Genomic DNA, 144,179 nt, shown 5'->3' with positions numbered 1-144,179 from the left:
TACCTTTTTTAAAAATGAATTTAGAATGTCCAAAAATGAAAAGAAGTAGTTTTCACTTTAGGTCGTGTGTGAGCTTTGATTATATGGATTTTAGTGAATTTTACCCTCATATGTAACAATCCTGTACCAGAAATATTTATTGGAAAACAGTGTTTCAATTCATTCATGAATTCAACAAACTCTGAGAACTATGATATTCCAAATACTGTGGTTGACACAGTGGATAAAAAGATGACTCAACAGAAACTTTTCTCAAGAAATTCCCAGACTTCATTCATGTAAGCAAATGATGAAGACCATGTAAGAAGGGTAATAGGAAATGAAACAAGTAGGCATATGGTTAAGATAACATGGTGAGGCAAAAAGGAATTTGGACTGCATATTTTATGTTGGAGCTCAGGAAGAGGAGAGTCACCAAAGGCTAACACCGGAACTGAGTCAAGTAGATGTTGTAGATAGGTAAACAGTGGGGATGTAGTGAGGAGAACACTTTCTCTTTATATTAATTTTCAACTTTATTGAGTCATAATTGACAAATAAAATTAAGATATTTAGAGTGTACAGTGTAATTACTTGATATATGTTTTCATTGTTAAAGGATTACCCCATCAAGTTAATATATCTATCACTCTGCATATTTATCCTTGTTTTATTGTGAGAACATTTAAGTTCCACTCTCTTAACACATTTCAATTATACAATATGGTGTTATTAACTATAATCGTCATCTTATACATTAATCCTCAGACCTTGCTTATCTTAAAATTGAATATTTTTATTCCTTTACCAACCTCTCCCTATTTCCCCCACACCCCAGCCCCAGGCAATCCCTTTTCTACTCTGTTTCTATGAGTTTGACTTTTTTTTTAGATTCCACATATCAGTGATACTATACAGTATTTGTCTCCTCTGTCTGGCTTATTCCAATTAGCATAATGCCCTCCAGATTCATTCATATCAAGACTGAATAATATTATATGTATTATTCATATGATATATATCTCATATAGAGCACATTTTTTAATCCATTCATGCAATGGCAGACACTTAGATTGCTTCTATACCTTGGCTAGTATGAATAATGCTGCAAGGAACAGGGAAGTACTTCAAGATAATGGTTTCATTTCTTTTGCATATACACCCGAAGGTGGGATTGCCAGATCATATGGTAGCTCTATTTTTAATTTCTTGAGGAATCTTCATACTGTATTCTGTAACAGTTGTATCAGTTTACATTCCTACCAACAATATACAATGGTTCCCTTTTCTCCTCATCCTTGTCAGGATTTGTTATTTCTTATCTTTTTAATATTAGCCGTAACCAAAGGTGAGAAGTGATAGCCCATTATGGTTTTTATTTCCATTTTCCTGATGATTAGTGAGATTGAGCACCTTTTCATGTACCAGTGGCCACTTGGATGTCTTCTTTGGAAAAATGTTATTCTGTTCCTGTGTCCATTTTTTAATCAGATTTTTGGTTTTTGCTATTGCGATGAATAAATTCTTTGTATGTTTTGGATATTAACCCATTATCAAATATATGATTAACAAATACCTTCTCCCATTCCACAGGTTGCCTTTTCATTTTGTGATGGTTTCCCTCTGCTGTGCAGAACCTTTTTAGTTCGATATAGACCTAATTATTTACTCTTGTATTTGGTGTCAAAAAAAAAAAAATTCCAAGACCAATGTCAAGGAACTTACCTCCTGTTTTCCTCTAGGAGCTTTTATTTTTCAGGTCTTATGTTCATGTGTTTAATCCATTTTAAGTTGATTTTTGTGTATGGTGTAATATTGGGGTCCACTTTCATTCTTTTGCAAGAGGTAATCTGGTTTTTTGAGCACCATTTATTGAAGAAACTATCCTTTCCCTATTGTATGTTCTTGACTCCTTCGTCAAAAATTAATTAACTACATATACATGGGTTTATTTCTGGGTTCTCTATTCTGTTCAACGTGTCTGTTTTTAATGTCAACTTCACATGTTTTATGTTTACTATAGCTTTGTAATATAGTTTGAAATCAGGAAGTATGCTGCCTCTAAGTTTTTTCTGAAGATTGTTTTGGCTACTCATGGTCTTTTTTAATTTCATGCAAATTTTAGAATTTTTTTTCTATTTCTGTGAACAATACCATTGGAATTTTGATAGGGATTGCACTGAATCTATAGATCACTTTGGATAGTATGAACATTTTAATAATATTAATTTTTTCAATCCACACAATATTACTTTCCATTTATTTGTATCTTCTTCAATTTCTTTCATCAACTTTATAGTATTTAGTGTATGTTATTTTATTCTTTTTTGATGCTGTTGCAAATTGGATTATTTTTTTAAATTCTCTTTCTGATAGTTCTTTGTTGATTATAGAATCACAATTAATTTTTATGTTGATTTTGAATCCTGCAACTTTACTGAATTTATTACTTCTAACAGGTTTTTGGTGGGACTTAGTGTTTTCTATATACAATACTATGTCATCTGTGAAGAGAATCAATTTTACTTCTTCCTTTCCCATTTGGATGTCTTTTTTTTTTCTTTTCTTGTCTTGTCTTTTCTTCTTCTATTTTTCTTCTTTTATTTTTTTCTTTTTCTTTCTTTCTTTTCTTTTTCATAATTGTCTAGCTAAGACTTCCAGTGCTATGTTGAAAAAAAGTGGTAAGGATAGTCAACCTTGTCTCATTCCTGATCTTAATGGAAAGGCTTTCGGCGTTTTACTGTTGAGTATGAAGTTAGCTGAAGCCTTTTCATATATGACCTTTGTTATATTGGGGCATGTTCCCCCTAAAACCCAGGTTGTTGAGAATTTGTATCATGAAAAGATGATGTTTTTTAAATGCTTTTTCTGCATCTATTGAGATGATCATATGATTTTATTCTTCATTTTGCTAATGTGGTGTTTCACATTGATTTCTTTGCAGGTGTTGAAGCTTGCATCCTTGCATCCCTAGAATAAATCACACTTGATTATGGTGTATGACTCTTTTAATGTACTATTAAATTTGCTTTGCTAATATTTTGTTGAGAATGTTTGCATCTATGTTCACTAGGGATATTGGCCTGAAATTGTTTCCTTCTTGGAGTGTCCTTGTCTGGCTTTGGTATCAAGATATCCTGGCTTTGTAAAATTAGTTTGAAAGTGTTCCCTCCTCTTCTGTTTTCTGGAAGAATTTGAGGAGGCTTGGTATTGTTCTTTAAATGTCTGGTAGATTTCACCAGAAGAGTCCATCTGTCTTAAACTTTTCTTTGTTGGAGGTTTTTGATTACTGATTCAATCTCTTTAGTAGTAATTGGTCTGTTCATATTTTCCATTTCTTCATAATTCGATCTAAATGACCACTATTTTGAACTCTATATCAGGCAAATCCTTTATCCTCCTTCTACTAACTTCCATTTCTGGAAATTTATCTTGTTCCTTTGTTTGGTATGCATTTCTCTGTTTCTTCATTTTCCTTGACTGTCTCTGTTGGTTTCTGCATTAAATCTAACAGGTACCTCTCTCAGTCTTGAGGGACTGGTGTGTAGCAGATGAACCTTGTTAATCATCTTGGCCCGAGTTTATGGTTGTTCCTCAAATCTTTCTTATTGTCCAAACCACCTTCTTCATTCCTAGTGGTTACAGTAGTTGAGAGCATGCTGAAACCTATCATTGTCCCAAAGGGGAGGATCGTGTTTCGCACCCAGATGCAAACTGATTGGAAGCTTGGTCCCCAGGCAGCAGCTGGAAGAGTATGCAGTCAAGCCCTTTCCAGGGGTAAACTGGGAGATGGACATTTTTACCCACTCTTTCTGTAATAGACCCTGGTGTGTAGCCACAGGGGGTAAGGAAGGTGCTTCTGCACCCACTAAGAAATGCTTCTTTCTTTGCTACAGTTCTGTGGGACTCATAAATACAAGCCCTTTTGGTTCTCCAAGCCAGGTGATCCAGGGTCCTGTCCCACAGCAATCACAAAAGCTTGGGACACCAGACATGTGTACAAGCTCCTTCTAGGAAGAAATTTGTGGTTTGGAGTGGGCTAGAGCAAGAAGGCAAGGGAAGAGTCCACTAGCTTCCCCAGTCTCCAGAAAGGATCTTAGCCAACCCTAGATGTGTGCTAGATTAGATGCCTGACCCTCAGACAGCAACTTTTAAAGTACCCAGACGGACCTCTTTCAGTTTTGCCTACTTCCTGATGCTGAACGCTGAGGGAATAGCTGCAGTGAGTGCTCACAGGCACATTATCAGCTTCTTCTTCTTCTTTTTTTTTTTTTTTCTTCCTATAGTTTTGAGTCTCCTGGATGCAAGCCTCATTTGCTTTCACAACTAGGTGTTTTGGAGGTCCATCCCTCAAGTGGGAATCCTGAAAATTAGGGCACTAAATATGGGTTCTGAACCCTTCACTCATCAGAGAGAAGTGGGGAGTTTGGAGTTCCTTCTCAACAGTATGGCACTGTGATGAGGATGGGGTTTATGGCAAAGCGTGTCTCAGACTTTACTAACATTCTTGAGGCAGGTATTTTCCTCATTCACTCAATGTGTAGCAGTTGCTCAGTTTCTGGATTTCTTTTCAAGGTAATGGCTCCATGTGTAACTATACATTCAGTATGTTCATGGGAAGAGGGGAATTTAGGGGCTTCTTATTTTGCCACCTTGGTTGACTTCAAGAATGCTTCTTTTAAAAGCAAACACATCAGTAAAGGCATGTGTGTGGTCCAGGAATTACAAGCAATGCAGTGTTTCTAGAATGGGAAGTATAAGACAAGGAGTAACAGAAATAAGCTAGATCATGGTAAGAAAAATTTATCCTGCAGGCAAAGGAAACCACTTGGAAAGTTTTAAGTACAAAGATGAGTTCTTAAGATTTTCGTTTTAGATAGAACATTTCGGAGGCTGTGGAGAATGTATTTATGGGGAAACATATTGAATGTACAGAGACCAGGTAGGAGGCTGTATTCATGGTGGAGATGATGAGAATCCGGATTAAGAGAATAATAGTATGGATAGGAAGAAAAGGCTGGTTTCATGAAATATTTAAGACGGAAACTTAGTCGAACTTGTTAGGGAGCCTGCATATCATGTAGAGACAAGATATGGAGAAGCAAAGCCAACTCCTGCACTAGGCTGAGCATCCGGGACAATGTTGTCTCCCCTCAGGATGAAACGTAGAGAACACTAGAAAGCAGATATGTAGGCAAGTGATGTGTTCACTTTGTTGCATGTTGGATTAAAGGGTCTGTGGTATAGAACCCCTCAAGCTGTTGTGTTAGCACTTGACACTGATTCTGATACTCATGGATGAGGTTTCAACCGAAGTTTGACTTTGAGAAGTTAACATCATCAGCCTGTGGTGCTTTATATGATAGTTACCGTTTCTTGGGAAAGTCATTTAAAACTAAACATTTAAGAAAGAGAAGACACATGCATACCTTTAAAATCCTGCTTTCACTTAGTACTGATAAATGTACAATCATTTTCCATCATTTGAAGTGAGACCAGGCCATTACCTTGACCATTGTTCTCCTAAATAGTTTCACCCATTTCAGTCTCTCTAAAATGGAATAAGAATTTAAGAATATTTGTGAAGAAATATGAACACTAAATCTTTTTCATTTTTTATGATTTTTCTCATATTTTTTGATAGCCTTGCTCACTCTTAGCCAGAATAAAATTTTTTACTGACTTGCGTTGGTATCCCTTTCCAGAACATCCAACATGGTTTTCAACAATTCTCTTTTCACGTGTTATGAATTTACAAAGTATTTTAACCAAATTGCATAATCACAGTATCAAATTCAACTGTCATAAAATGTGGTTTTTTTCTAAAATATGCTTGACTCTCACTCAGTGGGTGACAGCAGAAATTAGAAAGGCAAGCTGCTAGCCAAAAATATTCAGCAGGACTCCACTGGCGCTTTTCACATAATATAAGGGGGGACAAAAGAGAGAGGAAAAGAAACAGATAAATAGCATAAAACATAGCTACAACCATTTCCAAATCTGTACATGGTTATGAGACATAAATAGGTACTCACAGCCACTATTTTCAAGCACGCCTTCCACATTCACGTTACTTTTGTTAGCACTTCAGTGAGACAGAGCTCTTTACTCGTTATACGTGACCCAAATCTTCATTCCTGCAGGGTCTGAGTCCTTGATGTTCTAGTCTTTTTTTGGGCTTCTATAGTTTTCTTTTGTCTGATTACCGGACAAGAGAACACTAAGAGGAACTATAGTGAGTAGTGAACCTCCTCATCTACTCCATGGCATAGCACACTTCCCCTCCAGTCCAGGAGGTACCATTTCCATTTTATGATAGTACGCTGCTGTGCTGGTACAATTTTATGGTACAATGGGCCAGATGATGTCATTTCTTCCAGCTGGGGAAATCAGGTTGTAAAATCATGTGGTATCCTCTGGACAGAAGCTCAGTATATACCAGGGCCTACCGGCAAGCTAGAAGCTACTTTTAAAATGGCAAACAATTGCCAGCAGAGGGGAGCAAGGTCTTACTTCAAAACTTAGGCACCTGTGCTGAGATTCCCTTACTGGAACTTGCCATGCTCTCTATATCAACATTTTTGTCTGCTCCAGACGCTTCAAATACCATTGTGTCTACTGGGTCTCAAGACTTAAATGTCAGCTTGCACTGCAGCCTGAAACTGCCAATGTAGTTTATTTCTTTCAGTCCAACTGGCAACCTTATAGCTTAATACCAATAAATGTGTCAGAGCAGCATGCCCAAATGTGGTACATATTGCCTGCAAAATCCAGACAAGTCTACAAAGCATTGCTTCTTTCTTTGTGGTAGGTGGTGAAAGCACAATTAGCTTCAGGTCACTGGAGGCTTAAAAAACTTCACCTGTGAGGCCGACCTTCTAATTTCTGAGGGGTTTAGCTCCCACACGCTGTCATACATATTTTTACTAAGGCATCTAAGTGGCTTACTACTTCTTGTTTATCAGGTCCAATTAACATGGTGTCATCGATACAACGTATCCGTGTCAAGTTCTGCTGTAGAGGTTACAGCCAGAGCAGTCCCTGTACCTCTCTTGAGGATACAGTGGGATAAATGCTATTTGGGATATATATATTATTATATTATATATGATTATATATTATTTACTATATTATATCTTTATATTATATATGATTATATATGGTTATATATTATTATGTTATATATTATTATGTATAATGCATATTATATATATAATAATAATTAATAAATTATTTCCATGGAATATATTCCATGCACAGACATTTTCTTTTTCGCATAGGGGATGGCTCCCTTGCAGAGTTGAAAGGTTTGCTTCTGCTTCTGCTTATACAGCAATTCTGAGGAATTCAGAATTTATAGGCTCCCAACCTCATCTGAGTTTGTACAAATGTGTTTATTCAATGCACCAGAATTTCACTCCTTGCCTACCAGCACCATTATATTGCAGACAATATAGTCTTTATATTGAGACTATAATCATACCACTATATAATATCATACTACTTAATATCTAATTGGTAAAGCACCTAATTGTTTACTTAGGTTTCCTGAAGCCATAAATTCCCTGCTACTATAGGAGAGTAAGGACTCATTCAAAGCTTCAAAAAGGCTTTTTGATTTTGATACATATTCCTAATTGTATGCTCATAGGTTTTCTTGTATCTCCTCTGTTCTTTGAGGCAAGAGAAAGAAGCTGGATGACTCCAATATTTCAAATCATTACTGCTGTCATAACAACGAAATGCTACAGCTACCTGATTTCCGTCCAGTTCCACTTCATCCTGTACTGCCATCAGTGAAAATGTTTATAATCATGGTTCTACCATCTTCCATAAATCATCCAAGTCCCATTCATTCCCCTTCCTTTGTAAGAAGCATATCCTCTGTTCCTCAAAATATCTGAGCAATCTAATGCTTGAATCTCATCGTGAGGTTCTATTTCCTAGGGCCACTTGCAACACAAATTACTCTACATCTGGGTCCCAGCAGAAAACACATGACATATGCACAAAGAATGATCCAAAGATATTCTAATTACAAAATGTATGCAAGTAAAGGAAACCACAAAATTAGGTACAATAACCCAGGGTAGTAGCAGCAGGGATACTGACATCCTTAGGCTGAAAGGAATGAATGGAGGAATCCAGTACCTGAATCTAGAAGGAGAGAGTCATGAGAAGAAGACCATCTTTAAAGAAGCCGTGATCTTTGGTTGGGGACATAGATCACCTGATGTGACCCATCAGAAGAAAGACAGAGGAAAAAATATTCCAACCTCACTCTGCTTTCTTCCTCCAATTATCCAACCAGGCTCCCTTTTGGTTAAAGTCAACTGAAAGTCAAAGTGAGAGAAGCCACCGATACAGCTCCTACAGGTCAGTCTCCTAGAGGAGAAAGCAGGACCGAGAAGGAGAAAGTGTAATTTGAAGAGGAAATGGAAATATGTGCAGTACACATTGGCCATTCTTTCTTAAACTTAATGAAGATTCAGATAAATATTAGGATATGAGACAAACCACTAGGCAGAGACACCAAAAATTGTGTTTCATAGCAGCTATTGATGGGGAAGGCATTGTTTTTCCTGCCCAATAGTTGGCAAGTTGATGGCTTGGGTGACTTTGCAAGAGTACCTAGAGAAAAGTACCTAAAGGGAAAGGAAAGACAGTATAACGTCCATCTGACCTGAGTTCCGATACACTGACTTTACCTTCAGACAGAGAAGATAATGGAGGAGATGGTTTCACAAGAGTTTCTATGAAACAAGATGGCACAATTAGTGTCATTTTGGGATTACTACCCCCCACCCCCCAAATCTGCTTGGATCATGTATGACTATGTCAGAATGAAGATCCAAGGAGTTCTATGTGGCTTTGGCAGCTTGAGATTTTGTCATTATGGGACCATCTTACAGAGTACATAGATTTTCTCATAATAGCACCAGCATCAGACTCAGATTGGGGAGGAGTTACATCACCAAGTGGCTTCATAAGGAACAGATATTGATGCAGTACCAGACCTGAAGAATTGAGAGGACTGTTTGTGAACACGCATGAGAGCACTCCAGAAATTCCCAGAAGACGGAGTCACTTGGTGACTAAGTCACTGTATTCTACAGGAGGAGTCAAGAGTCAGTGAAAATTTTGAACATTACTATTACAAATTACCCATTTTCAATCCACAGCCTGAAGAGAACTGGAAGAACGCAATTGTTTTGTACTGGTCTCAGCCTATCAATAACCAGTGTTGTGGTTAGACTGGCCCTTGTGATTCTTACTATGATTGCAAGACCCTTCAGCCATAACCACGAGGAAATTACAAAGAAATTAAAGGTTTATTACTTACTAGATTTGGAAATTATATAACACACCTGGGGTCACACAGGGAGGTTACAGGTAGAGGGAGAGAGACAGAGTGCACAGACTTGGGGTTCTGCTTTTATTGGGATTAATGGTAGGGTCCTAGGGTTTCACAGGCTCATTCTTTATTGGTGAATTTAAAACATAAAAGCAAGAATTCAAGGCACTGGAAGAAAAAAACAAGTTGCCCAAATGGTCTGTTACCAAAATCAACTAGGATCTCCAAAACAAAGGCACCTTGGTGCAGGGAGGTGGCTTGGCCCCTCATCTTAGTTGTGTGGCTGCCACTATGTTTATTCAAAATAGGCTTCTTCAAAATAAAATGCCTCTGCAATCAAAGCTTAAGTCAGGCACTTGCATTAGCAAACAAACAAACAAACCCTGTTGGGGCTTCCACTACAGCAGCTGACACTTTGAGATCAGTTTTTAGGGGATTGGTTTCCTTTCTTGCATGACCAAACGTGAAATTAGTCCGATCTTCTGAATATGATGTAACTTTATTGCTAGGAATACAATCCTCGTTTAAATACCTAGGAAAGCCATGACTTTGCTATTGTTTTCAACATAGACTTTATTGCTAGGAATGTAACTTTATTGCTAGGAATACAATCCTCGTTTAAATACCTAGGAAAGCCATGACTTTGCTATTGTTTTCAACATAGACTAATAAGAAGTGTAAAGAAATTACCCTCTGGTAGTTTGCCTTTCTGTAATATAGCAATCATAATCCATATAAAACTCTTTTTTTTAATAAGGGCAATTATCCTTAAGGAGTTTTCAAAAGCCAATTCAAATGAGATAATATTAAAGAATGAATAGTCTACATTTAGGAAGAAATATTACATGGAGAATAAGTGGATGGAATATAATATTTGGTCAACTTAAATTCCTTAGATACTTATATTTTTATTTTTATTGTTCAGTTATGTTTTCATCCATTCAACAAATATTTATTGATCACCAATGTGCTGAGTTCTAGAGAAGTTTGCGTTCAGAGAGTTCATGTTCTGGTGAGAGAGACAAACAATTGCATTGAAAGGGTTAAGTGTGATATAAAGTTATTTCTTCTCTAAAGAGAAATGGCATGATTCAAATGACATAGAAAATAAATTTATCTTTCCACAGAGTCTTGTGGAAATGCAAAATAAGACTTCAGTTGCAAAGCCTCCGACAGTTTTCAACTGCAAAAGGGTAAATCTCCGCTTGGTTAATATTTTATTTAACAGAGCACTTCAGTTCTTGGTTGTCCAAAGGGGAAATCTACAGCTAAGAAGAGGCAGAGAAGGATAAATTCTTTTTTTTTTTAAAGGAAGAGAGTTGAATTTCCAAGAGATACCCAACATAAGTGGCCCAGAAAACAGAGAAGCAAGGAAACAAAACATGGCAGGAGCCAAGGATCTACAGAGAAGATGGTCAGAAATTCCTGGGAAAGAAGACACAAAGTAATTGTTAAAAAATAGGGGTCTAATATTCCATGTTAAGTGGTATTGCTGGGATGTGACCCTCTCCTTCACCCTAACCTCCAATGAAACCTTGCTATGGAGACAGCTCCGCCTCTGCATCATCAGAGAGGAAAGTTACCGCAAGGGTTTTGGATATTCAAAGGAAGATCTACAATGCTGTCACACATTCTAGAAAACCTGCTTTTCTTTTCTTTTCTTTATTTCTTTTTTAACATTTTATTTATTTATTTGACAGAGAAAGAGACAGCCAGCAAGAGAGGGAACACAAGCAGGGGGAGTGGGGAAGGAAGAAGCAGGGTCCCAGCGGAGCAGGGAGCCCAATGCGGGGCTCGATCCCAGGGTCCTGGGATCACGCCCTGAGCCAAAAGCAGAAGCTTAATGACTGAGCCACCCAGGCGCCCCAAACCTGCTTTTCAAGGGGAAAAACCATAGAACTATTAGAGCCTAAAGTCTAAAGCAAAAATCAACTTTAATATGGCAATGCTTTAATTCTTATATCTGAATGAGTCAAGAAGAAATATAAGTTCCCATAAGTTCCCTTTTCTAAAAAGTAATTTCGTTGCTAAATCTATGATGTTTTATACAAATAACAACAAAAATTCCAGCACCAACTGCCTTAAAAATAAGATAAATATACTAATTCAAAGAACTGAAATTCCGGAGTTATAATAGGATTTGGTTGGTCCAATCACTCTGATTATCTTTTGACCAGACAAGATTAAGATTACTTCTTCTTATGGTTGTAGCAACTGGTATTTTCTCCAGCTAGAAAGAAAGCACTTTGGTTGCAGTATTCCAACAAGGTGTCCTTTGGTTATCTGAACTGACTTGCCTAACGTACACGGCCAGCTTTAACCCAGCGCCTCTGTCCAGGAGAGAAGATATTCAGTGGTTGGTTTGGGGACGACTCTGCAAGAAAGCCAGAAGTTAACAGAATGCGTGGGTGCACTTCACAATAGGGATTAGGGAGACAGAAATGTGTAAGCAGAGAGAGACAAGCCTGTCCACTGGAGTAGGTAGACATGGAAAAAATTAAAGCTAATTCTAATAAAGGAGAAATTCTGTGACTTTATACACAAAAATGTTTTCTCTAATCTTAGAAACCTTTAAATTGATTTGATCACTTACATACAATTTGCTATGAGTATAGCATTCTACTTATGTCAAAGGCTGTTGCTTGAACGTTGCATAAACTCTGGTAACGCTGAGAACGCTCTAGAATAACATCATTTGCTACTACTTACTCTACTTGCGAGAGTTTCAAGGTTATGAAAGTAGTTTGAGGCCCAAATCAACTCTAAACGGCCTTGAATGCCCCCTCTGTTTTCAGCAGTTTTATAACATCATAAATATTTTTGTGTCTGATACGGCTAGTGAGTTCCATAAAAGAATCTTTAGCCCACAAACATCCTTGTTCAGCACTCTCTTTTTGGCAACAATAATTAGGATTTTTACCTGACTGTGCTAAAATACATCATGGTTGGTTAGCTATTTTAAAAAAAATTAAAATAAACAAAATTGTATTATGTCATAACAAAAAAGACAAGATTTTTGTTTTAATTGTTCAGTGGTTTTCTGTTTGTTCGCTTGCTTGCCCCCACTCCAGCTTTCAAATAGCAGTGTCTGACAGCCATTCTATATAATGTATGGATAAATGAAAGATCTGTCACCGAGAGTATGCCAGTTAGACATTGTTATTTTAATGCGGGGGAGGGGGTAAGCAACTAAAGCAAACATCTTGTTTTGTTTTGTTATGACATAATACAGTTTTGTGTGTGTAACTACTTGCTTTTCATTTATGATAAAGTCAAGGAACTGGAAGAAGGCTAAGATTAACTGGAATAAAATTTATACAGCTCCACTTTCTTCATAGATTAGCAAGAAAATTTGGGTCTAAAGGAGCCACAATATCCATGGCATTCTTTAAATGGTGTTTTTATATTTCCTATTTGATATATTTGGTGTATAAATTTCACAGCAGCTGTTAAAAATTGAGCAATGTCTCAAAACTATTTTATAAGTTGTCCAAAAAATATGAACAACAAATCTTAATTATTGTCTAATGGGATGATCTCCAGGCTCTTACATGTCACTTTAGAACCAGGAGTTTATTATTCAGATAAATAATTTTGTGTTCACATTAGTGTGTATAATTGTATTACATATAAGAGTTACACTAATTTACTCCATTTATCGTCCTTTTTAAAAATTTTTTTTAATAATATTTATTTTGTTATATTAGTCACCCTACAGTACATCCCCAGTTTTTGATGCAATGTTCCATGATTCATTACTTGCATATAACACCCAGTGCACCATGCAATATGTGCCCTCCCTAATACCCATCACCGGCCTATCCCATTCCCCCACCCCCTCCCCCTCTGAAACCCTCAGTTTCTTCCTAATACATAAAAAACATTGTATGCCGTAAACTCCAAAATAGTTACCTTTATTAAGTGCTTGTTACGTGCCAGATACTAAATGTTAAACATTTTGCCTCATTTTATCTCCCTTGCAAACCCTACTAGGCACAATGTTATTTTGAGGGGGAACAAACTGGGCCCTGGAATTTAAGTAACCCTGAACTAGTAAGTGATAGACCCAGGTGTAAACATAGGTTGTATCCAACTCTGAGAACCATGTGTGATCCACTATTTTATAAGGCAAAATCATAATAAAATCATAGGAGTGAGGAATAAGATGTGATTCTCAATTTCTGCATTGTGCGTTCAAGTTCCGCACAGATCAGCCCTCACATATGCTTCTTCCTATTATTTCATTCATCATTAACTTGTTCACCTCATATTAGTTAAATTCCTCCTCAGTGCCAGTCAAATGGACTGTGGGAAATACAATGATAAACAAGTCAGATAAGGTCCCTGTTCTTATGAAAACTTTATTTAATTTTTGCTTATAATTAGAGACACCAACAATAACAAGTTGATATAGAAATTTACAAAATAGTCAAGGTTGTGATAAGCAACAACAACAAAAACTCAATAGACACAGTATGATAAAGGGAGAACTGTCTTTTAAAGATTGGTCATCAGAGAAGCCAAGTTGAAGCTCTTTTATGAAGAAGCAGAAGAAAGAACTGCATCTTTCAATATAGTCCCTTCCAAATTCAATGAGGTGTTCATAGAATTCAAAAGAGTGAGACGCATACTTCAAGGAAACTGATGCTTGTTTCGAGATATCCCAGTGATCGTCCATAACAACAAGACAATGTGCTCTTTCTCTCTGACCGCAGAGCTCTAGGATCCCTTTAAAACTCCCCAATGAAAATAGAGAAGAAAGCATCAGTGTACACACTCACTTCTAAGTAGACGATTAGGCAGAGAATTCGGCATGGATTTAACCTGATTTACATGTAAGATTCTCTAGCCAGTGAGGGTGGGAGATGGAGTGGTTTAAAGGACAGGTTTGGTATGATTTACTGTTGTTTTATATTGAGGTTAAACACTTAAAACATTTCAGGGTTATTTGTGCTTTTCTGAAGCGTGTTGTAGAGAATTCTGAGCTTGCATCTGAGTTCAGCAGGAAAGATGCCATGACACGCACAATGGAAGTAGTAAGTGACAGGAATGAAGTCAGAAGAGAGCCTGGTGACAAAACGCACCCATCTGCCATCCTTTCTCTCAGGTATAAACGTTACCCAGAGGGATGACAAGAATTGGCTATATTAGGTATCTTAAGTCAGATTTCCTAGAAGCAGAACCTGGGCTAAGGATTCAAATACAAGTGATTTATGATGTACTCCCAGGAGAAAGTAGGAAGGGAATAGGAAACCAGGAGGGAAAGGGAACAAGCCGAGGAGGATATGCAACTTCAGGTGAATTCCCAGATTCAATCGGATCGCTAGGGGAGCTCGAGAACATAACTTCAGAGTAAAGGATCTGGATTTCTGTTCGCCCATACAGTCAGTCCCTGGCATTAGGCTGCCCTGACTCAGGAAGCGATGTGAATTCCAGGCCCTTGCAGTTCGCCAGGGCACCTCGATATTCTAGAGCCCTCCTCTAAAGAGCTGTCATCTTCAGGCATGATCTGTGCACAGAAAACACATCAAAGCCAAAGGATGGGTCCAAGGAACTGGTAAAAAGACCTGAGGGTATCCGACAAATGCACAAGTAGGATTTGCGATACTGCTTAACAAATTCCTCAGTAAATATGAGTGACCAGGAGATCAATATAGGAGATAGTGTGGAAGATAGTTTAACAATGAAGTAAAGCTTCTGGCCTAAGACGTCAGAGCACATGCCAAAGTGTCTTTGCCCAGGGCTCAAAGCAGAGGCATCCCCATGGGGGATAGGAATGGCTCCAAGGAGAGAAAGGATGTGTTCTCAAGAGCTCAAGGTTGAAACTGGGAGGGTACACGTGCTGAGTGAAGAAAATTAAGGTAGAGAGAGAGCTACAAACTGGAAAGTGTGACTGGACAGATTATTCTGTGGCCTCATTGCCTGTAACTACACACATAACTGGGATAAGTGTTATATGTGAACGAGACATGGGATGATTTTCACAAGGGGTATAAATTCAGTCTGCCTTTGGTCCAATTTAAATCAGCCTGGATAAACAGGAACTTTGAATTACCTGAGCTCCCCTCAGTAGTTAGCATTGAGCAAGAAAAAAATCCAGACGGGCAGTAAATTATCATTGCTTTGATTAAGGAACTGGTTGAAGTGAGACTCTTGATTCCCACTAACTGCCATTGTAATAACCCTGTCTAGCCAGTATATTAAGCAGAAACTAAATGTGAACAGCAGATTATTAAGGACTAAATGTGATGAACCCTCTGATTCATTCAGTTTATTTGATATGTAAAGGCAAAATCATCTTTCTCATCTAGGAATCCTGTTGCTTCCTAATCACAAAGTTACCAAAAGGAAATCTGAATTTGCCTTGGGCTCTGAGCAGAAACAAGCATTAAAATAGTTACGGAGAGTGGTGTCACGAGCAATCCCTTCCAACTCTTGGGACCTGGGTGCTCACATTACATTAAAGGTATCTGCAACCAGAATAAACCCAGTCTAGACCTTTGGCATAATTTGAATAAGGTTACTCTGCTGAGGCCTCACGGTGTTGGATCTGAGGACTGCCTAAGACTGCTGCTAATTCTTGCTTACTTGAAAGGAAAGTGTTGGCTTTTTTTTTTTTTAAAGATTTTATTTATTTATCTGACAGAGATAGAGACAGCCAGAGAGAGAGGGAACACAAACAGGGGGAGTGGGAGAGGAAGAAGCAGGCTCATAGCGGAGGAGCCTGAGGTGGGGCTTGATCCCATAACGCCGGGATCACGCCCTGAGCCGAAGGCAGACGCTTAACCGCTGTGCCACCCAGGCGCCCCGAAAGTGTTGGCTTCTTATTGGATGTTAATTAAAATTTTACCCATCACAGAAGTGTCAAGTAAATCTAAGGACAGAGACACCAGTGATGAATTAGATGATGTCATAGAAGCCTTCTAATAGAATTAAGCTTCCTAATAGGGAAAGAGCAAAGTTTACTTATGAAATGGAAGTTTAAGGGGTGCCTGGGTGGCTCAGTTGGTTGAGCATCTGACTCTTGGTTTCTGCTCAGGTCATGATCTCAGGGTAGTGGGATTGAGCCCTGAATCAGGTTCTGCAGTCAGCATGGAGTCTGCTTGTCCCTCTCCCTCTGCTCCTCCCACTTTTCTCTCTCTCTCTCTCAAATAAATTAAAAAATCTTTTTTAAAAATGAAGGTTTAAGGACACCACAAGCGTGTGAGGGATTTCAGTGAGGTATGCCACACACATGAGTGGATTGCCTCACTTTCCATAGATGTTATGATCTCTGAGGAACTCCTTGCCCCCATTGCTATGTAGTTAGAAGCTTGTTCTCTCCCAACTGCTGAAAAACAGGCTTCCTGGTCACAAGCAGGGGTTCCCAAACTTAGGGAATTTTCAATCTTAGGGAGTTCCCAATCTTAGAGCCATAATGCTGTTTGGAAATCAGCCACAATATGCCCAGCCGATGGTAAAACTTTGATGGAAGAAAGCAAGGGCAAGTTCACATACCTAATGAATAGAACTGAGAAATGTTTAATTAAAAGCAGAAAAGGAATTAGACTCAGGTCCTCTAAAGAGTGCTTGAGTATTTATAGACTTGGATTATAGCCAAAGACCTTTGCTATATGGTCAGGCAAATGGACTCTAGATGACTGAACAATAAAAAAAGTACTGCATATGGAGAATTCCGTTGTAAAATTATCTGCGGGGATTTAGAGGAAGAATTAAATTGGGTCATGTAGATGCTCACCATAAAATACCGTGGCCAGCTAAGAGGGGAATTGGAAAATCAGCATAGATTCCTAGCTAGCTCCTGACTTTATGAATAAGTGGGCATGTGGGTGTTCAGGCCATGTGCTCATAGACTGAGAGATGTCATGTCCTCTGGCACCTGATGAAATGTCTAATGTAATCAGAAAATGTGTCTAATGGCAATTGGAAAAGAATCAATACCTGCAAATCTGATTACACTGGATTTCAACGAGTAGCCACAGGGGTCTGCAAATGGTTTTGGCTGGGATTGACACAGATTCAACTCTAGGATTTTCTTTTCTTTCTTCTTTCTTTTTTTTCTTTCTTTCTTTCTTTCTTTCTTTCTTTCTTTCTTTCTTTCTTTTTCTTTTCTTTTTTCTTTATCTTTTTTGGCAAATATGTCTTTTTTTACATTTTTTATTGTGGTAAAATACACACAATAAAATTTACCATCCTAACCATTCTTAAGTGTTCAGTTCAGTGGTATTAAACACATTCATAATGCTATGCCACCGTCAGCACCATATATCCCCGTTCTTTATCTTATCAAACTGATCCCTTATATCAGTTAAACAATAACTCCCTAGTCCCTCTCCCCGGCCCCTGGCAACCACCATTCTATTTTCTGTCTCTGATTTTGACTACCCTAAGTACCTCATATAACTGGAATCATACAGTATTTGTCTATTGGTGACTGGCTTATTTCACTTAGCATAATGTTATCAAGATTCATCCCTTTAGAAAACATCAGAATTTCCTTCTTTTTAAAGGTTGAATAATATTTCATAGTGTATGTATATATATATAACACATTTTACTTATCTATTCATCTGTCAATGGATCCTTGGGCTGCTTCCACATTGTAGCTGTTGTGAATAATGCTGCTAGGAACATGGGTTTACAAATATGTCTTTGTGACCCTGCTTTCAATTCTTTTGGGTACATGCCCAGATATGAAATTACTGCATTATATAGTAATTCTATTTTTAAGTTTTTTGGAGAACTGCCATGCTGTTTTCCGTAGTGGCTATCCCATTTTATGTTCCCACCAACAGTGTACAAGGGTTTCAATCTTTCCACATCCTCACACACTTGTTATTTTACTTTAATAGTAGCCATACTACAGGATGTAAGATATGTCATGGTGGGTTTCAATTTGCATTTCCTTAGTGATTAGTGATATTGAGCGTCTTTTCATGTGCTTTTTGCCCTTTGTGTATCTTCTTTGGAGAAGTCTACTCAAGTCCTTTGCCTGTTTTGAAAAAGGTTTTGTTTTTATTATTGTTGAGTTTTAGAATTTCTTTGTATATTCTAGATATTAATCCCTTTTCAAATAGATAATTTGCAAGCATTTTCTCCCATTCTGTGGGTGGCCTATTTGAGCCTTTTCTAATCCTGCAGCAAAAACAGCCTTGGAGAAAACAATTAAAAGTTTGGAACAACCCATTTTCTACCATTTTGGCCCTTCTGGATAAGTAAGCACTTGACTGCTACCAATAAGCAAAATAGGAAAAAGAAACCTAATATTATAAGAACTATCATATTTTAAATTTTTAATTAGAACTGATAATGAAGATACTATTCAATACAGATAAAGGGGAACACTTTGAAAGGTTGGCTTAGATATTTAAACAACTTGGTCCTCAGCCCAGTGGGTGAATAGGATACTTGAGCTAAAAAAGGCTGATCATGAGGGGTGGTAAAAGTAAACAAGGGAAAATAATAACACATGGAATAGGAATTCATAAGTGATTCACAATCCCAGGAGGGAATGCAATCATGCTATTTCCACAAGGGTGTCTCTTCTTCCCAAGTCTCTTATACGTGGCACTGATTAGTGGCTAATATTGGGCGGGAAATTATGAAGTTATTTTTTTAGAGAAGTGTAATTGGACTCTTGTTAATATATGAACTCTGCCAATGAACTCCATCTGAAAAACTAAGGGAAAAGAGGTGATACAAAACACCCTGATAACTCAAATTACTTGTTGTTAACTCCAGCTATCATTCAGCTTATTGTTTTTAGAATATCACTCTGAGTAATTGAATAATAACTCTAATGGAACTCCATACTTGTCACCAGTGATGACAGAGGACTGGCATTCTTACCTAGGAAGGACTTCTGGATATTCTAATCATATGGATTCTGATGTATTTAAAGTGTAGCTCCAGGAGTGCTAGACGGTTAGAGTAGTGGGCCGCATTTGTGGGTACACTGTGGTAAGCCTCAGTTATGGCCAGATGTTACTAAAGAACTGGTGGCTTTTATTGTTTTCTTTAATTGTTCAGTACCATGAGTAAAAAAGATTTTGTCATTTCTGTGATGCAGCTAATTAGAATTGAAAAGATAAAAAAAATATAATATTATCCATAGAGGGGAAAGATGGGCAGTTTACACCTTTATGTCAGGCTCTGTGAAAAGCTATATACCATAAATGAGCTACGGTTATGCCTACAGACCAGTTGGAATCCACAATTTACTGAACAAAGGCCTCCAGTCTCCACCCTAGTTGCTGAAACGTGGCTTCTGTTAGGAAGGAATGAGATTGATATTGCAAATTTACTGATGTAAATATATCAGATATTTACAAATGATGTGCCAAATATACCCTTTCTTTATCTGCTACAGTTTTATAGGTAACAAAGGATTTATTAGCTAATAGATAGAATTAAATAAAAATCAATGTTATTATAGATGATGACCTTGAGAATGAGAAAAGAGTTTGAGAGGCAGATTTGAAAAACCAAGTGATAGGGGCGCCTGGGTGGGTTGGTCGTTAAGCGTCTGCCTTCATCTCAGGGCGTGATCCCGGAGTCCTGGGATCGAGCCCCACATTGGGCTTCCCCACTGGGACCCTGCTTCTTCCTCTCCCACTCCCCCTGCTTGTGCTCCCTCTCTTGCTGGCTGTCTCTCTCACTGTCAAATAAATAAGTAAAATCTTAAAAAAAAAATTTGAAAAACCAAGTGATAGAATCACTTTCATAAAAGATTTACCAGAATAAAATATATGAATTTTTCCTTAAAAATTAAAAATGTATCTGCATTTTTTAAAAAAAATTTGAGATTACTACAGATAATGTAGTTAAAATTGCTGGTAAAAAAAATCAAAGAACTGTGAAATGATATGGTCACTGATAGCCTGCTTCATAGAGAAAATTCCTCCTACACACTAAATAGTTTAACATGCTGATCAAAGGGGCTTAGGAATTTTATTATTTAATATAGAACAGTCCATCAAATAAAACATGAAATTTTATGAAAGTTTCTGAGGAGTATGTGTCAAGGAGATCTTGACCAAGGTTAGAGAGTGGACTGAGAAGGAAAGCAGCAGACCTGTAATAGATTGTGTCCATTTTTTGGTAAATGTGCAAAACAGAAGAAGACTAATCAAATCTCCTCATAAACATACGAGTGGCAAACCACCTGGAAAATACATTAGTAGCAAGAGTTCTTACCTATGGAATGTTTTTAGGAAGATGTACCTGGTCTGTCTAGAAATCATGTTGGTTAACAAATCCAAAATGTATGAATCGTATCACTCACTAGAAAGTGTTATGTAAGCTATTCAACTATTATGAAGGGGAAATATTTCATCACCAAATAAGCTTCCTTCTGTGTATATTATAGGACCATGTACTTTACTGAGTGATCTCTTCCATAAAAGCTAGTCCAGTGCACATCTTCATGCATCAAGAAAGGAATACCATTTTGATGGCAGTCTTGAACTTCTGCTTCTCTGTGTTTTGTGATTACTTCTATCATTGAAAAAATTAGTAAACTTGATGCTGGGTAATTTTAAAAGCAAAGAAATTAAGAGGACAGTAAGAGTTTCAGAAAGAGAAAGAAAAGATGCTGAAGCTGTAATTTAAAAAAGAACAAAATTTTTCCCAACTAAGAAAGACAAATCCCTTGATTGAGAAATACACTAACTGTTGAGAAGAACTAAAGAAAAAGAAAAGATATCTAGTCAAAATTTAGACAGTAAAGGGCAAAGAATATCCTAAAATATATTGGTAAGAAAAGACAGATTACCCATCAAAACAAAGAAAACAAAACAAAGCAACGACAACAAACCAAGACCCAGACTAATATCAGATATTTCATCAGAAATATTAGGAAATTTTATTAGGAAAATAATTTTAAATTTTATATACTAAGTTAAATATCCATGTAAGCATAAAGGAGAAACAGACATTTTCAAACATATATGAATTCATAAAATCTACCACAGAACTGCATAACTTGCTCAAAAAAACCTTCTAAATAATGTATTGCAATGAGAAGATAGAAAATCTTCTAAATCTAAATAAGTATTTAATTCAATAATAAACATTTATGTTTTTACTAGTATTCTAGAATTAAAATTTCAGGAAATTTTAATATAAGAGTTGGTAAAGAAATATCAAAAGAAGGAAATATTCATTAATATTTTTATCTTGGTCAGAGAACAAATAGAGTTAGTTAATACACTTAGACATAGGAGGAAAAGACTTAGATATGTGGTTTAAAAATTCTACACATAAAGAACGTAATAAGGGTGACTGGGTGGCTCAGTTAAGTGTCCAACTCTTGATTTTGGCTCAAGTAATAATCTCAGGGTCATAAGATTGAGCCCCGAGTAGGGCTCCATGCTAGGTGTGGAGCCTGCTTGGAATTCTCACTCTCTCTCTACCTTTTCCACCCTTTCTCTCTCCCTAAAAAAATAAATAAATAAAAACATTTTAAAAAAGATTGTAAAGTATATACTTCTATATTATAGAAAAAAAATAGAATTAAGAAAATTTGATCAAAGCAACAGTGAGAAGGAGAGAAACTATGGTAAGAACATGCTACACAAAGTGGTAAAAATAAATCTATATATATCACTGAAAACAATAAATATAAATGAATTAAATATGGTTACTAATAGAAAAACTCAAACGATGTTTGTAAACTGTTTATTTTCAAATAATTTTATTTACACAAAAGAATTAAAAGAAAAACAGAGTTCCAAATACTATGTATCCAGCTTTCACTAAATTTAGCATCTTATATAACCTTGGCATATGTATCAAAACTAAAATATTAACATTACTATTAACAGAATTATAGACTTAATTCTGTTTCCCCAATTCTTTTAATTGATGCACCATTTCCAGGATCTCATCCAGGATATTACATTGCATTTAGTTATCATGACTTAGTTTCCTTCAAATGCTGAGAGCTCCCTTGTTTTTCATGACTTTGACACTTTTGAAGATTCCTGGTCAAGTCTTTAATAGAATGTCCCTCATTTTTACTGTGCCTAATGTTTCATTACAATTAAGACAGTGTTCAAGTTAGATTCTAAAATATATAGTATAGGTGTGTGTAGTTCATAAGGGACAACACTGAAAAGATGAGCAGGTCAGTGAAGAGAAAGTTACGTGACAAAATTAAAATTAGGCAAAATAAGATATGAAATTAAAGGGGAAAGACATGAAATTGAATTAAATAGCAAAAATTATACAAATAAATGAAATAATCCATCCAAAAATGTCAGTCTTAGGCAGTTATATATAATACATAGATCCTGGAGGAGGAGAAAGATGGCGGAGGAGTAGGAGACCTTAGTTTTGTCTGGTCCCAGGAATTCAGCTAGATAGCTATCAAATCATTCTGAACACCTGGGAACTCAACCAGAGCTCTAAGAAAAGAATTGTTGAAATTCTACAAATAGAAAAGTAACCGCTTTCTGCAAGGTAGGAAATGCAGAGAAGTGAATCCAAGGTGATATATGGACAGATAAACCATGGGGGGAGGGAGCCTTCATAAGCTGACACCGGAAAGTGATATAGCAGGGGAACACAAAATCAGAACTTTTAGAAGTCTGCTCTGGTGAGAGACATCCCTGCCTGACCGGTGCTCAGGTGGTGAAACTGGGCAGAATCCCAGGTAGGACAGTGTGGTCTCAGGACCCCTGGGGGTCACAGGAAGATCAGGGGTGCCTAAGTGTGGCAGAGTTCTCAGGCATCGGAGCGGAAAGTCAGCTGCAATAAGTGAGCCCAGAAGTGAGCTCACCTCAGGGTTGCCATAAACTGTGAACCACAACACAGCTGGGTGACTGCTCTCTGAGCAGGGACCCAGCAAGTGGCAGAACTGCTGAGAGACTCCATCCCTTCCCCTGGGGGAGCAGCACAGGTGCATGCTGCAGGAGTCTGCAGGGTTTGGAAACTCAAATTGGGGTCGTGTGCCTGAGATAGAAACACTCAGTCACTGGCTGGGTGAATATGGTGTGCAGACAGAAACTGGGGAGACAGGAGTGACTGGCTGTTTTTGCTTGAGGGCTCAATGAATAGTGGGTCCCTGTGCTTTCCGGTCTGGGGCCAAAGATTGGGAAGCCCTCCTCTAAAGCAGCACGGAAAGCCTTCAGGGAACAAAAGCCACATAGAGCAATCCAAAGCCTTGCACTGACAAGGGTGGTACAATTCTGCCCACGTGAAGACACCTGAGAATCAACACAACAGGCCTCTCCTTCTGGAAGACCAGCAGGAACATCCAGTTAATACCAAGTTTATGAACACAGAATTGTAAAACTCCAGTACTATGGAAAATAGTATTTAGAATTTGGGTTTTTTTCTCATGATTCGTTAGTGTTTCCATTTAAATTTTTTTTCTTTTTTCTTTTTTTTTCCTTTCCAACTAGTTTCTTATTTTATCAACTCTTCTTTTAAGTCTTTTTTTTTTTCATTTTTACATTTATATTTTATATATATTCTTCATTTTTGGTTTCTTTTCATTGTATTCAATTTTGTTTTTGTATATATGTAAGTTTTTCTTTCTTTACAATTTTGGGATCCAGCTTCTCTTAAGAAACAGATCAAAATACACAGAGGAACTATTGTTTTATTCTGCGCTAGCCACTTGCTTGATTATATTGTCTCATTTTTGGCCATTTTTTCTTTTTTGGTTTTTGATCTCTTCTGATTTGTTTAGTGTATATTTTACATGGATTGTGGTTGATTTTTTGTATTTTGTTCTCTATTCATCTATTCTTCTCTAGACAAAATGACAGGACAGAAAAACTCACCCCAGAAAAAAGAACAAGAGGCAGTACTTGTTCAGAGACTTGATTAATATGTACATAAGTAAGATGCCAGAGCTAGAATTCAAAATAACAATTATAAAGATACTAGCTGGGCTTGAAAAAAATCATAGATACACTACAGAATCCCTTTCTGGAGAAATAAAAGAACTAAAATCTAATTAGGTCGAAATAAAAAAGGGTATTATTGAGATGCAATAAAAAATGGAGGCTCTACTAGAATAAATGAAGCAGAAATAAAAAATGGAGGATAAAGAGCATCCTATTAAAGAATGAATGGGCCAGGCAGGAAATTAAAGAAGAATTAAAAAAAAAACTCATGGAAACAAATGAAAATGAAAACACAACTGTTCAAAACCTTTGGGATGCAGCAAAGGCAGTCCTAAGAGAGAAGACCATAGCAATACAAGCCTTTCTCAAGAGACAAGAAAGGTCTCAAATACACACCCTAACCCTATACCTAAAGGAGCTGAAGAAAGAACAGAAAATAAAGCCTAAGCCCAGCAGTAGAAGAGAATTAATAAAGATTAGAGCAGAAATCAATGAAACAGAAACCAAAAGAACAGTAGAACAGATCAATGAAACTAAAAGCTGGTTCTTTGAAAGAATAAGATCAATAAACCCCTAGACAGACATATCAAAAAGAAAAGAGAAAGGACGCAAATTAATAAAATCATGAATGAAGGAGGAGGGATCACAACCAACAGTGAAGAACTACAAATTATAAGAACATAATATGAGCAATATATGTCAACAAACTAAGCAATCTGGAAGAAATAGATGCATTCCTAGAAACATAGAAACTATGAAAACTGAACCAGGAAGAAATAGAAAACCTGAACAGACCCATAACCAGCAAGGAAATTGAAGCAGTAATCAAAAATTTCCCAAAAAACAAGAGCCCAGGGCCAGATGGCTTCCCAGGGGAATTCTAACAAACATTTAAAGAAGAAAAAAAAAACCTATTGTATTGAATCTATTTCAGAAAATAGAAAAAGAAGGAAAATTTCCAAACTCATTCCGAGGCCAGCAATACCTTGATCTAAAATCCAGACAAAGATCCTAAGAAAAAGGAGAATTAACAACCAATATCCCTGATGTACATGGATCCCAAAATTCTCACCAAGATACCAACCAACAGGATCCTTTAAAAGGATTACGCACCACAACCAAGTGGGATTTATCCCTGGGCTGCCAGGGTGGTTCAACATTTGCAAAGTAATCAATGTGATACATCACATTAATAAAAGAACAGACAAGAACCACATGATCCTCTCCATAGATGCAGAAAAAGCATTTGACAAAGTACAGCATCCTTTCATGATTAAAACTCTCCACAGTGTAGGGATAGAGGGAACTGCCATGTAGCAGTACTTATAGAAGAATTTGTAACTTTAGATGCGTCTATTGGAAAATAAGAAGAGTTGAAAAAATAAGCACTGAGCATTGATTCAAGAACTTTAGGAAAGAACAACAAAATAGACCTAAAGAAATCAAAGAAAGGAAATACTAAAGATAAAAGGAGAAATTAATGAAGCGGTACACACACATACAAAATAAATCCAAAGGTATTGATCAATAAAGAAGTAAACTGATTTTCTGATAAGGCTAACAGAATTGAAACCTGTATAAGTGTAATTAAGAAAGGATATAACATGAGTAAATATTAAGATAAAAAGGGATACAGATTATAATAGAGATTTTTGACACCACAACACATTATTTGATGCATAATCATCTGTTACATTTCGGTTTTTAAGTTATTGATGATTATGCATAATTTTAAGTTATTGATGATTATGCATAATCATCAATAACTTAAAAACCGAAATGTAACAGATAATTTCCTAGTGAAAATATAAATTAACAAAATTTATCTAACAAGGAAAAAGCCTGAATAGACCAATATTTTTTTTCAAATGCACTCAGATTCATAAATGTCTCCCAATGTACCTTCAATAGCATAAGACTGGATCTGGTTTATGGGAGTTCTAGGAAAACTCAAAGAACCATTCATTCTGGGTTTCTTTAATTTCCTCTAGAGTCTAGAAAGAAACAGGAAGATACTCAACTCATTTTATTACACCATATAAACAGAATGTGGTTGACATAAGAAAATGTTATTATTTTGGCCAATCTCACATATAAAGACAGATACAGCAATTTTACATAACTTTTAAAGGACTGTTTTAAAGATAAAAGGAATATGCTAAAAATAACACATCACAAACAAAAACAGCTTATCTCAGGAATACAGATATTATTTCGAGTTAGAAAGTCTTTCAACACAGTAACTACATAATAGTTTATAGGAGAGAAAACAATATAATCATGTCAATAGTTGCAAATTGAAACAATGAGTATATTCAGCACTTCAGTTTGGGAAATTTCTTAATGATAAATTCAGACTGTGTCACTTGCTGAATGGAGGATGGAAATAAGTTATTGTATACAATTATGGCAGGTGTGTAAGTTGATACAGTTACCCTATAGAAAAATTTTTGCTTTATAAATTAATTTTTTAGCTGTACAGTTGTTCTACCTGTAGTTATCTACTACACAAAATCGTTCTCACAGTGTAGGTACACAAGGATGCCTATTTCAGCATTATCTGAAATAATGAAAATTTTGAATCAACATAAATATTCTTAATTAAATAAAATGTGACACACGCATATGAATGAATAACCTGGTTATGTATGTGCATAGCTTTGAAAAACCCTAATGTTATGAGTAATACATATAGTTACATATCAATTATGTAAATTTTAAAACACGAATATTTGTGTATTGTTCCTTTGAAATATTATACAATAATTTTCGAAAAAGTACAAACTAACTGATAATCATAACTGCCTCCAGGTATAACTGCAGAGGATCAAGTTAAATAGTTGGAGGTGGTGACTATTTCAAGTTTATCCTTCAGGGTCTGTTAACCTTAAAAATAAAACTGCCAAGTTATTTTACCAGCAAAAATGGGTTCATCTGGGAATAGCAGAAAGTTACAATTCAGGACAAACAAGTCATGGCAAAGCCACAGACAAGTCTGGAGAACAAAGGAAAAGTATGTTCTTTATAGAGGAAGCAGATTGCTATAGAAGGTCTGTTATAAACAAAACATTAACATGTTGTTTATATCATAAACATAACAGGAGGGCTGTTATCAACAAATCCATTGGCAAAAACTGGGTGTGAAATATAGTGGCTTTTCATTGGCTGAATTGTAACTGTCTCTCATTGGCTGAATTGTTGCTGAGGGAGGAGGAAAACCTTTCTTCCTCCTGCTGCGTAGTAAAGAAGTAGCTAAAGTATTCACACTTGCAAGGTGTGTCTTTGCCTGCTGGGTCTGCAAATGAAGACAAGTGGGCCCAAGAGCTTCCCTTTCTGGCCTCCCAACTCCTTTTAGTGAGGTTTCCTTTTATTAATTTTCATAGTTCTAATTAAAGGAACAAATAAAAAATCATTCATAGGTTACCTATCAATAAAATGAATAAAAATTCAAATCAAGTATGCTAGAAACTTAAAGCGATTTAATTCTCAGTGTTGGAATATAGGTAATTATTTTATTTCCTTTACCATTTTTCTGATTTTTTTCTATTCCCACTGATGCCTCTCTCTCTCTGTCAATCTCTCTCTTTCATTGATACACACACACAGACACACATTTAAAATCATAATTTAAAATTTCAAGCTTCAAAAGAAAGGGGTTAAAAAAATAAAAGAAAGGGTTTTGCAGTTTTGCACAGTGTAGTGGTGTGCAATAGTGTGAATGTTTGTGCCCCCGCCCCGGCCCATTCATGTGTTGTAATGTTCAAATCCTAATCCCGGTGTGATGGTGTTTGGAGACTAGGCTCTGGGGAAGTAACTAGGTCATGAGGGTGGAGCCCTCATGAATAGGATTGTTGCCCTTACAGCAAGAGGCCAGAGAACTAACTAGCTCTCTTTCTGCCCCGTGAAGACACCGCAGGGAGATGGCCTTCTGTGAACCAGGAAGACGGCACTCCTGAAGAACAGACAGGCGGGCACCCTAATCTCAAACTATCAGACTTGAGAATTGTGAGAACTAAATGTTTGTTGTTAAAGTCACTCAGTCTGTGATGGTTTCTTATACGAGCTCCAACAGTCTAAGACACATAGGTGGAGAAGTAACCTGGGAAAGTATTAGAGAGCAAGAAAGAGGCTTATTCAAGTCCCATACCCTATATATGGTGAGAGAAATAAACAGGGCCCACCTGAAACAGATACAGTTCGACCACCATTTCACACTTTGGTATTGAACTTAAAACACTTCCCTGAAGAGTTCTGATTAAGAACAGGCAAGGCAGGGGAGGAATAAACCACATAAAGCTTAAGGATGTTAAGGTTTTGTTTATAATGGCCTGGGCGTCCCCAGGAGGCACAGAGGAAACATGTGGAAACATACGGAAAGGCGGGAACTAAAGGAGGTTGAGCCGCGGAAGCGGAAGAACGAAAGAAGCGCTGGGCTTTGGGCTGGGATGAACAGTGACGGCTCGTGAATAGAGGTACCAAGACAGGGTATCCTACTAAGGCAGGATATTCTGCAAGGGCCAAAACCCCCCGAGGACAGGACTGACCTAGTCAATGTGCAAGGAGTTAGATTCAGCTTGAATTATGAGTAAACCCAAAAGAACTGGACTAAGTGAATAGGGAGGCAGCTGGGTGTGTTTCCTTCCTGAACCATTCGGCACATAGAAAACAGGAGTTGTTCTTGATGTATTCAATGATGGGGTGGGGGAGGCATATATAGTTCATTTTATGAGGTGGAGCAGAATGAACCTGGGGTATATACAAGAATGGGAGTGTTTTTCAATGAATAGCATGCAAATAAATAAATGGAACAATCTGTTGAGACTGAGTTTTTGTCTGTGGGCCATCTGGTTCATATCAATTAGCACACACTTATTTTACTTGATCCTTAAATAGGCATTCTCTCAAAGAGCTCCTAATGTAAACTTAATGTGAAACGCTCCATATATACATAAAATAGGTACCCTTTAGTACTTCCAAGAGCGCAAAATATAGTATGTCTTAATCGCAAATAAAACACCAATTGCTATTATACTATATTTACATGTATATGTACATATATATATTCACCTACACCTATTCTCACACACACACACACACACACACACACTCACTCACTCACACATTTTTTACTTTAGTCTCTTCCCAGCATTATACTTGTCAGGTGCCAAGTGTTTAACAAACGTTTCTTCATAAATGCATAAATATTATGGCTATAATATACAATATGTTGCCTTAAGAAGAGTTAAATAAAATTTTGTTACTTAGAAGTTGGCCTCATACATTTTTAATATGAATTCAGAATGCAACACATTATCATTTATATAGAATTGGCTTAATTGGATATTTCGATTAATTGAGACTAACCATTACGGTCAGTACGTAGTTGGATTACCAATCTTCAAAGAATTAAAAGTACAATAAAATATATTAACACGACAATTCTACTGAACATAATTTAGTATTCCCTCTATGCTTCAGAAAGAACTTCAGAATCATGCAGTTCTCCAGGATAATCATTACGAGCATTAATTATCTTTTATTAGTACCATACATGCATGAATTATAGGAGATTGAGTTCAATTTGAACAATATGGGTAACATACCTAGGAAATTCTTCCCTGTATACTTTTAAAAAAATTCTGAAATATTCTCATTTATCTATTTTTATAGGATAAATGTAGAATATGGCTCTTAAATACGTGGTTTCTGAATTTTTGGCACTATTGTATTCTGCTACTCACAACCTAATGTTGAAATTACGGACTTCCAAGTAAATATTCCAAAGATTTTTTTTATACCTTCCAATAATATTTTAATATGCAAGTTATAGTTCCTGCTGTTGTTTCTATCCTTAAATTATTTTATATTCAAAATCAACCTCAAAGATTATGAATGTTAAAATACCTAAAGGGCAGAAGTGATATGCACCTATTGTCAAAATGTCAGTGTATATTTTAGCCAAACACTCACTATTTTAATAAGGAAATTCTGAAAAAGGGCAACTTCCTTAGCGATAGGTTTAGTGCTAAAAATAGTGTAGCTGTAGGGGCGCCTGGGTGGCTCAGTGGTTAAGCGTCTGCCTTCGGCTCAGGCGTGATCCCAGGGTCCTCGGATCGAGCCCAGCATCGGGCTCCTCTGCTAGGAGACTGCTTCTTCCTCTCCCATTCCCCCTGCCTGTGTTCCCTCTCTCCCTGGCTGTGTCTCTTTCTCTGTCAAATAAATAAATAAAATCTTAAAAAAAAAATAGTGTAGTCGTAGTAGTAAGAGGTAAAATGAGATAAAAATAACCATAATTTATTGCACTTATATGTGCTGGGAACTCTGCTGAGCATTTTACATATAATAATACATTAAATCGTCACAGTAAACATTATGAGATTGTCATTGTTATCCATGTTTTAGAAATAGAGGCCCACAAAATGTTAAATAACTTGCCAAAATGTACACTATTAAATAGAATTCTAGCCTAGATTGTGTGTTTCTAAATCCTTGCCTATAACGGTCTATTAAAGGCAGACTTACATGTTGTAACTGGTCATTCTTACATCATTTTTATTCTTTCTTTAAAAATAGGGTTACCCGAGAAAAAAAGTCTTCGACCAGGTTTGCAGGGCTGTTCATGGCAAACCCAGAACTATAACCCAGGTCCTATTACTTCCAGTCCAAGGGTTCTTTCTACTACCCACTCCTGCCTCCCTATAGGTTTACATACAATAACTTTTGTCTTAGTTTAGACCCAAGATTATTTTTTAATCATGGGTGTCCACATATATTCTTTAGGAAATTTCACATTTTTATTTAGACATTTAAATTAATTCATCTAGAAATTTGAAAGCTTCTAAGATTCCAGCGGACTGATTGGAAACTCCAGTGATTTTTGAATGAAAGGGCTTTTGAGTATACAAATGAATGAACCAGACAAGTGCAGCTGTGTTTAGAATGAGGCTTTATAATAGACCAAGGCAGAATTTATTAGGTATTCCCTCTTAATGAGTTCTGTATAATTCTCTCAGTTAATAAGCTAAAGATCATCTTTGTAGCTGAGGAGCCTGAGGATTCTGACTTAGATTTATAAAAATGTTTAAGTTTTGTTAGTAAAGCAAGCAGATATGATGCTGTCATTGTGTGCTAACTTCGTATCCGAAGGAGGAGATCCCTAAAAGCTATATGGCGTGAGGTCGTAGTCCTAAAAGAGAAGTGGACGGGGTGTTTACTATTGTTAAACGCCATTTTCCTCCTGCTACACTTCCAAATCTAATAAACACTTGAAAGAACATCCCATGGGAACATACAATAAACTGAGCTGAGCTTTTTCAAAAACTAAAATCATTTGCCTCTTCATCTTGTTTACCATTTCACAAAATGGGGTTTCTGTTATGTGTCATCAATGGCCTAGGGTGAGGCAATGCTAATTGACTAATAAAATCCCTATTTGATGAGGTAATTGGGAAAGGACCTGTAGTTTGACTGCATTCTTGGTAAACGGGGCCGGAGGGCTCTGATTCCTTTTGACCGCCTCACTGTGAATGATATTAATTGAACTACAATTGCCTCAGGCTGCAAATTGGGATTTACTGAAAAATGTTTCAAGTTATAGGATTAAGATCAGATGGGAGTTTCAGTTAAGAGGCAAACATTAGGTAAAGTGCATTACATCATCAGCTAAGGAAACTTTCCTTTACTGTTCATTATTTCCTCAGCAACATTAACTAGGTAATAAAATGCAAATAGCACTTTAACATTTGTAATTGCAATGTTTCTGCACTTTACATATCATTTTTTTTTTTTTTTTAGGTAACGTCTCGCTTCAAAATTCTACGATCTATGGTAAAATGGCCTTTATTTAGCTATATTAAAGTATTTCTTACTTTTCTTGAAGACAGGTCTTTTTCTTTTAGACAAATGAGTTTGTTCCTTCTTCTCTAGCTTTGGTAATATGCATTATGCATTCTGATTTGTATTATAGTGATCTGTGTATTTAGCATATCTATATCCTTCTCACACTATTGACTCTGATTTAAGAATGGAGTCCTGGTCTTTACAGTTTTTGACTAACATGATACATTTGGCATATAAGTATCCAATAAGCATTTACTGATCTACAATTTTTTTTCAGTATTCTATTCTAAGAGGGTTTAGAGAGAATTGTTTTGGGTGTGATATGTGAGATTTGAGAAATTTTAAAGTATTCGTGGAAATGTAAATGCCTTTATTGTTTAGAATATAGAAATTCCAATGTTCTCATTGCTTTTGCTGGATAAGAACAAACTAAAATAATATGTAAACATATATAATAATATAGATTTATAAATATAGAGAAAATATAAAATGTATTAAGTATAAAATAATAAGTTTGTGCATAAATGTATATACACTCATTAAGGGTATAACCAACCTTGAATATGGCATCCATATTAATCATTAATATTAATCACAAGAAAATCTGTTTAGTGAAAAGAAGAGGGGGGAGGTAGTGAATGCTGAATTATTGATACACTATATAAACATATGCATTTAATTGAAAATATAATCAGAATAAATCTGCTATTCTAAAGCATGGTAATAATATTCTAACAAGAAAGCCATGAGGGCAGCTGGGTGGTTCATTAAGCATCTGCCTTCGGCTCAGATCATGGTCTCAGGGTATTGGGATGGAGCCCCGCATTGGGCTCCCTGCTTGGTGGGGAGCCTGCTTCTCCCTCTCCCTCTGCCTGCTGCTCCCCCGGCTTGTGCTCTCTCCGTCTCTCTCTCTGTCAAATAAATAAATAAAATACTTTTTAAAAGAGTTATAAAAACATTTCAAACCATTTCTCATCTTAGGCTTGGTACTTTAAAATTTTATATCCAACTATCTATATAAACTTAAATTTTCGGTAATACATATGATAAAATGTTTTTAGAGCACCTTAATTTGAACACTGCATATGTAATTGGGAAATATTTTAACTTTGTTTTTCAATAGAGATGCAACCATATGACTAAAGAACAATGTTGAGTGAAAACCTATTAGTTAAATGAGTAAAGCATGACATCCAAGAGTGGCACACTTTAAAAAAATAGTGAAACATAAAATAAACCACTTTTCTAAAAGGTAAGGCACCTGGCTGAACTTAGCACTCCAATCATTGCTAACCATGACACATAACAGTCAAAATCAGTTTGGTTGGAGTTTAAGATGTGAGTAGAGAGGTAGTATGAGAAATAGCTGCAGAGATAAGTGAAGCATTTAATAACAGAAAATTTTATGTCAGAGAGAGGACTTTCTACTTAGTTCATTGGGCAACACATGACACTAAAAATGTTTGAGCAGAATGCTATGATCAAGCTTTATTTTAAAGAACTTAATGTCATAATTGAGTGAAATATGTGATATTGGATTGGATCTTGAAACAAAAAAAAAAAGTGGGGCAATTGGTAAATTTGAATAAAGTCTCTAGATGATAGCCCTGTATTAATGTTAATTTCTTGATATGGATACCTGGTACTACTGGGGTACCATGTACTTGTTTAGGAAACATACACTAAAGTGTATAGAGGTAAAGGAACAACTTTATTTTAAATGTTTCAGAAAAAAAATGTCGCAAGTACACACACACATATAGTAGGAGGGGAATAAAGTAAGTATGATAAAATATTAACAATGGGGGAATCTGGTTAAATGGTAAACAGGATTCCTTGGAATATTTTTGCGAGTTTTTAAAAGTCTGAAACAATTTCAAGAAAGCTTTTAAAAAGAAAAGTAGTATGTCAATGACATAAAATAGGTTAAGAGATGACTAGATTGTGGGGCTTGGAGATTGAATGATAAAAATCAACATTAGTAGCTTTTTGGAGGGAAATCTGGTAGAACACCCCCAAATTTAAAATGTATATGTCTTTAAACTCAGCAACTCCACTTCTGGCAACTGTCTCATGGAGGTATACTCATATGTGCACAAAGATACTTACTGCAATACTATCTTGTATTAGAAAAGTAAACCGATCAAAATTTCTGCTTAAGAAGGAGCTACATTCAGGCACATTCATGGTATAGAATAATAGGAGATAGAGGAGAGATTTATGAATGTCCAATATGTCCTCACACAGAGAGATCTCCAAGCCACAGTAAATGAAAAATAAAGTAATTGCAAAACTATACATATGGTAAAATCCCCTTTATGTTAAGTCCCATTGAATTAAATTATCTTTAATATTTAAACCTGGATAGAGTTGTAAATGCCTAGAGTAAGGTGATGACTTCTGGGGAAAAGAGAAAAGAGCTTGAAGAAAAGAAGACCATGACAACAACTTTAAGTGCTCACTCTAAATACGTCTTGTTTTCTAATACATCAAGGTTTCATATCTTATGTAGATAATTAAAAAAAAAAAGGAATATTCCACAGTTAGTTAAAAAATGAGTTGGGGCACCTGGTTGGCTCAGATTGAGCAGCATGCAACACTTGATTTCAAGGTCATGAGTTCAAGTCCCACATTGGGTATGGAACTTACTTAATCAAAATAATAATAATGATAATAAAAATAATAATCAGCTGAGATAGAGTGGAGCGAGATTAAAAACTGGTGTAGCAGTCTGAAAAAGAATGGGAAAGGGCAACTGAATTAGGGTTGTGTCGGCAGAAACAGAGAGGAGGAGGCGGTAGGGGTGAGAGGGAGAATCTCTACACCTCCCTTCTAGAAAGGGTATGAAGTGAGAGAAGGAAGGAAGATTTAATATGGCTGACTACCATGGTGACATCTTTAACAAGAACCGGAATAAGAAAACCTACTGATTTGTGAGGAAAGGATAATTTTTATTTTGGAGACACTGAATCTGAGATACTGATATCCAGGTAGATACACTGCAAGTATCCCAGAAAGACATAATATTTAGAGACACAGACCAGGACTACCCTGGGGTTAAGCGACTAAATCCTTGAAGTAAAATTATAAAACAACTGTACAGGGACATGGATTGTACTTCTTCGTTATAATCATGATCCAATGTTCCATTTGAAGTTCTATAACATACTTAGTCCTGAAACAGCTATATATTTATAATTGGGTATTAAAATTGATCTTAAGAGGTGACAATATTATATTACAGAAAGGAATTCATTCACATTTTTTTCAATAAATTCTTGCATAATGAAAACGGTCTTCCATTTGGTACATTTCCCACTTAAAACTCTGTATCTAAATCAAACTCCTGAATATGAATGAAAAATGCAAGAACATAGAAAATATATTGCAAGCAAATATAATTTTTATAAATAAAAATTGTAAATGGTTTAAGTCCTACTCAAGGCATTTTTTTTCCTGTCACAGTTCCATTAAAATGTTACTGCCCTGGGTCCTGGCAGGATCTTCAAGACCATTGGTAGGGTTACCTGTGGCATTTTAAAACTACTCAGATGGCTAAGCTTTTGCAACTAGGGGGTGCTGAAGGACTACCAAGGATTAGATTACATCTTATTTTTTAAAAATTTGGTAATCAGTGAAAATCTTTTAAAAATTAATGTCTTTAATAAAACAGCATTGAATTACATATAGCAATTTGCATAAATAATATTTAAACACATTTTATTATTGAATAGACCATATAAACTCTCAGCTGCAACAAAACTCTCCAAATAATGTAAATATACTTACTTGGTCTTATTTTTGTGTTATAAGAATTATGGATAATTCCAATTTCAGCTATAGAGAAATAAAAAGGTACATTGGCTTGATATCACTAGGAAATGGGAGACTTAATAGACCTGAAAGTACCTATTTTCAGGTTCAAACAAGATCAAAATAAATAAATCTAAGGAGTCTAGACTTTTAGCAAGAAAGAAAATACACTTAGCAGTGAGAACTAACATAAACAAAGATATTACATACTTAATCTTTTAAAGTTTTATAGCAAATCCAAAAAGTATGCAAATAAAAAAGGAAATGAATTTGGAAAAAAATTAATTTTACTTAAAAAATATGTAAGCATTTTAATAAAGAAGTTAAAATCCTCCAATGACTTTTTTCCCCCCAAACTCAAGTTACTTCCAGTAATAGGGTATTTTCCTCTTGGTTTCTAAAAAATTATGTGAAATCACATATCCATTATTATTATATTCCAATTTAAAATATTTGTGACTCTTTAAGGCACAACGATTTCATATATTCTGTATCAACAAAATGAAATCCATGAAAATACATTTAGGCTTTAAGGAGGATTAAATAGAATTTGTTTTGTCAGAAATCAATGTATCTATACTTTATTTTTATTTTCATCAGAAGTCAGAATTCAGTATGAATTTATGTAAATCTAGATTTCCCTTTGTTTCAAAAATGCTTACTGTGTTCCATAAGATGGCATTTTGACAACACAGGCACACTTTAAAATGAGCCGATTTTACAAATTAGTAATTTTTTGAACTTTATTTCTCCACAGAGCCCACATACTTATAGTCGATATATTTCTACTTACAAAGTTTAAACAATATGTAATATAATTTTCTTAATTTGTGATAATACCATCTAAAATTATACAAGAATAAGATGGCTTTCTCTGAAAGTTACAAGGAAGGAAATTGGAAATCCCACATACATTAGAATGGTGATCATAACAGGATCCAGCGTGCACATGATTTTATCAGAATTATCTGAAGTATCTGCAATTTACACTAACTGAAGAGAATCGTTTGGATTTTATTCTATGTACTATGATTATCCTTCATTTATTCCTAAAGCAATGTGTTTGCTATACATATATACATCATTAGTAGAGCACAGAAGTAACAAGTTCATGCTGCCATTCAAAAGTAAGGTGCCACATTTTTATTACAATCAAATGGCATCCAAAATGCAATATATTGCTATGAAAATGCAAAATTTTTCAGATTGGCATTTATGAATGAGGCTGGTCACAATGAAATGGCATTTTATTTTACTCAAATGAAAAAGATTTATCATAAATATATAGACCAATATATAACATTGAAGAACAAGAAGCAGAAAGGAAACAATGCTCTTGCATAAAGATCAATTCGCTTTGCTGCTGTTGGAATAACAGGTTTGGCAGGGGGCGGCTTCTTGTTGTTCTTTGCCTGAGATTTCCCAAGCCCATTGTTGACTTCAATAGGTTTTCCATAGCAGTCATAATTGGATAATTCAAAATCTCTTGGTAAGCTTCCAACAATGCTGAAGTCATTAGACCTCAGGTCAGACTTCGAAGTGCAAACCTTTTTGCACCTTGTCTCTCCAACCTGAGAATAAAAGTTAAGGACAGAGTACATTTAGAATTTTTCTATTCATAAAACATTTCTTCAAAAGGATATTTTTAAAATCTGATGGCTTAATCAGGTGACTATTATCTCTGTTTGACAAAAAGATTCAATAGTAACTGATTAGGCCATCAGATTACCTGAACGTTTAGGGCTCTAAAATGTCGCCCACATAATAAGGCTTATGTCATGGAATAAGCTTTTGATAGGTTACTTTATGTCAAGGGACTCCAAGCGCAAATCAACATTTATCTCGGTGCTTCCAGGCTTGTGAGAGTTCTCAGTTGAAATACCAATAAATTACAATCCAATATTTAACCATGGCATAGACCATATTACCACAACACATAAGATTACAGAAATCTTCTGGTACTTCAACCTTTGACTTCCCCATGGATTCTATTTCCAAAGATGGTGGTTTATAAATGACTGAGGCATTTATCTCTTCAACGAGATAGACTCTGTCTCTAAACTGCATGCACAAATAGGAACTAAAAGATGGTCACAGTGATCATGAACCAAAGATCTACTGGTGAAAGGCATTCATTCTTAATTTGCTGACTAAAGTGGATCAGCCAACCACACTCAGAGAAGCCAAAGAAATTGTGTATATTTCAGTCAGATCATATGTCACAGAGATTATTCAGTTGATAATCTCTGAACTATTAAATTTAAATCCATTCCCTATAATATACAAAAGAATTATTTCATATTGAACCCTCTCTAACAATCAAAATGCTCTCAGAAAAGAACAGATGCTAACCCCAATGTCTTAAGATAGCACTGATATTACAAAAGGCCACAGAAAGGTAAGTTCGTGACTCTACTGCTTAATTTCCTACTGTTCTTAATCCTGAGTTTCGCAATTCACCTTTGTAATCTCCATTATTGATATTTACTGCTTTTACTGAAAAAGGAAACCTATCATTATATACTGTTAGTATACTATGGCTACTCTAGTTTTTGCCTTATTAGTATAATACAATGGCTAGTTACATAGATTCAATTTACCTTTACCAGATTATGGCTGGGTAAAACTCATGCTTAATGTAAGAAGTAACACAAATTATTTCCCAGCAGTACTTCAGGTAGCAAGACCCTATCCTTTATCTGGACAAGCACTGAGTCATATCTCCTGGGCAGGAGCCAGATGGCAGTGTTTAGAGGTTCATAGCACATAAAATTAAGATGTACCGAGTGAAGAAAAAAAAAAAAAGCTAAAATGTGCTTGTGCATCTCCTGTCATTATACATGTATTTTATTTCCCTCTTTTCAATTATGAACATGTACTGGTAATGTTATTTTTTAAGCTGGTATGTAAGTGTTGGCTCTATTCGTATATACTTTATACCACATAGGTATTTATACAATCCTACTGAGTAAGAATTGCTAAAAAATATGTTTGTATAAATATAACTATACAAAAATAGACAAGAAACTATTGATAAATAAGAATGGGAATTGTGGAGCTGGAATTTCACCTTTTTATTTATTTATTATATGTTTTTGGGGGGAATTTTACCTTTCTTAGTGTTTCATACTAAGAAAAAAAAAGATGTGAAACACCAATATATTAAGATATTTAGAGAAGGTTTGTTATAAAATAGCTCAAATGGAAAGAGTTCCATCCTGCTTTGATGGAACTTTGTTTTAGCTAACAGAGGCCAGCCTTAAGCAGGAGGATTCCCCCTCCCCTTTCCTTATGTGCGGTTACAATTTACGAATTCTGAGAACTCAGTTGAGTTTAAAAGAGTATGGCTTGATGAGGTAGCTAGTTTTGATTGAGCAACCATAGGTCCAGGGTCTAGTTCGTGTCAACTTACGTAATGTGTCTAGGAAAATACCTGGCAAAAAATAGGGACTGGTCAATGGAATGAGAACAAAGGTAGCAATTAAAATCTAAATTATTTAATATGACATTGGGAAATCATATATATATAATTATGAATATCTATATAAATATTATACATGTATGAATATATACATGCATATTATGTGACTATTGTGAATTATGATTATGTGTAATAGAAAATACATTTTATATATATAAAATTTACTTTACACCTTCCATCTAAATTCCCTAACTTGAAATTTTAAAAGGCCATTTTTAGCAAGCAGTCTGTCATTTAAACTCCACCACCATGCACATGCACACACAGACTCACATTCACACTCACACACCTTCCCTATAAGTGTACCAGAAAGAAGACCGCATTTAAAGCTCTAATTTTCCAGTGCTATTTGAGGAGTAAGTCTCAGGATAGATCAGTGAGCTTCTATAAAGAGTAAAATTGCTACCTTGATTGGAACAGAGGCTGAGAACAGATTCTACATATCAAAGCTTTGCATTATCCTCAGACTCTCAGAGCAGTCTTCAAAATCTGGGGCTCTGTGGGTATCCCAGTCTCACTTTCTCCCTTTCAAATTCTCTACTCCAAAAGTTTTAGATTTACTAACTGTGCTTAAGAATCCACTTATCAAAACAAAGGGGTATTCTAGTTTCTGCCAATAGGACTTAAGAAGCATGATTCTTATCATTTATTTTACTTTTTCGCAAAGAAAGCCATACATATTTACCATAGAAATGCATTTACTTTAAATCATATTTTATACACAGCTCTAGGTATAGTTTTAGTATCTATAATAACTGAAAAGTAATCAAATTTGTATGATATTATAACCTGTCACATGTAAATACTTCAAATTTTCTGCTAGCCATTTTAATAATTTTAGATTTCATCTACGCAGTTTACTCAAAACATAGACATAGGATGTTATATTTATTCAGAGAGATTATTTGAATATAGTACACATGTCAGTAAAAGAAGAATAGCTTCTTCAATATTAAAGTAATAACATAGAAAAGCACTCCAAAGAGTTTCAATTTGGTTCTACTAAATCTTCAATCATTTAATTTATTAAAACATCTTCTAGAAATGTATTTGAAGATTCTTTTATTTGAAAAGAGTTGTGGCGGGTGTGTGTGTATACTGAAGGAGAGAACCTCTACTATAGAAATATCTTTTAATTATGTGACACAACTACATAAGAAATAAGAAGACCTCCGGTTCCTTAAATAGGTCATAATTCATTAACTAGTTGGCAGGTCTCACCTTTTTCCATTCATCGGAGATTTTACACAAACGTAACTTTTTTTAGTTAATACTCTCCACACGTAATTATGATATCAAATATGTGCATAAAAGTACAAAATATTCACAATGTAATACTATTTTAAGCAATTATAATATCACATCAAGAGGGATTCAATAAACTCCTTATTAATAAGAAAGTAACCCTACATAACACAGTCTTAAAGGTGATCTCAGTTGTATTAATCTCCAATTTATAATTTCTCAATTTTTCCTCATAAAATCTGTGTCTCATTTACTTTCATCATATAAACTTGTCACTCCTGAAAATTACTGGTAGCAAAAATGAGGTAGTATGATAATGAAACTGTCAAGAATAAAAATGATGCAGATAAGAACTTCCTAATGCTTCAAATTATAACGTTTAAGATTTTTTTTTTTTTTTTGGTCCTTTTCAGTTTGAGTCATACATTTAAAAGCAAATCACCTTATGCAATATTTCTTGACCAGAAGACTTAAAACGTATGACTTCATGGGGATAATGGCATCTTCTGCAGTTAATAAAAATAGGTTCAGAAGGGAATAATCTCTATGTATTTTACCAAATTTAAGTCATTCCTTATTTTTAAAAACCTATCATTACCATAGGAAACAACTAATTAATTCATGCATGAACTGCAGGTTTTATGTTTTTAATTGTTCAAATCCGAAGGCAAAGACATTATTTTTTCTTTTTTTCACAACATCTTTCTTAAGAATAGCACACGGCACATACTAGGCATTTGGAACAGGATGATATTAACAATAGTAGGTCCTCGATATTTTTATTGAATTAAAAAGAAAGGATTATAAGAATAAACAAACAAATTAGTAAATAAAATATTGTAATGGTTGTGGAAGTACTAAATTTAGGGGGGGAAATAACCTAGATAATTATATATGTATGATGACAGATTTATGTATGCAGACAAAATTATAAAAACATGCTAAAAGCTAGATTACATTATCATTGATGTTTCTTATTTCTTACACTTTTTAAAATCATTCTTTTCCTTTGCAAACACAAATTTAATTGTGCTTTCATTAATAACTACTGTTATTCTATCTAAAAATAAATGACATACCATTTTGAAACTGTGCCCGACAGGGTTCATGAAGTTGAAACTAGCAGAACGTTTAAAGCTTGTTTTCCAGAGAATTGTTTCTCCCTAATCAGCTATTGTGTCTTTTCAGAGCCTACAAACAAATCTGCTAGCTGTTTCTGCAGAAGCCTGAACTCAAGGTCAACTGATATGATTCCAGCCTATGAACAAGCAAGCCCCTGCATTCCTTAACAGATAATGAGACTAAGACCCCATTCCAGTTTATACCAGCTCTCGGAGCATGCCCATAGCCCCTTCTCCTTGTCCTAAGATAACCTCCCGATGTCAGGGCCTGAATTTTGCCCCCTCCTGGTGTTAAGTCCCCACCCCAAAGTGAATATGGGATCCATGTTACATATATGTTTGCTCAATATGTGTGTTCCATCTTTCCTCATCAATAGTCATAAGTTTCCCTGCCCTTTTTCATCAATATGTATGTAATCTCCTACCTGAATTTCCCTTTTAAAAACTCTATTTCTTCACCTGGAACCTCAGAGATGGTCTTTGGACACCAATCCCCCATCTCCCCAGGTTGTTGGCCTCTTAAATAAAGCAATCTTTCCTTTCCAACCAACACTTGTCTCTTGAGTATTGCCTTTTGAATGGCAAGCAGCCGAACTTGGGTTTCAATAACAATTTCATTGAAATTACTCTGCAATAGTTTGTGCTTTGAAAGCAAAGTACATTGCGAACAAATGCATTTTGAAACCAGAAACTATCTTTTTTTCACAACAAAACCACTAAATTAAAAAGGCAACATTTCTTAAATTTCTTTTTTATATTCTTTTATGTCAATGTGTAACAGTCTTATGCATTTATCAAACTTACACATTTGTTCTAAGTTTGACATATATATTAAAGATGTTATTTTTTTACTCATTCTTTTTTCAAAGTCTATCTTAGGATACAAATATTACATAGGTACAGTGTTCGTTTCAGAAATTGCATTTGGACTGTGAGCAATAAGAATAATTTACATATATTTATGGAGATTAAAATTTCTGGTCAACTTTTAAACTCCCTAAGCATCACTCTATGACTTTTGTCGCAAAATGTTACAGTTTCAGAATCCAAATACGTGTGTTTTTATTAACAACCCCAAACACAGATAATTAAAATACTGAAGTTCTTAAATATGTTGAACTTTTCTTCATTGGGCAATTGTTTTAATGCCTGAAGTCTAAATTTAAAATAACAGAATTCTAGGGAGAATTCAAGATGGCCTAGGAAGATCCAGATCTCATCCCTCCTGTGGACATAACAAATCTACAACTACATATGGAATACTTCCCTCCGAAGGGGATCAAGAAATTGGATGAACAGAGCCCCTGCAATAAGGGTCATCAACAAAATGGGTAGAGGAGGCAAAGATACGGTCTTGCTAAAGGAAAAAACCACACTCCAGGCACAGGACTCCATGTTTAGGAGGGATCTCAAAGGCATAGAGCTTTACCCTGAGGAGTGAAAGATGTGAGCTCCATATCATGCACCCTAACCCTTTGATTCTGCATAGGAGACATGAGTCCCCAAAATACCTAACTCTGAAAACTGATAAGGAATACCTCCAGGAAAACTATGGAATCATAGTAACAGAAAAACCCACTCTTAAAAGGTTCAGGTGCTGACTCACTTGACATGGAAACCAGTGCAAGAACAGGAGGCAACTGAGCCTCTCTTCCCCCAGGAACTTAGACACTGGAGGCAGCCAGTTTTACTATCTTGTTCTGCTATGCTGATCCTGGCACTGGTGAGCTCCATTTTGGAATCCTCCCTCCAGACTGTTAATGTCAGAGGGCATTCCCCATAAAGAGCATCAAACAACCCTGTGCCTTGGCCAGGCCTTGCAGCTGACAAGACAATAACCTCACCCACCAGGGCTCTTGCAGCAGGCATAGCCCAGCATTCCAGACAGCTGGGCCAGGGACCACTCCCACCTACCACATGTCCAAAACAGTCATGTCCCCACCACAACAGGAGGGTGCACATAGCCTACACAGGGGATACTCCTGGAACACCTGGTTCCGATGACCAGGAGGATTTGCACTTCTGGGCCCCACAAGACAACACGTACATACGGCCACTCCTTCAAGACCAGGAAAAGGAGCTGAACTGCTTAATACTTAGTAACAAACACAGAGAGTCAGGCAAATGAAGAGACAGAGCAATATGCTCTAAGTGAAAGAACAAGGCAAAATCTTAGTAAAAGAACTAAATAAAATGGAGTAAGCAATCTACCTGATAAAGAGTTCATAGTAATGGTCATAAAAATGCTTACCAAACTCAGGAGAAGAATGGATGAACACAGTGAGAATTTCAACAAGAGTTCGAAAACGTAAAAAAGCACCAACCAGAGCTGAAGAATGCAATAAAAGAAATGAAAAATACACTAGAGGGAATAAACAGCAGATTAGATGTTACAGAAAAATGGATCAGTGATCTGGAAGTCAAGAGAGTGAAAATAACCCAAACTGAACAGCAAAAAGAAAAAATAATTTTAAAACTGGATAGTTCAAGGGATGTTGGGACAATATCAAGTATACACACTAGAATTCATACTGCTCAATATCAAAAAACACAATCCAGTTAAAAACTGGGCAGAAGGGACACCTGGGTGGCTCAGATGGCTAAGCATCTGCCTTCGGCTCAGGTCATGATCCCAGGTCCTGGTATTGAGCCCCATGTTGGGCTCCCAGCTCAGCAGGGAGTCTGCTTCTCCCTCTCCCTCTGCCTCTCTCCCTGCTTGTGCTCTCTTTGTCTCTCTCTCTCAAATGAATAAATTAAATCTTAAAAAAAAATGGGCAGAAGACCTGAATAGTCATTTTGCCAAATATATACAGATGATCAACAGGCAAAAACCACGCTAAGATATCACATCACACCAATCAGAATGGCTAGTATCAAAGAGAGAAGAAATAACAAGTGTTGGTGAGGATGTAGAGAGAAGGAAACCCCTGTGCACTGTTGGTGGGAATGTAAACTGGTGCAGCCACTCTGGAAAATAGAATAGAGCTTCCTCAAAAAATTAAAAATAGAATTATCATTTGATCCAGCAATCCTGCTTCTGTGTATTTATCTGATGAAAATGAAAACACTAATTCAAAAAGACAATGTACCCCAATTTTTACTGCAGCATTATTTACAATAGCCAAGATATAGAAACAACCTAAGTGTCCACTGATAGATGAATGAATAAAAAGATGCGGTAAATACATATAATGGAATATTACTCAACTACAAGAAAGAATGAAATTTTGTCATTTATTACAATATGGGTAGACCTAGGGAGTATTATGTGAAATGAAAAAAGTCAGACAGAGAAAGATAAATACTATATGATTTGCCTTATATGTGGAATCAAAACAAAACAAACAAAACAAAACAGAAACAGACTCATAGACACAGAAAACAAACAGACGGTTGTTGGAGGATGGATAAAATAAATGAAGGGAATTAAAAGGTACAATCTTCCATTTATAAAGTAAGTAAAGACATAGGAGATATAGATAGATAGATAGATAGATAGATAGATAGATAGATAGATAAAGATATAAATTATAGCATAGGGAATATAGCCAATAATTTTGCAACAATTTTGTATGGTGACAGATGGTGACTAGTCTTATTGTGCTGACCATTTCCTAGTGTATATAAATATCAAATCACTATGTTGTACACCTGAAACTAATATAATATTGTGTATCAATTATTCTTCAATAAAAAATAAAATAACATAATTCAGTCTAATGTTCTAGATCCTAGTTATCCTTTGTATCTATTATCATAAATAATCTTGATATATTCTATAGTATTCCAAAAATCTCTGAAAATCTCCTCCATTTATAAAATAAGTAAGCACCTATTCTCTAGAGCTTCTTTGCTTTCTGTCTTGAGATCACTTAGCCAGGGTTGAGTTAGTGGGTAGGCGCATTAGTAGGCTGGAAAAGTGAGAAACTGATAAAAGACTGGGAGATATAAATGGAAATCAGCTGAGGACCTTCAGACCCCTGAAACAACTTGGTGGTGAGTTCTTGTGTGTCCTCTTTGCCTCATATATCCCAGATTTGGAGCTGAAGGAGCTGAAATTGAAATGCCAATGAGTGCAGACAAAAATAGCCCCAATAACAGCCTGCTTCCTCTGGTCACAGGACAAACAAAAGAGTAGCTTAGCAAGACAAAAAACTCTTTGGCCAATAATCTCTACTTGAACCAAACACCACACACAAAAAATGTAAGCCCATCCCCATGCATGCCAGCAAAGGCTGAGTGGGGAACTGAGCATTCTACCTTTAAGAGGCTGTAACAAGGTACCCAATACTCCCACTGAAGTGGTATCAGAGAAGGCCAAATAGGGAGCTGGGGCTTCCATCTCTATAGACCACTATCAAGGGCCTGCTCCTCCCCCACTGCATCAGTGGAGACTGTATAGGCAACATGGAGTTCCACCCCCACCCAGCAGAAACAAACCGCTTCCCCTCTTCTACACTTGGGATGATGTCATAGGAGGACTAGCAGAGAGGCAGGACTTTTATCACCACCAAGTAGTAACAAGAGCATTCCCCCTGTGGTATCAGTGGAGACCACATGGGGTATTAAAAACTCCCAATCCCACCCTGCAATACTGAAGAGCCCCCATCCTCACTATGTGAGGATTTGGACTTCTACTTCTGGAAATACTGATGCAGCACCCTTCCTTCTCCTGGAAGGACACAGTCAGAAAAATCCAGCTAAAAAAGATAGGAAAGTTTAAGCAAGATTCAGAGTCTCATAAAATAATATGAAAATGTTCAGGTTTCAATAGAAATCACTCCTCCTACAAAGGACTAGAGAAGATCTCAAACTGAATTTTTTAAAAATACGATCAGTAGATACCAACACCATGATGAAAAATGTATTAGAATTATCTGAGAAAGGTTTTAAAACATGGATGATAAAAATGTTTCAATCGGGTACTATGAACATTTGTTTGAAACCTTTGAAAAATAGAAAGCCTGAGCCAAGAAATATAAAATCTCAGCCGCCCCCCAAAAAAAGGAAGAAAGAAAGGCCAAATGGAAATTTTATAACTGAAAAATACATTAAGCAAAATATAAAATCTCAGTGAATGAGCTCAACAGAAAAATGGAAAGGGCAGAGGAAAGAATCCGTGAATTAGAAGACACAACCAAAGAAATTATCCAATCTCAACAAAACAGAGAAAATCAACTAGAAAAAATGAAAAACCTCAGGGATCTGTGGGACTATAACAAAGGATCTAACAGTTGTGTCATCAAAGTCTCAGAAAGACGGGAAAAAGAAAGCAGATATGAAAAGGTACTCAAGAGAATAATAGCTGAAAACTCTCCAAATTTGCCAAGAAACTTAAGCCTACATTAAAAAAAAATTTTTTTTTTTAAGATTTTGTTTATTTATTTGAAAGAAAGAGCTCACGGGCAAGTGAGTGCATGAGTCAGGGTAGGGGCAGAAAAAGAAGCAGGTCCCTTGCTGAGCAGTGAGCCCGAGGTGGGGCTCAATCCCGGGACCCCAGGATCATGACCTGAGCCGAAAGCAGACACTTAACCCACTGAGCCACCCAGGCACCCCTTTAAGCCTATATTTTTAAACAAGCCAAACAAATCATAAACAGGATAAATGCAAAGAAATCCATACCAAAACATAGAATTTAACTTCTGGATAATAAAGAACCAGAAGAAGACTTGAAGGTGGCCAGAGAAAAATGACAGCTTACTCTTAGGGTAAAAACAATATGAATGAAGTGGATTTCTCATCAGAAGCTACAGAGGCCAGAAGGAGGCAGCATAATATTTCTTATGTGCTAAAAGAACTGTCAACCCAGAATCCTATACCTGGTGAAAATATCCTTCAGAAATGAAGGGAAAATCAAGACTTCCTCAGATGAAGGAAAACTAGAATAATCTGTTACCAGCAGTGCTACCAAAAATAATGGATAAAGGAAATTCTCTGAAAGTAAACAATGAAAGACATATCAGAATAAAAGCAAGAACATGGTAAGCAAAAAGATACATAAATACAATAAGCTTTCCTTCTCCCTCTCGGTTTTCTAAATTATGTTTGATAGTGAAACAAAAAGTATAACACTTTCTGATTAGGTTCTAAGAAATATTTACAATTCTATCATAAACAGAAAGTTAAAGGGACGTTAAAGAATGTAATGTTTCTACATATCACACAAACTGGCAAAATAATGACACCAGTAGACCATAATAAGTTATGTATATGTAATTAGTACCTAGAACAAACACTGAACAAGATAGACAAAGAAATATGCTTAAAAACAATATAGAAAACTCAAAATGTCATTCTAGAAAATGTTTAAGTAACCTTTGTGAAAGTAAGAAACAGAAGAGAGGGAGATAAAAAAAATGAAACAGAAAACAAAACATAAAATAATAGACTGAAGCCCTAACATACCAATACTTACATTAAATTTAAATGATTAAATACACCAATTAAAAATGGGAGTGGTGGAGCAGATGAAAAGTCATGAATCAATAATACATGTTGTCTATGAGAAACTCACTTCAAATATAACGATACAGACATGCTGGATGGAAAAGGATGGAAAAAGACACGCCAAATGTATGACCTCTCTAAGGTCATGATAGCTGTGTATTAATGAAAACTGTATACTTAATGTATACTTATTGTATACTTATTCTTCATAAAGGGAGTTAGGGTATGAATGAGCTTTAAGGCCTGAAAAACCCTCCCATAAAGTAGCAACTAAATTGCAGAGAATCTTGGCTGTAGATGCAGAAATGAGTTTAATGACTTAACCAGATTTTTTTTTTAATTTTTCTAAAAAATCTAGATTTAGGTAGCATCACATAAAAACATTTTACCTGCTTTTGTATTTAAAATTGTGTATGTGGCATACTTGTCTAACATTCTAGGTAAGGGACATGGTGGTAATTAACAAATATAAGCAGAGGAAGCAAGATTTTCAAGGTCGTAGGATGGTATGAACCTATTAGTCTTTTGTGGAATTTACCATGCAAAGCTCAATGGAAATAGTCTCCTGGTTTACTGCTCTTCCCAAACAGAAGACATCAATCAGGGGTACACTGAGGTAAGTGGACAGTTATCCTTAATCCATGAAATAGCCTATCGCTCCAGAATTTATCAGAATCTAAAGGCATTGCCTAATTTTCTTAGATCTATGATCAAGTGATAAGGCAAGGTCCAATTCTGTAAGCACTCACCACTGGGCTGGACAGACCCCAAACTATGGGTATAGTTTCCCCATGAGCCAGGCATCTGATAAATAAGTAGACTGCCTGACATATTCTGTGTGAGGCTTTCTAACTGGGTAGGGAACAGCTAGGGGGTTTTATCAAGAGCACGGGCTCCTCTAGGTCTTCAGTGCTTGCAGAAGGTCAGTGTTTCCAGCAGTCTTCTGGCCTTTCAGTAATGGCTTATCAAGTGAGAAACAGTAGAAAGGTTTATACTTCGGCAAGATCTCCACATTCAAAGGTAGCCGTCAAAGCAGAAATGTACCATTAAACTTGATGGGAAGTCTAGAAATTTGATACGGTATTGATTTCTTTTTCTTAATTAGTATTTAACCTAAGTGATTTTTATTTCTTTTCCAAAAAGTATGCTGTGTACAGTTCCTTTTCCCTTTGAGAGAAAAATGAGGCAACACCAATTCCATGAAAACTTCACACCCATAGAAAAGTATCTTTCTCCTGCTACTGCAGAGAGGATGGGGGAAATAATTTCCCTGGATAGTTTCATTCTTACCTGCAAAGTGCTAATGTGAACAGGAGTCCCTGTACCATTCACAGTATTCTTTTTAGCAGCATTTCCACCTTTCCCATCTGCTTGCTCAGCCTTAGCAATTCTGGCTTTTTCTGCTTCAACTCTTTTGGGGTTATTCAACATCACCTGGACGACGGCATACTCCACCAGTGAGGCAAACCCAAAGAGAAGACAAGCAATGAGCCATACGTCGAGAGCTTTCACATAGGATACTTTGGGAAGTTCAGCAGCAAGCGTCGTACACTCGGAGGCCAAGCTGAGTACCGAGAAAATACCTACAGAAACAGAAATAGGAGTTAAAGTTGCTTTTTAACCCCCATGAAATGTTGTGCAAACATTACTTTCTGACAATATCCTCCTCTAGTAAGTTTCAATGCTCCTCAGGTCTCTTTCAAGTTCACAGAGTAGAAAAAACAATACTGACATACTTTTTATGTTAGGATTAGTGAATGTAGTTGGAGATGTTTGTAAATATTTAATATTTAAAAGTAAACAGAAATTTAAACCAAGGTGTAAAAACACAATTTAGATCTAGTTTAAATACTACAGATGTCTGAAACTATTTTGTAGTATCTCAGAGAAAGCCATAAAGCTCTCTAATTAGTTATTTCATTTTTCAGCTTTATTTTAGACAGTTATAGAACTGAATTTTACCCCATGAAGAACTAACCTGAGCAAGAATAGAACATATAAAGCAATTTTCTGATAAGACTCACAATTAAAAAATAATCTAATAGAAAAGATATAGAGCATTCCTGATTATTTCAGGAAAACAAATGATTTCAGCTTTTCAAGGAAAGAATAATATTCCGCTATACGTGATATTAACCATTTATGGAAAGCTAACTAGTTATATACCAATTTAAGTCAAATAATTGTAAGATCCCAAAGGAAAACGGCATTAATTTATATCCCTCCTTTTCTTTCCACTTGCCACACTCCCAGCATTTCCCTTTTGTCTCTTTCTCCCTTCCTTCATATTTTCAGAAGAGGGGATGGGCAAATATGATCCACTGGCACTGGCTACCAATAACAGACTGGGTCAGAAAAAATCTTATATAATGTCAAGGGACACTCACTTTCAGCCATGTAGGAAGCAGGTGTGCCTTGGCTCTGTGAGTCCATTTCACTCATGGGGCCAAGTGCACTTTTTTTACTCTTAGATTTGGCCACCACTGTGAATTAATGAATATGTTATCCTAATAAAGATGTACTTGGCTCTCTTTTCTCTTGCCTTGGGAATATGGTAAGTACTATATTAGTATCAATAATCAGTTAAAACATTGAAAAATATATTCCATCAGTTGCATTCAGAGGCTCCTAAAAGGTATAGAGTTTCTTGGTTTGTTTTTTTGCAAGTATTCAAGAGTTAAAAGATTCTCTAATAGAAAGGTTTCTAGTAGATGGAAACAATATTCCTTAGAATATAAACACTTAATAAGCATCTAATTTGCTATTATACTAATTATGCTTAGTCCTAAAGAAAACTAAGAACTAATTAATAGGACTATATTTTAAAAGTTAATATAGGTCTTAATGTTTCTTACCTGGAAGTGGAGAATAACATAAAAATCCAAGGTCCTATCACTTGTTGCTTGAAACTACAGTTACTTATGCCTATGGGCATTAATTTGGCAAATAATATTTCCAAGTCAATTTTTCTATTCTTAATCAAAGGTTACGCACAAACCTATCAATCGAAAACAAAGCTTACTTCATTCCTTGAGATAGAATATATTGACACACCGTTCTCTGTGGCTCCATAAATTATCATGTTCATCAATAACACAGAATGTATCAAACTTAGTAGTATACCTGAATATTTCCTGATATGTTAGAAATGTCATGAGAAAATGGAGAATGATGTCAGATTATAGAGGGTCCTAAAAGCCCTCTAATGAATTTACCACATTTGGTAGAAAATATTAAAAAACTGTAAACTGAAGGAAGAGAAATGACGTTATCAAAAGAATGCTGAATAACATTACTCTGGTAGGGATGTACAAAACAGACTAAGAAAGGAAAAAAGTTGTAGTTGCAGAAACAAAGCATGAGGAAAAGAAGGACAGAACTGATATAAAAGGATTTTGAAGAGAACATTTTAAAAGACTTGGTTACTGATTGAAGGAAGAAGGAAAAGATTGAAACAATTTTCTGAAAAACAGAATAACTAGAAAAGTACCCATGAAAGATGGGAAGAAGAGACGAAGAAAGATTATGACTTTGGTATGAAAATACTGAGTTAGGTTAGATAAAGGCCAAGAAACACAAAACTGATGACCATGACGCAGCACAATGCACGTCAGAGTTTTGTAAAAGGAAAGATTAGCCAAGATCATGCAGATGGAGGTCATGCTAAAAATGAAGAAAACTTTGTGAGGAAAAAATGCTGGAGTGTCAGAGAAAGGAGACCAAAGAAACAGAGAAGGGACTACATTTTAAAAGGAATGATATGATATTAATAGATTCTTTGGGGGGGGGATAAAGGATGTATTTATAATCCCAGGTATTACATTAGAAACCATGATAGTCCATTCTATTAAGGTTTTTATCATTTCAAAGATGAAAGAATAGAAATGCGGATGAGTTATGGAGGAGGAAAATGTGAACATCACTGTATACTTTCTCTTTAGGAAATCATATTAAAATAGGAAATATCCATTTGGTTTTTTATCCTAAAATAAGAAATCATGGGGCCCCTAGGTGGCTCAGTTGGTTAAGTGGCCAACTCTTCATTTCTGCTCAGGTAGTGATCTTGGGGCATGAAACTGAGCTCTGCACTCAGCACAGAGTTTGCTTCAGATTTTCTCCCCCCCCCTTCTCTATCCCAATCCCCACTCACATACTCTCTCTCTCTCTCAAAAAATAAAATCTTTTTTAAAAAAAAGAAATCTGAGCAAATAATATTTCTTTAGACAAATATTGTAGCATTATCTTAATGTAGTCTTCAAATAAAATTACTTCACTGTTAAATAATGCATAGTGAAATTTTGTCTGAATTTTAATAAATTATAAACCAATCAAAAGAAATTCCACTACTGGGTATCTACTCAAAGAAGATGAAAACTCTAATTTGAAAAGGTATATGTACCCCTAAGTTTATTGTAGGATTATTTACAATAGCCAAGATATGAAAGCAAACCAAGTGTCCAATGAAAGATGAATGGATAAAGAAGATGTGATATGTATTATGTAATATTACTCAGCCATAAAAAAAAATGAGATCTTGCCATTTGCAGCAATAAGGATGGAGCTAGAGAGTATAATGCTAATGTAATAACAAATGCCATGAACTGGTCAAGGAGTAACTGCAAGTGATCACATACCTGTCTACAGTCCTAATGATTCTTATCTCATTAAGCGATAAACTATTTATCAAATTCATACACGTGGAATTGTGATTAATAAAAATTCATTTAGAAGTACTACTAAATTATAGTAGGATGTTATCATTTCATAATGCTTTAATCAAAAGATACTAAAAGGAAAACCATTACTAATATGATGTGGGAATCCAAAAATACATTTTCGCATTTCTGAAAGAGGTCTTGTTCCAGATGTAAGAGTACAGGAAAGAAATGTATGTATGCGTGGTCTGCTAGAGGTCTGAGTTGTAACCTAAATTATTAATCTTTTTGACTGAAAGTTATTTGTTAAAAAAATTCCTTTTTAGCAGCTAAAGTTAAAGTGTTTTATGTACCAGAGAAAGGGAACGTTATGTATAATTTATAAAAGTTACTCCCATAGTTACTTGCATAGTTATTTCCATACTTAAACAAGTAGCTAAAGACAAAAGTCTTTATCTAAAATTCATAGAGGGAGCTTTCCATTGTGTTAACAATGGAAAAGGTAAATCAAAATTAGATTGGGAGAATGTTGAGCATCTTTTCAGATGTTTATTGGCCCTCTCTATGTCTTCTTGGAAAAACGTCTCTTCAAGTCTTCTGCCCATTTTTTAACTGGATTTTTTTTTCTGTTTTGTTTTGTTATTATTTTTGTTTTTTTGATATTGAGTTGTATAAGTCTTTATATGTTTTGGATATTAGCCTGTTATCAGATACATGATTTGCAATTACTTTCTCCAATTTGGTAGGTTACCTTTTCATTTTATTGATGGTTTCCTTCACTATGCAGAAGCTTTCTAGTTTGATACAGTCCCTCTTTTGCTTTTGCTACTTTTGCTTCTGATGTCAGATTCAAAAAATCATCACCAAGACCTATGTCAAGGAGCTTACCACCTGTTTTCTTCTAGATTTATGGTTTGGGGTACACTTAAGTCTTTAATACATTATCATTAATTTTTGTGTATGGTATAAGATAGTGGTCCAGTTTCATTCTTTTGCAGGTCCAATTTTCCCAACACTATTGAAGACACTGTCCTTTCCCAATTGTATATTCTTGGCTCCTCTGTCATAAATTAATTGACCATATATACATGGGTTTATTTCTGGGCTCTCTATTCTGTTTCATTGATCTGTGTGTCTTTTTCATGTCAACACCATGCTGTTTTAATTGCTATAGCTTTGTAGTATAGTTTGCAATCAGGGAGTGTGGATACCTCTAGCTTTGATTTTCTTTCTTAAGACTGCTCTGGCTATTAGGGATCTTTTGTAGGTACATACAAATTTTAGGATTATTCTATTTCTATGAAAAATGCTATTGGAATTTTGATAGGGATTCCACTGAGTTTGTGTACTGCTTGGAGTAGCATAGACATTTTAACAATATTAATCTTCTAAATATGGGTATGGAATATCTTTTCATTTATTTGCATTGTCTTCAATGACTTGTAGTTTTTAATATACAGCTCATTTACAACCTTGGTTAAATTTATTCTTAAGTATTTTATACTCTTTAATGCAATTGCAGATAGGAGTTTCTTAATTTCTCTGATAGTTCATAATTAGTATAAAGAAACACAATAGATTTTTATGTGTTGATTTTGTATCTTGCAACTTTACTGAATTCATTATTAACTCTAGCAGCTTTTGATGGAGTCTTCAGGGTTTTCTGTATGTAATAAGTCATCTGCAAATAGTCGCAGCTTTAATTTTTCCTTTCCAATTTAGACGCTTTTTATTTCTTTTTCTTGCATAATTGTTCTGGCTAGGGCTTCCAATACTATGTTAAATAAAAATAGCAAGAGTGGATATCCTTGTCTTATTCCTAATCTTAGGTGAAAAGCTGGTTTCACTGTTGAGTATGTTAACTGTGGGCTTGTCACATATGGCTTTTATTATGTGGAGGTACATTCTCTCTATATCTACTTTGTTGAGAATTTTTTTATCATAAATGGATGTTAAATGTATCAAATGATTTTTTTCATCTACTGAGATGATCATAGGAGTTTTATGGTTCATTTTGTTAATGTGTGTATCACACTGACTGATGTACAGATGTTGAGCCATTCTTGCATCTCTGGAATAAATTCCACTTGATCATGGTGTATGATCCTTTTAATGTACTCTCCAATTAGATTTGCTAAAATTTTGTTGAGGACTTTTTCATGTATATTCATCAGGGATTTTAGCCTGTAATTTTCTTTTAGTGTGTGGCTTTCTTGTATGTTTTTGGTATCAGAGTAATGCTGACCTTGTACAATGTTTAGAAGAGTTCTTCCCTCTTCTATTTTTTGGAAAAGTTTGAGAAAAACTGGTATTAATTCTTCTTTAAATGTTTAGTAGAATTCACCGGGGATGCTGTCTGGTCCAGGACTTTTGATTTTGGGGAGGTTTTTGATTACCAATTCAATCTTCTTGCTGGTAGTCAGGCTGTTTGAATTTGCTATTTTTATCATCATTTGGGCTTGGTAAGTTGTATATTTATCCATTTCCTCTATGCTGTCCATTGTTGGTGTATAATTGTTCCTAGAAGTCTCTCATGACCCTTTGTGTTTCCTGATATCAGTTGTAACCTCTCTTTCTTTCCTGATTTTATTGATTGGAGCATTCTTTCTTCCTCAGTGAATCTAGCCTAATTTTGATTGATTGATTGATTTTTAGAAGTAGGTATTTTATTTTATTATTTTTAAAAATTTTTTAATTTTTTATTAACATATAATGTATTATTTGTTTCAGGGGTACAGGCCTGTGATTCATCAGTCTTACACAATTCATAGCACTCACCATATCAATTTTGTTTCTTTTCAAAGAGCCAACTTTTAGTTTCATTGATCTTTTCTCTTGTCTTTTTAGTCTCCACATATTTCTACTACAATCTTTATTTCCTTCCATCTACTTACTTTGAATTTCACTTGTTTTCTTTTTCTAGTTCTGAAAGTATAAAGTTAGGTTGTTTATATATGATTTTTATAGGTATGTAAGCATTTATCACTATGAACTTCCCTCTTAAACCTGCATTTGTTGCATCTATAAATTTTGGTATGTTACATTTTCATTTTCATTTGTCTCAGGGTGTTTTTTAATTTCTGTTTTGATATTTTTGCCCATTGGTTGTTCAGTTGCATGCTGTTTAACCTCCAGAAATGTGTCAATTTTGCAGTTTTCTTTGTGTAATTAATTTGTAGTTTCAGGGGCACCTGGGTGGCTCAGTCGGTTAAGCTTCCAGCTCTTGGTTTTGGCTCAGGTCATGATCAGTGTCATGAGATTGAGTCCTGTATCAGGCTCTGCGCTCAGCAGGGGGTCTGCTTGAGATTCTCTCTCTCCCTCTCCCCCCGTCCCTCCCCCCATTCACATGCATGTGCACTCTCTCTCTCTCAAATAAAGAAATCTTTATAATTTCTGGTTTCATACCATTGTGGTTTGAAAAACTGCTTGATGTTACTTCAATCCTCTTAAATTTATTAGAACTTGTTTTTCAGCCTAACATATGATCTTGGAAAATGTTCTATGTATATTTGAGAAGATGTATTCTGTTGCTCTTGGATGGAATATCCTGTAAGTATCTGTTAAGTCCATATGTTCTAACATGCTGTTTAAGGCTGATGTTTATTGATTTTCTGTCCTAACGATCTATCCATTGGTATAAATGGGGGTATTAGAGTCTCCTATTATGTATTGCTGTCTATTTCTCCCTTTAGGTCTATGAATATTTGCTTTACATATTTATGTGCTCCTATGTTGGGTGCATAAATATTTACAAATGTTATATTCTCTTGTTGGATTGGCCTCTTTGTCATTATGTAATGCCCTTCTTTGTTTTCATTACAGTCTCCATTTATTTTTATTTTTTAAAGATTTTATTTATTTATTTATTTATTTGAGAGAAAGTGAGAGAGAGAGAGAGAGAGAGAGCACGAGCAGGGTGAGGGGCAGGCAGAGGGAGAAGGAGAAGTAGATTCCCCATTGAGCAGGGAGCCCAATGTGGGGCTCAATCCCGGGACTCTGGGATCATGACCTGAGCCAAAGGCAGACACTTAACTGACTGAGCCACCCAGGCGCCTCTATAGTCTCTATTTTAAAGTCTATTTTGTTAAAATAAGTATAGCTACCCCAGTTTTGTTTCCATTTGCATAGAGTATCTTTTTATTAAAGTAATATTATACATTAAATCATACATTAAAATAATATGATTTCATTTTTAGATTGAATTATAAATATGTAATGGTTTAATAACAAAGCTTCTGAATACCTGAAGCATAATTCTATATAGTGGGAGATATTTAACAACTCTCTCACCAATAGCTATAAAAATAACTAGACACATGACATAAAAGATTTCAATAGTACCACCAACCAACTTGACTCCACTGATACTTACAGAACACTACACCCAACAATGACAAATATACTTTGCAAGTGAACATGGTATGGTTACCAGGAGACATATACTGGTCTGGGCCATAAAAACAAGTCACAATAAACAAAAAGTTTGAAGTCATATTCTGACAAAATCAAAAAGCATTAAAATAAAATTAAAATCATGTTCAGGTACTTATTAAAACTCTACATATTTGTAAATCGAACAGAATCCATGGGCCAAAGAAGAAATCACAAAAGAAATCAGAAAATATTTTTAACCTGAAAGAAGATTAAAATACAATATATCAAAATTTGTGAATAGTAACTAAAGTAGTGTTATAGGGAAATTTATAACTTTCAATGCTCACATTAGAAAAGAAAAAAAAGATCTGAAATCAATTATCTGAGTTCCCACTTTAACCATCAAAGAGAGACCCAATTAAATCCATACTAATTAAAAAATAGAAATTAATAAAGAACTAAAAAAAGGGAAAATAGAAAATATAAATGAAATGAAAACTGAGATTTTGAAAATGTCAAGAAAAAGGATAAGCCTTTAGCTAGAATAATCAAGAAAAAAGAGAATTCACAATTTAAATATCAGGAACAACATCTCGGATACCACTACAGCCAGAAATTAAAAGGATAAAGAAATATTATGAACATATTTTTATGCTAATAATTTTTGCAACTCATAACATCTAGAAATCAATCAATATAACTCACCAAAATAAAGAAGAAAACCCATCTAAATATTTAAATACATGCAGAAAAAGTATTTGGCAAAATGCAATAAAATTTAAACTCAACCAAAATTCAATAAAATTTTATCATACATGATAAAAAAAACCTCTTAGACAACTAGAAAGAAAATGGAATCCATTCAACCCAATTAAGACATCTACAAAAAATCTACAGCTACTACTACTCTCAATAATGAATGGCTCAGTTATCTCTACCTAGAATCAGGAATAAGCCATGTCTCAACAATTCTAGTCAACATTATACTAGAGAATTACAATAGGGTAAGAAAATTAAATGTTAGGGAGTATATGAAGCAAATGGTACCATCTTTTTGATCAACGCTAGAGTAGTATTTTATAAAAGTAAAACATATTTTGGTATCATCTCATACCTGTCAAAATGGCTAAAATCAAAAACATAAGAAACAACAAGTGTTGGTGAGAATGTGGAGAAAAAAGAACCCTTGCACACTGTTGGTGGGAATGCAAACTGGTGCAGCCACTGTGGAAAACAATATGGAAGTTCCTCAAAAAATTAAAAACAGAACTACCTTATAATCCAGTAATTGCAGTACCAGGTATTCACCATAAAAATACAGAAACACTTATTCAGAGGGATACATGCCCCCTTATGTTTATTACAGCATTATTTGCAATAGCCAAATAATGGAAGTAACCCAAGTATCCATTCATAGATTAATAAAGAATAATTAATAAAGAACAATAAATATAATGCTATATATATATATATCTATCTCACATATATATACATACATACACATAAACATATCATGGAATATTATTCAGACAAAAAAGTATGAAATTGCCATTTACAACAACATGGATGGAGCTAGAGTGTATAATGCTAAGCAAAATAAGTCAGTAGAAAGACAATACAATTTCACTCATATGTAGAATTTAAGAAGCAAAACAAATTAGCAAAAGAAAAAAAGACAAAAAAGAGAGAGAGAGACGCACAAATCAAAAAAGAGACTCTTAACTATAGAGAACAAACTGATGGTTACCAAAGGGGACAAGGATGGGGGGGATGGTTGAAATAAGTGAAGGGGATAAAGAGTATACTTATCATGATGAGCACTGAGCAATGCATAGAATTGTTGAATCACTACATTGTACACTTGAAATTAATATAATACTGTATGTTAATAATACTGGAATTAAAATAAAATAAAAAACTTAATAAGAATAAAATAAAATAATTAAATTTTTAAAAAGTAAAACATACTTTTACTTTAAAACCCAGAAATCTAATTCCTGGGTATTTACCCAAGAGTAATGAAAATGTATGTCCATACAGAGACTTGTACACAATTATTCATAGCAACATTATTTATAATAACCGAAAACTGGAAACAATCTAAATGCCCATCAATTACTGAATGGAAAAACAAACTATGCTTTACCCATACTATGAAATACTGCTCAGCAATAAGATACAGCCAAATATAAATATAAAGCAACAACATGAATACATCTCCAAAACATAAATATATCCCTCCCCTTCCATTCACTACCTTCTCTTTCTCTTCAAACTCACAATAATGTATCCTATCTCACTAGAAACTTATGACCTTTCTTCCTATTTTATTGAGAAAACAAAATCATTTACAAGCCCCCACTACCATATCTATTCACCTATCTCTGTCTATACGTATATATTCTGCTTTCTCTCCTGATATTGTAGATGAGGGGATATTAAACTGATGCACAGGGCATTGGAACACACCAACACCCATTCAGTTATGTATTGTCAACTCCTGTTGTTCAGGAGTTGCAACAAAAACCATATGGCCCACAAACATAGAATATTTACTATCAGGCCTTTTACAGAAGGAGTTTGCTGATCCCTGGGACAAATCCACTTTGTCCTAGCAAAGGCCAAACCGTCTACTAGATCTCATCCCTTCTCACTTCTCAAGGGCTCTGCTTCTGTATTTCTTCCATCTCTCATTTTTTCCTTTGTTAATCGTTGTTTTCCACCAAAAATAAACATACTATGATTTTGTCCACCTTAAAAACAAAAACCAGAAACCTCTCAACTCCTATTCCCACCCAGCTATTTCCCTATTCTCTTTTTCTTTTTACAGTTAACAATCTCCAATGGGTTGTTTACATTGGATGCCAATAGTTCCTCCCCTTTTGTTCTCTCTTGAGGTCACTCCAAACAAGCTTTCCTCTTGTCACTCTAAGGAAACTGTCCTTATCATGGACACCAGTGACTTCCCCAGGTTGCTGAATCCGATGACAATATTTAGCCCCAAACTTACTTGATTTACAAGCAGCTTGGCTGATCACTCTATTCACCTAGAAATGCTTTCTCCATTTGGCTCCCAGAAATCTACATCATGCTGGTTGTTACTCATCTTCTCAGTCTCAAGGGTTGAGTTCTTAGATGTCTTCTCTACCTGTACTCCAGTCTCATCACTTTAAAGACCATCTATATTCTGATGTATCTGAAGTTCTTACCTCTGGCCTTGATCCCTCCTAGAAACCCCAGACTTGTATATCCAACTGACTATATGATAACCCTACCTAAAAGATATCTCAGACTTAACATGTGCAAAAAGAAGCTCCTTGTCTGCCCATCTTCTCAAACCTACTTTACACGCAGCTTTTCTCACTAATTTAGTGGAAGCTTCATCTTCCTGGCTTCTCAGCCAGAAAAACCCTTGAAGTCAGCTTTGAGTCTGCTTTCTTAAATCCTACATACAACACATCTATAAGTCTTTTTATCTCTACCATAGCCATCATCTACTTACGAGCATCTCTACTCCCTGGCAATACCGTGATTGTTTTACCTGGACTATTATAGCTTTCTAACTGCTTTCCTTGCTTCCACCCAGGCCCCCTTTTAGTGGGTTCTACACAAAGCAGACAAGGAGGATCTGTTGAAATTTAAAGCAGATCATTTGCAAAAGCCCTCAAGGGCTTCCCATTTCACTCAGAATAAAAGCCAAAATCATCAGAATGCCTAAGAAGATGTTACATGGTCTCCTCACCATTGTTGTCTTTCTGACCTCATCAGTTAATCACCCTTTCACTCATTCTGCTCCAGCCACACTGGCCTTGGCATTCCCAAAATATTCCAAGCATGTTCCTGCCTCAGGAACGCTGGCCTTGATGATCACTATCCCAGCTCATTCTTTCCTAGATATCCAGTGATTCATTTCTTCACCTTCATCACATTTTTATCCAATATCACTTCTCTCTGAGCAATTCCTGACAAGCAGGCTGCTGTCCCTGAACTCTCTGTCCCTATGTCATCTTTCCACCCACTCACTGGGCATTAGGATTTTTTTTTTAATTGAAGTATAGGTGACATACAATGTTATATTAGTTTTAGGTGTACAACATATAATTCAACAATTCTGTACATTGCTCAATGCTCACCATGATTAAATGTAGTCATCACCGGACATCATACCCTGTTATTATAATATTATTGACTATATTGACTATGTTCCCTATGCTGTACTTCTCATCTCCATGACTTATTTGTTCTATAACTGGAAGTTACGTCACCATTTTAGAGATTACATATTGTGCTTCTTTGGTGTCTCTTTCTTTCCAAGAAGAACACTCACTGAGTCTTAGTGTTTTTCTTTTGTTTTATCTATTTTGTTAACTACCTATTTGCTATTTACTTTAACTATATGCCCATCTTCTTGAATATTGCTTAGGACATAGTTGGTGCACAATGAGTACTTGCTGAATGAATCAAATGTGTAAAAGTGCTTTATAAACTGTAATGTATAAGTGAAGCATATTATTAACTCCTGAATGTGTAATAAGCACTTTCCACTCATATTTTCAATCCTCCAATTAACCTTTTGAGTATTTTTCCATCCCTATTGACATTTTAACAGAGTATGTTTAAAGAGGTTAGAGCTGTTTGTTGTCTAAATTGTCACAACTAGTAAGCAGAGAGCAGGAATTCAAATCCAGATTTAACTGAAGAGACTGACTTTCAACCATTAAACACGTTTGCTTCATACAACAGTGCTACTGCATGTTAAGTGGATAGTTCAGGACTTCATGACAGAAGTCCTGTAATAGATGGAGATTTACAGAGAAAAGTCCTTCGAGAATATGTCAGGGATTGAAATGTCTCCAGTGTACATCTGGAAGCCTGACATTTCAATTTATATCACTGCATAAAAGTACAATATTCCTAATAAGCAAAAAATTAACTATTTGGGGGAAATACAAGATATTTTTGACAAGTCTAAGGATACAAATCCATTTTTTTAGGAGTTTTATTCTCAGTGCAATATATACATAGTTCATTTTCATCCCCTAAAGGAGCTAATCAATGGGTTGTCATTGTTTTCATTCCAGATACATAACCATTAGGATGAAATTTCCCACATTTCTGGTTATTAAGATGTAGATTTGGTCTCTGTGGCTCTTATTAAATATAAACCATCAAATTTCTTATCCAGGTAAAATTGTCATTTTCATTGCTTCTTTCCTGATTGCCTATTCTTTAAAATCTGTATTTCATTTAATTCCCCCAATATGTCAGGAGGGAGATTCGCACAAGGTCTTTTCAATGGAAATAAAAAATCAAATGCTGCAACCAATCAGTGACTAAGAGGTCAGATATACCACAGCCTTACCTACATAATTTCCAGGTGATATTCAGAAAACACACACACACAGGGTAATGGAACATTTTAAAACACTCCAAACAATCAAAATTTGTTGTAACAATGTCCTTATTTTTAAGTTTATTCACTTTATCCATTAGGAGAGATCTTTATTATTTCATGAAGCAAAGACTTTTACACCCCTATACAGACACAATTTTCAAGAAGGGCTGATGCTGTTTCTGTGTGACAGAGCATTAAAAATAACAAATGGGAGAGCATGGATAACCAGCTCTTCTTCTCCCTAGCCACTCCTGATGATAGAGCACACAATAATTGATGTTTAAGAAACTGACATGAAGTCGTGTTTAAAAAGATACATTGTACCACAGATTCCCTGGGGAAGACTATGAGATAGTAGACAATATTATTTAGAAAGATTCCCATCAAAATAGTTTGTGTTTAAGTTTGGCACTGTTGGGGTTTTTAGACTTTAGTTATCTGTGAAAATTCCTTGGTAATAATTATTTCATGAAAGTCAAAGTAGGATAGTTTAACTGTTTAAAATACCCAAGGATATGAAAAGAAAAAAATGTAGTCTAATTATTGAGTGCATAAACATTGAGAAAATCTAGTTCAAGTTTTGAAGGAAGTCTAAAAACAGATGAGGAAAAGGTTGCCTTCAATTCCAAAAGTCTGTTTTAAAATAGTTGATTTTATAGTTAGTTATGCAAGGACATAACACATTCCCAACATGAGAGAGAAGCACAGAATACTTTACCCAGGGGCACTCTGGCAGCACTTGCGTCTGGGTTGATCCAGAAGGAGAGCCAGGAGAGAACCACTATCAGCAGGGTCGGGGCATAGACACCCATCATGTAAAACCCGACCTGCCTCCTCAGGGTGAAGATGACTTCCACACAGGTGTAGTACCCTTTCAGAAACAAACGTGTTAGAAATAGAAGGGGCTCACTTACCTACAATGGCAAAAACCAATAATGTACCTGTAAATTGTAAGTCACTTCTATTTGAGGCAGTTTCACAAAGTAAATTCCACAGAGAGAGTTTTTTCCTATAAATATATAATTTATTTGGTGTAAAAGGTTGACTTGATGGGACCCGTCTCACCTGACCTTTCACAACTTTATTATGACATTGAGAAATAGATACCACATGCTGCTCCACTAGGTCAGTGTCTCAGCTTTTAAGTCTTTGTTCAGGGAATAGGCAATGAACTTAAACTTTTCATGACCCATGGGCACTCTCAGAACAATTGATCTAAAGGAGTCATATAGGGAGCAGTAAATCAAAGTGGATCAAGTCTAAAAAGAAACATTCCACCACTATGTATTGTCAGTATAATTTTTCGGCTACATGTACCACTTCTTATCTAGAAAACATAGCAGTCTACGATAACTCCTATGCATATTTAAACCTTAAAAAATTAAGCGTATTGGAAGTAAATCTTAGCAAGGATAAGAAATACGTATTTTCCGTCTATAGAGATAAAAGATTATAAAGCGTAGATATCTGATATTCCTCTCAATTCTCTCCCTTCCTTCACTCGAGGCCCTCAAACATGTTTTTTGAAGGAAAGGACTTCATTGTCACAAGCTGAGACAAGTGCAGAAATTGCCTTACAACATTATTCTAGAGATTCCATGACACCAACTAGCCCCCCAAATTAATCACAAATTATGGGCAGCCTCATCATAGCCTTTGCTGACTTGAGAAACAAAATAAGTGACAGGATATTCTTCTAGCACTGGAATAGAAGAGATGCTTCTAGATGTTTGAGACTTTTTGAAAAATGCTTCAGTCCTTTCAGTTAGCAATTTAAATATAATATTTAATGCCTGAAGTGCTTAATTTTGATAAAAATGTCATTTACCTTTCAAAAAAACCAAGGTTAGGTACAAGTAACAGAAAGTTAAAACGTCTCGAATTGTGTTCAGCTTAAACATCATTATTTCAAAATGTTGAAGCAAAATAAATCAATGAATAAATAAAATAATTATGGGGAAAAGTAAAAAATTACTTTTTTACTGTTTTGTATCTTAAAAGTTACATTTATCTAATTTTCCTAGTTAGGAAGAATATACACACGGCACTAGATCAATCTTCAAATTCATTCATTAATTGTACCTATGGTGGTACTGACACACAATAGGGTCTTAAAAAATATTAAATAAAAGAACAGCTATCCACATCCTCTTACTTAATAACTTAGATCAGAAATCTATCCTTTTCCCAGTGTGAATTATAATCATTGCCACCTCTGAGAGACTAGAAAGATATTGGGGCTAATATGCAACAAAAATAAAGAGCTGACTGAAACTGAAGTAAATTCTAATTATGCCAAATATTTCCAAATTATATCAAAAAACCACCCCCCCCAAAAAACGCAGCATGTTTGTCTTTTTTTTTATTTTAATTTCATTAAAACTAGGCAATTAATTTAAATTGTACATAGGTTTTAAAAAAGGATCAAGAGGTCAAACAATGAAAACTCCCTCCCTTTTCTCTTCCCACCACTCACCTTAACTTCCTGCCTGGACAAACAAGAATCATATGTTTCTAACTAACAATCATGGGCAAAATTGCCAAAATATAATCTTTTATAAGTCCAATTTTCTGCAATTAAGAGGCTCACAGTATTTCCTAAAAGTGGCTCTGAAGTACCTGGCTTTGTAATAGCATCACTTACTCAAGTTCGTTTTATGTTTACCTAGTGCCTGTGAGATAGAGAACAACATGTATGTGCTTATTGCATATTTTTAGGTAACCTAAATTGTCACAAATATTACAACAATTTACTATAGAGTTGCTCACTTTAAAATGAACTTTTGCGTTCCATCCCACATGTTTAAAGGACAGCCCAAATGACAGGAATCCTATATTCTGAAGCCAGGCTCCACCCCTTCCTTTTATGAAGGCACCCACTAGGGGAGCTTCCCAGGACTGGGATGAATTTGGCAATAAAATACATGCTTGGATATTATAGTGATTTGCTCCATAAACTTTTATGAGAAACATTTCTTGATCTTTTTTGATCTTTTCCTAATACTGTTACATTTATGAGAGGCAGGTGGGCAGCTAATTGATATAAATGTTCATTGGCAAATTCAATTTACTTTCTATTTCCTGTGAGGTTTTATTTCATTATTATTCACTTAGGCTTGCAATTCAAGTACTTTTGTATACTTGTTTTCCTATATCTTTCCACCTTTGTAACATCCATAATTATAAAAAACTGTAATTTTTAAATAAAGGTAAAGCCAAATCATCATTTCTGATTATTTCTGTACAAGTTAAAGAAAATATTGCCAATCATTTTATAAATGTTGCTGTCTATATATTTTTCACTATTCTATGTATTAAGCATTCATATATTTAGAAGCTTCCATATTTCTAAATACATATCTAAATATTATCTGAACATTAAAGTATGTTTCACTTATATTCATTTGATGATAATGCATGTTTACTGACAATTATCATTATGTTAGACATAAGTTTTTTTAATTATTTTCTATAGTTAATGAGAGATCAGTGACTTACTTAAAATAGCTCAAAAAGTACCACAAAAAACTTTACTTCTTATAATCTTGAGTAATCTCTCAAGAACAAAAATGAATCGTATTTATTTTATGTGTGTACCATATTAGAATATAGATCTATAAAAGGCCAGGGATGTCTCCTTTATTCCTTGCTGCATCCCCAAATAGAGATTTTTAGATGTAGGGCTTAAAGGTAAAAAAAAAAAAATAAGCACCCCCAGGATTTTCAATGCTATTTCATACTTTTATGCTATTACATAAAATCAGAAATAAAATTACTAGTTTTATTTTCATTTTTAGATGAAATTCAAAACTGCAATAGGGTCATTCCAAATTTCTCAGAACAGTTTAGAGACTATTCATTTTGAAATGTTCAGCATATAATCTAGATGTGGATAACTATTTGCAAAGTATAACAGGACTGACCACAGGTAGCATAGCAACGTCAGACTCACTATGCCAGTGCGTCACTTAGTAACAGTATGCCTTGGGTAAGTGTCATTGCTCTATTTTCCTAACATGTAAAATAAGGAAAATAAAAGTACTGAATTTATAGGGTTGTTGTGAGGATTAAAATACAGAGTTCCTGCAGAGCACTTAGAATAATGCCTGACATACACCGAGAACTCCAAAAGCCATCTACTAAATGTGTTTCTATACAACAATCCCAAAAGGATTTTCCTTGGCTTTCAAGCTTTTTTTTTTTTTTTTTTTTTTTTTCATTACTAGGTGACCTGTAAAAGTTTCTAAACACTGTAGTCGTTAATTTGAGTGAGTACAGAGAAAAGGAGAACTGTGCTTAGTGTACCGGCTGACATTGATTTGCCTGTAATATTTTATAAGTCCCTCAGTCACCCTGTTCCTCAGTTATTTTCTGTGTTACATAAAGGAACTGGCTCAGAACTGTCAAGACCACTTCCATATCTAAACGCCCATGTAACGATGACTTCTTCATTGACTACTTTGAGGGTCAAATTTTTAAGAGCTCTCAGGGTTTTCCTTTTAAAAAATCTTTTATAAATTCTTTTAGCGGTGTATTTGCTTTTTATCTCTCTTGTTCTAATATACTATAAGCTCTATAAGAGAAGGAGCTATTTATATATAAATGCTATATAATCCATTAAAGTATGTGAAGGTCAATGACAACAGATGCTTAAACTTCATCTCCAGGTTGCTTAAGTGTTGCATTTATTGTAACACTGTAAATGTGCAAACGCTCGCTCTGCCTTTTTTAGTACTGTATTTTGTCTTTGATGATGCCTGATGGCAGCATTATAAACTCAAACATCTGATCTCCCTGAATTCTACACAATTACACTATACGGTTTTATTTTTACAAGTCAACATAAATGTTGCAATACATTTAAAGTTAAATTGCATCTATTTCTCTTTTTTTAGAGATTTATTTATTTTAGAGAGAGAGAGTGCAAGGGCACCATGAGGGTGTGGGGCGGGGGAAGGGCAAAAAGAGTCTCAAGCAGGTTCCCTGGTGAAAGCAGAGTCTTACACCAGCTTGATCTCAGGACACTAGCCAAAATCAAGTGTTGGGCACTTAACAAACTGAGCCACCCAGGTGCTCCTAATTATATCTATTTCTGAACATCTTTGCATTATCTTTGTTTACTTCCTCATAGAAAATTAGAATTATGTAATTTACAAGTTGAAATGATTATTAGTTTGAATGTAATGAGTAAGATCCAATCAGAAAACATTACATTTAATATCTAAAACCCTCAACTGATATAGTTGTGACTCAAATGTTGAATATGAAACATATTATTAAAGTATTGAGTAGTGGGTATTATACTTTCATTTCTGCAAAGCTTGAGATAATGTAATGAATAAGGTTAATTTGCTGTGCTTTCACAATTAGCTGTTCCATAACCTAGGTCAACAGTATCATGCAGGGAGTATTTACTGATGCCCAGTGATTCTCCACATTATTGCTTCCTGCACAGCATAAAGATCAGTGCCTTGTAAAACTAAGAATATGGGTAAACCAACATCTAAAACCTTCCTAAAAGACAAGAGACAAGTGTATATGGCTTACATTGATCAAATCCATAATGTTTGGGCCCAAACTGAAACTTGCCAGAAGCAGAGTTTCTTGCCAACACCTAAGAAAATCATTGCCTGGGAGAGTTTATATTACTAAAACAAAAAATTAAAAACCTCTTGTTATCTAGAATTACATAAAGAAAGTCAAAAATACATAGTAATAAACATTTTTAAGAACTTCAGTGAATGTGACTTTATGAAAGATTTAAATATATGAACGCAAAGATAAACTACTTGTAAATACTGAACTCACTTTTTAACTAGTTTTCTACTATTCTGTTCCTAGCATATGTAAAAATTAAAATGAACCTTTGAAATAGGACTTAGTTTTGTTTAATTCAAAGAATAGTACTTACCGGTGCCTTTATAGTATTTTGTACAGTTACCATATTCGATATCTTCCTTTTTAATATCAAACTGAGGCAAGGCAATTTTTTCTAACTGAACAGGATCCCCTGACTGCCAGATAAATCGTAAATCATCAGTTGTGTAGCCAACTATAAACAAAAGTAAATAAATAAAAATATTAGTTTGAAATATAATTATTAATAGTTTCTTAATAGTTTAATAATCCAATTATTAAACACAGAAATGGTAAGATAATAAGCCATTCTTCTATGAAATTTTTGTTAAAAATGTAAAGAGATAAAATCTATGGCCATCAATGAAAACATCAGCACAAATTTACAGATAACTGGCTTAAAGAAAGAACAAGCTAAAACAATTAGCATATTGCAAATAGTTACAATCTCACTGCCTCATATATGGTAGCATATTTTGCTATGTCAGAATTCTGAACTGTCAACAATAAAAAGTCATAAATAAGTCACACTAGCTTTCTGAATATATTCGGAATAGATTCATTCACAATTACACAATATGCTACCTGGAAATTAAAAAAAAAAAAAAACTTAAGCACCAAATCACTTATACTTCTGAAGAAATAACTACAAACTTCCCTAAAGGAGCTGCATTGCACAGGCAAGTGGTAAAACAATCTCTCAAATGGACATCATTACTAAATGCGGAAGCACCCATTTTGGGTTTAGGTAATATGGCCACAATTAAAGGATCCTAAGGGGGTTTACAGCATATAGTAGTCTACCATTCGACTCTAAAGTACATGGATTTTTCAAAGCAATACTTCATGCATCTGATAATAGATTTGAATGTAAAAACAGTTGGAATTTTTTACACAAATACATATTGACACACAGGCATAAATATATACAACACATACACAAAAATGTACATACATACATACATTTACATCTGCAAAATCTTAATGTATACTTCAAAAGCAGTAGAAATTGTTCAAATTTAGGCTCCAGCTTCAGTAAATGTTTTTTTTTAAAAAAAAAGCAACAGATAACCACGAAGTAAACTTAAGCATATCGTCTAGCAAGTATATATAAGATATTTTACAGGGCTATTATTCTTTACTTTTTGCTGAAATAGGTTATGTTATATAAGTATTCGGGCTAAGGCTTCCTTCCTTATATTAGTGTTAGTTTTTCAAGTTTTATGTCCTACTTTTGTTTTCAAAAGACAAGCATCATTGCGAATTAATTGATATATTTTAAAGATAAATAATCATTTTAATAATCATTTCAATTAATATACATTAAGCCTTAATATGGTACATCTTTCATGAACTGAGAAACATATGATCATAGAAATACAAAAATTCCAATTTTGCAAAAAAAAATTTTCTTAGACATCCACAGAAATGACTACTTGGTAGGAGTTAGGCACTGTTTTTCAATGCTTTCAAATTTTCTGCTCTGAACATGTGGCTTTAACAGCAGAACAGTTATTAAGATACTGTTTTCTCCTCTACTTTATTTATATTATCAATTCAAATGACAGTGGCAATTGGAATAAGTTAGAAGTGTATACCTACATAAACTGGAAGCAAAATCTAGTATCCAAAGGATGTGTCTACCTTAGTAATTGTTACAGTAAAAGAATAACAACAATTTTCCTAAATAAATTATTCTAATGATTATTTGTAATGAATAGCATTAGTTTTACCATTGTTATCTAAGAGACTAGTAGAATGTATTGCCAAGGGATTTTAGGCATTTTTATTGCTATAGTCACTTAGGGTCTCATTTACATACAGCTCTCCAGTTGCATCTTGCAACGTTGTGTATCCATGGGAAACAAGGTCAAGTCCAAAGGGCATGAAAGAGTAATAGATAGCCTGAAAGTAGAAACAGAGGTCTTAGAAGTCGCTTAATATGTTTCTCTGATATACCGACTTGGAAAAAAGAATATATATATATACATATGTACAAATATTAAAGAGTACCTCATGCTGACAAGAACATCTCCATCACGAAAAATAAAGAGAAGGATATTTTCCTGGGTCACATCATGAAAATTGGCACTTTTTTCATTTGCAAAAAATAAGTCCGGTTTCCACAGACATTTGTACATTGTGGGATCCACCGTCAGTGCGTCCGAGCCCCGAAAATCACTAGGGAGCTTCAGCCTGGGATCATTCCATTTCTGTCTCAAGAAGATGTTAACTCTATAGTCCTGGGGAAAGAAAAAATTGTGTGCAGGGATGCGTTTACTGCTATTTGAAAATATATATTCAACACCAGAATAAAAAGAGTTTCAGTAATAAGCAGCACAAATATTTTTAGTCTCTCACCATCCACCAGGATCAAAACAGCTTGGTCACAAAATATAAAGAGCTCCATGGGTAATATAAAAAGACCCTTGTGTCTATTTAATTACTCTCTACAGAAATTTCCATAGCACTTGCTAGCTCCAACGTCAAAATACAACTTTACCAATAATTGCTTCACCTTTATATGAACGCCAATTACACCAGTTCGTTAAGCAAGATTTAATCAACACGAGACTGCTAAATATTGTCGTTATTCTTCCCAAAAACGGTAAAATAAAATTTAATTAAAAATAGATAAGAAGCCAAGGGGAAATATTTCTACTTGCTTTTTACTAGGTAGAAAGCTATAAAAATAATATATACCTATATATAAAACATATACATTATATAACACACATATATGTCTATAACACACATACCTACAGATGTCTATGTAAGAAAGAAAAAGAAAAACTATCCTTGCTACTCATACATGTACATGATTGTAGAGAGAATTTGAGATAGTCGAATGCGATTTGCATTATACAAAACAAACGAGTATATCAAAATTTGCATTATGTTTATTTAACTATAGTAGAAAAATATTTTGAAAGCTACTAAATAGCTGGCTGTTTTACTTCAGTTTTTTTGCCTGTCTCTAAAAGTACTCATTTTAAAGCTTTGTAAAAATTGAATTACATCAAGACATAGATTTTAAGAATATGTGAACCTAGAAACTTGTTTAATAGCTTAATACATTTTATATCTGCCAGTGAAGTGGTGTTCTGATACCAGTCAGATTATTGGCATATACAAGCTCAGCATTGAGGATGGTGCTCAGGTCTTTTGATTTTAATTTTATATGCTGTACTCAGAACATGCACAAAAATGCTCAAGGTAAAAACTGTTTTGGGCTTCAGCTTCCTTGTTTTCAATCATTCAAAATTCACAAAATACTGTCTATCCATAGTCTTTCGACATGATCAAAATGAACTAAATCATACACTTCAAATCACAATCCAAATAACTAACTAGGAAGAGGTTATAGATCATCTTTTATTAAGTAATAAGAATAGATTTCTATGAAACGTAAGTGCACATGCTTTATATATGTATAACATATAACATAAAGCATAATCAAGGAGCAGTAACTGTCCCAGTTAAAAAGCTTGGACAACTTACTTTCTCACATGATCTTCAGACTCTGTATAGTAATTGTAGAAGGGTAAGGTACATAATAACGATATCCACATACTGTAGTATAGACAGTGAAATAAAATTTAAACTACCTACATCTCATAGCTACTGTACTCTAAAGATTTACAAAAACTTCAACATGTAGAATACAAATTGATTCTTAAAAATCATATGCAGATGGTACTAGAGCACCAAAGTCAAATAAATTAAAGATTATATAAGCTGACACTGAACATATCTGCTCCACTGATTAAAAAAAAAAGCTAACATTTTTCTAATCAAATGAACATGGAATTAAGGAGAGAATAAAGGAGGCCTAGCACTCTGGAAAATAAAGAGCTGCATTGTATAACTACATGAACTGTCAAAATATACACCTATCTTAAAATTCATAATGGGACCTAATTGCTTCACATCTGACAGTGATTAGGACAACAAGAAGTAACACAGACGCGTCCCAGACAAAGGCTGATGTACGTCCCATGGTGAGACTTCCAGAAGACCTCATGTTGCTTCCTGATGCAAGCTTTATCCATTCCAGGCAAACATGCACGGCCCTCCCTTCTAAAAGGAATACACATTAGGTTCAATTATTTTCTTTTTTTGAAAAAAGACTTATTTATTTAAGAGAGAGAGAAAGCACACAAGGAGGGGTAGAGAGGGAGGAAGAGAGAGAATCTCGAGCAGACGCCCTGCAGAGTGTGGAGCCTGATGCAGGGATCCATCCCACCACCCTGAGATCATGACCTGAGCCAAAATCAAGCCTCTGACACTGAACCCACTGAGCCACCCAGGTGCCCCTAAGTCTAATTTTCTAATAAAATACCAATTACACTACCTTAGCTGAAGCAAATGGTTGACGTACACTTGACATTACTTTGAGCCACTTAACAGTATTCAACTCCAAATTGTTTGCTAAAAAGCTTCCTTGGAATGATCTGCTAAAATTATCGGTATTCTAAAATTACATACGCTAAAACTATTTTATTACCTTCTCTATGTACTGTGTTTTATCACAAGGTAAATAATCAAAAACTACATTTCTAAATTGCCGTATTTAAAACGTGCATTCACAATATCATGATAAAATACATGTCCTTAACTTATCAAGGATTAGTAGGAAAAATAACCAGACGAGGTTGCCTACGTATCTTTTATAAACACATTATTAAAGCCATGACTCCTTATTTTGGTCAATGACCACTATATGAAAATACACAAGATAAATTCTTCCTTATTTATTTAATTTTTCATTTGTTTATACATATATTACTATAATATCATTATATAGGTATTTACTATGTGTTAGGCATACTTAGTCTAAGCGCTTTGCAAAAATAAATCTATTCCTCGGAGTTTATATTAAAAATACTTTCCTGATTCTCTAATACGCTTCCTATTACAGGAAAGCAAGACTGAAGTATCTCATCATGTTTTTCTTTTTGTCTGGCAGCTAGGGAACTGAAGGCTAAATTCTATAGCCAAATTAATAATTTCTCTCTCATATCCTTGTATGACTATCACTGCATGGTTCTTTCACATTTAGTCCTATTTCAATTATTTCCTTGCATTTTTTTGTTATTATGATAGACTCAAGCGCTTGCCAGAAATAGATATGGATGAAGAATAAAATAACAGTCGAGGGATTGTCATATACTTGACAAGAGTCTGTCACCATTGTTTAGATGTCACTTTCCAGAAACTCTGCCAATGTGGCTTTTAGACTCAAGATGCTTTATTTTAGTTTAACACTAGGTTTTCTTATTTTTTTAAGTTTTTTATTTACTTATTTATTTGAGAGAGTGAGTGAGCGAGAGAGAGCACAAGCAGGAGAAGAGGCAGAGGGAGAGGGAGAAGCAGACTCCCCGCTGAGCAGATGCTGGGCTGCATCCCCGGACCCCTGAGATCATGACCTGAGCCAAAGGCAGATGCTTAACCAACTGAGTCACCCAGGTGTCCCCGGTTTTCTTATTTTAATAGAATGTTAGGTGTATTTTTAGAGATATAGATATTAAGACCTATTGGTACTCTTTAGATTAAAACAACTACATTTTGGAATGCATTTTCGTTTACATCTTAGTAACTATTTCCCAGTGACATTATATTGATATTTTATAATGATACTCAAGGTATCTGACAGGAATTAAAGCAATTCTAAGCTTTAACTTTGGCATGCTTTGCAAAATTAAAAAGAAGCCACCTTGTAATGTTTGGGGTAGAACTTCAGAAATTACCCTAGCATTAATACTGAATTCTCCTTAAAATCTTCATACATACACACATTCTTTGGGGAGCACTACTCTATGTTCCACTATTCTATCTCCAAAAATGGTATGGGTAACTCATCTAAAATTATACAGCAAAATTATTTTTCTTTTAAAATTTTAAAGCAATTTGAATGGTGCTTCTCCATGTGAAGTTCATTCTTCTAAATCCTTCTTGAAGTCTAATCAATGTTTCCATCAATCCAAGAATATCTTTATATCATCTATGTCTTTATATCAGTTATTAAGTTCAAAGCATTCTAGCCAGCCAAAAGCTGAATAAAGCCCAATGTAGCCCTACATAGTATCAAAGGCTTTGACAAAATAAAACGTATCTGTGGGAAAAATTACAAAATTACAAATTATGTAAGAATGTTTTAATGCCACCCCTTTTTAAATTCTATATATCATCATGAATAATTTTTTATAGTTATATTAATCAAATTATGAAGTCTAATATAATGGAATCAACATGAGCTTGGAAATATAAAGTTCCTGACTCAAGTTTCAGCTCTGAGTCTTAAAGCTTTGACCCTGAGTAAGTTTCTTAAACTATCTGAGATCAAATTCTTTCTTTTTTTTTTTGCATTTTATTATTTTATTTTATTTTATTTTTTATTTTATTTTATTTTATTTTAATTATGTTAGTCACCATACAGTACATCCCTAGTTTTTGATGTAAAGTTCCATGATTCATTACTTGCGTATAACACCCAGTGCACCGTGCAATATGTGCCCTCCTTAATACCCATCACCAGCTTATCCCATTCCCCCACCCCCTCCCCTCTGAAGCCCTCAGTTTCTTTCCCAGAGTCCATAGTTTCTCATGGCTCATTCCCCCTTCTGTTTACCACCCCCCGTTTCTTCTTCCCTTTCTTCTCCTACCGATCTCCTTACTATTCCTTATGTTCCATAAATGAGTGAAACCATATGATAATTGTCTTTCTCTGCTTGACTTATTTCACTTAGCATTATCTCCTCCAGTCCCGTCCATGTTGCAGCAAATGTTGAGAAATCGTTCTTTTTGATGGCTGAGTAGTATTCCATTGTATATATGGACCACAACTTCTTAATCCAGTCATCTGTTGAAGGGCATCTTGGTTCCTTCCATGATTTAGCTATTGTGGACAATGCTGCTATGAACGTTGGGGTGCATAAGGCCCTTCTCTTCACTACGTCTGTATCTTTGGGGTAAACACCCAGTAGTGCAATGGCTGGATCATAGGGTAGCTCAATTTTTAACTTTTTAAGGGACCTCCACACTGTTTTCCAGAGGGGCTGTACCAATTTGCATTCCCACCAACAATGTAAGAGGGATCCCCTTTCTCCACATCCTCTCCAACAATTGTTGTTACCTGCCTTGTCAATTTTTGCCATTCTAACTGGCGTAAGGTGGTATCTCAGTATGATTTGAATTTCTCTGATGGCTAATGATTTTGAACATTTTTTCATGTGTCTGTTAGCCATTTGTATGTCTTCATTGGAAGAGTGTCTGTTCATATCTTCTGCCCATGTTTTGATTTGATTATTTGTTTCTCATGTATTGAGTTTGAGAAGTTCTTTGTAGATCTTGGATACCAGTCTTTTATCTGTAGTGTCATTTGCAAATATCTTCTCCCATTCCGTGGGCTGCCTCTTAGTTTTTTTGACTGTTTCCTTGGCTGTGCAGAAGATTTTTATTTTGATGAAGTCCCACAAGTTCATTTTTTCTTTTGTTTCTCTTGCCTTTGGAGATGTGTCATGAAAAAGGTTGCTGCGGCCGATGTCAGAGGTTGCTGCCTATGTTCTCCTCTAGGATTTTGATGGATTCCTGTCTCACATCGAGGTCTTTCATCCATTTGGAGTTTATCTTTGTGTATGATGTGAGAGAGTGGTCAAGTTTCATTCTCTTGCATGTAGCTGTCCAATTTTCCCAGCACCATTTATTGAAGAGACTGTCTTTTTTCCACTGGATGTTTTTTCCTGTTTTGCCAAAGATTAGTTGCCCAAAGAGCCGAGGGTCCATTTCTGGGTTCTCCATTCTGTTCCATTGGTCTATGTGTCTGTTTTTGTGCCAGTACCATGCTGTCTTTGTGATCACAGCTTTGTAGTATAGCTTGAAATCTGGCAACGTGATGCCCCCAGCTTTGTTTTTCCTTTTCAACAATTTCTTGGTGATTTGGGGCCTTTTCTGGTTCCACACAAATTTAAGGGCTGTTTGTTCCAGTTCTTTGAAAAATGTCATTGGTATTTTGATCAGGATGGCATTGAAAGTGTAGATTGCTCTGGGTAGCATAGACATTTTAACTATGTTAATTCTTCCAATCCATGTGCATGGAATATTTTTCCATCTTTTTGTGTCTTCTTCAATGTCTTTCAAGAGTGATTTGTAGTTTCTAGAATATAGATCCTTTACCTCTCTGGTTAAGTTAATTCCGAGATAACGTATGATTTTTGGTGCTATTGTAAATGGAATGGATTCCCTAATTTCTCTTTCTTCAGTCTTATTGTTCGTGTATAGAAATGCAACTGATTTCTGAGCATTTATTTTGTATTCCACCACATTACTGAATTGTTCTATAACTTCTGGTAGTTTGGGGATGGATTCTTTTGGGTTTTGCATATAGAGTATCACGTCATCTGTGAAGAGAGAGAGTTTGACTTCTTCTTTGCCGATTTGGATACCTTTTATCCCTTTTTGTTGTCTGATTGCTGTTGCAAGGACTTCTAGTACTATGTTGAATAATAATGGCGAGAGTGGGCATCCTTGTCGTGTTCCTGATCTTAAGGGAAAGGCTTCCAGCTTTTCCCCATTGGGAATGATATTCGCTGTAGGCTTTTCATAGATGGTTTTTATGAAATTGAGGAATGTGCCCTCTATCTCTACACTCTGAAGTGTTTTAATCAGGAAAGGATGCTGTATTTTGTCAAATGCTTTTTCTGCATCTACTGAGAGGATCATATGGTTTTTGACTCTTTTCTTGTTGATATGATGTATCACACTGATAGATTTGCGAATGTTGAACCACCCTGCATCCCAGGGATGAATCCCACTTGGTCATGATGGATAAGCCTTTTAATATACTGTTGGCTCCTATTAGCTAGGATCTTGTTGAGAATTTTGGCGTCCATATTCATCAGGGAAATCGGTCTGTAATTCTCCTTTTTGATGGGGTCTTTGCCTGGTTTGGGGATCAACGTAATACTGGCCTCATAGAATGAATTTGGTAGTTTTCCTTCTGTTTCTATTTTTTGAAACAGCTTCAGGAGAATAGGTATTATTTCTTCTTTGAATGTTTGGTAGAATTCCCTGGGGAATCCATCAGGCCCTGGAGTCTTTTCGGGAGGTTTTTGATAACTGCTTCAATCTCTTCATAATTAATCGGTCTGTTCAAAAAATCAATTTCTTCCTGTTTCAGTCTTGGTAGTTTATAGGTTTCCAGGAAGTCATCCATTTCTTCCAGATTATTTAATTTATTGGCATAAAGCTGTTGACAGAACTTTCTAATGATCCTTCCTATTTCATTGGTGTTGGTTGTGACCTCTCCCTTTTCATTCATAATTTTGTTAATTTGGGTCCTTTCTCTATTCTTTTGAATAAGTCTTGCCAGTGGCTTATCGATTTTTATTTATTCTTTCAAAGAACCAGCTTCTAATTCTGTTGATCTGCTCTACTGTGCTCCTGGTTTCTAATTCATCGATCTTTGCTCTAATCTTGATCAACTGCTTTCTCGTGCATGGATTAGGCCTATTCATCTGTTCCTGTTCCAGCTTCTTGAGGTGAGAATATAAAAACTGCATTTTAGATTTTTCTATTCTTTTGAGTGAGGCTTGGATGGCTATGTATTTTCCCCTTAGGACTGCCTTTGCAATGTCCCATAGGTTTTGGACCATTGTGTTTTCATTCTCATTGATCTCCATAAGTTGTTTAAATTGATTTTTGATTTCCTGGTTTATCAAATCATTCTTGAGCAGGATGGTTCTTAGTTTCCAAGTGTTCGAGTTTCTTCCAAATTTTTCCTTGTGATTGAGTTTCAATTTCAAAGCATTGTCGTCTGAGAATATGCAGGGAATAATTTCAATCTTTTGGTATCAGTTGAGACCTGTTTTGTGATCCAGAATATGATCTATTCTGGAGAAAGTTCCATGTGCATTAGAATAGAATGAGTGTTCTTTTGTTCTGGGGTGTAGTGTTCTATATATATCTATGAGGTCCTTCTGGTCTAGCATGGCATTCAAAGCTCTTGTTTCTTTGTTGATTTTCTGCTTAGGTGATCCGTCTGTTGCTGAGAGTGGAGTGTTGAGGTCCCCTACTATTAGTGTATTTTTATCTATATGTCTGTTTATTCTGTTTAAGAGTTGGCTTGTGTATCTTGCTGCTCCCCTGTTGGGGATGTAGATATTTATAACTGTCATATCCACTTGTTGGATACATCCTTTAAGAATAATATAGTGTCCTTCTGTATCTCTAACTCCAGTCTTTAGTTTGAAATCCAATTTGTCTGATATGAGAATTGCTACCCCAGCTTTCTTTTGAGGTCCACTGGCATGAAAAATGGTTTTCCATCCTTTCACTTCAGTCTGGATGTATCTTTAGGTTCAAAATGAGTCTCCTGTAGACAGCAAATGGATGGGTCATGTCTTTTTATCCAATCTGCCACCCTATGGCATTTATGGGAGCATTTAGGCCATTCACATTGAGAGTGATTATTGAGAAATATGATTTTAATGATGTCATGTTGCCTGTAAAGTCTTTGTTTCTATAGATTGTAAATTTCTGTTCTGTATCACCCTTGGGGCCTTTTTACCTATGCCACGTCACGTCATAGTGCAATTCGCAATTTGATCCAAGGATACAGTATTGAAAGCAGCCAGGGCAAAGAAAGTTCTCATGTACAAAGGCAAAAATATTAGGATTACATCAGACCTGTCTACACAGACCTGGAATGAGAGAAAGGGTTGGGGGGACATTTTTAAAGCTCTTTCAGAGAAACACATGCAGCCAAGGATCCTTTATCCAGCAAGGCTGTCATTCAGAATTGATGGAGAGATAAGGACCTTCCAGAATCACATGTCACTGACCAATTTCGTAACCACGAAACCAGTCCTACAGGAGATATTAAGGGGGGTTCTATAAAAGTTAAGAGATCAATTTATTAACGTAAAAACAACAGGAAAATTAATTCCATTTTTTAAAAATAATTTTTATTTTGTTATATTAGTCACCATACAGTACATCCCCAGTTTTTGATGCAATGTTCCATGATTCATTACTTGCATATAACACCCAGTGCATCATGCAATATGTACCCTCCTTAATACCCATCACCAGCCTATCCCAATCCCCCACCCCCCTCCCCTCTGAAGCCCTCAGTTTGTTTCCCAGAGTCCATAGTCTCTCATGGTTCATTCCCCCTTCTGTTTACCCCCTTCATTCTTCTCCTACCTATCTTCCTATTTCTTATGTTCCATAAATGAGTGAAACCATATGATAACTGTCTTTCCTAATGTGATAATTCAATAAAATGCTCAATGTAAAAGAGTGATATAGTACCTACTACATAAATAAGTTAGTTTCCTTTCCATTAAACATCCTTGAGAATCTAGCTACAGAGTATATCATATACTTTCCAAAAAGGTTTATTTAAATTCCTCCTAAATCCCTAGGTGATTGGTAGGCTCAGTCATTTATTAACTATATGTTCCTTCCATGCTCTGGGTACTAAGGATACCACTGTGAGTACTCTCAGACTTCAAAGAAATAATTGTCAGTTACAATGACAATCAGTTAAATACAAAACAATTTGAAAAAGATTATGAAAATGGAAACAGATTACAATGGGGCATCTAGACTCAGTATTAGTTAAAAGTAACCAAGTGAACTGACACCTACACTGAGACCTGAAGACAGGACATTTAGACAAATGTGGGTCTGAATTACGTCCTATTATGTGCCCTAAGGCAAGTCACCTAATTTCTCTGAGCTTCAAATTCATCATTAAAATTAATCCTCAGTTATTCACAAGAAACAAATAAAAGGCTGTATCTAAAGCATGAAACCTGGAACAAAGAGGGTACTCAAAAGTTAACGAATTTATTATATGTATTATTAACATTATTACCGTTATAGTTATCACCTCTTTGAAAAGGCTCACAATTACTATTGACAGCATTCCTTTTCTATTGCTATAAAGATGCCACCTATAGGTTTCAATTGGTTACTGAACATCAAAACTAACTTTAATTCTATTCTTTAAAAGCTCTTAAAAAGTCTTTTTTGTGTACCAGATGCAAAGAGTATGTTAGTTGTTGGTTACTACACAGATGAATACAATACAGTACTGGAAAACAAAGCAATTTCTGATTATTAATATTAATTATTAATATCTGATTAATCTCATATTATTCAGATTTCACAGACTTAAGACACAACAATTAACAATAGCAAGTTTTTTATGGACTAACAAAATAAAACATCTACTTGTTTTTATGTTCCAGACTAAATTCAGTGATTACAAAAGAGGCTTTTAGTTAACAATCAGTTTTACTTTGCTAGGTCAAACATTCATTTTTTCCTTTCATTTGTTCATTCATCAAACAGTAATTCATTAAGGGCTTTCTATGTTTGAAGGTCTGAGCTACCAGTCTGAGAGGGATAAAAATTTGAGGGCCACACCCTCAGGAAGTGATGATTAAACAAGTAAGGGAATAATTGGTAAGGATTCTAGGGGTGACAGCACTTGCTGAGAGAATAAATGATCACTTTGGACACGGGTCAGGAAAGGCTGCAAAAAGTAAATCTGAGGAGTTCTCTGAGAGTGGGCAGAATTTTGACAGGTGGTGATATCAGGGAAGGGCAGGACTAAAGTAGGAGGCAAAAGTCACTGTTTCTTAAGTGTTTTATCAACAATACAAAAGAATCACTGAATACCAAGAAACGTAAAATGTCAGAAATTGTCAAGATCATCACTAAAAGGAGGCCAGAGCAAGAGACAGAGGTTTTAGAGTGACGGGGAGAAAGACACTAAAGTCAAGACCAAGAAGAAATACACAAAGAATTCTTAAAATTTAACAATAAGACTACAAACAACCCCGTTAAAAAATGGGCCAAAGATCTCAACAGATACCTCACCAAAGAAGATATACTGATGGCAAATAAAGCTACAAAAAGATGTTTCACTTTATATGTCATTAGGGAGATGCAAATTAAAACAATGAGATACCATTACATAACTGTCAGAAAGGGCCAAACCCATCACACGGGTGACATCAAGTGCATACGGAAATGGAAATGATGATGAGCAATCATATTTATCACTGGCAAGGCATGGAGGGCTGGCACATTCATACACCACCAAGTGCTAAATAAATGTATAAACTTTCCTGGAGGGTTATCTGGCAATATGTATCAAAATTTAGAAAAGTCAATAAATTTCAACAAAGTAATACATCCTAAGAAAGATATGTAAAAAGATGAAGTTACCCCAAAAAAGTGAATGCAAAACATAGTATAAACAAAATGAAAGGGAATAAACACAAAAGTAAGAAAAATCAAAATTGGAAATTAGGAAAAAAGATTATTATTTGCCCTTTCAGTATCATGCTGAAACATTGTATAACAAGCCCACCTAAGGATTGTAGGATTCTCTAGGGAAGCGTAACTTTGTCTGACTTGCCATTTTCTATTAGTTAGGGCCCAGACTCTGCAAAAGCAGATAAGGTACAGAAGATTCATAAATTGCAAATGATATTTGCCTGGTACAGATGCAAATGTTCTATGTCAGGTAGAAAAGATATCCCCAAAGATTGCACCTTTATTGCCCTGTGAGACATTAATAAGCCTGTATCTAATTTAGCAATCTAATTTCAGCATTCATTCTTTCACTTCAAGCTCCTGAATTTTCCACTGAAGCAGCTTTACTATCCCGCTGGGTCCCTCACTAATGAGTTAAATAAATCACTAACATGTCCGTACTTCCTCACTAAATGTACATTTTTAACTTTTAAATAATTATACCTTGTCCTCAAAAACTTACACATAGAAATACCATTAGATCCAGCAATTCCACTCCTAGGTATCAACCCAAAAGAACTGAAAGCAGAGACTCCAACAGATACTTGCACACCCATGTTCATTGCAGCATTATTCATAAGAGCCAGAAGGTGGAAACAACCCAAGTGTTCATCAAGAGATAAATGGATAAATGAAATGGCGTATACAGGCATGCCTTGGAGATACTGTGGGTTCAGTTCCAGACCACTGCAATAAAGTGAATATTGCAATAAAGCAAGTAAAATGAATTGTTTGCTAGTGCATATAAAAGTTATATTTACACTGTAATATAGTCTATTAAGTGTGTGATAGCACTATGTCTAAAAATAATGTATATATCTTAACTAAAAAATACTTTATTACTAAAAAATACTAACCATCACCTAATCTTTCAATGAGTCATAGTATTTTTTTGCTGGTGGAGGGTCTGGCCTCAATGTTGCTGGCTGCTGACTGATCAGGGCAGTGGCTGTGGCAATTTCTTACAAGAAGATAACAATGAAGTTTGCCACATCCATTGATTCTTCCTTTTGCGAACAATTTCTTTATAGCATGAATGCTGTTGGATAGCATTTTACCCACAGCAGAACTTCTTTCAAAACTGGAGTCGGTCCTCTCAAATCATGCCGCTGCTGCTTTACCCACTAAGTTTATGTGGTGTTCTGAATCCTTTGTTGTTGTTCCAACAATCTATACAATGTCTTCACACGGTAGACTGCATCTCAAGAAAACACTTCCTTTGCTCATCCAAAAGAAACAACTCCTCATTCATTAAAGTTTGATCATGAGATCACACCAAGTCATCCCATCCTCAGGCTCCACTTCTAACTCTAGTTCTCTTGCTATTCCCACATCTTCAGCTATTTCCTTGACTGCAGTCTTGAACTCCTCAAAGTCATCCATGAGGGTTGGAATCAACTTCCAAACCCCTGTTCATGTTGATATTTTGACCTCTTCCCATGAATCAAAAATGTTCTTAATAGTATCTAAAATTCTGTATCCCTTCAAGAAGGTTTTCAATTTACTTTGCCCAGATCCGTCAGAGAAATCACTACCTATGACAGTGATAGCTTTGCAAAATGTTTTTCTTAAATAATAAGACTTGAAGGTCAAAACTACTTCTTAATATCTGGGCTGCAGAATGGATGTTGTGTTAGCAGGTACTAAGACGACGTTAATATCATCGCCCATCTCCATCAGAATGGTTGGATGACCAGGTGCGTTGTCAAGAAGCAGTCATACTTTGAAAGGAATCTTTTTTTTCGAGCAGTAGGTCTCAACAGTGGGCTTAAAATACTCAGTAAACCATGTTGTAAACAGATGTGCTGTTATCCAGGCTTTGGTGTGCCACTGACAGAGCACAAGCAGAGTAGATTTAGCATAATTTTTAAGGGCCCTGGGGTTCTCATAATGGTAAATGGACACCGGCTTCAATTTAAAGTCGTCAGCTACACTAGCCCCCAACAAGAGAGTCCGCCTATCTTTTGAAGCTTTGAAGCCAAGCACTGACTTCTCCTTTCTGGCTATGAAATTCCTTCTTCCAATAGAAAGCTGTTCCCTGTACATTGAAAATTTGCTGTTTCCTACAGCTGCCTTCTTAATTATCTGAGCTGGATCTTCTGCAGAACTTGCTGCAGCTTCTGTATCAGCACTTGCTGCTTCACTATGCACTCTGATGTTATAGAGCTGTCTTCTTTCCTTAAACCTCATGAACTAACCTTTGTTAGCTTCAAACTTCTCTTCTGCTACTTCCTCACCTCTCTCAGCCTTCACAGAATTGAAAAGAGTCAGAGCCTTGCTCTGGATCAGGCTTTGGCTTACGGGAATGTTGTGGTGGCTTGACCTTCTATCTAGACCACTAAAACCTTCTTTATACCAGTGATAAGGCTGCTTTGCTTTCTTATCATTCCTATGTTCCCTGGAGTAGCATTTCAAATTTTCTTCCAGAACTTTTCCTTTGCATCCACAACGTGGCTAAGCATTTGGTGCAAGAGACCTAGCCTTTGGCCTATCTTGGCTTTTGACATGCCTTCTTCACTAAGCTTAATCATTTCTACCTTTGATTTGAAGTGAGAGGTATGTGATTCTTCCCTTAACTTGAACACTTAGAGGCCACTGTATGGTTCTTAATCGGCCTAATTTCAGTAATGTCTGTCTCAGGGAAGGGAGGCCCAAGAATGAGGAGAGAGACAGAAAATGGCTGCTTGGTAGAATAGTCAGAACACACATAACATTTATCAAATAAGTTTGCCATCTTATATGAGCTTGGTTCTTGATGCCCTAAATCAATCATAAGACTACCATCAAAGATTACAGATCACAGATCATCATAACAAATATAATATTAATAATAGAGTTTGAAATATTGCCTGAATTAGCAAATGTGACAAGGAGACAGCAAGTAAGCAAATGCTGTTGGAAAAATGACACCGATAGACTTGCTCATTGCAGGATGCCACAGATCTTCAATTTGTAAAAAAACACAGTATCTACAAAGCACAATAAAGTAAGGTATGCCTGTGTACACATATACACTAAGGAATATTATTTGGCCATAAAAAAGAATGACATTCTGATTCATTTTATGATGTAAATGAATCTTGAAAACACAACCAAAAAAAGAAAAGAAGACTAATGAAGAGTTTGTCCAAAAGTATTAATTAAAGTAGGAATGCAAGGCAAAAATAAATAAATAAATAACCCTGGGAACGGCAGGCATTCAAAGGGTAGGCTAGAACACTGAGGAAAAGAGAAAACACTGAAAATGTGATTTCACCAAACCAAACAGGCCAAAGCTTTGAGAAGGTCAACAGCAGCAGGTGTCATACAAGGTCAAGTATAGTCACACTGAATACTTTCAGCAAATGAGGAGGCCACTGAAAATTTTAGCAAAAGCGTTTTTGGTAGAGTAGCATGTTAAAAGCAAGATTATGGAAGATTAAGAAGTAAACAAAGGGGGTGCCTGGGTGGCTCAGTTGTTAACCGTCTGCCTTCGGCTCAGGGCGTGATCCCAGGGTCCTGGGATCGAGCCCTGCATCAGGCTCCCTGCTCTGCTGGGAGCCTGCTTCTTCCTCTCCCACTCGCCCTGCTTGTGTTCCCTCTCTTTTTGGCTGTCTCTCTGTCAAATAAATAAATAAAATCTTAAAAAAAAAAAAAGAAGTAAACAAAGGACAAAATTCCCTATCTCTAATACGGGGATAATATTAGCACACCCACAAAGATAGGGTTTTTATAAAGATTAAATGAGAGAGTATATAAAGTATATGGACTACATCTGGCCATATTAAGGACTAAACAAGTACACTACCTTATTAGAATATAGCCCTTATGCTGCTGTTATCCTTTTATAATGTTGGTAACATGGATTAATAAGATTTTTTTGCCTCAAAAAAATTTTGCATATAGTGTAAATCATTCAGTTTTTTCTGTACTGTGTTGATGAACCAACAATTATTTTTGTTTGTTTGTCTTAAAGATTTTATTATTTATTTGAGAGAGAAAAAGAAAGAAAACATGAGTGGGGGGCAGGGGAGAGGGAGAAGCAGACCCTCACTGAGCATGAAGCCCAATGCGGGGCTCCATCTCCGGACCTGAGATCATGACCTGAGCTGAAGGTAGATGCTTAACCAAGTGAGGCACTGAGGTGCCTCCAACCAACAATTATTCGTAACAATAATCTACTTCAAGGTCACAAATCTTGACATTGTGCTAAAATCTGCTTCTGAGCATCTCCTGAATTATTCGTCTTGCTTTCAACTGCTCCATTGTAAGCTTAACGCACCACATAAGCTTCAAGTGTCTATGGTAATCCTTTTCTTAATTTTTTAGTAGAACTCCAGAGTTGTATAATGAGCATCACTGAAAAACTGGAAATTGCTTATTTCATTGTATCAGTCTTGGTCATTATATCTTATTATTTCATTATAAAAGTACTTCAAAGATGCTTTCCTATTAGCTGTGTAGCCACATATTGTTATGATTCAATCCAAGTTGTAGCAAGTTTATATATCTTTTAAGAATGTTTTAAAATTTTACAGTTTAAATTAATAGTTTGAGTTTAACATTCATTAAAAGATAAAAGCTCATTAGTTGCTTTGGTTAACGTTTTATGAGCATCTCTAAATAATTGCTAATTATTGGCATTTCAAATGTTCTATATTAAGATAACTATCTTTGAAACCTATTTATTTTCATTTTCAATTATTCAATCACAATAATTATAACTTTATCGTTTATTTTGCAATGAACAAATTCCCATCAGAAACAGACTTCTTTTATCGGTGGGAAATTACTTAATTGTTTTTAAAGAACTTGGTGACAAATACTACTCATTGTTCATTCCAAAGAGCACACTATTAGTCATTATCTGGAAAATGGATGTTCTCCAAAATTTTCAGTCCCAATTAAAACCCAAATTCAACTATTTCTTCAAGGCAATAAAGCATTTCACAACAAGACATTAAGACCGGCTAAGTTGCATTATTGATATTTTCATATTTAAAAAAATGTTTATACATTGCATTGTTGTTAGAATAGCTATTCTGGTTGGTTATAATTTTTAACTGGCTCTCACATAAGCAGTCTTTAACTTATCTGTAGTCTTTACATTATAATAAAAATATTAGCATTCAAGGAAATAAAGGAGATCAGCTCTCATAGCATCTGGCAGCATTATAATTAAAGTTCTGTCAACAGAGCTGTTATAAGCCTGCTTTGAAAAGGATTTAAATTTAGGCATTAGTGAGGTTAGATATTTCATGTAAGAATTACGAGTTAACAAAATGCCACTAAAAATTTTTAGGTTATATTTTAGCAATTTTTCCCAATATGTCATTTGTAAAAAAAAAAAAATTAGTTAAATATTGTTTAATAACACCTAACAGATATTTAAATTTTTCTAGACCTATTCCAATATTCCATGTATATTATGGGTGCCGGTTAGGTGGTGCAGTGGTGCCTCACTAAACTAAAAACCCCATAACAGTAGTCGTCTGCTGGGCTGAATAGAAAGTATCCAACATACTTTTATTTAATACATATTACTGTCACATTTTGACAGGTTAGAATATTTGTCTAGTATTATTAATACCATTAATTTCTCCTATATCTATTGATAACAATGACAAATTACTGGATGAAGAAAATAAAACTTGAACATTTCTCATCCTTCCTTATGCCTAATATGATGTTTAATCACCAATACCTCTAAATAATACAGCTAGGAGGGAAAAAGGGAAGAGGAAAGTATCCATGATAAATCATATCATTCATTTTAAGGCAGACACTAAAAAGTAACTTTGACAAGAAAAGAGAATGAAATACATTTTTAACAACTAAAAACACATTCTCTTTCAAATTATGTCCTTATTATGATTAACAAGTGAGAGTTTTTGGTAACCATTGAATTCAATGGTAACCATTGATTGTTTTGCCATGGTAACCATTGGTAACCATTGAATTCAAAACCATTGATTGTTTTGCCATTTCCACATATGGAATAAGTTATATACATAGTCCAATAACTCTCCAGTAGCATTTGGGATGAAGTCATATGTAATCAGATAATCTTCCTACAGAATTTGGAAGAAAAAAACTGCATTAACAAAGCGTTCATCAGCATGTGTATGAGTTTCCCATTGCTGCTGTAATGAAATTACCAAAAATTTAGTGATCCAAAACATCACAAATTATTACCTTACAGTTCTGGAGTTTGAAACATCAGAATTAGTTTCATGGGACTAAAGTCATGGTACCTGCAGGGCTGACTCCTAGAGGATCTGAGGAGAGACTCCATTTCCTTGCTTTTTCAGCTTCTAGAGGCTGCCTACACTCCTTGATCGACACACCACTTCCTTGCATCACTCCCCGTTCATACTGTCTTGATCACATCTACCACTACTGACTTTGATCCTCCTGCCTCCTGCTTACGAGGACCCTTGTGATTATAGTGGACCCACTTGGATAACCAGAATAATCTCCCCAACTCAAGATCCTTACTTTAATCACAGACACACAGTCTCCTTTATGTGTAAAATAGTTTATCCACAGGTTCTGAGATTAGGACATGGACGATTTGGGGGAACAATATTTAGCCTACCACAGGGTACATACCTGAAGATAGATCATATGAGAAAAAATAAATATAAAAACCTTTTGAAAGTTTGTGTATCTAAGATGTAAAATAGAAAAAAAATGGGGACAAATATGTCTCATATTATTCTACAGTGAAATAATACTGCAAAGTCAATAATAAAAGCAACAAGATAAAAAGAATAGTAAGCTAAGACAAGTTTTAAGGAAAGAAATGTCAGTCTATACAAAGCGAAATAAATAAAATTGTTTTTAAAACAACAAAGATATATAATTGCCAAAAACTAGAATTCAGCTCTTTTAGCAGATCCCAAATGTGACTTTTCCTATTAAGACAAATAATAACTCATGCAGCAGAAAGGCATAGAAAGTCTGATGGGATAATGAATTGTAGTGTAGTAATAATTCAATATAATTATGCAGCATGCCTAAACCAAAGAAAGAATATGGATTAAATAAACAGGCTCCTATTTCCAAGAAACAGCTCTTATGTATTTCTGATGAGATGAAATGTCTGTGTATAGATGATTATAATAAACCATGCTACCCAATTTTTTCCCCACAAGTGCAATAGTTCACATTTTCAATTATGAAAATCCCAGTGATTTAAGCCAAAGGTAAGAACTGAATGGAAAAATCAACAAATATTATAAACATAACAACAGAGCAGATGCCACCTGGCCTCTAAAAAACCATTCTTCTAAAAAAATAAAAATAAAAAATAAAAAAACCATTCTTCTCACTGTTCTGAATACTCTTGTTTCAGTTGCCAAAGGCAGTAGCATATAAACTGATAAAATTAGAACTTCAAATTGGGATGATTACATTTATTTGACAATTTTGGTGATGTTACTATTAATGTCAGTAAATACCACTTACAGTATTTATAATGATACCTTACAAAAATGTAAGGTACTGGAATGCAAATAAACACACAGATGTGATAAAATAGGAATTATAAAATTATAAAATGAGATCATAAAACAAGCTAAAGGGGCATATAACCATGGAAGTGTGGAAGATCTTAAGGAATATTAATATGGCTATAACTTTTCCTTCACCACACAATTATGGCTTCTGAATAAATGTGAGATTACTTTCAATTTAGTCATCAATAGTTAGCATCTGAATTAAAAAAAAAAAACAAATAAACATGAAGAAATGGTTTCCAAATGGAATTGGTTAAAATTTCCAAACAACAATGTGAATGCCTGTAACCTTGATTGCTTCTTTGATAATCAACATTATCTGTTGGAAAAAAGGAATGGGCTGCCCTCTTCTTTCAGAAGCTGCCCTATACCTGTCCACCACCTGACTAGCAGCTACTGATGTCACAGTCACCTCCGAGCTCTGCGTCCTGCATTATGTTTTCTGGAATAAGCAACTGCCAGTTGAGGTAGAAAGGTCTCAATGGAAAAGAAAAGTTTGGGGCAATATTAAAGCTTCCCAGACTTTAGGACCTCCTTTATTGCAGCAGATCTTTGTAAGGGAAATTTCTAGGGGGCTATTAATAAACAAAACCACAACTGTAGGATGGTGCTACTAACAAACTTATAAGTGGTTCATTTTCTTTAGCATTTTCTTTGGGATGAGATTCTATTGAGAAATACTAAGTGAATTTGAAAATGCATAACAACCCAAGAATCACCATCACTGAGAGCTACTATGCCAGGCAAAACACTGTTGCTTTATTTCTGTAATTTATTCATTCTTGTCAGTGTATAGCACATCAGGTACACAACAGATTCAAGCACAAGCCTGTCTAATATTGCAACTTACACACTGGCCACCATATTGTTTCCCTGAACATATATCCTGTATCTAGACAAATCTAATTCTCTCTGTTTTCCCATCCTCTTGTTTTGGGGGGCTTTTTTGTTTGCTTTGTTTTTAAAAACTATGCTCTTGGGCTATTAGCTAAATAAAAAAATAAATAAATAAGGGGGAGGGAGAGAGAGAGAGAGGTAACAAATACCAACAAGGATGTGGAGTAAAGGGAACCATTGTACACTGCAAATGGGAACACAAACTGGTATAGTCACTGTGGAAAACAGTATGGAGGTTCCTCAAGAAATTAAAAATAGAACAGCCATATGATTCAGTAATCTCCCTTCTAGGTATATATCCAACAGAAACAAAACTATAGTCTTGCAGAGATATCCATGTTCACTGCAACATTATTCCAATAGCCAAAGTATGGAAACAACCTAAGTGTCCATCAGTGAATGAATGCATCAAGAAAATGTGGTGTGTGTGTGTGTGTGTGTGTAAAATGTGTGTGTATATGTGTGTGTGTATATATATATATATATGTAAAATGGAATATTACTCACAAAAAAAAAAAGGAAATTCTGTCATTTGCAACAGCATGAATGAGCCTGGAGAGCATAGAAACAGTAGAAAACTGGTTGTCACGGGCTTGGGGGTGTGGAAAATAGGGAGAGATTGGTAGAAAAGTACAAACTTTCAGTTATAAGATGAATAAGGTGAATAAGGTCTGAATAAAGTCGGGATCTAATGTATAACATGGTGACTATAGTTGATAACACTGTTTGTATAACTGAAATTTGCTAAGAGAGTAGAACTTAAATGTTCTCACCAAAATTTTTTTAATGAGATTAATATGTGAGGTGATGGATGTGTTCACTAATTAGATGAGGGGACTCCTTTCACAGTGTAGATGTGTATCAAATCATCATGTACATTTTAAATTTCTTACAATGTTGTCAATTATACCTCAATAAAGCTAAACAATAATAATAATAAAGGAAGCCCACCCTGGGTGATTGGAAGAAAGAAAGAAATACCCTCTCATCTTCTCCATACATGTATACCCTCTATTGAGTCCATCACCATTATTCCTGACCAGTTTTATACCAGGTAATAAAGAACAAATGGAAAATGAAGAAGTGGGATACATTATTCCTAACTTTAAAAGGTTTACACTCCATTAGAGAATAAGAGGAAAACACACAGAAACAGTTTAATTACAGTGAAGAAGCTATCAGATTTAAGTAACAATTGTTAGAGATGAAAGACCTAGATTGAAAAGAAGGCACAAAGTGAGTCAGAGCGGCCATAAAAGGCTCTGATTAGAAGATAAGAGATGGAAATCAGGGATAAGTAGCCCGGACAAAGACGCCCTGATGAGCATCGGTTGAATCTGTTCCCAGCAATAAGGACTCTGGGCTAGCTACTATGATGAATCCTTGCAGGATGACAATATGAGATTATGTTATAAATATGCAATATTTTATTATAATCCTCAAATAATCTGTAAGAAAGTTCCTGTCCCTTTTCTAGCATCCCTTTTCCCCCAGGTGTATATAAACCTGATATAATCAAGTAACACTGATGGGGCATGGAGAAGTTTAAGTGTCTGACATTTGGAAGGCATTCAGTGATGACTAAGGAAGAGATACATTAATGATACCTACTGAGCTGGACACATGTGTAGCTTTTATGCAAATGAGAAAAAATAGCCTTGCATTAGCTGTCGCAAATGCAAGAGTAGAAATGTTTTCAACAGGCCAGAACATCTTTCAGGGATGGTTTAGGATTAGTGTAATGATACCATAAAAGACAAAAGAGGGCACAGAGAAGGGTATAGAGACAAAATGGATTCCCTTAAATTTTCACCTTGAGAAAAGGATATCTCTTATTCTTGCAAAGTTAGACAGACTAACCACATTTTCAATTAACGAGCACTACACTTGTCTCCTGGGTGCTTTGCGGTAGTTTGTATCTTACTCTGTAGCTGTCTTCTGGTGATGTGTACTCTGCTTCTGTCATTTAGGCAAACTAAAAAGTCACAGGAAGTAAATGAATTTGATTTCAAAATCTTCTTTTGAATAATTCTCTAAAAACATTTACACACTAAGAAAATAAACAATTATTCAGGGGCTAAATATATGCTTCTATAAAATATAAATAACATTCTCACTGCAATTAGATACAAAAATAGGTGTCATAAATTAAATGGAATATATAGTTGCTTTTATAACACATTATGCTGCTATGAAGAATAAAGAAATAAATATTTTAAAACATTCTTTCTCTAGCCTAAGATAGTCCCTGAAAAATTATACTGTGCCCTATCCATTACTGGGCTTTCAATCCAAAATGTGTATTATTAATAAAATACAAGTATGTCAGAAAATACAACAAAATTGGGCCTTCTTTCTCCCACTTTAAGTATCAGTACAGCATATGGTTTTTCAAAAAGGGCACAAAATCGAATATTCTAAAACATCAAACAGCAAGTAGACTTTATTGAATGCCTTTTAAGAAGCTGAGGGGTAATTACATCACACATCATTCAGAAAATCTGCTAAAGTAACCTACTAATTAGTAACCTACTAACAAAACTACTACTTTCTAGAAGCCTTTGTCACTGTAGTCCAGCTCATCATGGATAGCAGCCACTCCTTCAAACCCTTCTTTTCCATTCCTTTCAAGACAGGAGCCTGCCTGTAACTCTTTCTGGCTCCTCTATTGCCTTTCCTTGACCTTTCTTTCCTCTTGTTACGTAAGTTTTTCAGGGAGATCTGTTGCCTTATCTTATATAAATTATTTTTTCTCATTGCTTTTTACAATTCTCTGATCCAAACATCACAATATTAGCACAACAGAGGAACCAAAGATTCTCCTCAAGAAACTAGACGACAAACTGTGAACACTTAAATATTTTATAATGTTCATACATACAAGCATACTAGGAAGTAAACATTGCTCTAGAATATTCATTGCATAAATGCTTTTCCCAGGTGGCATCCAATTAGTTGTTCAGACTGAGTATATTAATTCTTCCAAGTCTGTAAGTTTTAAATAGCATTAAGGCTACATTTGAATTGCATAATTATATAGGCACTGAAATCACTGACATAACACACCTTGGAATTTGGGTATTTCATACTAGAAGAAAGCATGCTTTTTTCCTTAGAGTTACTCCTTATTTTTCAGTTTTACCATTGCTTTCACTATCCTCTAGTTAAAATTTTGATAATTAAAAATACTGAACTGCCTGTAATCTTACCATTGTTGTCTCTTGAATGGATCCAAAACTGTTGATAAAAATGTTGACTACAACATCAACAGGAATGCCTACAAATAAAAATTAAGAATATATTTAGTAGCTGTAAAAAACTTGGTCAGGATTTTCATATTTTTATAGTTTGTGCACTTGATTTTATATTTTTTCCAATCCACATGGGATGTAAAACTTTAAAACTATGGTCTCAGTATTCCATGTTCACAACTTCTATTAACTTATTTCTCTAAATAAGGGAAAATAATAAAAATTAAAAATGAGTTAAGTTCTATTAGTCATGTTATTTATTCAGAAATATTTATTTCTTAAATTGTTGAGACTCGGAGTAAATATGTTTACCTTTAAAGAAATTTTAAACAGAGCTAAGGCATTTACCTTAAGAAAATGTAAAATATTCTTTAAAAAAAAAAACACCATTTTTAAATGTTTTATTTTTTGCAATTTTAAAATCATTTCAAATCTTATTTTCATTAGTAAAGCAGTATTCAATACATCTTACTTACAATGACTATATTTTGATTTTTAATTCACAAACATGCAAAGGTAATCAGACATATAACAGAATCATTATAAAGATTTTTGCCTGACCTACTGGAAAATAATTTTAAAGTTCATGGAGTGAGAATTAAGGTATAATGTTGCAAATTTCTTGCTTGCTTGCTTTTTTTTCTTTTTTCTTTTTATTCGTTGTGGGCTGCTTTTGGGCTAACAAAGGGAAAATGTGAATTTAGCCTTTTAGCCACATAACCACTGACTGATGAAAAACAGGTGGTGAATCAATATATGGTAGACATGTGACAACCCAGACCATGGCTGTTGTTACTGAATAGGTTCTGGTAATGAACAAAAAACCCTGTTTTTACAACATGGTTGTATAACTTCAGTTGACTAGAAACAGCTGCACTTTTTTTTTTTCTGTAAAGGAAGAAGAAAAAAATATCAAGCCTTATAATGTTAATCTGATCTACATTAATACCTGTCTTTAGCCAGCAATAAGGATTACAGTTTTCCAGAGGAGATTTTTTTTTTCATATAGCTTTTCCTAAGACATCAAGAGGACGAAAAAAGAAAACAAGGAAAGAAAGAAAGAAAATTTGCACAACTATATAATCTTCTCGTGACTTTTATTGCAAGTATGGTTTTGGTTCTTGAAAGGTGTGGTAAATAGTAATATTCTGTTGGAGTAGAAACGATCTATGTTGTAGAAAACACAGTTGCTTTTATTCACAAAGTTAAACATGTTTTTAAAAACCATATGGCCATCTTTTTTTCAGCAAAAGAGTGGAGGGAAATTGCTATCAATGTGAAACGCTAACAAAAATTTTGAAAGAATCTAAATACATAATCAGAACTACTGTCTATCCCTAACGAGTATAGGCTATTCTACAAATTATAACTTTGGTGTCTGTGAATGAAAGCCAGATCTGTGTCCAGAGCTTGAAATTTAAATCACTAAGGTTAGGAATACTAAGTGCTTACCAAAGCCATGACGGAGGTTAGTTTAATCCACAATATACCTAGTTTTGTTCTTTTAACTGGGAGCCACATGAAACGATTAGAACTAATATTCTGCTTCTCTTTGAATATCTTTGTCATTAATTGCTCTAAATCTAAGCAACATCACAGGAGAGTAACAGGCCCATTTGAAACCTCATTATTTTGAACATCACAACTGAATGATTAAACACATAAAATTAACTTTTAAACTGAAAAGATTGAAGATTTTGGAGGGAGGGTAAGAAACAAACCTTTAAAATTTGGTCTTATTCTGGGATCATAGCTGACCAATAGCCTATTCAAGATATTGCTAGTGGAGTTGGCAGGTACTCGGGCAAGGTCCTCTGCTGACTGCTGGCTATAAGAGAAGACAGCAAAACAAAACTCTCGTAAGCATTTAGAAATAGCCAGCAATAGAACTGGGTAATTTTCCATGGAGAAAGGATGCTTTTTGAGACAAATTCACAACTACAGCATGGCTTTAACACACAGGAGTAAATAAAAATAGTAGACATTGTCAGATGCCCAAAAGATAGTTGTCATAAACAAACAAACAAACAAAAAACGAAAGAAGTATTTTAGCACTTAATTTTCTTAATTCATGAAACACTGCCTTAAATACTCCGTGTTGCTTTCTTTTAAATAAAATTAAGCAGACGTCTTACTTGTTCAGAAGCAATCTGCAGTCAAAATCTAGAAAAGCACAAAGGAGTACAAACAAGATACGAGGGAAAAAAAAACAGCAAAAGATAGTTTTTTAACAATGTGTATTAACCTTCTGCCTAAGCAAAGGAGTATGTGAATACTGTAAGAGGATATGGCCAGATAGTCTAACAATTCGTAAAATTATCATGCTGACATTTATAAAATGATATTGCCCAAGAAAGAACCAATGAATGTCCTCACTGAGTTCAATATGTTGTGGAGAATGGAGGGGGGTTTGGTAAAAGAAGTTTCTCTATTACCAGATCAATTAAGCAAGGAAAATACAGAGCTACAAGTTACAGCCATTTCTTTCTTTTCTATGTGTGTTTGCTTGTCAACTATCAAAAAGAGAAAAAACTGCCGTAATTAACTTTGAACAACGAATTTTGACTAAATTGGTATCATTTGAAAGCACTTAAAAATACAAACAAAAAAACGCACTTCCTTGGAATCCAATGAAAAATGCTGTGTTGTTTACTGTTTGTTTCAGTTTCCTCTACCACCCATAAAGTCTTATATAATCCTTGCCCCAATATAAAAATAAAATCCATGACAATCACAAGGAAGTTTAAAATTATACTTGGGGTATCTAGCCCTGTCTATTCTATTCTGTATTGATATGGTGAAAGTATCAATTTCAAAAATGATATTTATTTATACGAAGCAAACTTAGAAGTAAGAGGCATGGCTTTGTTTTGAAATCCCAGCTCTTACCTAACAGGCAACTCTGTTCTGAGTTAATTATCATACAATCTGCTGATAAGATATAACCCCTAGAGGTGGGATGGGACTGATATTAAGAAGTTTATGAAAATAAAGAAATACTACAAACTGATACAGACGATCTTTTCAAGTAGATATCAGAATCCAAAATATTAAAGAAAAACATAATAATCAGTTAGTTAAACCTCCTAAAGGTGCAGGAGATTATATAGATTTTTTAAATTGCTTCTCATGGTCTTATCAGTGCCAATATCATAGCTGCAGGGACTTGGGGACTGGTAATGAGATTTTCCATTTCATTGCAGGTGAAATTGTAACCTCCCTAGAGCCAATTGTCATCCCTTATCAAAAGATTGAAAACTCTAAAGAGAATGAGGGTATGTGGGAAAATTGGATATTAGGATGCAAATTAGTGTTCAAACCCATCTACAAGATTTCTCATTCAGGGAAGGAAAATAGAATTGATTGATTACAAAATACACTTGTATTGGATCAATTAAGGACTGCATTATTGTGTCTATTGATGTAAAATCCTTTACAAGTACATTCCTTGTAAGCAATGAAATGACCAGACAACATAAAAACAATTAACACTAATTTTAGTAGTAGAGAATTTCCAGCCTGATTTATTTCTTCCAGCTGTGGAAGATGTCTCCTTGGCATATGGATTATTCTAAGCTAAAGCCACCTGAAAAAGAGCAAATGCAGGGGAGGCTTTCTCTGAACTACTATCAGCCTATAGATAGATCCTCCAAAAGGAATTCATTGTGTAAGTTCCCTCCCTGGGAGTTTCATCAACTAAAGAAGACAGACTCTTATCACAGGGGAGGCCACCCAAACGAACTTTGTCACAAGCTATCATACCTCCCATCTATTCTTCTAAAGGCCCATTCATCTTCCTTAAAAATCCCATATTCTCCCTTAAGGGGCACACATCCTCCTCCCTTTTCTAAGCTCTCAAATCTCACCACTCTTTGTGTATTCACTTTTTTTCTTTGCTCGAATGCCCCGGTGAATGTGATATTGAAAATTAATAATTTGTATACCTTTTCTCGTGTTAAGATGCCTGTCATCACTTATTTCACAGACCTAGGTATTAATGCTAGAAGGAAAAAAACCCTTCCTTCCCTACCGCTGTTAGTTGTGTCAATCAAACTCACTTTCCAGTCCTTGTAACTCACTACCAAATTTTGTCCTTCCTCCATTCACTGGTTCAGAATAAATCCCCCTTCCTGGAATATTGTAACTTCCACTTCATTGTACCAATCTAAACCCAGTCTGTCCTTTAAGACTACCCTCCTAAAATCTTGCCTCAATCATCCCATCTTACTCTAATGAACACAAACATAAATATACTGTTTGGCAACTTTATTATAGCTTTTTTCATATCTGTGTATATAGTACCAACTAGACTGAATGCAGACAGTATGATTCTTGAGGGAATCATGGCTTCTATATTTTTGTAATTTCCTATACTGCCTGTCTAGTATGAAATACACACTGTCCCAAGCACTTTCCATCTGCCAGCTCTTCTTTTTTTTTAAGATTGATTGATTGATTGATTGATTTTAGCAAGAGAAGGGGGGTTGCAGAGGGAGAGGTGGAGAGCATCCCAAGCAGGCTCCACGCCCAGCACTGAGCCCAACGCAGGGCTCTGTCTCACCACCCTACGATCATGACCTGAGCCAAAATCAAGAGTCAAATGCTCAGCCGATTGAGCCACCCAGGTGCCCCCTATCTGCCAGCTCCTCTAAGTTGACTTCGGTCTCAAGATGTCTGGGTGCCCTAGGGCAGGAGAAGTGCCACACATCACACCCAGGTGAAGAGTATTTCCTCCTGAGGTGTCCTCTTAGAATAAGGGTTATTTTTGCTCTTTTGTTTTCTTCCAAAGCTTCCAAGCACTGGCCATTGCTGAACCAATCATTGGCAAGGAGAAAAAAATGATCATGATTGGCTCAGATCAATAGTCCAGAATGAAATCAATATTGAGAAATCAACTATCATGTCCATTACATTCTTTCATTTGATAATCACAACGCTCTCTTGATGAAACAGGAGAGATTATTAACCACCCAGAGAGCTGTTCTTCAGTGGAGAGAAAGAGAGAAATCCTGATTGGTAGAAGAGTCCGCAGTAGGTGAGGTGATGGAACAACAGAAGCTAAGACAGCAAGGCTAAGGGAGTATCCTAAGGTGGTAGAGTTATGAAATCTGGTAATCCTGATTCCTAGTTACCATTTCACAATAAACCTGCCATAACGGAAGTGAAATAGTATCTATCTTATCACCATCCATCCATATATTGCTTTAGGATATATATATTATATAAATGTGTGTGAATAGATGTATGTGTGTGTGTAATATATATATATTCTTAGCTTCTATTAGTCTTACTTATCATTAGTCCTGAAAAATCTGAATCTGCTCTTTCTATAACTTATCAGAGTCACTCTTCCATACAGACATTCCCAAATGCTTTCCTTTCTTCCCACAGCTAAAAAAAAAAAAAAGAAAAAACAAAACAAAAAAACAAAAATTACCCCAAAAACAAAACAAAAAACCCCTCCCAAAACCAAAAAATAAACAAAACAACAAAAATTTTTGGTTATTACCAGCAATAAAAAATCAATGTTGGCTAACAAAAATCTCCTCAAATTAATAAAAAAGCAATATATCAAATACATTGTAGCCCCTTTCTTTTATTCTTACTTGTATCAATATATTTTTTCAATGTCTGTTGTAGTTAACCTGATATGAATATTCAGTTAACAGTTCACCTTTCTGTATGGAGAACTTCAAAGACATTTTAAAATCTAAGTGAAATCCCAGATAGTTCATATTCACATGCATGAATTCAGAGGTTTTTCTTACCTGAAAACAATAGAAATCATTTGTTTAGCTCAGTCAATACTAAAATAACATTAAAGTCATCTCTACATGTTAAAATATATTTTAAGAGTCTAGAAGCTACAGGGGCGCCTGGGTGGCTCAGTTGTTAAGCGTCTGCCTTTGGCTCAGGGCGTGATCCCGGGGTCCTGGGATCGAGCCCCACATCAGGCTCCTCCGCTGGGAGCCTGCTTCTTCCTCTCCCACTCCCCCTGCCTGTGTTCCCTCTCTCGCTGGCTATCTCTCTCTCTGTCAAATAAATAAATAAAATCTTAAAAAAAAAAAAAGAGTCTAGAAGCTATAGCACTTTCTGCCAAACAGCTGAAATAATTTGCATTTTTTCCTCTGTCTGCACTTTACTATATAAACCTTGTAATTTGGGAAAGTGACTAGTACTATTTACACAAAACAAGCAAGAGTAAGAAGAGTTAAATACATTTAATTAGGTCACATGCTACATGTGTCATTGTTAGTCTTTATACTCTGAATCTCAGTCCAATATCTTATCCATTTGACTATGCCATTTTGTTTTATTTCAAGAAATGTATCAACAATTCTGTTATGACACAATAGGATTTATTCCATAGAAATATGATATTAATTTAAGAAAATAACTTACTTTACTCAGACAAAGTGATCAAATGACTAGAAAAAATAACATTTTATATCAAAAGCCTTTTTACAACCAGTCTTCTTTTGTTCACTTGCCTAAACTTGAACCAATGTCATTACTAATATGTGAAGTTATGCGAGGAATGTATCAGGCTGTATAGCTGGATGATGTAATGTTTTCCAGCACTAAAGGAAAAATCCAGAAATTTCTTTCCAAAGGGGACACTCAGTTTTCCATTAACTGTAGAACATTTTATTTTTACATGACCCTTTAGTGACCACACTGAACAGCTCAATATCAAAACTGGTGTGTATGAACATATTAACTGAACATCTTCCCTCCAATCAGGAATCTGAGTCCAAAGGGATGCTTTTGTTTTTAGAGTTATAAATGCAACAACAATGGTCAAAGTTTTTTTCAGACCTGAAAGCAGTCTGGCATGTGCCAGCATGAGGAATCTGGGTGTGGGAGCTGCAAAGCCGCCAACCGGACATGAACCGAGGCAAGCACAAAGCAGTAAGGAAAGAGCAAGGTATGTAAAATGTGTAGGTTGTGTTACTTCTCCTCTTTACACTAGGGCAGTGATTCTTTACTCTTTTTAGGTTATGGGCAACACTAAGAATCTGGTACAATCTATGTTCTCCCCCGAAAAATGCACACAAAGTTTACAACGCTGAGGGACTCTGGACCTGAACACCTCAGGTTGTAGAAACTCTCCTTCGTGGAAGCAAACACTGGTATCTTCATCTAAAATGAGAGGAAAAGGGGCGCCTGGGTGGCGCAGTCGTTAAGCGTCTGCCTTAGGCTCAGGGCGTGATCCCAGCGTTCTGGTATCGAGCCCCACGTCAGGCTCCTTTCTAGGAGCCTGCTTCTTCCTCTCCCACTCCTCCTGCTTGTGTTCCCTCTCTCGCTGGCTGTCTCTGTCAAATAAATAAAAAAAAAATCTTAAAAAAAAAAAATTTAAAATGAGAGGAAACGAGAATTAAAAAAAAAAAAAGATCTGCTATCTCGTAGTGAGTGAAAGTAAGCTAAAAAAAAAAAAATGATGAGAGTGTGTCAAAGGGACACAGAAGCCAATGGGAAAGATTCCCCAACTGCTCAAATCTAAATGCTTTGATTAAATAGAGTCATATGGGGTTATATTCCAAAGTATGAAATAAAAATCCATGAGTCCATATAGAAACAAATAAATGATTAAATAAATAAATAAATGAAGGAGAATAGACAATTCTCCCATGCTGAATTCCAAATAACTGGAATTTCAAATAGATCCTCTATTCTCAGCTGGTGGAGCATAACTCTGCACTCCTTAGCATGAGCTGTGCATAGTGACTTCCTTCCAAAGAGTATAGGATGGGAAGGGGGAAAAGAGTGGGCTTTAGAGCAGAGAAACCTGACAAATACTTCCTTAGCCAGATGATCGAGGTTAACCTCAATAGTGTTAAGTCCTGTTGATTTTACGTACCCTTAATAAAATGAGATGAGAATGGCATTGAATCTTGTGACCTTCCTCCCCAAAACACATAACTCCAGTCTAATCCTGAGAAAAACGTCAGACAAATCCCAGTAGAGTGACATTTTACAAAATACCTGCCTACTACTCCTCAAAACCGTCATGATCGTGTAAAAAAAGGAAGGTCTGAAAAACTGTCACAGCCAACAGGAGCCTAAGGAGACATGAAGACTAGATGTAATAAAATATACTGAATGGGATCTGGGAACAGAAAAAGGACATTGGGTAACAACTAAGGAAACCTGAATAAAGCATGGACTTTAGTTAATAACAGCGTATCAACATTGGCTCTTTAATTGTAAAAAAAGGTATCATACTAATACAAGATGTTAATAATCGGAGAAACTAGGAGCAGAGTATTTGTGAACTCTGTATTTTGGCAAATTTTCTGTAACTCTAAAGGCATTCTAAAATAAAAAGTTTATTTGAGGGGCAAAAAAGAGCAGAGGGCCAAAGACCTTCACAGATACCTCACCAAAGAAGATATACAGATGGCAAATAAGCCTATGGAAAGAGGCTCCACATCATACGGCACAGGGAAATGCAAATTAAAACAACAGTGAAATACCATCATACACCTATCACGATGGCCCAAATCTACAACACTGACACCACCAAATGCAATGAAGATAGGGAACAACAGGAACTCTGATACATTTCTGGTGGGAATGCAAAATGAAAGACAGGGTGGCAATTTCTTACAAAACTAAACATACTCTTACCATACGAGCCAGCAATCTCACTCCTCGGTATTTACCCAAAGGACAGAAAAACTTAGCATCTACACAAACAAACCTGCACACAAATGTTTATAACAGCTTTATTCATAATTGCCAAACTTGAAAACAACCAAGATGTTTTTTAGTAGATGAATGGATAAAAAAATTGTGGTACATCCAGACAATAGAATATTTTTCAGCACTAAAAATAAATGATTATTCAAGCCATGAAAAGACATAGAGGAACCAGAATTACATAGTACTAAATGAAAGAAGACAATATGAAAAGGATACTATATGATGATTCCAACTACATGACATTGTGGAAAAAGGCAAAACTATGGAGATGGTAAAAAAGATTGCCAGGGACTGGGGTGAGGGGGGATTAATAGGCAGAGCACAGAGGATTTTTAGAGCAGTGAAAATACTCTTCTAGGTAATCAGACAGACATAAAAAGACAGAGAAACACTTTATATTTTCAGGTAATAAATTAAGTCGGTAGTTATGTATGAATCCAGATAACTACAAGGTTACTATAGAAGGTTTTATTTGTTTTGTAATTTCTTAATTACAGTATAACTTATTATTACCTCTCTTGACAGCTTCTATATTTATTTTCCATTCTGTTTTCAGAGATTAAACTGTGAACAGAGGTTTATGAATACAGTGAGTGATACCCTGTACATGATTAGTTGAGTTTAATTAGTTTATATTTATTTGAAAAGAATGTGTTTATGGGTATGTGTGCCTGTGTGTGGCAAAGTCTACTATGCTATTACAAGCCAAGAATCATTATTAAGAACAGTGGTTCATAGCAATCATTTTATTTATCCCTCAACTGGGCTTAAGGAACTGTTGGATCCTGTGGAAACATTTTCAAATCTTGTCTACTGTCAATTATGCAATTACATCATCCATGGCTCAAAGAAAAACATTTTTCACAAAGTTGAAACATCTATTTGCAGAGATGCTGGATCCTGGATACCAGTGACTTCCCAATCTCATCAGAGGCTGTGGTCTTTTTTAACTTCCTATCACATGTGAGACTACTCATCCTATGAATACCACAAGGATGGTCTACTGACATGGTATGTTTCTCAGTGTAAAACATTATACATTCTCATTACTTCTTAATGGTTAACTAATTTGATACAAACCTCATAACAGTTTGCTTCCTTATGTCAAATGTTTCCCTTCTGGCCTAACAGAAATGGTGATAAGATAAATCCCACACTCACACACGTAATAAAGTGTGAATTTAAATGAAGAAACACTTGTCTTAAGAGTAAAGAGACTAGCATTCTAGACCCAGACAGACTATAAGGTTCCTACATAACATTGGGCAAATCCCTCTCTGAGCCTTGGTATACTCACCTTGAAATCCAAGGTCTAAGTAAGGTGATCTGTAAGACCCCACTCGGTTGCTAATCTGGTTCTACTTATAGTGGATGCTGTGGTGTCACATCCTCCCATCGCCCCTTCGGAACTGAGGCTCCTGCCAGGAATGCTGGCTGCTTCAGGCTCTGAGCTGGGTTACTTCTGGAAGAGCCTTCAGCTGAAGGAAGGTTTTGCCCTGGAGGCAACTCATACCCAAAGACTTCCTACTGGTTGAGACAACCCTGAAAGACCACCCCAGCTTCAGAGCTCCCTGTAGCTTCGCATCCATGTCGCAGGTGCAACTGCACTGCTCCTGTGTTTGAACCTGCTTCCTCGATCCCAAGGAGTGTTGTTCCTAAAGCAGTTCTCTTCCTGCATGGAAATCCTTATCTCACAGTCTGTCTTAGAGAGCTCAACCCACAACATCAACTAAATAATACAATTCCTTAAAGAACAATAAAAACGTAATGATCACTCAATTATCTCTATATGCTAAATATTTCCCTGACTTTAGTCATTCCTTAAATTAATTTAACAAAGTTTTTGAGCATTGTCTATATGCCAAGCATGATACAATGTGCTGGTTATGTATTTAAGACTCAAACACAAATGTTGGTTGTTCTGATGAAAAAGTAGTATTTAAAATTGTGTGTTGAGAATGATTTGTCTAGTGCTTCTCAGCGTTGCTGGGCACTGAATTCACTTAAGAAACTCTGCAAACTACTGATGCCTAGTCCCACCCTGGATTTAAATAGTTTGGGATGAAGTCCAAGCATCGGGATTTTAGAAGCTCCTCAGATGATTCTAATGGTCAGATGAATCGCTTGTTAGAAAAGAGAGTTTACAGTGAGAGAATATGGAATTAAAAACTGAGGAAGTACAACATTTAATGAGCAGATGGAGGAAGATAAACCAATGATTAAGACAAAGAATAAACTGCTCAAGAGGAAGGAGGAAATCCACAAGCGTGTGGTGGCAACAGAACTTAAGGAGACAGAATATTTTTTGGAAGGATTGGTTAATGGGACCAAATGCCACTGAGAGGTTAAGATGAAGAATGAAATCTCCCCATGGGATTTAGCAAAAGGAGAGCTGCTTCTCAGCTGAGAGAGACAGGAGCCAGACTGGAGTGGGCAGAGTATTGAGTGGTACGGTAGGAAATGGGGTCTCCTTCCTCTCACAGACCTACGAACTCAGCAGCAACACACAGATCAATTCTCTTGTCAGAAATCCAAAAGCTAGTTGACAGGCTTCTATACACAAGCAGGTGCAATGAAACTAGTCGGAAAAGGGGAGACACCCTCTCGCCATAATCCCCACCCTAGCACAGCACAGTGTAATACCATCAGAGGTGTCTCCAGCCCACAGCTTCTCCCTGAGGAGGGAAGAGTCGGACCTCACATCTAATATCCCAGCTTTGCCAGGTGCTACCCTGGGGACCAGCTCCTTTCTCACCCATCTGGGGGAATGATGGGACCCAGTACACAGGCTAGTCCCTGGGGACGACAGAGACCAGAGCAGCTGTCCCAACAAGCGGCACTCACCACAGCTCCGCCTCCACCTCCGCCTCCACCTTGCTGCACAGTGACTGGGCTAGAAACCCAGGTCCTCCCTGTCTCTGTGTGCCCAGAGTCACTGCATTCACAGTAGCCACAACGCCCACTGACAGATGAACGGACAAAATATTGTGGTATATACATACAATCAAGTACCATCCAGCCTTTACTTTTCAAATATTTTATTTATTTATTTGTGGGAGAGAGAGAGCACAAGTGGGGGGAGTGGCAGGCAGAGGGAGAAGCAGGCTCCCTGCAGAGCAGGGAGCCCAATTTGGGGACTCAATCCCAGGACCCTGGGATCATGACCTGAGCCGAAGGCAGATGCTTAACCAACTGAGCCACTCAGGTGCCCCTATCCAGCCTTTAAAGTGAAGGAAATCCTGCAACATGAAACAGGGATGAACCTTGAGGTCATTATGCTAAGTGAAATAGGCCTGTCACAGAAGCATAAATACTGCATGATTCCACTCATGTGATGTATCTAGAGTAGTAACACTCAGAGAAGCAAAGAAGAAAATGATGGTTGGCTGCAGCGAGAAGAAATGAGCAGTTGCTAATCAAAAGGTAAAATTCAGTTATGCAAGATGAGTAAGTTCTAGAGATCTGCTGTTTAATACTGTCTATACCTAATAATACCATATTACACACAAAAATCTGTTATGAGGGCTACATGGTATATTAAGTGTTCTTACCACAATAAGATGAAAAAAATCTAAAAACACAATTTCTATTGACAACCCCCTCCAAAAGAAGATCTATGCTGTAGGTATGCATATAATAAGTTTTGAATGAGTTACTGCTCAATCGAATGTAAGAAAAAAGTCAAAAATTAGTTTGCTTTTTTTTAACTGAATGAAATGGCTGATTATTGAACTATTTGTACAGCTATTATTTGAAAAACAAAGAAAAGATGGCTTCTTCAATAAATGTGCTGCATCAACCAATATGCCTATTTTAAAGATGAGTCTTGACCCTACCCCACATCATATACAAGAAATGAACTGAAGTGGATTACACAACTAAATGTGAAACATAAAACAATAAGGCTCCCGGGGCGGGGGGTGGGGATAGACTATCTTCATGACCTTGGAACAAAGAAAGAGTTAAACACACACACACACACACAAAAGCATTAACAATAACATAAGTCAGAGCTCATTCAAAATAAGTACTTCAATTCATCAAAAGTTACCATTAAGAAATTGAAAATGCATGACAAAGACTGGAGAAGAGATCTGCAGTACATGCATGTGACAAAGAATCCTATCTAGAATGTATGAAGAGCTTCCACATACCAATCAGAAAAAAAAAAAAAAGTTAAGTGTGCTAACACTTGGGCACTTTGCAAAAGAGGGTAGCTAAAAATCCAATATATGTATGAAAAGATACTCAACAATATTAATCACTGGGGAAATGCAAATTAAAATCACATTGCAGTATCATTTTACCTACACCAGATGGCTAAAATTCAAGTTAACGCTAATAATATCAACTGTGGACATGAACATGGAGCAGCTGGAACTCTCATTCATTAATGATGAAGTCTAGTTGGATAACTGTCCATATCTTCCAAAGTTCAACATACACATAGCCTCTGATAAAGAAATTTTGCTCTTAGGTATATGCTTGTGTCCACCAAAATGCATGTATAAAAATGTTCATAACACCCTTAATAAACCCAAATAATAATGACCCCAAACTAGAAGCATTATGAATGTTCATCAACAGTAGTAATAGTAATATTCAAACTTTACCTGAATTTCTAGAACACTGGGACCTTAAGAAATACCTTCACCCTTTAGCATTCTGGGAAGCACCTTACTGCAAAGATCCTGTCCCCAGATGATCTGGTAAGACTCATGGTTAACCCCTTGTTTGCCTATGACAAGACCGAAACCCTTGAAACTCCCCTTTTTTGTCTCTAAATGAGTACCTGAACTGTTTGTCCAATCTGAACTGTCCAACCTGAACTGAACAATCCGAACTAGATGCCTGGCAACTTCATTTGAACAACTTGGATTAGGCTTCTCTCCTCCCCATAGGCCCCTCAATTTTCTCATGCTCCTGAGATTAAGCAGTCTCTTGGAAAGCAGAACAAACCCTCCTTAACGGACTTCCTCAAGAACTGGCTTGTGGCAAAGAAAAACTGTCCAATTTTGCCACCTGCTCACTGCACTCCCCAACATCTGGTTCCTTCTAGCCTCGTTTACTCCTATAAAGGAGAAGCCCCTTCTGCCTGACCTTGAGATGCTTATAGATCTTAAAGTCACAGCATTCTCTCTATTGCAACAATCCTTTCAAATCAAATCTTTACTTAAGTTCCGATCTGTTTTTCATTTGACAGTAAAGTGGACAAACATACAAAGATAGTACATTCAAGATGATTAAATACAACACAGCAATGAGGAGGAGAGTACTATTGCTATACCCACCACATGGATGAAATCTCGCAGATATGATGATGTTGAGTGAAGTGATTTTCCAGGATTATTAGCCCTGTTTACAGATGAGCTAACTGAGGCACAGAGGATAATAATCCTGGAAAATCATTTCTTCATAAAAGACCTGTTTTCAGACAATTTAAGTGAAGAGCTTAGAATATTGCCTTATAGTTTGTGTTATATATCAATTCACAGTAACTTATTTTGTGTCAGAGGCGAAGGAAGAGAAATCTGTTACAAAATAAGACAACCCAGTCAGGGGAAGAAAAAAAAAGTGGAGTCCAAACCAGTTGAAATCTATCAATATGTGGTTTGGTTAAGTAAATATGCAGAATATTCTGATTTCTCACATAGACACACACTGTAAATTCATGTATCTTATTTTCCAAATCAGTACTCTAGTTCTACTGCTCTCTAGAAAATTATGGTACTGAGCTAGTAAAAGGAAGTCATTTTCTTGCCACTACAAACCAAAACTTAAAAACAAGATATTAAGAGAGGCCAGAGCAGAAACTGGGAACTGAAACAAACAATTTAAGCTTCATAGCCCTTTAGAGTAAAGAGCTCCAAGAGATACCGCCGAGCTTTTGCATAAAGGGGCTTCTGCTACTCAGGACTGAGCTGAGCGAACCACTGAAAAGCCACCACTATTGATCCCGTTTCTGCTGTAACTACTCTTTGAGGCTTCCCTCTGCAGCATTTCTAAGGTATAAGATTATTTGTGAGACAGAGACCAGAAAACTATCTCTTTTGACTTATATCTTCATTAAAACATCCGCAGGCACACACATCTAAACAAAGATAAGTGTCTCAGACAAAAATCCTACTACCAGATACAAAGGCAACAAGTATGAATGTCCTTCCGTGAGATGAACTGCTTCCTTGCACTACGTGGTGGCATCTGGGTGATGAAAGATAAGCCTTTTTTTGTTCTTATCAACCACTGTTTGGAAACCAAAGTAACTCTTTTTTGAATGAGCTGGACTCTAGAAGACTCAATTCCAAAAAAAAAAAAAAAAGATTCTGTTTTCCCCGTACACCCATCCAAACTCACTCTGTGAGCTAGTCCTCGGATGAATCTCCAGCAGATCTCCTAACATTTACAGTCACTCTCGGATAATAAAAGTCTCCACTGGCACTTTCAGTCCCACTAGAATTGCCACTTTTATAATTCAGATGCCCAGTCCCTGGTAATAATAAAAATCCTGCGCTGGATTAAAAAATGACACCCCCTCCCTCCCCTAGTCAAGTCTTCCTCAGAAAGGAGCTGTGAGCAGGACTAGCTTTTGCTCTGTTTTCCTGCCTTGTTCATTTACAGCACCTTTGTGGGTCTCCCAAAATCCTGTCTTCGAGAACCTCTCATTTCAATGACCATGAATTGGCCATGGCTTTTCTTCAACTGGCAGCTCCTGATTCCAACCTTCACCCCAGGTTTTCTGCAGTCCACGCATCACAGGCACACTACTGGGGTTCCATCACCCTCCCAGGCCCTTTGGGGCAAAGTTCCTTGGTTTTAAACGTCAAGCTGGCACGTTCTTTCTCGCTTTGCTCTCACTCTGGCACTGTCTACTTCTCTTGTTCTCTCCCATATGACCAACACCTGAGCACGGTGAATACTCGAGTATTCTTTTTCCTGACAAACAGAAAGCGAATCTCCATGTCACGGTAGCTCTCTTCTCTCTGTCGTATCTCCTCTAGCCAACAGTTGCAGCCATGCCCTTGACTTCTCTGACGTGAGTCAGTTGCCAGTCTACTATGGGACCCCCAAAATATGAGGACAGACATGGCTCTGCCTCTCACTAGGTTCGAGAACGAGGAAACACATTTTCCTCCCATCTCCAATGGCAGAGGGTATAGAAAATGCCACTGGGTCCTGCAACTTTCTCCAAAAACTTTCTCCCACCTGGTCTCTTCAGTCTTAACGCACTAAGGCCATCGAGGCATCCATCATTTTGTTCTTGGCCTTTGGAGCTTCAGCCAAAACTGAGTCAGAAAGAATCCTACTTCAACTTCCTGTTAGACTAAGTTAACTTTTAGCTGCTCTTAGTGGTCCTTTCTAACAGGAAATGTAAGTAATTATACATTACTTATTTAATTAATAAAGTAAATGTTAATATTTACTTAAAATTAAATATAAGTAATTAAGATGCTCCTTAATATCAAATAATCAATTTGATTATATTTCAAATCAATTTGATATAGATAGGCAGACTTTTTGAAGTAGAGATTTAAGAATTTTCACATGAGCTAAGATTTAAGAATTATGAAATTATTAATTAGAATTTTAATAACTTGGCTTTCTAGTTAAATAAAAATGTTTTGTCCTAATTAATAGTTGAATCAACAATTGGCCATTTCTATAGGAAGAGCTCAAAAAAACCTTTATTTCAAATATACCACCTCTACTTCAATTTAATATGAAGAGTTTAGATTAATATGTAAAAGATAGCAGCAGTTCACATCTTATAAATTCTATTTATTCCCCTACAAGGTCACTGCGATCCATAAGAAAGTCTGAATTAATATTCCTGTTCAAGTGGGTTTTTCCCTAAAATTGCACACACTATTGAAAGGCAATTTGTGCAATACGGCTTAGAAACGGGACTCCAAAGACAAACAAACAAGTATATGGAAAGAAAACAATCTGCAGCTCTGCCAACTAATCTTCTGGAACCCACAGAGACAGATCAATGAACCATAAGCAGTGATCTAGTGCATGGCTCATGGCACAGGAGTATCTGTCAATTAAAACCTGCACAAGTTCGCAGATCCTGCATGGTTATGGAATGGGGACTTAAGAGAAATATAGTTGATGCTCTGCTGTCTATCAGAAGATTTTGTTTTGGTATCTGTGTCCTAGCCCAGAATAAATGGCAAGGATAGTAGGTGCGATATGCTGATACCAGACGAAGCCCTTTTTTATGCTTCCCAGTGTAACAGGACTTTAAGCAAAACAATTGTTTGTCTAATTTTCTTCTATCATTGTGAACCTCATAGACAAGCTGGAAAAAAAGATAAAAATGCTACTCAATGTTACATTTTCCACTTCTCTGTGAGTTTCTGCCATTGTGGAATCACTCCGGCAACTGTCCCCGCTCTGCATCACGAGCTTTCTCTCTCTACCAGAACCTTTTCACCACCTTATAAATATGCTTTATTATCCCCCATCTGTAAAAACCTTCCTCTTGACCCTACATTCCCTCTGACTATAGCTCATTATTACTCTGCTTCCTTTTACATCAAAAGTCCTCAGAAGAATTTTAATAATTTCAGTCCCCATTTCTTTGTTAATGTCTTTTAAATTCAATGTAGCAAGATTCTGTAACCATCTAAAGAAACAAGTCTTATCAAGGTCAGTGATGTTGTCAAATGCAATGACCAATTCTCAATGCTCACCTCTCTTGAGCTAACAGCAGTACTTGTCATTGTTGCTCCCTACCCACCTTCTTAAACAATTTTCTTGACTTGAGTTCTAAGTAAAAGACATGGCCTTTAATTCCAATCTTACTTTCACCAGCTGCTCCTTCCCATTCTCCTTTGCCTGTTGTTCCTCATTTCTTCAGCTTCAACCCAGTCATTTCTCAGATGTTTTTACTTTCCTAAGTCACCTTCTAAGTGACCTCATCCACTTCATTAATTTACAACTCGCAAATTTATACCTCCAGACCGCACCATTCCCCGGAATTTCTGACTCTATATTCAACGGCTTACTGGACATTTCCTCTTCAAAGTCTATTAGAGACCCCCAAACTGTTATGACCAAGACCAAACGCCCAATTTTCCCTCACTTCCTATCTATCTACTCTTAATGTAGTCTTTGATAGACCTCTCAGTAAATGAAAAAACTTCATGCTTTCCGTTGTGCAGACCCAAACCATGGGAATCACCCTTACAGTGACCTACAAAAAAAAAAATGAAAATTTGCATTAAGAATTGTGAAATAATATAAACGCACTCAAAATAGTAATGATTTTGCCATTTATGTACGTATTTATTTATTTATTATTTATTTTTTGGAAAAATAATGTTTTTAAGATCAATGTTTAAACAAGTTTTGGGGCACCTGGGTAGCTCAGTCGGTTAAGCGTCCAATTCCTTGTTTCAGCTCAGGTCATGATCTCAGGGTCATGAGATCAAGCCCTGCTTTGGGCTCTATTTATTATTTATTTTTAAAGATGTATTTGAGAGACAAAGAGAAAGCAAGAGTGGGAGAGAGAATCCCAAGCAGACTCCCTGCCAAGCATGGGGCCTCACTTGGGGCTCAATCTCACAACCCTGAGATCAGGACCTGAGCTCAAACCAAGAGTCAGTCACTTGACTGCACCACCCAGGTGCCCCTGAGCCTTTTTTTTAAAGCTACCTATAGGACGACTCCCTTCCATTCCAGTGATAAGCCAGAATTGACTATACCTACCTAATTTTGGTAAGCAAGAAAATGCACGTTTCCAGAAATAACTTACAGGAGTCAATCTTTATCTTGGATAATTTAAACACAGCTCCAAATGTCTATTTTAACTTTTTCATATAATTCTTATTCTAGACAACTCAATCTATATTTGTACTACCAAAGTTCTAATTCCTGATGCAATGCTAAATATTTTAGTTTAAAAATTTGAATTTTTTGAATCAAAAAAACCCACCCAAACTTAAAAAATGAATTATACTTTTGGTAATTACGTATACTGTTTCTATGAACATTCTTGTACATAGCTTTTGGTAAACATGTACACATTCCCACTAAGTATATACGTAGGAACAGAATGGCTGCGTGATAGGGAATATCAATTTTCGGGGTTTTTTTTAGATGCTGTCAAGTTATTTACCTAGTGCTTATGCCAGTCTGAACTTTCACCAGCAGTATACGAGAGTTGTAGTTCACATTCTCACTAATACTTGGATACTTTCCTCTTTTTTTTTTAAATTTTAGCCATTCTGATGGATGTGTAATAGTACCCCATTGTGACTTTAAGTTGCACTCCTTAATGACTAGTGAAGATGCTTATTGGCCTTTTAGCTATAGACTTTTAGTCATTTTCAATTAGGTTGCCTGCCTTTTTCTTAATAATTTCAATTCTTTACATGTCCTCAGTAAAAGTCTTTATTGTTGTGTGTGTCTGTGCATTTGGAAACAACCCGAAGTCTCCACAGTAGACTAGAAGAATAAAGTGTAGTGATTCTTATAACAGAATACTATGCAGCAATGACAGTCATTGCAGATGAATCTCACAGATAAAATGAACAAAATAAGGTACTCCTTAAAGATGTTTACTGGATTATTCCATTTAGATGTAGTTGAAAATTAGACAAGTTTAATATACTGTAATCTTCAAGAAGGCAGCGAGTAGTTGGAAGAGGACATGAAGTGGCTTCTAAGGTTTGAGTAATGTTCTGTCTCTAGATCTGAGTGCTGGTTACGTGGTTAAATGTAAACTCATTAAGCTGTATACTTATGATTAGTACATTTCTCTGTATGCATATTACACTTTGGAATGTTTAAAACAATACACGCAAAAACAACTTTTGTGTTTAATTGTATGTGTGTGTATACACCCACGTGACAGACACAAAACCCTGCATATATACATACATGAAAAGAGAGAGAGACAGATTGTACGAAACAACTAAAAGATGATACTAGAATTACTGATTAAAACCAAAATTCTCTAATATTCTATATGAAAGGGGGTAAATGCATGTGTCCAAATTTGTTATGGTCACTAAATGATAATTCCCTTTTTTATCTCCCAAGAATCGGACTATTGCTTTTTATCTCTTGAAAGCATAGCCAAAGAGAACTGTGTTTTACGCTTCATTTCCTTTGTAGATCTTATTGTATGAGTATATGCAGTTTGGAGAAAGAACGTATCATATACTGTTTCCTGATAATAGTAGCTCAGAATGACTTCTTATTTACAAAACTCTTGGTAACTAACATCCAAACTGAATACCATTAATCAAACTAATGACTAGTTTTTATGTGGTGGGACACACATCAGGGAACAGGAAGACTGTAAGACTATGTGCTGAGAAACTGACGTTCTGTTATTTAGATAGAACTTCAATGAGTTTTAAATCTCAGTAAAAGCCCACAAGTAAACCTAATATGTTATTTGAAAATGATAAAAACATATAAATGAAAACTGAAATCAAGATAAAGAAAAATGAGTTCTTATTGGTGAAAGTAACGACTAAATAAATACAAACTGGGAAGAAAGCTACTAAAAAATCTTGGACTGAGAATCAGAAGACCTAAGTTTTACTCCCAGCTCCTAGACAGTGGTATGCCCCTTAAGAAAGCCATTGACCTTGGTTTTCTTACCTTCCAAATAAACAGGATGGACTATGATGTGCTGTATGAGCAAAAAATTGGCCTAAAGTACCCATCTGGATTAGATAACTAGAATACTGCTAACCTTATGACCTTAAGAAAGCTACATAAACATGCTCCACAACACAAACTTTTCATATATAGAGGGTGAAAGGTGTTGCCTGCTAGATTCACTGTATTAAATGGGGCCATATGTCAAGCACATGGTGCCTACCCTTGCATTAAGAGTGTGCCACAACTGTATTCACTCAAGTCCTAGCATCCTGAATCTATGAAAAAGCTACGTCTAATCAAGTTACCCAGATATTTTCACCATGATTAGTTTTTCTGCCTGAGTAATGATGGAAGAATGAGACCAAGAATAATATAAAATATGCAAAATTCCTTTGAACCCCTTAAAAGGGTTCCATAATACACAAACATAGGTAATCCACTTTGTAACATTTTTACAGTTCAGAAAATACTTTCATATAAATTTCAAATTATACCTTCAGAGAAGCTCTGTGAAATAGGTAGAGATTATTATTTCCAATTTACAGATGAGAAAATTGAGGACTGGAGAGGCAAAACAATTGCTCATTTGAGGTCACAAATGTATTAATGTGTTCTAGAACAGAACTAAGGTCTTCTGACTTGGGACAACAATGTTTCCACAGGTTGAAATTCCAAATAATCTTTTCGCCCAGTTACTGTGAGAAATTCATAAATCATATTGCTAATTCCTTCATTTTACAGATCAGGATTATTAAGATCCAAGGTGACTTATCTGAGGACACACGATGAGTCCCAATTCTCTGGAACTTCAATCCAATTCTTCTTCTTCCTCTTTAACTCAATTAATTTCACTTCAAATTTGTCATTATTAATCGTATTTCTTAATTATTTAATTGTGTATAGAGTAGGGCTTTCTTAGAGTGGGTGACTTTTGAACTGGGGCTGGAGGAATAAGGAGGCATATAATAGGTAAAAGGGAGAGGGCGAGGGCAAATTTGAGGAGGTGGTTGCAGTATGAACAACAGTACAAACTCACAGAGGGATCTGGACCACTGAGAAGTTCAGCAACCAGGAGCATGCTGGCAGTGGGAAGTGGAAGTGGAAAGAGAAAGGGGTGCCTGGGTGGCTCAGTCAGTTAAGCATCTGACTCTTGATTTTGGCTCAGGTCATGATCTCTGGGTCCTGGGGTGGAGCCCTGCGTGGGGCTCCTCACTCGGCAGGGAGTCTGCTGGAGATTCTCTCTCTCACTCTCTCTCTGCCCCTCCCCCTCACTCTCTCTCTCTCTCTCAAATAAATCTTTTAAAAAAGAGAGAGAAATAAATGACTGGAGATACACTGAGCATCACGAATCTGCTGACACTCTAAAACAGTAGTTCTCAAAGTGTAGTCCACTAAGACCTGAAGGTACCCAAGAACTTTTCTGGCGGTCCACAGAGTCAAAACTATTTTTATAATAATAATAATAATTTAAAAATATTAGTTACTTTGTTTCACCATACTGACATTTGCACTGATGGTGCAAAACCAATGGTGGATAAAAACTGCTGGTGCACAAATCAAGAAAATAATATTAATATGTACTAATAGTCATTGTATTCTTTACTATTGCATGCTAGCAGTAATTAAAGAAATAAATAATTTAAAAAATAGTGTTCATAAGTAATGTTCTTAAAGGAGTGGTAAAAAAATGTTAAGTTTATTGAATTTTGAAATTAAATCCACATTGTCTTTTTTAAATTTTTTTTTAAAGATTTTATTTATTTGACAGACAGAAACACAGCGAGAGAGGGAACATAAGTAGGAGGAGTGGGAGAGGGAGAAGCAAACTCCCCGATAAGCAGGGAGCCCGATGTGGGGCTCCATCCCAGGACCCTGGGATCATGACCTGAGCCGAAGGCAGACGCTTAACGACTGAGCCACCCAGGCACCCCAAAATCCACATTGTCTTAATATTCTGTGTGAAAAAAACGGGAAGTACCCATACAGCACTTTTGTTGCACAACAAACTATGCTATCTGTTCCTATGAAAAGCACTTGGGTGACTGATGTTCTAGCTAAACTAGATATTTTCATGGAACATCATTTTCATGGAACACCATTTTCAAGGAACACCACAGAAAGACTACGCTAGTTTAGTCTTAGATATTTAGCAAATAACTTTTCAACAGCGAATCAAGAGAGCTTGTAACTTCAACAAAAACTACAAAGAGCATAGCATTTGTTGCCAATAAAATAATGTAAATTTTCACACAAAAATTGGAATTTTAGAAAACTTAATATTCATCACCATGACCTTGACAGCTTTCCAATACTTAATAGACCTTCTGATGAGATCAGAAGGGACATTAAATGGATGTGATTTTTGATATTCTGTAATGAAATGTATCAACATTTGCAAAACCCAGCAAACCAATATTTCCTATGACCAATGCAGGATGCTATAAAATCATGTTTGGGCAAAAGAGCCATTCACTATAACTTAACAAGACTATACTGTATATTTGAAAGTTGCTCAGACAGTGAATCTTAGAAGTTCTCATCACAAGAAAAAAAAATGTGTAACTTTGTGAGGTTTGACGGATGTTAACTAAACTTATTGTAATCCTCTCACCATATTTACCTATATCAAATCATTATATTGTATACCTTGCACTAATACAATGTTATAGGTCAATTATATCTCAATAAAACTAGAAAAAAAAGCAGAAATTAAATTGTTCAATAATTAAGACACTAAAAAAACATGAATAGTCATAAAAGAAAGTCTAAAAAAAGTGCAAAACCAGTGGATTTTAGTGCAACAGAAAACAGAATGCTCACTAATCTGATTTCAGAATTTACACTGTAACTAGCTTTTAAAAAATTATCACTTGTTAAATTTTGGCATGGCATTAAAGAATATTCACAGTTATGAAAAGGCTATTGAAATAGTCTTCCCTTTTCTAATTACATGTCTGTGTGAGGTCATATCTTCTTTCAATCAAAACTTCAATCAAAACAATATATCACAAGGCCAATATGAGAATCTGGTTATCTTCTATTAAGACAGCCTGAAAGAGATATGCAACAATGTAAAACAATGGCTACTCTCCCCAAAATTTTTGTTTATTTTTGAAAATATAGTTATTTTCATAAGAATTAAGTTATGTTTATGTTAACATGCAATGAGTAGAGTTATTTTAAGTGATTTAATAAATATTTTAAAAATTTGTCTCAATTTATAACAAGGCAGTATTGGTAGATATAACTCATATCAACTAAAGCTCTCTGTGTCCTTAACCATGTTTCAGAGTATAAAGGCGTGCCGAGACCAACCATTTGAGAGCCACTGCCACGCAATATGCACTAAAATGGAGAAGACAGGATGGAATTCAGGCATCTAGTAACTGCAATAACAGATTCAAGGTGAAATGATGAGAGCCTGGCAAAGGCCATGCTAGTGGAGATGGGGAGAAATAGTCAGATGCAAGAGTCATTTCTAAACAAGAATCAACAGGGTAAGTAACTGATGAGACAATCAGGGACGCAGTTCATGGAAGAAAGATGCTTCTGCCATTTCTCATGAAAGGCTGAACACAAAGCTGGGAAATGCAGATGGAAGAGCTGGTTCATACATTAACTCTGAGGTTCAGTAGGGTATGGAAAATAATTATGGGGAGCTCACAGGAGCAGAGATAAAGATGTGGGAATAGCCACAGGTAAAGTAGAAATTACTCAGGGGGAAATTGATGAATAAGAAGCTGAAAGGACCAAGAATGAAAAACTGGTAAAAGCCAGTATTTCAAGACAGACAAAAAAGGAATAACCAGTGAAGATGGCTAATCAGTTGTAGTCAGAGAGGTAGAAAAATACTTTCAGGAGGGGTCAAGTGCTAGCAGCCAAAAGCTGGGTGTGTGGGGTACGAGACTGTGTGTCAGGATATAGAGGACAATCATTAGTTCTTATCAAGTAATAGAAGGACTCAAAAGAAAGTCAGTAGATTTGCTTAAAAGGAATAAAGTATCTTTACCAAAAAGTACAGTGGTGACAGGAGTTAATATAACAGGAGACAGAGTATTCAGAATACTAAGTGGTACATATTGTTTCATGTGTCACCACAATAATGTATGGCTTTCACAATTTAAAGAAATTCACAAAAAGGAAAGGAAAGAAAGGGGGGAGGGGAGGGGAGAGAAGGGAGAAATAATGAATATCCCTGAGAAAGTATAGACCATTGTAGGCTATTAGTTGAAGACATACAGCAGTGAACACAGGGAAAAAAAACAAAGTTAATGAAATGGGAATATAAAAACTTTTTTTTTTCAGTTGAGAGACCCTTCGGTATTTTTGTAAGCCCTCAGAGAAAAAAGAAAAAAAAAGCATATTGAAAACTTGGGACACGAAAGTAAGGTAATAGAGATAGGTGTCAGGAAGGGGTGGAAGAGATGGGACAGGGACTAAACAAAAGGAAGTCTCTTTTCCTGTTAAGTCGGAAGCAAAGGAGAAAAGAAAGGGTAAGGTTATAGGTAGCTTTAGCTTGAAGACAGAGAGATGCTGGGAGAGTTTCTCCCCAATGACTTCTATTTTTTTTTTTTTAAGTGAAAGCTAAGTCTGCATGCTAAGACTCAGGATAAAGATGAAACAATTATTAGAGAGAGAGAAAAATAGTGCCACTAAGGGCCAAGTAAAAGGATTATTGGAAATATAGTGAAGACCCAGCCAAGACTAGATCACCACACAAAATAAATCAATACAGATTCTTAATAACTGAAAACATCTACATCTGTAGAATTAAGCCAAAAGTATTATAATCAAATGAATACGAAACTTCTGGATGATATTAAAGAGTGTTGTAGTTAGACCTCTGGATCGTTCTGTCAACCATGCCCACGGTATAAGGGAGAGCTAACTATCGATACAAAGGGAATACTCACTACACATCCGCTCATTAATAGGTTGGCCTTTTTATTAGGTTATTCTCAGGAATCAGAGTAGTAACCATCCTTGAATAGTCATGAATTCATACTATTGTTCTCTTACAAGAGGACTAATAAAGGTCAGATGTTTCAAGTTACCGCACACATTCTATTAGTGATTTAATCAGTGTTTTGCTGTTATTCCAATCAGAGCTCTAGAAATATTATTTCATATTTACATCATCTCTCAGAGAAGCTATTTGTATGTACATAAATTTGAATAATTTGCTTCATGAATTCTAAGTGTAAATTTCCATAAAATGTCTATGGTAAAGGAACTCATTTATAAAAAGTTCTCTGCTTTCTGGAACATAGCAGTGATGTGCCTCTTTTAGGTAGTAGCACAAAGAGAATAGAGAAGACTTCTGCAAATATACTCTATTCTTTACTGTATTATTGTATTACTTATCTCCAAAAGGAAAAAAAAAAGGTACTTTTTTTAAAGTCAAATTCCTTAATTTGTGAAAAATTGGTAAGCTAAAAGAATGCAAACAAGTCACCTTCCGCAGGCATTATTCTACGTTTCATAAACCAAGTCCCAAATTTAGATCTCTTTGTAATTAACCTGGTCAAGAAACAGAATTTTGTGTATTCTTTTTCTGCTAGTTTGGCTTGACTTGTTTTAAATCTGAAAGCAAAATAGTGACAAAAACAAAAACAGTTAACCTTGAATATAAAATTACCAGAAGAATCATAAATGAAACTTGAGTAAGTCTTAAAAAATACAGCTGTCATAAATGAATGAATGAGTGAAATCAGGAGACTACTGAGATCAAACTTTTCCCTATACAAATGAGAAAATTGAGACACCCCCCTAAAATTAGTGAATTACTGAAAGTCATAAAGCCAACTAGCAAAAGTTCTAATTAAGATATAGCAGTGTTACCATGCCATCACAACTTAGCAGGACATACAAGGGAACTTTAAACAATACAGGTTTAGAAGTGTTACCTTTAATCACAATCCAAATGAGCCACTGACCAATCAAAAGATTTATTTGTTATCTCTATATAGTCAGTCACCCACTTTATTCCATTTGATTTAGCAAGCATAAGTAAGGCTCTTAAGGAAAGAATTTTGAAGTAGGCAGAATACAAAATTGTATGTGTGTGTGTGTAATATGTGTGTGTATATATACACATACACGGACTTTCACATATATATTAAGTATACATGTGTGAATATATATATGCCCTTTTATATTCTCCCTACTTCAAGATTCTTTGCATAAGAGCCTCACTTATGCATGCTAAATAAGTGTGTGTATATATTCGTTATATATGGTTACAATTAACAATATATTGTGTTAACAATCTCAATGAATTGTAAATATTTGAGATGAGACGGATGTATGTATATACATATACATTAGATGAGATATGTATATATACTTGTATTAGAGTTAATACATATATAATATGGTTCAACTGGAAAATAAAAAATATCATATAAAGAGTATTAGAATTAAATATAATCAAATGTCAAAATATACAGTATGGACAAAAAAGAATTGAAAAAGATCAAGAGGAGGGAGTTAACATTAGTTCTAATCATAGACTCATGAAACTGTGGGGACATAAAGAACTTTTACATTCTGTAACTTCCCACTGATGCTTGATTTGGGTAGCATACCTATTCAAGCAATGTTTATTCACTGTAGCAAAAAAGAACCACCCAAAGAAATCCATTTTCTCTTTGGACAGTTCTATCATATCCTTTAAAATTGAACTTGTCTTCTTCTATGTTTCTCTTTGGTCTTGGTTCTATAACTTGACATCATACAAAAGAAGTCGAGTTCACCTTATGTGATAATTCCCCAAGTAGCGAGGTAATTACTCTTCTATTCTTCAAGGAAAACCACCCACAGTGCAATCGATCAAACAACAAATTTTCATGTTCCTGCAAACCCTGATTATGATTCTCTGAACAAACTCTCATGTAATTCTAACCATCACAAATGATGGCAACCAGAATTAAACCCACCATGATATTAACACTATTTTCTTTCTAAACACAGTATTTCTATCAGTGTCCAAGACCAAATTATTAAGCAGCCATGGCATGCTATCAATTTATATTAACCTTTTTCTCAACTGAAACTTCTAATTATTTTAAAACTTCCATAAGACAAGGTAATACTTGAGAGGAGTCCTAAAGGACTAGTAAGACCTTCACAGATTATGCAGGAAGTTGTCATTCTACACATAAATATGTCTACACATAAGCAATGGCAAGAGAAGTTTAGGAGCAAGGGCAGATCAGCCTTTCTAAAATAAAAGGGTAGTTTCACATAAAGTTTGGGATGTAAATTAGAGAAGCCCCTGAAAGTTAAAGTAAAGAGTTTGTACTGGGACCCATAAGGCAATAAGAAGACATTGTGGGTCCTGAGCTCAATATTAACAAGATAAAAACAGAAACAATATGCGAGATGAATGATAACAGAAATAATATGGCAAATAATTAGAAAAATATTGATGAAAACTGTTCAAAATGATGCTAAGTGGAGATGCAATGAACATGACAGATATAGGAAATCATTCTAAGAGAGAGAAAGACAGGTTCCATTTAAGTTTCATGCCTGAGTAGCTAGAGTAATGAGGATGCCAGTTTCAAAACCTGGGAAATTATTTGGAAAGGGAAGAACATTAATTCAGCTGATGGCAAAAGAAAAGCATGCCATTCGGCTGGGACTGTTCAATAGGTAGTAAGAAAATACGTAACTAAACATCAGTGACATATTAAACCTAGATATGTGATAGTAAGAATAATGTAGGCAGTTTTCAGTTGCATTCATTCCAGAGATTACCCATACCCTTTTGTAATCAGCCTTTCATCTTCTGGCCAATGCACTTACCTTGAACATTTTCACTAGGAGGAAAGCAGAGCTAAACTAAAATCAACCCACTCTATTAATCAATAGTAGGTAAGAAAATCAGAATAGGAAGAAAATAGCTAATATTATACTTAGCACATAGTAGCTTTGATTATTCAGTATTCCCACCCTTCTACCACATAAAACCGATGTGTACAAATGTTATCATTAAGTGGGACAATCTCTCTCTAAAGGAGACAAAAATATTTCTCATGAACAGATATCAACAATTTTACACACACAATTTTTTTAAATTTGTGAACAAACTAATATAAAGAAATCACATTGTTTACCATTATGCACACAGAACCACAGTAAAAATTCCTTTGTCGTGATTTTAAAGGTAGAGTGCCAACAGTTAGGAGGAAAGATCATGAAGAAGACAGGATAAATTCATGCTAACGTGACCACACACTAATATAAATCATAGCAGCCCTCATCTAGTATTCATCAAGGGCTTATTATTAAGCTTCCCCATACCTAAGATACAAGTTTGGGCCAAAAGTGGGAGAAAGGAGATTTTAAATTTAACTTGTAATTATATTAGTGCACTTATTATAAGCTATCAGATATTTGAAATTCAAATAGTCCTCAACAAATGGTAGAAGGTTCCCTAGGCTCAATAATGGTAAAATATGGCAGCATGTGCCAAAGAGGTTACAGCCTGGCCAAATTCAGTATGTATGTATGTATTTTATTTTATTTTGAAGATTTGAGAGAGAGAGAAAGCATGCGAGAGAGAGCACATGTGAGTAGGGGGAAGGGCAAAGGGAGAGGGAGAGAGAGAATCTCACGCAGAACTCACAGAGAGCACAGCCCAATGTGGGGCTGGATCTCATGACCCTGAGATCACAACCCCAAGATCACCACCTGAGCGGAAATCGAGAGTCGGATACCCAACTGACTGAGCTACCCAGGCACCCCTGAATTCAGTATTTAAAAGTGTTATTATGTCTATTGGGAGCACAAATAGAAATGACAAGTAATGTTTTGAGATAATTATGTTTTGTTTTGTTTTTGTTTATTCAAACAAAAATTCTGAAAGTATATTTTATTTTTTTTTAAAGATTTTATTTATTTGACAGAGAGAGAGCAGCAGAGGGAGAAGCAGACTCCCCACTACGCAGGGAGCCCAATGTGGGACTCCATCCCAGAACCCCAGGATCACAAACTGAGCTGAAGGCAGACACTTCACCAACTGAGCCACGCAGGCACCCTGAAAGTATATTTTAATATGTTCTGGTTTCATGTATGATACACATATAAATATAAATTTATAAACCTATGCCTTCTTGTAAATTACGGCAGGCAGCAAGTGGCTCACTTATATCGCCAGCCCCCAATCACTATTTGAGACATATTTCTTCCTATTGGTTTAGATCAGAAAAGAGAAATATTTTCTGGGTTTGAAAGACACACTTCTAAAATACAAGTATTCATGAAATTCCAAGATGAAATTCTACCACTGAAGGTTTTTAAATCCTTATTATTAACACAGGACCAAGATATATTTATTTTATATGGTAGAGCTTTCCAAGACAATGAACCAAAAATAAGGGAAGATCTGTCTAAATCCGTATTGAGATAAAATTTTCAAATGATTCTATCTCATTCTATTGGATAATAGTAAGGCCATAATCAAATACAGTATGTTAGAATCAAAGGATCTTAAAAATCTGACAAATTGAAATGACCTTAAGTATCACCATCTGGTCTAACCACCTATCCAATGTTCAAACTTTCTATAAAATATGTTTGCCAAATAAATACCCCTCAGTAACAAGTGCCTCCAGTTATACAGAACTTCACTACCTCACTTTCCAGTCAACTATATTTAGGCAGAACTCTTATTAGAAAGTTCTTCCTGAGAGCTAAAAATATCCTACCCATAGCTTCTACTCATTAGTCCTGGTTTTCACTATTGGTGCCAGCAGCGAAGTCTGCTTTCTCATTTACATCATAGTTTTTTTCAACGATTTGAAAACAACTTTCAAATTTCTCAGTTTTTTCAGTCTCCGTAAAATGACATGATTTTAATGATCTCAATTGTTCTTATTTCTCTCCCCTGAAAATACTCACTAGCACAAAGCAGAAAGCTCTGTAAATCTGGCTTTAAATAAATATCATCCTATTAAGTGAAGTAATATACCTTACAATTGGTAAAATAAAAATACTAGTTTAAGTAACTATATATACTCATTGGTATCATATATATTATCTACATGTAATACATATTTTATACATACATAAATCTTTACCGTATTACCTAATTTTTTCCAAATGCTCTCTACCATACTGTGTTTCCCCCATCCTATTCTTGCACAGATGATTTCTAGACAAAATTGCAATTTGTACTTCCATCTATCTTTTTTAGTTTCAGCCCATCACTTTAACCCTTCAAGGTCATAGTGGATCCTAATTCTGTCTCAGATATTCATTATATGTCCCCAAATCACATGATCCTGTTTGGGTAAGTGTTCCCTCTGTACAGTCTTATTTTGGTCATTGATAAAATGTTAAACATGGTAAGGCCAAAATTTCACTAGGAAACATCATCCAGGTTGGAAATGTTTCACTAATTACCCAGTTGTTAACTCATCTAGTTGTCCCTATATTAAGACCATATTCCTAAATATGGTCCATAGGGACTATATAAGTTATTTTCAAGTTCCTTAACAAAATCCAAATATAATAACTTGTAAGAGCCAAAGATCTTTAGATTTTTATCCTTTCTTTAAACAAATTTTTATTGTATGTATACTTTGTGTCAGGCACTAAATTTGTCTCATCTCTGGTGATTGAATCAATAAGACACTGCTCCCAAGGAGCTTACAATCTAGTGGGGAAAGCAAATAATGATAATTGATGATTACCATACAGTGTTATAAACATGATAGGCAATTAGGGAACTATGGAGGCACAGAGTGTAATTTTCTAAATCAAATTATCAGATTAGGAAAGGTTTCCCAAAGGAGATAGCAAGGTTTGAGTTTGAGGTCATTATGGGACAGTCAGATTAAAATCTGGTTTTATGGGTGTGGTGCTCTTAAGAGAGAAGTCTGGGCCAGGCATATAGACTCAGGTGTGTTAAAAAGAAAACCACCGGCCCAAAATGGTGTCCTTAAGCCAAGTCACTAAATATGGACCTAATACCTAACCCAACTGCATTTCAACCTGCCCTAAAAATGTAGTCTTAACTGGTCAGTCAGGAATTTTCTAATCAGCATCAATGAGGAATCTGTCACATGTGCCCTCTCCATCCCCCCAAAGATGAGGTAATCCACCTAATAAAATCCCTTGCCCTTCCCCTTAAGGGAAGGTAGCCTTGCCTGAAGCAATCCTTTCTTTTGCAAATAACTTCTTGCCACATTCTCCTTTGTATAGAAACCTTCCATTTTGTACAACTCCTCAGAGTATCTCTCTACTTGCTAGATGGACCACTGCCCAATTCTTGAGTTGCTTAATAAAGCCAATTAGATCTTCAAATTTACTCAGTTGAATTTTGTTTTCTAAGAAGAGTCAACAGTGAAAGATGATATTTATAGCCATGGATTTGGATAAGACCACTGAGGCAGGAGTTAACTAAAGAAAAAAGGAAAGCATTGGTATTTCAGGTATAGGGAAGAATACTTCCAGAGGTGTGAAATGTCAAGTGTGTACGAGACCTGACTCATAAGCATTGGGTTGGGAGGGGGGCTGGGATAGAAAGATACTGCTGGAGGTATTAGAGGCCAGTTCAGCAAGAGCTTTGTCTGTGGAGAGACAGAAAGCTACTGAGGCCATAAAGGGCTCTAAGCTTTGGAATTACTTGCGTAGATTGAAGATTTAGAAAACATCCTATAGGGTCAGTGTCCAATATGAACTGATGGAGGAAGACAAGAAGCAGGGGAACTAATAAAGAGTCACCAAAATGGGTAGAGAGGAGTATTTAAAGCAGTACTCACAGGGAAGTGAAAATGAAGGACATATTCCAGAGAGGAGAAAGACTCTGACTTGACAAGTCTTGGACACTACTGAATTTGAGACACATCAGTAGAAAGAGAAGTTCTAAGGCGATCCCCAGCATTTCAGTTGGCAAAAGAGAGTGGTATCACTTGCTAGATAAAGGAACACTGCATCAGGAGTGGTGGGAGGATTTCTGAACTCGGGTTTTATCATTTTAAGTTGAATCTGAGGTCAACATAGGATAGCCAGGTAGAAAATATTGGATGTATGGGTATGGCATTCTTCAAAGAATTCTGGGATGGACATAGACCTTAGGAGTTAACAGTGAATAGATGGTAGTTACAGCCATAGATTTGGATGGAATCACTCAAGCAGACTATATAGACAGAGGAGAGACCAATAGATGAAGGTTAACATCGAATTCAAGCTGTAAAATAAAAAGCTTACTATATCCAAGGACTTAATCAAAATTTTTTCTCATTTACAGTTTATTTCTTATATTTTAATATGTATTAAATTTCTAAAGTTTTTGAAAGGAAATTTATCAGATGGCTTGTCAATGTGGTACTACCGTTCCACTTATACATCAAAAAACAATAGCATAAATTTATGTTATAGCATCTCAAAACAACATGAGTTAAAAATATATATATAGTAAAAGAGCCAGGAAAAGTTTATGATACAATTCAAGCTCAACATCAAAATTAAACCCTAGGATGTTAAGGACCCCAAGTGTTTTATTTCTTCCACATTTTAAAACCTTTTTCTTCTTATTTACAGTCTTGGTTGGGGGAGAGAACATCGTTACAACAGTAAAATGGGAAATTGTCGCTCACATTTGTTACACTCACACATTAACTGCATGTGTGTATACAACTCCATTGCTTCATCAACTCTATTCAAAAAGAAAAAAAAAATTAAATAAATAAAAATATCACTGGGCAAGATTCCACCATATTGAAGAGCATTACGGTGGTCTGTACCTAACTTTCATAATCTCAAATATTCCTCTTAATCAAAACGCTGTATATTTTATCAACTTTTCCAAGATGGGCTAACTGGATCTAATACAAATGATTTGCATATTCTTTCACAGCACATTATTACAGCTGAGAGTCTTAATCTGGATGTTCAAAGAAATTCAGTATAATGGATCCAAACACAGCCAGAGAAAACTCTAGTCTTCTGAAATTCATAATTCAGTGTTAATAAATAAAAGTTCTTAATAAAATGCTCAAACAAAAAAAATATATAAATCTTATTCTGCAATGCACACCTACTTTTTAATAAGTCAGATTTTTGGCAGCATCACCATGGCAACTGTTAATAAAGTTTTATCTAGTCTCATAATTATAATAAAATTAAATAAATAAAGTAAAAAATTTAAATTTTACAGTAGAAATTTTCAAAATAAAATTTCAATTAATTACATAACATTTCTAAAATACTGTGATATGGGCTTACCAAGGGTATGCTGGGTCTTCTATTCGGCGATTTCCATGTTCACCAAGAGAACCTTACTGTTTCATTTTTAACCTACTAGATTTAACTTTAAAAATCTGTCTTAAATAACTATAGACACTGCAAATATATAGCCAGTTTATATATAAGACAATTTAATCGCATAATTCTGAAAAGGACAGAATGTCCCGTAAAGGACTTTTGTAAGATACATGATAGTTAGGGGCTCCTGGGTGGCTCCGTGGGTTAAGCATCCGACTCTTGGTTTCAGTTCAGGTATGAGCTTTTACTATATATTCATCTCATGGGTCATGAGATTGAGCCCCATGTTGGGCCCTGCACTCAGTGGGTAGTCTGCTTGAAGATTCTCTCCTCCTGCCCCCCCCTCTAAAATAAATACATCTTAAAAAAAAAGAAAAGATATATGGTAGTTCTAAGGCTTACTGCTGCCATCTTCCGAATTCTTTGATTTATGACATTTGATTGGGGCGGGGGGGCAGGAGGCAGTGGAAAAGAGTCCTATCAGCTTCTACATATAGAGAAATTTGGCTGGTTGAAGTTGGCCTGACTCCACACATAAAATCACCATGACTGTTAACACATATGCAACAGTTTGTATCAATATGCCAATATTCATCAGGTAAAAGATTAATGTAAAAATATCTAAAACATGAGAATATGTCCTTTCTCTTGGGACGAGTAAGGCCTGACAATGCCCAGTTCCCTAAAAGGCTTATCTCCTGGTTGTGACACAAAAACTCTGAACACTGAAGAGTAGTGAGAGTTGCGGATGGTGATTATTCCTAAACCAGCCCCATCAGATACTTCATACCCAGCTGGGCAGATGGTCAAGGAGGGACACATGAATATAATTCAGGGCCATCCTGTAATACACCCAGAAATCTGGCCCTAACATCAGGTTCGACAGCACTGAAATAAGTAGGACTAATAAACTTGAAAACCAAGAGATACTTCTAAATAGGGAGCTTTATTTAATGCTAGTCCATATGTGCATCGTGACACTGTCTCCAGACTTGCAGTCTCACATATTCATACCAATATCCATTCCAAAACACCAATTCGAATATCCTTTCTTAACAAAATAAACTTCCCAAAATGTTCCTTACTATCTCATACCAAATATCTACAAAACCATAATAGTCTATCTTTAAATAATGTTGATGCTGAGATGTTACCTGTGATCAATACGGTATTTGAAACATCTTAATTAAAAAAATGACCTGTAACAGCAAATTAATTTTTATCCCAAATCACTGCATATGTGATCTTATTACCTAAAAACACATTATGTTTGTGAAAGTTATTTACTTACATGCTCTTCAATTGCTCTAACCATTAGGTATTATTAAAAATAATGCTGTTATTCACCAGTAGTATTAACCCTTCTTATTAAAAAAAGAAAAAAAAAAGAGTCCAAACCACAAAAGGAGAAGTGGGTGATTTGGATTTAGATTTTGTTTTTACAAGTAACTTCAAACTTAGTGACAAATTTTTTGAAAAAATACTCATTTTCCAATCTAAGCACTTTGAAGAAAATATTGAAATAGAAAACTGACCTACTATGTGAATCTTCTTCTTCCATGAATCAACATAAATACACCTTAAAAATCATACTTTAGCTAATTTTTAAATTGATACTCATTTTTAGGAATATTTTTTAGAAAAATCATCTTTTTGAACTGCTATTTGCTCAAAACATGGAATTTCAGTATCCAATCATAGTTGCATATTTAGGGTAAGAAAGAAACAGTAACTTTTTTTCTAATTTTATAAAAGATGTATAGATATTATATAATCCCAGAGCATGAACAAAACCTTATAAAACTTTACCTTAAACACAAGGAATTAGCTCTCACATTCTAAACCTCCCCTTGTGAAACCAATGGGTACAAATTCTGATATGAAAAGTTCTGCTGATATGTGTTTCAATAAACCATCTTACTTTGGTAAAATGCAATAACATTTCTCCATATAATAATATAAGACATGAAGGACGTACGATGGGCATAGATACTGCTTCTTTTTCCCCTTCCCTTTCTTTGAAGACTTCTCTTTAGAATAAGCTTCTTCAACCCACAAGGAAATTAAAATAAAAAAGGCAATCGCCAATAAAAACTTCATCTTGAAAGTTAAATTTCAGGAGATCAATCTACAAGAAAGAACAAGAAAATGTTTACATAAAATGATAACAATACGACTCTAAAGACTATGACCATTACTGCTCAATGGACGAATACATTTATACATGAAATTCTCATTGCTCAAACCTATGTGGTTAGCCTTCACTATATATTTGTGATGTTTAGTAGTAAGGCTCAAATGGAATAATGACTCATAAAAAATACAATCCCAAGGAGGTATAAAAAATAAATAGGCAAAATTTCTGATTTTATAGAGAAAATCGAAAATTGACATTGAATTGCACAATATATCAATGTACGTTTAGAAAGCTACCTGCAAGGATGTTTAACACAATGTTAAAATGGTTACCTTCTTCTTGTACATTTGGATTTTTTATTTCCTTTTTCAATTTCTATATTTTTTAATTTTGCAAGTATTTTTTTTTCAAAAATAACAAAACTATTCTAATGGAAAAGACAACGCTATTAAAGAATTGACAGATAAAAGAAAAAACTAGTATCTAAGTTTCACACTTTAAATTCATTGTTTTTATTTATACACAGTAAATTTGCAAGTTACCTTTTACCTAAAAAGGGTGCATACTGATTTAAGGTAGCTTGTTGGCTTTCCCACTTTCATGTTACTAACATTTATTGAGGATGATTTTTAACTCCACCAATTCTAGGTAACATAATATGAAAAACAAAACAAAACAAAAACCCGGCAAGTATGGTCAGACTCTTCCAAATAATCTTCTTAGTCCTATTTTAATAACATTTTCTATGCTCAAATGAGAATTATATTCTTGCCGGTCTGATGCATCCAAAAAAAAAAGAAAAGAAAGAAAGAACTTGAAGGGTCTAGTAACACTGAATATTTAAGTCTCTTTTGCAGTCCTTCGTTTCCAAACCATAAATTGTTTCTCCATGATTGTTTTCTGCAGGCTAAGAGATCTATCAGATTCCTCAACATTCACTTAATTCCTTTCTCACCCTTATAATTTTGCCTCTCTTATGTCATATTTTGCACCTCCTTTTCTCCTAGGAATTCTTATTTTCTCCCATTTACCCTTTACAGCCCCTATGGCAAGCCAGAAGAGCTAATTCCCTGGTCCCCTCTACTGAGGACAACAGAGGGGGCTTATCATGCCAAGAGCAACAACAGAAGGCTCTCCTCTGTCAACTTCAGCTTTGGACGCTCCCTTCCCCCATCCTACGGTGGCATCTGCTTTCAGATACCTCGGCCCACAGCAGCAGGTACTTCTCCCACCTTCACATTCTTCCCCAGGAAAACAGGAGGGCCGTCCTAACGGTTTGAAGTGTCCAGAGAAATCCAACACTACGCTCCCTGTCTTCACCTCCAACCTTTCTTTTTTTTTTTCCACCTCCAACCTTTCAAAGGGGACAGCCGCAATGACTGAAGGAGCTATACAAACAAAACAACGCAAGGAGCCCTCCCCGCAAATCCTGCGTTCCCCCAATTCCCCCCAGCTCTCTGCATCCCTCCAGCCGGAGCGTATCCGCGGACGCCACCGCATCCGTGCATCCATGACCCGGCTGCCCGGCGCCCCGCGCCCCTTTACCCGCGCAAGACTGAGCTCGCTCGCCTCCTCCCCCTGCACGCCGCAGTGCTCCCCGCGCCTCCACCACCCCAGGCTTGACCCCGTCTTTCCGCAGAGCGTCGTTCCCGTCCCCAGACCACCGCCGCCTCCCACTGCGGGTCTTCTCCTGCCCTCCACCCCACCCCCAGCCAAGGGCCCCCGATACTTACCCGAGGCGTCCCCGCCCGCAGCCGCCAGGCGAGGACGCGGCGGCTCGGGGCCCAGACGGCGGTGGCTTCTGGGGGTGCGGCGGGCGCTGAGCGGGGGCAGCTGCGTCCCCGCCGCCCGCGCCACCGCCGAGCTCGGCTGACGCGCCTGCTCCGGCCGCGGAGTCTGCGCCGTGGCGCACCGCCGCCCGGGCGTCCGCAGCCGCGCTCGGGGCCGTTGCGGGGCCGCCGGCCGCACTGCCGGGAGCCGGGGAAGGCGGGCTGGCGGGACAGCAGGCTGGCGCGACGGCGGGCCGGCGGGGCAGGGGAGGGAAAAGGTGTTCCGACCAAGCGTGGAAGGACGTCACAGCACCTTCCCCTCCGGGCACTGGAGGGGTTTCTGTGAAATGTAGTCCCCCTGCAGGGGACTAGAAAAGACGGGCGCGGGGAAAGGGGGATAAGGACCGTTTTGGTACAGAAGGAAACCTTTCAAGGAGCTGGAATTCGTTTAGGGTCAACTTTTGATCACTAGTAACAAAAACAGGAGAACAACAGATGACCTTCTTGGACCAGAGCGGACAACACACAGTTTCTGTAATTTCATCATCGGACTCCCAGCATCTAACTTAATCTCTGAGTCTTACCAACAATTTCTAAAAGCCTGACCTTTCTAAGCAAGCTTGAATTGGTCAAAATTACTGAAAACATATAATCCTGCAGGTAGTGCTATGCTAACATTTGTTACATAATTAACTTGTGTCCAGAACTTGACAGTTTCAAAACCCTTGCCCTGCATTATCTCCTTTGGCCCTCACATCCTTCCTTCCCAGGCAAGTTTTATGTCGTCATTCCCGTTTGGCGGATGAAGAAGTGAACCTCAAATATATTAAGGGATTTATTTAGTGTTACATATCTTCAATGGAATTTGCCAGAGACGCAGTCTGATGTTTACACTCGAGTCAGAAATGACCTTGCCTTCTGGTAGCCAAGTGTTGATTGTGGTTGTTTTCTGGGAAGAAGCCTTTCATTTGATAATGCACCTTTGGGTGACAAACCTTTCCCATTACCTCCTGATGGTATAGCTAATTGACTTTTTTTTATTAAGAAAGCATTGTCTCAGGGGCACCTGGGTGGCTCAGTCAGTTAAGTGTGGGACTCTTGATTGACTCAGGTCATGATCTCATGGTGGTGGGATGGAGACCTGTGTTGGGCTTGGGGCTCAGCAGCGAGTCTGGTTGAGATTCTCTCTCTTCTTCCTGCTATTCCTCCTGTGCCTTTCCCCCCACTCCTGTGGTTGCTCTCTCTCCTTTTCAAATAAATCTAAAAATATATGTATATAAAAAAAAAGCATTGTCTCAAGTGAGCACCACTCAGCATTGTATATTTGGACGTACACTTGTATCCACTAATAAAAACCTTAACCCGTATCTGTGACAGGAAGGGAATATTTCCTATATATAACCATTTTCTATAAGCTTCACAAGACGTTCTGCTGCCTATGGTTAGCATTTGATCATTATTTTGTTTAAAGAGCTATCCTAGGGGCGCCCGGGTGGCACAGCGGTTAAGCGTCTGCCTTCGGCTCAGGGCGTGATCCCGGTGTTCTGGGATCGAGCCCCACATCAGGCTCCTCGCTCGGAGCCTGCTTCTTCCTCTCCCACTCCCCCTGCTTGTGTTCCCTCTCTCGCTGGCTGTCTCTATCTCTGTCAAATAAATAAAAATAAAAAAATCTTTAAAAAAAAAATAAAGAGCTATCCTATTTGGAGCCTCCAAATTGGTTCAGGATAGGACTTTGGATTTTACAAGTATATAAAGGAGAATCGCATTGATCATATAAGTTTAATAAGATACAAGTTTTGGAGAATAAGTCATGTAAGGAAGTGAGCTGGAACAGAATTTGCTACCCCAAAATATATCTCTTTGGAATAAGGATTACATTGAGCTGATTATTTTTACAAAACAGCAGACATAAGAGAAGCTCCTAAAACTGAGTAGAAGTTACCCTTTTGTATAAATAAATAAATAAATAAATAAATAAATAAATTCACATTTATAAGGGAAGTCTCCATTTGTAAGGGTGTTTCTCTTTCTCTCTCTCTCTCTTTCTGCTTCTCTCTCTTTCTCTATACCAGGGAGAGGAGGATGACTAAATCTCTAGAAAGTCTTATTGATGGAGAAGTCATTGACTTAAATCTGTATACAATCATACCCTTATTTACTGTGCTATTCCTGGTAACCTCCCATAACTGGCCTTCTGCCCTGACAACCTGCCCCTGCCCCAACGTCTTCTTTTGTCTTAAGAAGTAGATGGTATTTAAGATCATGGCTTGGGCCATTTTAGAGAGTACTCAGTTTTCCTGGATGTCTTCCAAGCATACAAGAGGTATACATGTTATTAAACTTCTGTTTGTTTTTCTCCTGTTAATCTTTTATTGGGAAAGGGGGCAGGAGGAGGGTGGTTCTTAGCCAAGAATCTAGAAGGATAGAGGTAAAAATTTTTTTCTTCCCCTACAGAAGGATAAAAGAACAAGTTTCATGCAGCCATGGGAGTTCAGAAGTCGAAGAAAACCATAAACTTAGTTTTCTCATAATCAAGGTATCACTAAGAGCTCGGAATAATAGGATATTCAGAGTCTTGTAATGAAATAGACACACCTTTTACTTACAAAAGTCTTAGGAACACATTTAGAAGAGCTTATGTGTTGCAAATACATAAAATTGACTGTCTTACCTTTCCTAGTATTGTCTTGTAATTATGCTATTTATGGATATATTATTGGGGAGTTATTCATAAGAAAAGCATTCCCAACTGTTTAGATATGTTTAGGTTCATTTTTATTTTTTGACCAGAGTTTAGGAAGTACAGTTAGTCAGTCACCTAAAATGACCTCTGCCAGGCTTGTGAAGCTATGAAGTTCAGAATTTTCAATATTTTCTATGAAGATGATCAAGTCACCTGTATTTATATACTTTTTTGTATGATGTTGCCAAAGGGAAAACTTCCCAATTATGTCATGAAATAGTCTGTTTCCCCCAATCCTATCAAGAGGTGGTCCACTTTTTTTTTTTAAATCTTCATTCACTGTCTTAGTAATTTCATCAACTTATGTGGCTTTCAGTACCATTGTTGATGACTCCAAAATTTATTTCTCCAAACTAGACCTTTCTCCAGAACTCTAGACTCAAATATCCAATTGCCTTCTCACTGTCTCAACTTGCATATTTAATAAACGTTTTGTACTCAACATGTCCAAAATGGACCTAATGTTCTTCTCCCCCAAATCTGCTCCATACTCAGTCTTCTTCTTAATTGATAGTAACCACTTCCTTCCAGTGGCTCAGGCCAAAAATTCTTAAAAGTTTTTCTTGATTCCTCTCTTGGTCTCCGTCTCCACATCCAAACTATGAGGAAGCTGTTTCTCACTATTTTTATTGTAACAAACATGGACTGAGTCACCATCATCTCTAAGTTGGATTATTGTAATAGCTTTCTGGTTGCTCTCCTTGCCTCTACCATTGCCCTCCCCTATCCTCTAGTATTATCAACACAGCAGCCAGAAATGTTTAAAACATGTCATATGTTGGATGATGTCATTCCTCAGCTCAGAACCCAGCAATGACACCTCATTTCATTTGGATTCTAAATCAAAGTGTTCACAGTAGTCTACAAGGTTCCAATTGTTAGGTACCCTTTCCAAATACTGCCTTCTCTCCCTCTTCCCCTTGATCCCTTGGCTCCATCCACACTGATCTTGCTGCTTCTCCAGCATGCCAGTGCCACACAGGGGCCCACCTTAGGTTGTTGGTTTGAGCTATTCTCTTTGCTTAAAATGCTCTTCCTCCAGACAGCCATGTCTAACTCCCTAACTTCTTCAGTTGTTTCTGAAATGTAACCCTCTCAAGGAGATTTATCTAATATTATTTAAAAGTGCAAACTGTCCCCCTCCAAGGATTTTTGATCCTTTTTCCTGTTTTTCCTTTTCTTTTTCATAGTACTTACTGTGTTTTAATATATTACATGACTTATTAATATATGTGTTGCCGCTCTTTCCTCACTAAAATGTAAGCTCAATGAAGTCAGAGATTTGTGTCTGTTTTCATCCATTGATATTGCCCAAGCACCTAGAACAATGTTGAATAAATGAGTAAATCTTGGCCTAGTTGCTTAACTTCTTTAAATGTTGTGTATTCTTATCAGTAAAATGAAAAGAAGAGTACATAACTTGCAGACTTGTTCTAAGAACTAAACAGGTTAATTTATGTTAAATATCTGGTCCATGGAAGAGGGACATAAATAATTACCTCCCCTCTTTTTTTTTTTCCTATTTGCTTAATGGAATGATAATTTTTTTTTAAATCAATGGTGTCCTGTTGTACATTTCTTTCTGGTTTTTTTGTTCCTTTATTTACATCTATCTGGAATCCTATTAGGAGGCCTAGCTCAACATATTCAATAGGAACCCTGTTTCCTATGTACTCAGCTTCATATGGCCTGTAGTATTTATTTTACTTGATCATCAAACGTAAATGCTGTCTTAAATATCTTGTGTTAGATTGAGTGGCCAAACACTAGAACAAAAGAGATGTTTCTAGCCACTTTATTTGTTTATATGGCATAAGCACTTAGCACTCTTGCTTTTGCCTTAAGTAGTTTTAAAACATTAGTCTGGAATATATAAATTTATCCCCTTTTTATTTTTTCTCTATATGGATCATGTTGATTTATTAACATTAGTCCAAATTGTAAGTCATAATGAGATTTTTCATCAAAACTTCAGTCCAAATGCTATTAAAACCACCATATATTTTCAAGAAAAGTACGTCCAGCTGTTGTTTTATTTTTCCCAGTTTTATTGAGATACAAATGACATACATATTGTATAAATTTCAGGTGTACAACATAATGATTTGATATATGTGTATATTGCAAAATGATTACTACATCCATCACCACACATAGTTAGCAATTTTTTTCCTTGTGAGGAAAACGTTTAAGATCTACTCTCTTAGCAACTTTGAAATATACGATATAGTATGTTAACTATAGACATCATGTTGTGCTTTACATCCTCAAAACTTATACCTTATAACTGTAAGTTTGTACCCTTTGACCACCTTTACCCAATTCTTCCACCATGTCCACTTATTTTATTTATTTTTTAATTAATTTGTTTTAAGTAGGCTCCACACCCAATGTGGGGCTTGAACTCACAACCCTGAGATCAAGAGTTGCAGGCTCTACTGACTGAGCCAGCCAGGCACCCCCATGTCCAGCTACTTTAGATGTGTTTTTCCCCAATTCATTATCTTTAAAAATTATCCAAAAATAATGGGACTACAAATATAAATAAAGAGATTATTACAACAGAGAATAATTAGGTATTGTGTCAGTTATTCAGCTCTCTTAAGTACTATTCATGATTTCAGAGGAGAGCAAAATTTGTACTAGGAAATGTCAATGAGCAGCCACTTTTAATGTATTGGAATAATGAAAACAATATTTGATAGCCCAAGGTCACTTCCAAGTTTTTCCAAGCAGCATATTATCCTTAACATGTTCTCCAATCTCCTAATTATTCTTAAACTAACTTGTAAACAACAGCCACTTTTTATTGATTAATTGCATGAAATTTCATTGAGTTATGCTTTAAAAACTTCAAGATATCTTTGCAGTTATTTTCATAATATGTTTTTGACAAGAAATCAGAGGCTTCAAAAGAGAAATTAACTCATCTAGGATAATAGAATTGGAAGAGGAGGAGATGGGATTCTTCCTTCCTTAATGTCCTATAGAACATTAAGACTCTGGTTGCATCTAGGTGACTTAAAGCAGCTTCGTTTTTACACATGGACATGGCTTATATAGAATTCTGACTACAGACTAGGAAATTAAAATCAAAGAGGCTGTTCTAGTATAGATTACGGCTCTTACTTCCAAATCCAGTTTAGGTCTAAATATGAACTAATATGTGAACCATCTTTCACTTAATTTTTTTATTCAACATAATGGCAATAATAATAATAATTATCATTATTGATTGAAGTGTACTATTCCTAGATATACACAAAGCATGTTAAATTTATTATCTCCTCAACAGCTTTATGGGGTCAATACTATTCTTATCGCAATTTATAGATGAAGATTCGGAGGCATCATATAGCTCTTACAGATTTTGCTAATAACTTTGCTAATAAATTATTGAGAGAGCTATACACTTAAGTATGTCTGATTCTGGAAACTGGGCCCTTAAAATAAATTTGTGTATGTGTGTGTGACTGCAAAATATATATTCAATCATATCCCATGACACCTAGAATAACATTCATGTGCAACCAAAACACCACATTAATTATAATGTAATTTTGAGGAGATAAAATAAGAAATCTGAGTAAGATCTTCCTGTTTATGAATTTGAGCATTGTACCGTTTCATCTAATTGAGGAACAGTTCTGAACAATTAAAGGTGCTCTGTACCATCCAGCAATCCATCATCAGCCCTTACTCCCATGAAGAGGAACAGTCTGTGATTGAATGTGCAAGGACTTAAAATAGATCAAGATTTTAATGTTCTGTCAGAGTATTAACTGCAAAAATGACTACATGATATGATATAGGTCCTTAGCAAAAAAAGAGAAAAAATTACTGACTTCTATGGAAATAACACAATACTGTTACTATACTTTAAGAATGTGCCTTAGGAAAAAAACAAATAAACCTATTATTTAGCGTCTTCAAGTCTAGTCCAATATCAATCATATCAAAATTATTGATTTTAGCCAAAGCTTTAGCATGCAGGTAGATATTACAAAGCAACTGTCATCCAAAGATCGGTTTATGTACCTTATTTATTCTCGTATTTTATAGTTAGCATGTGATAGGTTGGCTCATTCAGGACTACTCAAAGCCAAACCTTGCTCTGGAGAAATAGTAACAATTGTTGCAGCAGAAGCAGATGACTAGTAACAGACCCACAAATCTCCTAGTCAGATGGAATCTCTTTCAAAAGTATTTGCAGTTTTTACCAAGTCTGAACAAAGTTAGAGTTGTCTCTTTTGGCAAGCTTTGAATCTGCCCATCAGCATTGCTTCAGATCCAAGAGATCACGCTTTCCTCCAGCTGCCAGGAATTTAAGTCTTAAACATTTATGACAACATACCCTCTTCTCCAGTATCCAAAGCAAATACGTCATCAGTTTAAAAAGCAATCCAAAAATCTGTTTTTTGGAAACTTGTAAACAATGTCAGGGTTGGCTCTTTGTTGTTGTCTCTCTCTCTCTCTCTCTCTTTTTTTTAAGGCCTAGGTAAACAATTAACATTCGAGAAGTACTATGTATGATCAATATTAAAAATGTGTTCCTCTAGGTTTTCTAATATCAAGCTAGAACAACTGAAAGTTCCAAACATGCAAATCATGGATTCTAATGCCTTTATGGAAAATATTTCATATTTACCACACCAGTAAACCCCATTTATAATTTATGTATATGGCATAAGAGATGATGAATAAGAACCAACATTCTATTTCAGCAGGGTTTTGTGTGTGTGTGTGTGTGTGTGTGTGTGTTTTAGAATAAGAAAGTAAATGGGTAATGGTCCTACAAATATTAAAAGTAAGTTATAGAAAGAAAACCATGATATTTTTCAAATTATTATGGTTTAAAGTAAGATGTTAAAATCAGGCTCACTAAGGAAATTAAGCTCATGTCATCATTCACGACTTAAGCTTGCCGTGGATTGTAAAGTTTTTCTCTCTCCAACCTCATTTGTAAAACTTACTTTATCAATAGACTTTATATATAGTACTGGCGCAGGAGAAGAACATTTGTTCTAGGACAGCAGCGTCAGCAGAAGGGGTGAGGGGTGACAGATAAAGACCCAATTCTGAAGCTGGCTTGGTTGGAAAAGAGAAGCCAAGAGGAAAGTCAGTAAAGCATTGTGTTGGGATAGGAAAAATGGGATCAGAATAAAATGTTTGGATAAGATCTCTCAGCATTTCCAGAAGTATGTTCTATGCAACGTTAGCCCTCAGTATGCTTCATGAGAAAATAGAAATAGTCAATGACTAAACAAACTTGGAAATTTTTGTCTATCGTATCTTCTCAGATTTATAAGGTTTTTTAAACATATTCAATGTTTTGCTATGCCGTAAAGAAACATTTCAATGTTATGTCACCCAATATCTCTGTAACATGTTTGTCCAAGGTTTTTTTTTCTTTTTTTTTTATGCCATAAGTTTAAATTTCCATAGACTTAGGGTTCCAAGAAATAGTATTCAGAAAGTGCTGCTCTGTAAAAAACAAAACAACAACAACAACAAGAACCCAAACAATACAAAACAAACAGTATAAGAATAAGCTCCTGGTAGATTAGAGGGATGGTGAAACAAAGCTTTTTGTGTTTATATAAGAATAGAGTATTAGCCAAAATAAGAGACTAGTGGCACCGTGCCTGTCTAAAAGGATCTTAGAGTAATCATGGCATAAGGTGAAGGACTAGATGAAATGAAGGCCATGAAAGTAAACAGAAATGATCAAATCTTCTAGACATTCTGGAGAGGCAATATACAGCTCTTAACTCAGCAAGTTTATACGATAGTTTATACAAATAGTTCTAGAAAGTATAAAACATGGTAACTTCCCTTAATGAGCTATCTTCCTCTGGGAGGCATAGCAAACAATAGATTTGAAAAACTATAAGAGAGTTCCACATTTACCTTTAATCTTGAGATGGTAATATTATATGAAGTGGATAATCAACAAGAATTAGCAAAAGAAAAAACTTCAGTCAGGTGGTCGGTCTTGTGCCTAAGATAATTTGCCAAGAACAAGAATAGAGGGCAGCAATGCTAGCAAAGAGAAGAATGAGAACTTAGTAAGTGTTAGATGGGAAGAAAAATTCCACAATGAATTTAAGACTTGAGCCTTAGAAAAAGAAAATTAGAGTTTTCACTAAAAATGAGCAAGAAGGGGTGCTGGTCCACAGGGGACACACCAATGAATACCATGTCCATCTATCAATCCTAAAATGAGTTAAACACAATACTACCCCCTCGTTTAAATGCACCACTCCCCAATAGTGTAACATTAGCGTATTATCATTACAACAAAAAACTCATGTACAAGGCATTCATGGCCTCTTGAGAGTGAGTTATTAACTGGCTCAAGGCTACGGGGGAAGGATTGCCATTTCTTATCAAAATGATGCCTGAGTTGGGCTTTATACAAATCAATATGCCAGATTGACCAAAGGGAAAAGGGAATTTCTAACAAGTAGAAAAACACGTGTGGGACATAGATGTAGATTACATCTATACATTATCCATATTTTTGTAGTTTTGTTTTGCTGGAATACAAAGAGTTAATGATATGAGGAAAATAGAGAGGGACAGAAGACAAAGCTGGAGAAACTGGGATGGGCCAAATTACGGAGGGCCAAATATACAATGACGTTCATTTTCTATGCTACAATATAGCAGCAAAGTGTCTTTTTTTTTACATTTATTTTTTTATTTTTATTTTTTTATTATTTAAATTCAACTAGCCAACACATAGTACATCATTAGTTCCAGATGTAGTATTAATAATTTATCAGTTGCGTATAATACCCAGTGCTCATCACATCACGTGCCCTCCTTAATTAGCAGTAAAATGTCTTCAGGGAATCATAGGATCAGATTTGTTTTGTAGAATGATCACTGAACAGTCGTTTGGAGACAATGATAGGAGACAAAACAAGGAACAAGAAGAGCACTGAGGAAGTTGTAAAAGTCTACACAAAATAATATGAGCCCAAACATAAGCAGAGTCTTGGAAAACAAAAGAAGCCAGAGATCATAAGAGATATCTCTGAAGCAAAATTCCCAGGAGTGGTGATGACTAGATGTTGAGGAATGTATAATGGAACATGATAGGACGAGGATGGTGGAACCAAGCATGTGGGTGACCAGAAACATAGGAACGATGGGGTAGCTTTTTTGTGTATTTTGTTTGTTCTATTTCAGTTCAGTGGCCGAAACAGGAATATAAATTATGGTTAGGCAGTTTCAAGGAATAACTTCTTAATTAATATCCTGAACTACACTGCTTCATTGTTCTTCTGCTGTATTCCCTTGATAAAATTCCAATCCTGGCTGAAGCCAACTACTTGCTTTCTCCAAACCTGAGTGAACAGATTAATTACTTAACAATAGCTTAAATGACATTTATACTAGATTGGCCCTTTAAAAGCACAATAGTATTATTATGTTTGCTCTTGTTTTCTAATGTTATTTCATACGTTCTCCACTTCCTCAAACCTCCGAACATCCCACTTCCTACTCACTCTCAACCGATGAGAAATTAGAAGCCATCAGAATGGATATTCCTCAAGGTTTAGTCAACAAACCAACTTATGAAAAGAACTTTTCACTTCTCCTTTTCTTCTTCTATGTTTCTTGTCCTCTCCAAGATCAATTCCCTCACCTGTTCTTTGAATTTTATCACCTGTGGGAGATGCAGGAACTATAACTCAACGACTCTCCTCTCTCTTTCCTTTACTTTCATCTTCACCTTCTCTACTAACTCCATCGTTAAACATACCAAGGCCTTCCAACATTTAAAAACAGAAACCTTCTTCTGAAAAGCTAATCTACAATAAACTTCAATGTGAAATAATAATAGAGCAATGGATAAAAAGCATTCTGACTCTGAAGCTATACGTTTACAGTTTTGCTTTCTTCTTTGGCTAGAACTTTCTTTCTCTCCCTTTACATGATCAACTTTACTATGTACAGGAAGGACATTAGGATCCCTATTCATTGGAAAGTACTTGACCCAAGTTCAAAATCGTATTAGTTTGCTAGGGCCACCATAACAAAATAACATAGATTGGGGCTTAAACAACAGAAATTAATTTTCTCACAAATCTGAAGCCTGGAAGTCCAAAATCAAGGCGCCAGCAGAATTGGTTTCCTCTAAGGTTTCTCTTTTTGGCTCACTTGCTGCCTCTTCACATGGTCATCCTAGTGTGTGCACACATGTCCCTGTTGTCCCTTCCTCTTCCTTTTTTTTTTTTTTAGATTTTACTTTTAAGTAATGTCTACACCCAACATGGGGCTCAAACTCACAACCCTGAGATCAAGAGTTGCATGCTCTACCAGCTGAGCCTGCCAGGCACTCCCCCCACCCCCACCTTTTTCCCCTTCCTCTTCTTATAAGAACACTAGGCTTATTGGATTAGGGCCCTTACTAACAATCCTGTTTTAATTTGATCACCTCTTCAAAGATCTAATCTACAAATATGGTTACAGTCTAAGGTACCAGGGGTTGGGACTTCAATGTAGACTTTTGGCGGGGGGCGGGGGGGACAAAATTTAGCCCATGACAAGCACTATAAGCAGATATAAAAAAGCAACACAGTACAGACTCTCACAACTTCATTGACTATTTAGATATTAGTTTACTAATATATTTTCTTATTCTGAAGGTAGAGGGAAAAGTTTCAGACCTAATATTTTGGACTTTGGACATAGCACCTAGAATGGAGAGCAGAGATAGATATGTAATAGGACTTTTCAAAAGGAGCTGAAATAGAGAAGAGATTATATGTGGGAGAGATTTCAAAAGAAGGATCCATGTTACTTATAATGCAATTCAATGTGGAGAGTAGTGAAAAACACTCAAGTACAACTCATGGTTTTTGAACTTGGACAAGTAAGTGGTTGATGGGATATTTAAAGAAGTATGGAACAGAAGAAGAAATGCAATTGTGGGAAGAAAGATGAAATGTTCTATTTCAGATGCATTGAGATTGAGGAACCAAATAGTGATGTCTGGCAAGCTGTAAGAAATGAAAAACCTATACTTAGGAGAAAGTCAAGGGCAACAATGTAATATAAGGCACAATACCAACTGATACACTGAGGGAAAATACGGAGGAAAGAGTCCAGCTAGATATTTAGAGATGCTTCTACTTAGAGGAAAAATGGAAAAATTGTTAAAATAAATAAGGAAATAAAATTAATGAAAGTAAAGGGAGGAGAGATTTTGAAAAAGAAAAGGATAATTAACATAGTGAAAGACTGCAGTCTGTCATCTTCAATAACTGAGATGGGGTTCACAGGAAAAAGAGGTAAGAATGAGATAAAGGACCCAAAGCCAACATAAATCATTTACCTTATACCAGAAGCTTTATGTACAGTATTTCTAACTCAGGAGGTAGGTACCTTTTCTCATTTTTTTTCTGTGTATTAAAGCCAGAATTGAAATCTAGGTCTTTTCATTTTCATATTCTGCTTTGTGTAAATGAGTTATAATAAATTTTCTATATATGGGGCGCCTGGGTGGCACAGCGGTTAAGCATCTGCCGTCCGCTCAGGGCATGATCCCGGCGTTGTGGGATCGAGCCCCACATCAGGCTCCTCTGCTATGAGCCTGCTTCTTCCTCTCCCACTCCCCCTGCTTGTGTTCCCTCTCTCGCTGGCTGTCTCTATCTCTGTCGAATAAATAAATAAAATCTTAAAAAAAAATAAATTTTCTATATAGAACTTTAAAGACAATATATGGAAAGTCAAAACACAGTACTGAAGGGAAAATAGAATTGGTAAAAACAGATAAGTGGATAGATAGATAGACTCCAAAAATATTAACGGAGAGCAAAATCTGGCCTTTTGTCAACATCATATGTATGTCATTAAGTGCCAATAGGAAGAGAATTCCATAAGCATTTATGGACTTCGTCATTAGTCAAAATTGATATTTCAAAGTAAAAACTTTTTATTCCAAGACAAAATAGTTAATGCACTTTTGATTTTTATTCCTTATTCTTGTGTCAATTTCTTTTATTTATTAATTCCATTTAATTCAACTCAGTTTCCTATACTTTTTTGTAAATTAGTCAAACTTAGGAGTGACCTGATTTTTTAAAGTTTATAAAGATAAAAGTCGTAGTCTGTTAGAACAACAACATTAGACGGTATTTTTTTAAGTAAGAAAATTACTCATTATGACAGAAGGAATATTATATAGCTCATTTTTGTTCTATTTTCATTTGAATAAAAACATGTTTTGGATATTTACGTGGGCCAAACATCATATAATAGGCAACGGGAATATAAAAACTAGTAAGAAATGATACCTACCTGAAAGTGATCCAAAGTAGGGAAACGGACATTTGTAAAAGAGTATGGTTAAGAGTTGTCACACAGGTAAGTAGAGAGACCACATACGTCTAGGACCACATAGCTCAGACCGGAGGAATCATGAAGGTTTCCCCAAAGAGATAGTTAGAATGAACCTTATGAAATAATTAGAAGTTTGCTGGATGAGAGTCCTTCTGGTACAGAGATTTTTTTCTAAAC

At 35.8% G+C, this 144,179-nt stretch overlaps 1 protein-coding gene across 1 annotated transcript; it reads right to left on the bottom strand.

Moving 5' to 3' along the window:
* Positions 1 to 34,976: 34,976 nt before the first annotated feature.
* On the bottom strand, positions 34,977 to 131,011 carry GLRB (glycine receptor beta). The gene is made up of 10 exons (XM_026499546.4): positions 130,868 to 131,011; positions 128,976 to 129,125; positions 95,116 to 95,222; positions 93,353 to 93,420; positions 70,429 to 70,658; positions 70,238 to 70,320; positions 68,471 to 68,611; positions 63,278 to 63,430; positions 49,426 to 49,718; positions 34,977 to 37,412 (listed from the first exon to the last, which is right to left on the bottom strand). Exons 2-10 carry the CDS (start codon positions 129,095 to 129,097, stop codon positions 37,116 to 37,118), a joined length of 1,494 nt encoding a protein of 497 aa, XP_026355331.1. The 5' UTR covers positions 129,098 to 129,125; positions 130,868 to 131,011; the 3' UTR covers positions 34,977 to 37,115.
* Positions 131,012 to 144,179: the final 13,168 nt, after the last annotated feature.

Source organism: Ursus arctos, unplaced genomic scaffold (assembly GCF_023065955.2).
Source record: "Ursus arctos isolate Adak ecotype North America unplaced genomic scaffold, UrsArc2.0 scaffold_11, whole genome shotgun sequence".
Taxonomy (NCBI): Eukaryota; Metazoa; Chordata; class Mammalia; order Carnivora; family Ursidae; genus Ursus; species Ursus arctos.
This window is presented reverse-complemented; position numbering and strand designations above follow the sequence as displayed.

What these genes read in the sequence shown, in the direction of transcription:
- GLRB (XM_026499546.4), bottom strand. Translation starts at nt 129,097, where the DNA reads ATGAAGTTTTTATTGGCGATTGCCTTTTTTATTTTAATTTCCTTGTGG. An exon ending in CCATTCAAGAGACAACAATG is followed by an intron (nt 70,659 to 93,352) that starts GTAAGATTACAG and finishes TTCTTTCCCCAG; the next exon opens with GACTATAGAGTTAACATCTT. An exon ending in GATGTTCTTGTCAGCATGAG is followed by an intron (nt 70,321 to 70,428) that starts GTACTCTTTAAT and finishes TTCTACTTTCAG; the next exon opens with GCTATCTATTACTCTTTCAT.